Below are 144,179 nucleotides of genomic sequence, written 5' to 3'. Positions count from 1 at the left end.
AGGACCATAAATCGTTAAATATGAATTAGGCTCCATGCGAATAATTCAAATGATCTATTTGAGGAGTATTATTATTAAATTAGAAGGGAATTTAATTAACCATGGGAAAAGGTAACCAATTGTGGTGTTGTGAGAATATCTGTTCTTTATTTTACTGTGACAGAACACAGTTTCCTTAGGTTCAATGTGTCTTTGAATGAGCAACAGTTAAAGCAAGTGATGTATGTGTGGTACACTGTCAAAGTGAGCTTTTGGATAAGTTTTAACTTCAGTAGAAAATATCATCTAGCCACTAAAAGATGATCCGTTAAACATATAAGGCATCCAAAAGGTATGCACTGAGATAACAGCCCCTAGTGCACTTTTGAATATGGGCCATTCACAGAATTGGTTCAAAAGTCTTTTCCAAAAACTTTGTATACAAATTGTATAACATCCAAGGTACACATTTCTAGTAATTGTGTTGATAATTATTATATTGTATTTTCAGAATGTTTTGGAATATTTTTTTTTCTCTCCCAAAATTGGTTACTTCTGAGACACTAATAATAATTTTAAGGATTATATAGACCTATTAATTTTGTTTTTCCATTTAGCTTGTAAGTAAAGTTTTGCTGTTTTAAAAAAAAGGTTTTCACAGGTTAATCAATAACAATTAGTTTTAACAATAGTTCAAGTGTAATCTCTAAGATTAGTTGTAATTTGTACCTAATCTTTCATTGTAAGAGGCATTAAGTTAATCATATTGATTTCAAAGTTAAGGATTCATTAGTTTGAATATACATTGAACCAAACACTATAAAAACATCTTAGTTGATAATTCAGTATACTTTTATTTTAGATAAAACATCCATGTTTCGGTAAAAAAGGCACATTTTGTGTAGTGACAAATGTTTTAGCGACCACATTACATACTAAGATACTAATAATTTGCTTAACTGTAAATAATTTTTGTTAATTTACCCACAAATAAATGATTGTGTTCCCTTTTTTCACTACCAAAACAATGATGGCATGTTTCGGTCATGACTTTTTTGGTAGTGTCAATTTAAGGTACTTTTGGGTCTAGTTCAAAGATGGTTACCTAGCACAGTTCTGAACTGCTGTACAAACATAAAAACTGAATTTGATAGAATAACACTAAAAAACATCATGTCACAACGAAACTTCATTGTTTCATAACATAAAAAGTCAATTTTATGGAATTACACCTAAAAAGGTTTGCTTAATTGCAGAAAAAAAGGTGTTTGGTAGTGATGTCCTTTAAAGTTGTGCACAGATTTTCAAACTTTTGAACATATTTTCCTCAAATGATGGTAACTATCTTAAAAAAAAAAGTGGAAAAAGGAGAGAAGCACAAAAGAATATTTCCTGATCAAAAATATGTGGTTAAAATCAGTCTCAGCCAATGGACCACAACAAACCTTCTTTTTTTTACATAAAGGTTCGTGATTTAAAATATAAAATACATGTTTTTTTGTTTTTATTTTACCTTTTAAAAGAAATCAAAAAAAGACATTTTTAAAACCAAAAAAAATTTACAAAAATATTTAAATACAAGTAAAAATCTAACATTTGAATACTTAAATGCAATTTTTTAATTGTGTTTTTTGGTTGTCGGACAGCAGTTTGCACCAATTCTGTAGAATGGGCCATCTAGTTAAAAGTGGTTTCAAATCAGATTAAAAGTGGTCATTTTTTTTTTTTTTTTTTTTTTTTTTTAACAAGAACGCATGTCAGAATATTTGGCGTCACTAACAACAATTGTCCTCCGTCCGGTAGAGGTCATTGTGAGCTTAAACACACTCGTGCATCTCCTGCTGTCGTCTCTCGCAAAGTTTCAGGCCGCCCTGAGTTCTTCCTCTAGGGGGCGTTTGGCGGCCCAGAAATACAGAGCTGCATTGTCTCATTCAAATATTATTTATTTTTATTTATTATTAATTGTCTTATTTGACAATAATAAAATATATACCAGTAGTGGAGAAACTGCTAACTGATTAACAAGCATAACATAATAGAGCAGCTATTTACGATGTTTTTTTTAAAGATTTGTTACCATACTTGAAATCCCTTTTAAGTAGAAGACTAACAGTTGCTAAAATTTCCAAATGTATTGTCAAAAATGGTATTAATATTTGTAAACATTTGAATAGATTTCAATTAAATCAATTTACTAAACACCCCAAATTTTAAATTATGTCATAATTTACTCTGAATGAGGTTCTTTTCTCAGTTTTACACAAAAGTCAATGGAGCCCACAAGTATTTGGTTACGGCCATTCATCAAAATATCTTCTTTTCTGTTCAACAGAAGAAGTTATTCATACAGGTTTTGTAACAAATTGAGGGTGAGTAACTTAAATGACAGAATTTTAATTTTTGGGTCAACTATCCGTTTAATGATTGAAATCTGTCGTAGACTCTATTTAAAAACATGCTCTGGCCTTTTTTCTTGTTTTCTGAATATAGTATTTTATACGTTTTTTATTTTCTTTTTTAAATAAAATGTATATTGTAAATAAGAATCATGTTAAAAGGGCCCATAAGCCAATAAGAATCAACCTCCTTAAGCCTAAGCCCCGCCCATCTAAGAATTTACGTTTCGGTAATTTGCCCTTCTAGTCGTTTACATTATTTCTACTCTTCAATGGCTGTCCTCCTGCAGACATACTAAGGATTTGTAATCCACGCGTGGAAGAATGAATAATACAAAACTGCATGCACGGCTATTTTAATTACATGTTTGGTTCAGTTACAAGCTAAAGTTACTCTCAAATGTGGGGAATTATTTCCAGCTTTAATCGACCTTGCACAATATAACCTCCAGCGAAAGGAGACCTGCTGTCTGTCTGACAGCTCTCAAGTGCATCTTAATTTTTTTTAATATATGTGAGATTTCTTCTACATAAAAATTTACTTTTTTATTCAGTCTAGTGTCGTCGGAGCAACATTTCGAGCTTACTTAAAATAGTAATTATTTAAAGTGCAATTTAACGCGACCCGCAGACGACTGGTCCTTGCAATCTGAATCCGAATCGTCTTCTTTATTAAAACAAAAGCACCGCATTCTTATCTAGATATAAAATTAAATCTAGATTTTTCTCTCGTTTTGTTAACAATTTCAGGCTCAAATACACATGACGCCTGAATGGGAGTGAAACTCTCCGACACGGAAGTGACTTACACACATTAGACTGTGTGCTTTCTTACTGTTTTTATATTAGTTGCGTTCATATAATTGGTTATTAAAATGATTCCTGATAAGGCACCAGGCGATAACGTGTTACATGCTTCAGAGGACTTGAAGAAAGAAGCGCACATCCCCAGTTTTGAGAAATACAAAGAGCTCTACATCAACTCTGTCGAGTCTCCTGAGGGTGAGTTTCATGCTTTTGGGCAGGTTATTAACGGGTTAAAAACGGATATTTTCGAATAAAAACTTCATATAGCTGTTTATTTTAAAGCTTGGTAGACAGCAGTTTGTATCTATAACCTCATTATGCTCTATTTTTGTGTTACGATAGTGTATTATTTTGATGTTGCAACCTTTGCTTTGAATCTTGGATCTAGCCAAGCTTCGTGTAGCCCGTATTGTATCTATATTTCATGTATAAAATAGAATATATTAGTTTCTTCTTTAATAATAATAATACACATTTAATTTATTTATTGTTGTTCTTGTACTTTTTGAAATCAATTTAAATATCTAGTACATTGAAATAAAAGGTTTTTAATAATAATTATAATACTTCATTATTATGCTAATATATTATTTTTTTTTACTAGTTTTTTATTTATTTATTTTTACTTGTAGCGTTGAAAGGTAGTGAATTTGTCTGTGGTTTCTTTTGTCCAAAAAATGTTCTGCAAAAAATCAGCATTTGTTTGTCCCATTGTGTCCAGAGTTCTGGGGAGATGTCGCCAAAGATTTTTTCTGGAAGACAAAATACACTGGGAAGTTCCTGGACTACAATTTCGACGTGACCAAGGGTGAGATTTACGTGAAGTGCATGGAAGGTGCCACAACCAACATCTGCTATAATGTTTTGGACCGCATCGTCCATGAGAGGAAACTGGGTGACAGAGTGGCTTTTTACTGGTAAGTATTTGTAAAGCATGTGGTTTAAATGTTTCAGTTTACCTGGAAGTTGTGCGCGTGACATTTAGAGTCTTGTTTTTTATTTTGAGAATAGTGATGTCAGTGTTTTGATCTTCATCTACTTTGCCAATATTAATATACAAAACAACAGATTACAGAACACTTAAAGTGCCCCTATTATGCTATTTTAAATGTTCCTAATTTTGTTTTGGAGGTCTCCTTCAATAAGTTTACATGCATCCAAGGTCAAAAACGCTTTCATTTTTTTCATATTATGCATAACCTACAGTAATGAAAGTGGTTTGTTCGAAGATTCAGTCTCTCTAAAACCCTCCTTTACCGCCAGTCTACTCTGCTCTGATTGGTCAGACGGCCCAGTCTTTTGCTATTGGTCTACTCTGTTCTGATTTGTCAGACGGCCCAGTCTGTTGTGATTGGTCTACGAAATGAAACAGCCATTACCATATCTGAATTTCAACCCCAGAGCTTCCACACACTTCATATACGATGATACGAACAGTAACGACTGCGCCGGTTTTTCTGTATCCAGCTCAAGTGAAGCACTGAAAACAGCATCTTCTCGACATTTCGACAACACAAACCAAACCAAAACCAGATTTTAAGGGGCGGGTCAAAGTAGATGTTGTTTGTGGGCAGCCAATGAAGACTATAAGCAGGGATTTTGCTAATTTGTTACATTTATGTAGGTGTGTAACAGGAAGTGAGACTGGAATTGCTGATGACTTGTTCAGAATCGATACTTTCAAAATAAAAATTACTGTGTGAGAAAAAATTCATGTTTTCAGAGTTTTAGTGTCAGTACTACATTAAACTACTATATATAATTGATTATACTGTATAATAATGCAATGGGGGAATATTTGTTGGTCCAAATGTCTTCTGTTACCTGACATGTATTTTAAATATATCTAGTCAGTGAGAGAGTGCAAGCACATTTGTCTAAAATTATTTGAAAATTGTATTTTCAGCTTCAGAATCATGAATATTTTTATTCCTTGGGTTAACTTAGCACCAAGTCCAAACCCATTCATTTACACCCACAATGTAATATCAAATTTAGCATTTTAATCAACAGTATATTTTTTGTTAACCTTTTACCATATGTCTTGGAGTATCGCAATAATATCGTGAGTTCCGAATCGAGTAAATGTATCGAATCGTGACATGGGTAACGTTACACCCCTATTACACACTGCATGAAAAATCAAGCCTATTCGAAAAAGCATAATAGGGGCACTTTAATACCTCTAAATTAACATTGGTTTAGGATCATTGCTCATGGTTCGGCCCTTACCGAATTTCAATCTACAACCTCTCAGTAACCAGCCCTGCACTATAACCTTTACGTTAAGCCACACAAACCTACATGGTTTAGTCCACTTTCAGATTACCTGAGTCGATACAGTATTGCTATGCTCTTATTATATCTGTGTAATAATTTAATACACAGGCTTGTTGACAGACAGGGGCACATTGGAGCTATTTTAGTAAGCTTGACCCAGGTCCCGCCAATAGCGGTCCAACCAGAATGAAGTGTTTCTTTAGTGTTGCATCTTCATAGGCTTCATTTGTTCATGTGCATTGCAGTGGATCAGGTTTTTCTGTGCTGAATGCTGTCCTTGCAGTTCATGAGGTCATTGTTCATTAGCATTCAGATCTACAAAAATAGCCTTCAAGCACTTCAACGAATGTTGCCTGGGGCTGTTGCTAATTCTCTGCTTTTGCAATGCCAGTTTGCCAATTATAAAGTTTACAACATAAGTTTTAAACACTCAAACATGACTCTCTTCTGCAGTTGTGGTCTTTCTTCTCCTTTGTGTCAGAACGCAGCTGTGTTTTAAGAATGTCTGCTGACATCCAAAGTTAAGGAAAAATTTAAAGTTACACGTTAACTTGTAGGGCACATCTCACGCCAAAATAGTGTTATCAGAAGTTCACAGTAATCCCAAACAAACGATGAACGTTAAAATTGAACATGGCTGTGAATCTAGGACAGGGGTCGGGAACCTTTTTACCAAGAAGAGCCAAACAAACAAAACAAAATTGAGAAATTTTTCAAAAGAGCCAGAGCAAAGTTTACACTCGTTGATTACACGCATTGATTGATGACTATCTCGCTTTAGATTCCGGGAGATTTTAACTAATTTTCCGGCATAAGGGAGACACTGTCAATATGCGGGAGACTCCCAAAACTTCCGGGAGACTTGGGATGTCTGATATTTTGTTCACTGACATGCTGGTTTCTAGCACACTGGACGAGAAGCGCAGCGCCTCATAAAATTCAAACACTTTATTCTCTAGGTAGGACTCCTGGAGTGTACACCGGTGACCGGTGGCCCATTCTTTCTGCGGCGCCCAGCAACAGCTCAGGACCTTGTTCAAAATCCTGCCTCGCCACATAGCGCCATTTACATAATTTTACATAAAACTTGCTTTTATTTGTCTCAAACAGTCGTTAATGTACACTGACTTCACCGTGTGCTGCAATTTATATTTACTTTTACATTCATTTTCAGAAATCAGCTGCTTAAATGAAAATTGCTGAGGTAAAGTGTTCTGCAGACTTAGCAACGATTGTATTTAATTGTACAGTACAATTATAACATAGTACATTATCTTAATTCCATAATGTCCTTAAACATAACAATATTGCCGGCCATAAACTGAGAAAGTATGCGTCCGGTTTGCGATACCCATGTCCTAGGCGCGGCGCGCGCTTCTCGTCCTGTGTGCGATACTTCTGTCTTAGACGCGGCGTGCGTTCGGTGTGCGACCCCCTTATGACACCACACAAATTGAGAAACGGGCATCATAAGCAAGTTGTTAACAAGTGTTGCATGGTGCATCTCAAATTATCTCTTAATATTTTACTTTTTGAGAGACTTTTTCAGTCAACATTTGAAAATTGGGAGAGCCATATAAAATCCTGAAAAGAGCCATATATGGCTTGCGAGCCATAGGTTCCCGACCTCTGATCTAGGAGATGCACAAATCTGTTTTTGTCAATTTTCTCAGTGTCTCAAGTTCATACTTTGCCATTGAACATAGCATTAGTACTCATGGATCAATGTACACGATTATGGCTGTGAATAAATTAACTAAGAAAGAAAATATCTATGAGAAATACACTACCGTTCAAAGTTTGGGGTGGGTACGGTTTTAAAAATAGTTCGGTTTTAAGTCTCTAATGCAATTTTATTTGATCAAAAATACAATAGCAATGTTCAAATTGTGACCTGTTATTAAAATTTTAAATAACTGTTTTATGTTTGCATATATCTTAATGTAATTTTATTCCTGTGATGTAAAGCTGAATTTTCAGCATCATTAATCCAGTCGTCAGAGTCACATGATCTTTCAGAAATCATTCTAATATGATGATTTGTTGCTCAATTATTAATAATGGTTCTTACTATTACCAATGTTTAAAACAGTCTTTTTTTGCTTAATATTTATGTGGAAACCATGATTATTTTTTTTCCAGGATTCTTTGAATAGAACATAAAATAAAAACTTTATTTGAAATAGAAATCTTGCCTTCTAAAAAATAACTCTTATAACTTTGTAAAGCCTTTACTGTCATTTTGATCAATTTAATGCATCTTTGATGATATATATATATATATATATATATATATATAAACACACTTTGTAAAGTCTTTACTGTCATTTTGATCAATTTAATGCATCAATTTAATGCATATATATACACAGTGTGTTCATACTTGCATAATAGTTGATATTCTGATCATATTTTATTTCCAAGCACATTTTACCAATTCCAAACCACATCAATCTTAATAACTACTGTTCATTTTGTATTTAATCATTTATAATTGATATATAAAAGGCTAGAAGTGAAAAATGCTTTCTATTCAGGTGTGGATCATTTTTAAGTAGGTTTTCTTTTACAGATAAAATGAGCCAAAAAAAAAGAGATTTAAAGGGTTAGTTCACCCAAAAATGAAAATTAAATCATTAATTACTCACCCCCATGCTGTACCAACCCCGTAAGACCTTCGTTCGTCTTCGGAACACAAATGAAGATATTTTTGATTAAATTTGAGAGCTGTATAACTACCACATTGGCTCCTAAGGGACTGCCTCTTGATGGCCCAGAAAGTCAATGAAGAAAATGTTTAAATATCCCAAGTGACTACCGTGGCTCAACTATATGTTTATCAAGCGACGAGAATACTTTTTGTGCGAAAAAACAAACAAAAATAACGAGTTTATTCGACTATTCCTTTTCTTCCTTGTAGGCCAGAAACGAGACTTCCTTAGATTTCCACGACGCATGCGCGAGAATTGCGATCTTCTTACACTACTTCAGTTCAGTTCTCGCGCATGCGTTGTGGAAATCTAAGGAAGTCTCGTTTCTGGCCTACAAGGAAGAAAAGGAATAGTCAAATAAACTCGTTATTTTTGTTTGTTTTTTCGCACAAAAAGTATTCTCGTCGCTTGATAAACATATAGTTGAGCCACGGTAGTCACTTGGGATATTTAAACATTTTCTTCATTGACTTTCTGGGCCGTCAAGAGGCAGTCCTTTAGGAGCCAATGTGGTAGTTATACAGCTCTCAAATTTAATCAAAAATATCTTCATTTGTGTTCCGAAGACGAACGAAGGTCTTACGGGGTTGGTACAGCATGGGCGTGAGTAATTAATGACTTAATTTTCATTTTTGGGTGAACTAACCCTTTAACTCTCACTGAATAGTAAAAAAAAATGATTAAATGCTATTGAGAGTAACATTTCTGGCTTTGATTTGTACAGGGAGGGTAATGACCCTGGAGATGAGAAGACGGTGACCTACAGAGAATTGCTCCAGCAAGTCTGCAAGTTTGCTAATGTCCTCAAGTCACAAGGTGTGCTCACACAAATGATATTGAACTGGTTAAGAATGGTATAATGGACCAGCAGCAGGTTAAAGATTTCACACCGATGTAGTGTATTAGACAATGTCCTCTTGTCGTCCCATGCTCTCTTACTCTCTCTGACTGTGCAGGAGTGAAGAAAGGTGACCGTGTGTCTATTTACATGCCCATGGTAGTGGAGCTTGTGGTGGCCATGTTGGCCTGTGCTCGGATTGGAGCGGTTCACTCTATTGTGGTCAGTCCTTTGAGACTCATTTCCTTTGTCTTCTCTTGAAATTTAGCTGGAGCACTGTATTGACCAATCATCTTAAAAAAAAACAAAGACAATAATATACATGTTATACATATACCTATACATGTTTCAACTTTCTTTCAACAGTTGGACTGTTTGCCAACTGTTTAAAATGTCAGAAATTTAACATAAAGGAAAAATGTTTTTGCAACATTAAATGTATTCACGTTTTTTTGTGTGTTCCTGGCCCAGTTTGCTGGATTCTCCGCCGAGTCCCTGTGTGAGAGGATCATGGACTCTCAGTGCTGTCTTCTTATAACAGCCGGTAAGAAAAGCATGCCAAAAAATCGTATTTTACTCAAAGTATATAAACTCTGCTAATCCCACAGTTAATCTGCTGAGTTTCCATCTACTGCAAAAGAGTGCAGCATTTCACATTGTTCACTAGTCTGTGGATTGAATGTGGCAGTAATCGTATTACTATCAAAAGCTATTTAGCCTGTGCCTGTGAATTTATTTTTTTAGTTGTAACAGGGAACTCCACTCCAAGAGTTTGACATGTTTCGAAGGGGAATGAGTTTTTGGGATAAATAAAACCTGGAAGAATCCCACAATCCATCATTAAAGGGATAGTTAACTTTGAAATTAATTTTTGGTATGTTTTAGCTTACCTCAAGGGCATCCAAGATGTAGGTGTCTTTGTTTCCAGAGTATTTTAAATTTTGATATTTTTAGGTCAAACCGTTCTTGTCTGTCAGTCATATAATGGAGGACTGTGGTCACCACCTCAAAGAGCATGCACAGAGAAGTCCAAATTAAACATGATTTATTGACTCGTAAATGTACTGTAAGTACACATTGATGGCCTAAGACACGAAACGAGTGGTTTGTGTGAGAAAACGAACAGTATTTATATCGTTTTACCTCTTGTTACTACAGCCACGTCCATTATACTGTGAGGGCGCGGGAGCTTCGGTCTGCGCAAGTGCTGGAAAGCGCCGGAAGTGATCCCTCAAAATACTGTTCGTTTTCTCACACAAACATCAATGTGTACTTGCATTTACGAGTCATTAAATCATGTTTAATTTGGACTTCTCTGTGCATGATCTTTGAGGTGGTGACCATAGACCTCCATTATATGACTGACAGACAAGAACGGTTTGACCTAAAAATATCAAAATTGAAAATACTGTGGAAACAAAGACACCTACATCTTGGATACCCTTGAGGTAAGCTAAAACATATCAAAAATTAGTTTCGAAGTGAACTATCCCTTTAAGCTATTTTTGAAGGCTGGAATGGTGTTTCATAATTTGAAATAATAATCTTATATTATTAATCACGAATAAAAGCCAAATATTCCAGGAAAAGATCATTTAAACACACACACACACACACAGTGGATCCTAAGGTTGCATAAGTGCATTTATTCGTCAACCAGGTCGAGATTTATGTTTGGATTGATTACAGTTTGTCACAGAAAAAGGTTTCCCTCGCAGATTTAGAAGCAGCAAATCGCAAACGTGGCCTCTTGAAGAAAAGCAGACTGGCTGTATGATGCTTATTTAGCAATGAACATTGCTAATCTTCAACTTGCATGTTTGTCGGTGTTATCAGATCATCGGTGCTTCTACTGGGCAGGAATGTTGTGTTCAGTACTTTATGTTCAGTTCTTTGCTGAGTTTTCTGAAAATGGGCTCATTCATATGGTTCATTCATAACTATAATGATGTCTGGATTTTAACAGTGCCTGATAGATCTTTGAGCTTGAGAGTGGACTATAACCATAAAATAAGCATTTCAGCCATGATAAGATCAACATCTGTTATCACCTAATAAACGTTGACTGTCTTTGTCTTTTCAGGATTTTTTGTGAAATGTGTAAAGTTGTTTTATTGTGTTTCTTTCTCTCCCCAGATGGGTTTTACCGCGGTGATAAGCTGATCAATCTGAAGCTTATAGCTGATGAAGCACTACAGAAATGCAGGGACAAGTATGATAAACTCTAGTTAAGACACACACTGTGGCAACTTTATTAGATTCATTTAGTCAAATGTGAAATGGTAGCATTCTTGAAGACTGGAAAATTGTTTGGTTCTGATTCAATTCTTATCAATTTTTGTCTCTAAATGTTCATTTTGAGGGAGAAATGCTGACTTGACAGTAGTTCCTGCATTCTTTCAGCAGCCTTTAGTCACACAGTGAGATTATTTGAGATTCAAACAGAACTATAATAATAAATCAGGAAATATTATAACAATTTAACATGCCTGTTTTCTATTTGAATACATTTTAAAATTAAATGTATTCATCTGATGACAAAGCTGAATTTTCAGTATCATCACTCCAGTCTTCATTCTTTTATAAATGAAGACTGCATAAAGTTCAAAAGAACAGCGTTTATTTGAAATGGAAATCTTTTATAACAATATACATACATTTATGGTCACTTTTGACCAATTGAATGCACCCTTACTGAATATATTAATTGAACAAAAAAATCTTCCTGTCTGATTTAGTCAGTTTTGGAGAATAGAAATGGTTTCATATTGGAAATCCCTAATAAATTGGCAACTGTAGCTGTGTGCATGCTTAACAGTGTATTTTCTGTTCACTTGATATCTTTCACACTGTCAGGTCTTTCACTGTGGAGAAATGTATAATGCTAAAACACCTCACAAAGGAAGACCAGGCCTCACCGCCGGGCTCGCTGTCACCCCCAGCGAAGCGCTCCTGTCCCGACCTGCAGGTAAAGCTTAACCTCTGCACCACAGCCATACACCTAACAGACTTCATCCTTCAATTTTTCTTGTCAATATGTTTCTTACTCGTTTGGACATCTCCATATTACTACAGGTGTTGTTTTTTAATCTCAAACTTATCTTAGTAGAGTCCCAGAGCACTCTTTTTTTTCATTTTACATTATATCTCACTTACAAATGCATTTTGTTAGGTCAATTTAATAGATATTGAAGCAAGCACAATGTTTTTTTTGTTTTGTTTTTTTTTTAATTTCCGATACCAAAAGACACCAGGGTGACCCATTTAAAGATAGACACTACTGTTCAATATTTTGGGGTTTGTATGACTGTTTTAATGCTTTTATGCTCACCAAGACTGTGTTCATATGAACAAAAATACAGTAAAAACTCAAAATTCAAAAAAATCAAATTAAAATAACGATACATTGTTTTTATTCTAATACTATTTTATTAAATATAATAAAAATAATAATTTATTCCTATGATGTCAAAGCTGAATTTTCAGCATCATTACTCCAGTCTTCAGTGTCACATGATCCGTCAGAAATAATTCTAATATGATGATTTTTCTGCTCTAAAAACATTATAAATGTTAAACAGTTAACGGCTTAATATTTATGTGGAAACTGATACATTTTTCTTAGATGAGTAGGAAGTTCAAAAGGGCTGCATTTATTTGAATAGAAATCTTTTGTGGCCTTTTAAATGTCTTACTGTCGCTGTTAATCAATTTAACGCATCCTTGCTGAAATTTATTAATTCAAATAAAAATTAAATCTCACTGACCCCAAACTTTTGAACTGTAGTGCACACAAAATTGCTGAGATTTCTTTTTTAAAATACTTCTTTACTAAATAATTACTCATAATACATGAATATAATTGCAAACAAAGACGAATGATATCAGAACAGATGCAGACCCGGTTAAAAACTGTGTTTCCCTCCTGAGCACATGGCAAAAATGTATGATTATTACACCTGAATCAATGGATATCTGTCCATGTAAGTGGGGAAAAGATTCAGATGAAAAAATGACTGCAGTATCCCTTTCATAAAGTCTTTGTTCTGGTCTCTGTTTGTCCTGTGTGTTAGAGATTTCATACTCGGTAACTAACGTAACCTCGGTTCTCTCTAGAAGAGGTTCTCTCGTACTGTTTAATATCTAGCGTAAGTAGGGCTGGGCGATATGGCCAAAAAAAATTATCACGATAATTTTTTTAATATCAGTCGATATCGATAATTATCACGATATATGTCAAATCTTTATTTCTTTCAAGTTAAAAGGCAGATTTTTGCTCCTAAGTGTAGAGTGTAAAGTTGTATTAACCAGAGTGTAAATTGTGGTTTTAAACTACTCTTTATAGTCAGAACATATCATGACAAACACTTGCCAAACAGATGAACATTTCACAAATATGAGGTAGAACATTCAAACATTTTCCTTAAAATAAATATCTCAATAGAAAAATATTTCTTCAGCAGTTTGCACTTGCAGTGCAGGCTGCAATATTAAAATTACATGTTTTATCTCAAAATGCATATTTGACAGCGAGTTGACAGTAAATCTGCATCCTAACTCAAGCTAATGTTATATTTATGTTCATTAACAAAAACAGCAACATCTGTTTTTTTTTATGTAACGACCACATTTTTATTTGGTAAAATGTAATATTCTGACTGAGTTGTATTAAAATTAACCATTGGTCATCCAGTCTCATGAATTTAGATGATGATAACCACAGATAAAACCAGGCATAGCCTATAACTTAGCACCTCACTATCATGGCAAAATGTAACGTTATGGTTTCTGTGGTATTTGTATGAAAACAGTGGCCTAACAGTTAAATACATTATTAAATGCTGTACTTATATTCCATAAGACATTTAATGAATTGTCTACATTAATAATATTCAATATGTATATCCCACATTTCATGGTGCAGTTAATATTACTAGGCTAACCTTACAGTAAATCCATGGTAGGCTAAATGGATTCAGTATCAATACAGATTCTGACTGGATCATTGCACACAGTGTGTTTCTCCTTTTTGTCAGCGGTGTTTCATCTGCCCTAAACTGGTTTAAACTTGACAGTGTTCTTCGCTGAACTCGAGCGCTTCTCGCTGGATGTCTTGAGCGAGACGATCAAAGCAATCGCGTCTGCTCTAGCGAGCTCGCGCTGTGCTCACTGCCGTTTGGACTTTGAGCCGAGCGGATAAATGCTCTGTGTGGCGCACGCGGTTCAAATGAGTTTCGTTCCGCTTTTGCCGCATAAACATTATCGAACATTTATCGACCTCTTGATATCGTTTTTTATTTATTTATATCGCGATAATTATCGTTATCGTTTTATCGCCCAGCCCTAAGCGTAAGATATTACGCGGTACGAGAGAGTCTCTCGTAAGAGAACTCCTGTTTTTTTAACAAAGGCTTTGTGTTACTGTTGTAAATCCATAAAGGTCTGGCATGATTTCTCTGAGCTATTGTGGCGAAGACCTTTGAAACAGTTGAACGTTTTATGTGTGACACTCACCTATGCAAGCTGACCTCTTTTTAACCAGTAATTCTAATAATGTCAATTTGACTTTTTATGCAAAAGGTCATTTTTTTCTCCATCAATGTGGATCCATGTCTGTGTCCTTTGCCTCTTTCGGTGTGAGTAATCTCTCCATTAACCCCCTTTAGCAGGAGAAACAGAAAAGAGTAAGGAAGGTCCGCCCCCCCCCACAGGTATTTCATGACTCCTTTGTGCATCCGTTGTGTGTGTGTGTTTTTTTTTTCCGTCTCATTAACACCTGTTTGTGTGCTCATGGGCGGCTCTCTTGCTCTTAGGAACGGCTCGAGACCTTTATCACTTGTCCTCACATTCTCACACAACACGATCTTTGTGTGTGTTGCTGTGTGTTTGCTTTTGAGAATGCATTTCACCATGTACACACTCATCAGACTTGGCGTTCAATTGTAAGGCCATAAATTAAAGGCATATTCTGACTTACTGACAACTTAATGTCTTCACTCCAGCTAAATAATGTCTGCATTAATGTTGAATTCAATCGATTACCTATGATAATTGACTTGACTTGGCTTTTTTACTAAACTGTCAAAACAAAGTGATTAATAGAAATGAATTGAAATAAACTGTTGTTGTTGACAGCAGATCATAGATGAGGTGCATTAAGTTGAAAATAATTGAGAATGTTCCTTTTTGTTTTTGAAGAAGTCAAGTTTACAGTATTGCAAGTGTTAAAAATGTGTTGTAAATGAAACTGTTATAACAATTCTCATCAGAACTGTGACATTACATCTCATAATTGTGACTGTATTGCACAATATGACGTTCACAGAGTTCAACAATTACAACTATATACACTGCTGTTCAAAAGTTTGGGGTTGGTAAGATTTTGACTGAAGTCTCGAAGGCTCAGTAAGGCTGTGTTTATTTAATCTAAAATATTAGTCTATAAATAGTGAAATATCATTGGAATTGTACATTTCTATTTTAATGTATTTTAAAATATAATTTATTACTATGACAAAGCTGAATTCAGCAGCCATTACTCGAGTTTATTTGGAACTTAATAAATGTTTCTTATTGTCAATGTTGAAAACAGTTCAGTATTTATATGGAATTGTGTGTTTTCAGGATATTTTAATGAATGTAGAGGTTTTACAGCATTTATTTGATAAATAGTTTAGGAAATTATAGTATCATTATAAATCAGCCTTAAAGGGATGGTTAAAAATGAAAGTTCTGGTTTTTGGTCAATTGAAAATTCAAAAGAGCAGCATTTATTTGAGATGAAAATTGTTTCGTTTTACATTACAAATGGCTTTATTGATACAATGGTAAGCATCCGTGCTGAATAATAAAAAAAAAAAATTAATCTTACTGACCTCAGACTTTTTTATGGAAGTGTTTGTCATGTTTATTTCTTTTTTTTTTTTTTGATTTTTTTTTTTTACTCCAAGACTGAAACTGTCTTTCATTGTCTAGTATTGGTTTGTTCAGTAACACTTAATAAAAATGTTCATTAACAACAAAAACATTTATGAGATAACATATTCAATAATTCCTTAATACCTCATTACATTCATAGATGTAAAAAGTTAGAAATGCCAACTACTGGCCTGTTTTGTTAATGGTTATTATGATTATGATTTGCACTTGATTTGTTCGCCAGTTCTGATCCAGGAGTTAGCACTGAAACCTTTTACTGTTCCACATCTCTGTTAAATGACAAGTGTGTCCATGTCCCCCCCAATGATCTCCTCATATACGCTTTGTGATTTCATCACAAATGTATCTGGGAAGCTCTTATGTCGTGGTAGTACTAGTGCTCTAAATGCTTGGTGTTAGCAGTTTTATGTGCTAAACCTTTTCTGCTTAGACAGTCTAATGGATTTGACAGATCTCTCTGTGTAGTCAAACTCTAACTCTCACCTATGAGCTCCATGCTAATGCGCTTGTCACTTAAATGAACTATAGTGTTCCCCCTGTCTCTGAACTGCATGTAAAACTAGATCTGTAGACTTCTCTGTTGCGTTCATGTCTCTTTTTTTTGTTTGTCCGTCTAGTGTTTTTGTGTTAACTAAACCTGATCTTTTCAGATGCTTTCTCTTTCAGTTTTGAGAACGCTTTGGCTAAAGCAGACGGGCATTTGTGCAGCATTCAGTTTGGTTAGATTGAACTGAATCTGTCTAATAAGTCTGACTGAGATAAATACCAACGTGTGCCTGTAATTAACATATTATTTGCATACAATTTTTTCATTTAATCTTTTGCTGCTTTTCAAGTCATTCTGAAATAGTTGTATTAACGAGATGAACGAATGCTTGACACCATTTCCATTATAAAAACAAATAGAAAACCCATTGTAGTTCAAGAGTGATTACAGTATAAATCTATAAGGCATGTGGGCTTGAGGGTTTATTACGGAGACCCTAAAGGCACATGGTGAAGGAAACAAATATGAGATGGGAGGAAAAAATGATTTGTGAATGCTTTCGCCTTCTCTCGAAAATGTGTTGCGTTCCCCCGAGAGAATTTGCGTTCGCTCGCAAAGAACACAAAAGCATTGAAATGGTTTTTTCTCCCATCTATTTTTTTCCCCTTTTTACAAAAATTGTTTACATTACGTTAAATAAAGATGAAATAAAAAAAATTATATAGATATTAAATAGAAAAACTTAAATGACAGTTAGAAATGCTAGTAATAATAATAGAAAAAAGTTCAAAGTGCTAAAATGAAAAAATAAAACTTATATTAAAAAAAAAATTAAAGTGAAATAGAAATAAAAGAGCAATTAAAAAAGCACAGCAAAATTACTGAAGGTTAAACTAAAATTAAAATTTAAACTGAGCAAAATTAAAACTGAAAATGCAATATTCAAAGCTAATGTCAAATCGATTAATCACATTAACATAAGTTTGTTATATGTATATGTATGTGTGTGTATATATATATATATAATAAAATGGCTAAATTAGTCATATTTTTTGGAAGGTTACTAAAAGTTTGTTTATATAATGTGTGATATATACATGCATATATTGTGTATATATGTGTATGTATATATATATATATATAGTGTGTGTGTGTGTGTGTGTGTGTGTGTGTGTGTGTGTGTGTGTGTAAATATATATATATATATATATATATATATATTTATATCTGTGTATATATATATATATTGTGTACTGTGTATGTATGTATGTGTATATATATATATATATATATATATATATATATATATGTATGTATATGTATATATATGTGTGTGTGTATGTGTAATATATATATATATATATATGAAGAGTTCAGATGCAAAAGCCTCTAAGTGCCATTTGAAATTTTCTTTTAGAATAATAATTTTTATCAAGCTTGTATATTTAAGTTCAGTGATTTCACTTAAATGGCAATGATAATTACCTATTAATTGTTATTTAAGTGAAATTACTGAACTTAAATATACAAGCTTGATAAAAATCATCATTAAAGAAGAAAATTTCAAATGGCATTTAGAGGCTTTTGCATCTGAACTCTTCATATATATCACATTATATAAACAAACTTTTAGTAACCTTCCAAGAAAATATTACTAATTTAGCAGTTTTATAAGATGGTGGACAACCAAACTAACCATCATCCTCTGTGGTAGTGTGACAGTGATAAAGTACTTCAGTTACGCATTATTGGCTCAGTATTTTTGTTGCACTACTTCTACAAAACAACCAAAAACACTTCCCATGACTTGAAAGCAGCATTTGTTCTGTTTATTCCCTTCACAGACCTGATCAGGTTCCCTAAATTTTGTATTGTTCTCTGAAGTGTGACGCCACTATGAGCGAGTTAACTATGAGCGCTCTCTGTGCTGTGATTGGTGCAGGTGCCGTGGAATCCTGAGGTGGATATGTGTTGGCACACTCTGATTGGTGGAGCGTCAGAGGAGTGTGAGCCTGTGTGGTGTGATTCAGAGGACCCGCTCTTCATCCTCTACACCAGTGGCTCTACTGGGAAACCTAAGGTAGATCCTCCAAACAACACAATCCTCCTTGAACCACTTTTCGTTAATTGCTTTTCGTATACAGCTCTGATTTGTCCCTCTTTTTTCTCACGCTCTTCCACTCCACTAGGGTGTGTTGCATACCGTGAGTGGCTACATGCTCTACACTGCGGCCACCTTTAAGTTGGTGTTTGATTATCACTCTGATGATGTGTACTGGTGCACTGCGGACATTGGTTGGATCACCGGTCACTCATACATCACATATGGGCCGTTGGCCAATGGCGCAACCAGTGTGTTGGTGAGGGGAACATCCTGATTTTGCTCTTTGGAGTCACAGTCTTAAAGTGATTGAAAGCATAATTGACTTATCTATAAAGGCCTTTATTGTTGTATGATATAAATTATTATTTTTTATCTTCTGTTTCTAGTTTGAGGGTCTTCCAACATACCCGGATGTGAGCCGAATGTGGGAGATTGTTGATAAATATCAAGTCTCCAAGTTCTACACAGCACCCACCGCCATCCGGCTACTGATGAAGTATGGCAGTGAGCCCGTTCAGAAGTGAGTTCGGTGTCTATTGTGTCTGTCCTGAAATTAAAAAAATTTACCTGTTAATTTTTTTTTTTTTTTAAATGCAATGCTTTAAATACATTTATAACAGGGATGCACTGAAATTGAAATTCCGAAACCAAAAGTTCAGGATGCACTTGGCTGAAAACCGATTAATCAAACTTTAATCAACACTCAAATAACTAAAACTGAGTTTTATAATCATTTAAATTGCACATAAGGCAGTTTTTATATCAATTTTTTAATAACAGAATTGCTCTAGTTTGTTGGTGGAATATAAACATTTAAAGGGATACTCCACATTTTTTTTTCCTACTATGGAAGTCAATGGGACCAGAAACTGTCTGGTTACTGATATTCTTCTTAATATCAGAAAATCATCTGAATGGATTCAAAAACAGTAAAACTCAACTGTTTAACTCTGGAGGAGTTGTAAAATGAGCCTATTTCAAAAAAAATAACTGGAGTATCCCTTTAAATGACAATAAACTGTAATCATTTGTTTTCATGACTGATTTATTCAAACATTCTTTAAATCATGAAGACATCACTAACAGGTTAAGTAAAAATATAATGAATGTGTAATACAGTGCATATATTTAGCCAAATGCTCTTCTTTAGAGTAATTTTTTTCTAGCTACAGTAACTAGTGAATTAATGGACATTGAATCGCTTTCTTGAAGTATGTAACGTTAAGTGACATTTTATAGTTTACAAGCTGTTTTATTGATAGCTTTCCTCAGCTGAAACGGCAAATACATGAGGTTTCATTTTGGTAAGTTGTAGTGTATCTTTCAACACACCTTCTGGGGTTCAGCCATGTTTATTTGATGCTGTTACTAGTAGTAAAGAGGAAGAGATTATTGGTTCATGTGCGCTTGATCCATAGAATTTCCTAATAAAATCGACAGAAATTTGAAGATGAGACTTCGCTTCATATTAAAAGAAACGATTTTTTTTAACGCACAATTTTTTTTTGTATTATTGAATGGCAGGCACTACTGTTTAAGTTTTGTTCACGCATCAACAGAAAACAGCACAGACTAAAATATTTTAGATTTAGAAACCTTATCATTACTGATTAAATTTGAGAAATTAATATTGTCAATCCAGGGCTAGTGTCCACACAGCTAACACATTGTAGCTTATCCACGTTGTGTCACGAAACAGACGCTGAAACAGTCAAAACATGCTGCCGAAGAAGTGCTAATTAAGTAAATATGAATGTTTATAATATCTCAACCGAAATGATTAAAAAATGATGTTCTTTTGAACTTTCTATTCATCAAAAATCCTGGAAAAGATGTAAGCACAACTCTGATCATAATAAAACATGTGTCTTGAGCAAAACATCAGCATATTAGAATGATTTCTGAAGGAACATGCGACACTGAACCCTGCATTATGTTCTTCAGCTATCAAAATATTTATGACCTTAAAATAGTTTTTTTGTTAAATTCTTGTCCAGTAATATTTTTCATTGACACACTGTGTTGTGTGTGTGTGTATATACAATACAGTGTTTACATTATGATGTATGGTGTTTAGGAATAAATATTGACAGCATTATGAATGTTTATTTATAATAGCCATTCCTTGGTAATGTTATATGTCTAGGACACTTTCTCCCATTTCCAGATAACACGACTTGATGATGTAACTTTGATTACTACTATAATGATATGATATAGTTACACTTGATAGTGTCCGTCTTTTTGTGTACAAAGTCTGCTAAAGAGCCACGTTTATACGTTCATTCGCTGTGCATTGTGTGCAGTGTGTTTTTACATACAACTGGTGCCAGAATGTGCCAGTCTGTATTACTATTTACACATTTTACAAACATAGTCAAATTTGCAAAACTGTGCAATGGTTTATGTGGTCAGGTATAAGCGGACCTCCCTGAAGATTCTGGGGACCGTAGGGGAGCCCATAAACCCAGAAGCCTGGCAGTGGTACTACAGCGTGGTGGGAGAGAAGAGATGTCCGGTGGTGGACACGTTCTGGCAGACTGAGACGGTATGAACTGAATTGTAACACTCAGGCCAGAGCAGTCACATCCATGTTGCTTTGAAGCCGTCTACCATAAAGGTCACATGTCTTTTTTTGTATGTTGCTCAGGGTGGGCATGTGATGACCCCTCTGCCGGCCGCTACACCCCTGAAGCCTGGCTCTGCCGTGAGTGAACTTTGTGCTGTGAATAAATAATAAAAATGTAGCAATGAATAAAAACATACAGTAGTGGTCAAAGGTTTTGGGTCAGTAACATATTATATGTTCTTGAAAGAAGTATCTTATGCTCACCAAGGTTGCATGTATTTGATTAAAAAATGGTAATATATTGTGAAATATTATTAGAATTTGAAATAATTTACAATTTTAGATGTAATTTATTCCTGTGATGCAAAGAGTTTTTAGCTTCTGCTCAAGAAACATTTCTTCTTATTATTATTATTATCAATGTTGAAAACTGGTTGTGCTGCTTCGAAGTTTTCTGGAAACTGAAAAGCGTTTAATTGAAATAGAAATATACTTTGTAACATTTATAAATGTCTTCACTATCACTTTTTAATAAGTATGCGTTTTTCACACAAAAAAATCTTACTGACCTCAATTTTTAATAACAGAAGTGTATATTTGTACAAAGTAACCATTAAAGGATACAAGTTGATTTACTGTGGTAATGAATATTATGCAACAATTGCTGTTAATGTTACATAATTTCTACAAAACAGAATTATACATGTTAATTTGAGATTAATGTGGTAGAATTACTTACTAACTTCTGTGTGGTGGTTTATGTTTGTAGACATTTCCCTTTTTTGGGGTTGTACCTGCTATTCTGAATGAGTCGGGGGAGGAACTTGAAGGACCAAGTGAAGGCTATCTGGTACAGTGATCTTTTTGTGTGTGTGTGTGTGTGTGTGTGTGTGTTTTTTTTTTTCTTTCTTTTTTTTCCTCGTACTATTACAATTTGTTTGATTTCCATGTTAAAGGAGTAGTTCACTTTAAAAAAAAACTTTTGCTGATAATTTACTCACCCATATGTCATCCAAGACATCCATGTCATTCTTTCTTTAGTCGAAAAGAAATTAAGGTTTTTGATGAAAACATTCCAGGATTTTTCTCCATATAATGGACTTCAATGGGAACCAAACGGTTCAAGGTCCAAAAGACAATTTCAGTGCAAACTGAAAACTGTTGAAAGGGCTTTAAACGATTCCAGACGATGAATAAGAGTTTTTTCAAACGAAACAATCGCTCATTTAAAAAATAAATAACAAAGTTAAAATTTTATAAACTCAAAAGCTTGCCTTGCTCGGTTCTTTGATGAGAATTCGTGACTCTCCTGTTCGAACTCGTTCATCAAAATGAACGAATCTTTTTCTGAGTAATTTGATTCATTCAACAAACAAAACGAACGAATTGACTCAGAAAAGATTCGTTCATTTTGAGTTTGAACAGGAGAGTCACGAACGCATATCACAGAACAGAGCAAGGTGACCATTTTAGCTTATAAAACTTAAACTTTGTTATTTATTTTTTAAATGAGCGATTGTTTCGCTTGATAAGACCCTTATTCATCGTCTGGAATCGTTTAAAGCCCTGCAGTTTGCACTGAATTTATCTTTTGGACCTTGAACTGTTTGGTTCCCATTCAAGTCCATTATATGGCGAAAAATCCTGGAATGTTTTCATCAAAAACCTTAAGTTCTTTTCGACTGAAGAAAGAAAGACGTGGACCTCTTGGATGACATGGGGGTGAGTAAATAATCAGCAAACGTTTTTTTAAAAAGTGATCTACTCCTTTAATTTCAACATTCTTAACACTAATTAATCATGTAAAAACACAATCTGTTGTGTGTTCACTCCACTCCCCTCTTCCTCAGGTGTTTAAACAGCCTTGGCCAGGTGTGATGAGAACCGTGTATGGAAACCACCAGAGGTTCGAGACCACCTACTTCAAGAAATTTCCTGGATATTACGTGACTGGAGACGGTAATTTGTGCTGTGATTCGTTTTCAGTTTTACAGTAAGTGTGCTTCACATAATTGTGAGAGGTGAGAGTTTGTGCTTTTTGTCCGTCCAGGTTGTCGTAGAGATAAAGACGGGTACTACTGGATCACTGGAAGGATAGATGACATGCTGAATGTGTCTGGTGAGTAGAGGATGACGACATTTTCTTCGTTTATTGATTTGCACAATACCCATCAACAACAACAAAAAGTCTCCTGAAAGTAATTTCCCTCAGTGTGGAGAAAGAGAATGTGTTGCAGATGTTGAAATAATGCAGATTAATGAGTTTCAAAAGACTAGTTGATGAAATTCAGGACACACATTAGATTTGTCTCTTGCATGCTTTCTATCTCTTTACTGATGTGACTCTAGAGATTTACAAAGCATTAAAGTAGCTTACAAACCAGTAACCGTACAATAAATAGCCTTTAATAGAGCAGAAGCTTATATTGCTGGTGGATCTGTTTCTCCCAGGACACTTACTGAGCACTGCAGAGGTAGAGTCGGCTCTGGTGGAGCATGAAGCCGTGGCGGAGGCAGCGGTTGTGGGGAGACCACACCCTGTCAAAGGCGAGAGTCTCTACTGTTTTGTCACCCTCAATGACGGAATCAACTACAACCCAAAGCTGGAGGCGGAGCTTAAAAAGCAAGGTATCTGCGCTATGAATGAATTTGAATTCTGTTATAATTTATTCACTCTCATGCAAGCCAGACCCCATATGATCCTCTTTCTTCTATTAAACACAAAAGTAGATGTTAGCCAGAAGGTTTGAACTGCTCTTTCCTACAGCGAAAGTGATTTTATATCATCTTAAAGTATCTTAAAAATTTAAAGTATCATAAAAAACAACAATCCATACAGCTTATTCGCCATCTTACCAGTCATTTGCAGTCATACAACTGTTTTTTTTTTTTTACTGATGATCTCTACTGATAATAACAAATTTTCCTATTTTAATTTAATATTCCTATTTTATAAACTATTCCTTGTGTTTTTTATGGAAGCTTGTTTCCGCCACAGAATGAAAAATAAAAAAGGTAATTGTGACTGTATCTCACAATTGCGAGTTTACATCTCGCAATTCTGACTTTATTTATCAGAATTGCGTGATATAAAGTCAGAATTGCGAGATATAAAGTCGTAGTTGTGTGTTATAAAGTCAGAATTGTGCGATATAAAGTCGTAATTGCGAGATATGAAGTCAGAATTGCATGATAGAAAGTCAGAATTGCGATATATAAAGTCGCAATTGCGTGTTATAAGCTCAGAAATGCATGATATAAAGTCGAAATTGCGTGTTGTAAAGTCAATTGTGAGATATAAACTATTCTGAGGGGGGAAAAAAGTTAGTCTTTTCCCAATTGGCCTGATAAGTCGCAATTGCGAGTTTATATCTCACAATTCTGAGAAAAGATGTCAGAATTTCGACATATAAACTCGCAATTATGTGTTATAAAGTCAGAATTGCGAGATGTAAACTTTTTTTTGTGTAAACTTCAATTGTGAGAAAAAAAGTCAGAATTGTGAGGTTAAGTCGCACTTAAGTCATTTTTTTTCTCAGAATTCTGACTTTATATCTCGCAATTCTGATGATTTTTGTTGAATCATAAACTCTGAGTAATGGCTTTATTTCCATTTTCTTAATGAAACAGTGAGAGAGAAGATTGGTGCCATAGCTACACCTGACTATATTCAGAATGTGCCCAGCCTTCCAAAAACCAGATCAGGTATTAATATTGAATGGATCATTTTTGTATTATTATTATTAAAATGTTAATATTTATGATGATTCTTGTGTTTTTCTGGATTTTTTTTTTTAAAGGTAAGATTATGCGTCGCGTCTTGAGGAAGATAGCGTGTAATGAACGGGATTTAGGTGACGTGTCCACATTAGCAGACAGCTCCGTCATTGACCAGCTGTTTGAGAACCGCTGCTGTTCTGCTGTGTGACCACCAGGGGCATCCAACACAACGCCACTGTCTGGCCACAAGCTTCACTTCTGGAAGGAAAAGGATGAGTCTGAGCTTAGAATGCTAGTGGGCAGACAGAATAAAAAAATAAAAGACTTAAGTATCTTTAAGAAAACCTAAGGATTGGGAGCGGCACAGTTTTAACCACTTTTTTTTTTTACAAGAACCGCCTGTATATTAGAAATCATTGTTTCCCTCAAATGTTTATTTTTTATTTGTTTATAATTTCCTCTTCCTTTTTTTCCCATGTTCAGTTTATTCATTCATCTTTATATGACTACACTGTCCAGCTTTCAATGTGCCAACATAACCTAAAACTGGTTATCATTTGTTTTGTTTTTATCTCCTAAAACGGTAAATAAGACTGTCATGTCACAATTGTTGTTGTCTACTCTGAAATAGCACTGTTAAATCTCTGCTTTGGTCGAAGGTTTAATTTTTAACATTTAACTTTCCTAACAAGCCAAAGCATGCATTAATATTTACCAGAATAATGTGGTATCATGCTGGTGTTTCATTGTTAAAACAGATCTATGTACTGTATGATTTACCCTGGAACAGTTTGTGGCTTTGAAAGTGATATTATATTTCTCCAGGAAAGTTATGAAAGAGCTTTGGTATCATTTTGGTCAGTTTTGGTCAAATATAGTAAATGACATTTCTGACCATGATGATGTTGTTATAGACAACACTTAGACAGTGTTGAAATCTGCCATTTTATATTGTGACGGTATCTTCTTATAAAATGTTTTCTGGAGAATAGTGATCAAATTCCTGCCGTTTCATCGCTCTCATGCACCACTACTGGATTGTATTTGTTATTATTGTCAGATTAATTTCTTCCTGCTTGGCATTAATTGTTTTTGTTTTGTTGGTTGAGTTTTGAATTTCATAGCTCTTGATGTGGATGAGTATCAACTGTCAATGGTTTTCTCAACCCACTAAACACTCACTAGTCCATATGATGAGCAATTGAACCTTTGAACTTTAGATTGTTTTTTTTTTCCCTTTATTTTTCTTTTTCATTAATTTCCTTGTAATCAATTCATTTGTGCAGAGCAACAAACAGAAGGGTGAATTAAAGTGCTAAAATTTGGAAATAGTTTTGTGCTCTTGTGTGTGGATTCTGTTTGTGCTTTACTTTTGCAATGTTTATTAGATGATGAATTATGTGCCTGTAGCCTACTGCTGGGTAATTTAATTTATTTGATTTTATGGTGTCTCAAGGGTTTGGGGTCTGTGTATACAGAGCTGTTCAAACGTTTACACCCCTTGCAGGATCTGAAAATGTTAACTATTCTAAATAAGAGGGATCTTACAAAATGCAAACAAAGTAGGCTACACAACTTCCTACTTGAAAGTACAGATATACTGGTCAAATACTATGTTAAAAGTTGTAAAGACCTATTTTTAAAGTAAAATTACAGAAATATTTTTAAAAGTACTTAAGTATCAAAAGTGTAAAGTAAATGTCAATGCATTGTCTTATTATTGTTGTATGTAATACTTACACTACCTTATGCATCTGAATCTATGCCTGCCAACCCTCATATCAATATCAACACCCAAATGGCTGCACCCTCAAATAGTGCCCTATTTCAAGTGGTTTGACTTTTAGTAGGAATATGGTATAGACCATTTCACAAGATGTAAACAACACTGGTCCAGAAGCACTTCCTGTTTCAGTTTGTAACTGTTTTCTTTATTTCACATGTAAAGAAACATCTTAAAGATGTTTGTTTAACTTTTTGATTCAGTTTTAAATGGTCTGTTGGTTTTTTATTTTATCCCAGCTTTTATGTGGTGTTAAAAAACTGAAACAGGAAGTGCTTCTGGACCAGTGTTGTTTACATCTTGTGAAATGGTCTATAGTCTTACTGTTGTCGATAAGCTAGTGTACTCCAAAACAATGACAAAATATGCATTTAGAAGACCAAACCCAACGTCAGGATGACGTCAGAATCCAACATCAAATTGACGTTGATCTCCAACGTTGGACAGGCGGGTTGATGTCAGAAACCAACATTACAAGGCAATTGACTTTATGCCCAGCTGCACTACTTCCTGAACTTCAGCCAGCTCCTTGTTTCCTGTCTGCCATTATTGGCCAAATTGATTAATTCAGGTGTGTCTGATTATTGTTGCCATGACTACTGAGGTCAAGCACACCTAAATTAATCAATTTGACCAATAATGGCAGACAGGAAACAAGGAGCTGGCTGAAGTTCAGGAAGTAGTGTAGCTGGGCATAAAGCCCATTCACAAGCCAGTTTTTGCTGCACAGGCTATGTGAATATTCTTAAGTTTAACTCAATAACCAAATTAGGTAAATGAATCATTATTTTGAGTCGGTTTTGATACGGATTATAATTTGGATTGAACGAATCATTCGTAGCCTACACACTTTAACTCACTGATTCAGTATGGTCGCAGCGTTTTCGTTTTTATCTCTGGTTTGAAAGATTATCAATAATATAATTGCCACTATGTTTGTTGAATGAAAAAAAGGTGTACATTTTTGTTTCATACGTTTTTGTAACAACACGAGGGTGAGTAAATAAAGATTTGCATAAAATGCATATAATATTAGTTTATACACGTCGTGTTTACCATTCCATCTTATTTTATTTTTTTTTTTATTTTTTTATGTTTTAGTGTTCACTTCCAACTACACATCAACAGTCCTCCACAAGATGGCAGTGATTCCCAAGTCTTCACTTCAGGAAGACAAACAGACAAGAGGTCCTCTCTCTAAACTAAGGATCCAAAAAGTAGGTTTTTTGTCATTTTACATTACATAACACCCCTTGTCTGCACGAAATACACTCGTGTCCATTTAATTAACCCATAAGTTCATGTTTTGGTGCTCTTTTCCTGGGTGAAAAGCCCACTGGCCATCTGTTATTCAAGCCGTGTGAAAGTGACTGAATAATTCATGCCACACTGCTCAGTTTGCTGTGAGGAGCAGAGGGCAGTCCACTTCTTTTCCTTTGTGTATCTGTGTGTGTATATGAAGGCCAGGGAGTGGGTTAATGACACTATTTTTACTTTCCTCACATATGACATGATGAAGTGATATTCATAGGACAACTTATGATTTGATAATCAAGTATTTGGCGACAGCAAGATTGCTTCATATTGAGTTGGAGTGTATATTTAATACACAACTTTTGTCTGCAGCTGGTGAACTGCTCACTTCATGAATCCCATGTTGATGTTATTGATCTTCATAACACAAGACTGTGTAATTTCAGTCTTCAGTTAAGTCCATTTCAACAGTATATTAACACTCTTTCGTACACAACAACAGATTTTCTCCTTTGAGATTATTACCACTTCATATCTCCTTGATTTATCCTTCCATTCATATCTCTTCATCCTTTCATCTTTTGGCAGTATTGTGCTGTGGTACTTCAGGGAGGCAACAAGCCCTGTGTCAGATAATAGCTTAAAATTCTTCAGGAGGTTTAGCCGTTCAGCTGAAAGCTCTACGGCCTTCTTGTCTTTTGTATCTGTATGGCTGAAGGCTGTCAGGTCTTGTGTTTTTGTGCGTTGGGATTTACTGTGGCAAGGTGAAAATTCACAGTACAACATGCGGTTTGATTCACTTGAGGCTATTTCTTTGTTGTTGGAGGTGTTTTAATAAAAAAGAAAGCCTCTTTATGTTACTTCATTGTCAGACGTAAGCGATTATAAGCAAACGCGTTCCAGTTTGGTGTGCCATGCAAATATAGTTTACATAAAGATTACAAACAGCTTAAAGAAGAATTATAAAGGTGTGGCTCTTTTTAGGCTATTGGTTTGTGAATCTATTGGTTTGTGAATTGGTTTGTGGATAGCTATAATGTTCACAAGTTTGGGGTCAGTAAGATATTTTAATGTTGTTGTTTTTTAGTCTATTGTTCTCAACAAGGCTGCATTTATTTGATCACAAATACTGTAAAAACAGGAATATTTGTATAGGCAGCACAATTGTTTTCAACATTGGTAATAATCAAAAAAAAATTCTTGAGCAGCAAATCATATTAGAATGATTTCTGACGGATCATGTGACACTGAAGAGTAATGATGCTGAAAATACAACTTTGACACCACATGAATAAATTACATTTTAAAATGTCAACATAGAAAAAAGTTCTTTTAAATTCAATAAATGAATGCAGCATTTGTGACAATAAGCGCTATAAACGTAAATACAAATACTTACATTTTGGTTAAAGTGCTCAATTCTTCTGTAAAGTTTTTGTGTAGATGTGTAGATCGTCTTTTAGTGATGGGACTGTGAATTCAAATGAAAAAGTTGTTGTCCTATCTATCACTAATATGAGACATTTGGTAGGAACATACCATTGGAAATGAAAGCAGATGCTAATGACTTAATATCCATCCAGATTCTTGGATATGGATTAATTATCATAAAACTGGCTCTGATATTAAGATTTATACTCTGAAGCTAATGATTTACCTTTAGTTTATTACCCACGCACACAGTGGATTCAGCCTGACAAAAATTTCATGGTGCCATAATGTTGCATGTGTCATGCTCGACCCCCGCACCCCGTTTATATCCTCAGTTCGAGCCTCCTGTTGAAGCTGTCTGCATCGTTTCGTCCGGCAGACTGTGGGACACCCAGGGAGGTCTCTGGTGTGTGTGTGTGTGTGTGTGTGTGTGTGTTGGCCCAGCTGTCATCAACATTTAACCACTGAACATATGCAGCACGGAGCTGCTGCCATTGTTTCTCCTAATAGGCCTTCATTATACACACACTTGTCACACTCCAGGATACAGACAGGCCTGGGACAGGTGGGAAAATGGAAGGGCCAAAAAGATAGAGAGCAAGGAACAAAAGGAGTCATAAGGGATGCGAGAGCCAGAGTCCTACATACTAAGAAAACAGCAATAACAGTGATGGATTAACAGGGATGAGAACAGACCACAATGATGATGATAAAAAAGAATATGAAAAATGAGATTTTCAGGGACAAACAATGAAATAATACAATAATATTTTGAATGTATGTAAAAAATACTTTTAAAATAAAATGAACAGACTTCATGGACTTTGAATAAGATAAATCCTCAGAAAAAAATATATAAATAATGACATATATAAATATACTGCATATATTTTTAAGGAAATAATTAAATTCTAAATATAATATAATACTATTTATAAATATTATGTAAATAATGTTTTGTTTTTTGTTTTTTAAATAAAGTGACCAGATTTTGTGGACTAATTTTGATAAATTGTGAATCGATATTTATAAAGAAAACAGTCTTGTGAAATTGTAGTGGAAAAACCCCTTTATAAACAATATTGATGCAGAGATGTCTCATGAAAAATCCTCCGTTTGCTCTCCTTTTGATATCATTGCTGTCTATAATTACTTTTCCAGTATCCAGGTAATCCCCAGTAAATCTCCATTGGAGTTTCCCATTCATTTCCAGAGAACAGGGTGTCAGCAAGAGTGCTGATATTCCCATAAAACCCCAGTTTAAAAGATGAGGAGGAAAAAGCCCCATTACACAACACATCTTTCACTTTCCCCTCTGCTTGTCTCCCTCTGTTATGTTGGAGTCTAAGGGGATCTGAAACTGAAAATTAGGCTGATATAGAGAAATAGGGTAGAAAGGAAGAAGAGGAGAGGGGTGCATATGAACATGAGAGCAGCTGGTGATCTCAGCTGGATATCTGCAACCCCAATCACAGCACAGACTGTTCACTTCACTGTCTGCTGTCACTGACGGCCTTCCAGCTCTCCGAGCTCTATAGCTGCTCTTAGACTTGATTTACTTCACTCCTGTTGCCCTCATGTTAAATTTATTATCTATAACTCACTGCTTTGTTTATTATATAATTGGAGTACGCAAGCTTTGTTGTGTCAGGCCGCTGGAATTGTCATTCTGTGTCTTAAAAGTAAAGTTGTGGGTTCTGAACTTACAGTATAATAATAATGCATTTTCAATGGAAGTCTAAACATTAAATGGACATTATATGAAGTATAAGTATTTAATCACAAGTGTGATTAAATTTAACTTAGCATTTTTACTCCTATCAAAGGTAAAGGCAATAAACTGGCAACTGGCTTGCTTTGCTCCATAGACTTGCATTGTAAGATTATCGGAAACACGTTTAATAGTCTATTGAGATTAATATTACAGTACATGCAGTCAAGTACTTTTTTCCCTTCCTTTTAAGAACAAAGAAATGAATAGACGGCTGTTTCTCATTAGGAACCTAAATCTGAACTTGTCGACTTACATCAAAGAGTAAAGAGTCTTTAAAACGTAAGATCTTGACAGAAGCTTGATATTGATTTTAGAGGTAGTTTCTTCCCCATTTTCTCTCTCTCTCTGTTGCTCTGTTAGATGTTTCCAGTAGGTGTTTCAGAGAAGCTCACAGCATCTGCGCTAACAAATCTGCAGTAAATCATCCAGGTCATCATGCGTTTACATTTAAGAATAGACCGAATGTCACAAACTGCTTGGAGACAAGAAGGTTGAGAATCCAAATGCAGTATTTATTGAACAGGGTAATCCAAAGACGTAATCCAAAGTCAAAGGTCAAACACGGGCAGGCGGTCCATACGAAAAAACACAAGGCAGGGAACACGGGTAAAAGGGTGATCCACTGAACAGGTAAGAAATCCAAAAGCAAGATACATGAAACCAGGGAGGATGTTTGGAATCGCAGTGTAACACTAAACAAGACTTTGCAGATAATGAAAGAGAAAACCAAGCTTGTATGGGGTGAGCTAAACAAGATAATTAGACACAGTTGAATGTAATAGTGGATGAATGAAGAGTCTGGGCAGTGAGTATTGGGAAATGTAGTTTGTGAGGGAATGACAAGGGTATAGCTCTCAAGGGCACACCAGCAGTGCTGTGACAACTGAGATCAGGCACACCTGGATTAATTAGTTTGTCCAATAATGGAAGACAGGAAACAAAGGAGCTGGCTGAAGTTCAGGAAGTAGTGTAGCTGTGCATAAAGCCTATTGGAGCTGTTGAAATTGTAACTCTTTTAAAATTCTGAGTAAAGGAGATCTGGACTCATAGTATTAGAAAGACAAGCAGAAAATTCTAAAATCTTGCACATACAAAAAAAGTTATTGCACATTTGTATTTTTTTTAATTATTGATATGGGGGTTGTCATCGGGTTCAGGTACAGTTGTGGTCAGAATTATCCCTGGTAAATTTGAACAAAGATGAGGATAATTGAAAGCGGAGGGAAAATCACATTATGAAATAAATGTTTTTCTCCAAAACACGTTGGCCATAATTATTGGCACCCTTTTATTAAAGGGGTCATGAGCTGGCTTTTTATTTTTTTTATATTGTTGTCTGAGGTCAACTTATGACGTTCGCTTGGTTTTTACATTAAAAAACCAACATGACATCATGACTTATGCGTAAACATACATGCCACTTTCAAGTCAAGTGGCGTGTTATCTATACGCATTTTGAGCTATCCATCGTGTATGTCTACACTGTTAAATGTCCGAGCGAAACATAGCAAAATGTAGATCTAAATCTGGGGAGCGATATTTTTTTCATAGGATGGTAGGGGAAGACTCATAAATGCTATTAACCCCACTGACGGGTAGGTTTAGGGACGGGGTTGGGGTAGGTCATATATATATATATAGTAATCTAACGTTAAGTCAACGGCGTTCATAAAAATGCTGAAAAGCGATTATGCGTGTTGATAGCACGCCAAAAAAGGAAATACGAATTGGCGTGTCATACACACATTTCATGAGATCAGTCTGAAAAAACATCAAAATGAATAAGTAGTAGACTATTTTCTACCCTAGTTTTGAGCCCAGCTCAAGTTTTGATGGGCGTCTCGCAGTGAAGACATGTAAGTAAACACCCACTGCTGTGAGTGGATTACAGTTTTGCATATTACAATGAGTTTCAACTCTCGACCTAATTTGTCATCACGAGGTAGGCATCTATTTTATTTAGCTATGCGTGTAATGCGTGAATCGGTGGGCGGGGCTAAACTGTCCGTGTTGAATTAGGCGTTGATCTTCTTCTGCGGGGGTGGTGTGTTATAATCTTTGACGTCATAGTTCCCCACTTTGAAAAACATGGTTTTCTGAGGCTGGAGTCAATAAAAGCTTTTATTGGACTAACAAGGACGTTTTCAGCTCTGAAACAGGATATTCTTATAACATGATGACCTCTTAGATGTCAAAAGCTCAAGGAAAATTTGATTTCTCAGTTCATCACCCCTTTAATTACTTTTTGCAATCTCATTTTGACAAGATAACAGCTTGTTTTCTCCTATATTGCCTGATGAGTTTGGAGAACATCTGACAAGTGATCAGATAGTATTCCCCCATTCAGAATCTCTCCCGATCCTTCAGATTCCCAGATCCATGTTGGCAAGTCTTCTTGTCTTCAGTTCAGCCCACTCATTTTCTACAGGGTTCAGGTAAGGGACTGGGATAGTCGTGGCAGAGGCTTCATTTTGTACTCAGTGACAGATTTGTGTGTTGATTTTGATGTTTGTTTTGGACCGTTGTCCCGATAGAAGATCCAACCACGGCCCATTATAAGTTTTCTAGCAGAGGACGCCAGGTTTTAATTTTTTATTTGTATTTTTTTGGAATCCATGATATAATGTACCTGATGTCCACTAGATATCCAGGACTCTAGCAAAAAAGATAGGCCCACAACATTAAAGATCCAGCAGTATATTTAAACGTGGGCATGGGGTACTTTTTGTCCGTGTGTACACCAAACCCATCTGGTGGTTTTGCTGCCAAAAAGCTTTTTTTTTTTCAGTTTCATCTGGCCACAGAACCCTGTGCCGTTTGAAGATCCGGTCGTGTCTGACAACTGATTATGCTGGAGTTTGTTCTTGGATGAGCGAGGAGCATTTTTCTTGATACCCTTCCAAACAACATGTGGTGATGTAGGGATTGTTTGAATTTTTTTGTCATTCTGACCCCAAGACTCAACTAATCTCTGCAATTTTCCATCCGTGATCCTTGAAGAGTCTTTGGCCACTCAAACTCTCCTCCTCACCGTGCATTAGGACGATATAGACACACACCCCCTGTGTTCTTTGGTTTTACTCATTGTGATGGATGATTAAGGGAATTTGGCCATTGTGTTTCCTCATATTTAAACTCCTGTGAAACAAGAAGTCATACGTAGCTGGACAATTTCATGTTCCTAGTCAACTTCCTAGTCCTGGTGTGTTAAAAATCGGAATATTATATTATTTTAAATGCAATATTATATACTTCAGAGATGTTTTACTCAACAATAAATAAATAATCTTGATCTTCCATGTTATGTGAAAAGAAGTGGCATGTCGGAGCAGTAGGCCTATTTATTTCTTTATGTAAAATGTCTATAATGAGAGAAAGCAAGAATGTGTCCATATTGAAGACTATCACCGATCTGTATCCAATACCATTTAAAAGCACCATTACTGATTATCAGTAGAAACAGAATATTGATCTACTGTATTGAACACAGATACTGTGGATGACTTCCAGTTAGTGACATAGTTACAGACCCAGAATAAGCCCAAACATGGAAACCAGACTCCCTGAGCACTATAAAAACCAATTAGTTAAGTTTACTTAATTTTATTATGCAAACTCGTTGCCTTAATTTTATTAAGTAAGCATAACTTAATTGCATCAAGTTACTCTTACTTAATCCATTTAAGTTTTGTTAACTGAATTTTGTCTGTGATCTGAGGAAGTGTTCTCCCAGAGTGCATTGTGGCATGAATAAATTAATTGCTTTGTTTTTCTATTTTTGGCTTCATTTTACCATTACAATTTAATTTGCTATCATTATTGGGGTTATACTTACAAGAGACTGCAAAAAAGGTATTCAAACCAGTCAAGTAATGTTTACAAGGTTTTTCTGACTAACAGTACAGATTACTAAGAAATTTTAAGCAAGTTCAACAAATTATTGGACATTAAGTAAAGTTAACAAAAATATTCTTAGTAAGAACAATGTTAGATTTTACATTCATCTGGGATTCCTTACAAACCGTTTCAAGAAAGAAAACTTCTGTTTTATTGCACCATCCATCTATTATTTCTATCTATTTCTTTCTTACTCTCTTTGGTTTGTCTCTTCTTATTCGTCTCCTTTCATTCTGACTTCCTGGCTCATTACCTCACGGGAAACATCTCCGGATGTCAGCCATGAAGTTGTCCATGCCGGTGAAAGACATTCCCTGGCTTGGAGACTCTGCTGTTTCAAGGCAATTGATTCTGACAGCTTGAAGGCAGTACACAGAGAACTTGTGCCGTTGTGTTTCCCTCCAAACTGTTAGTGTAGCATTGTAAATAGGGCTGTGAATTGAAAAAAAAATATGTGTGTGTGTGTATTATCCATTATTTTATTTATTATTACTGTTCAAAACTTTGGGGTCGGAAAGATTTGCTGTAAAAACAGTAATGTTTTCAAATATTATAAATTATAATCTATTGATGTGATGCTAAGCTGAATTTTAAGCATCATTACTCCAATCTTCAGTGTCACATGATCCTTCAGAAATCATTCTAATATGCTTATTTGATTCTTAATCATGTTGGAACTGTAACAGTTTGTTTGCGTAAAGAGCTGAGCAGAGGTCAATGGTCATTGAGTTCACCCTTCCCTGTTTCTGTAATCATCTTTGTAACCAATGAACCATTTGAAAGAACATCATGACCTATTTACTGAGAGGAACACATGCCAAAAGGAATCAAATACATTCTGGAGGCATTTGTCCAATTAAAGCTCTTTCAGAACAACATTTGTAATTATTATCCCTTCATTATTTCATCCTTTGTTCAACTGATGTATGTTATTTTCTACATATTACTTAAACACACAGAGGAAACTTCCTTAATTTAAAAATGTTATAGTATAAAACTCCACCTGGTTGTTTCTCTGATTAGATCCGATTTCTTGGGACACAAATACAAAGTTCTGTCATGAAACTCTAGATTGCGCAGGCTGATTGGCTCTTAACTCAACCTGGTTGCAGTCACATCATTCTCTATAGAGCACAGCTGATTGGTTCCTGTTGTATCAGTAGCCAATGAGGTCGCTGCTCAGTCTTCAAATACTGTCAGCAAGCATTTGTTGTAGCGGTTTGCAATACGAAATTCCCGAAACCAACCACATTCCCCAGCTCCACCTGTATAGATCTGCTTCAGGTAATTCATGTACAGCAGCAGCGTGTCTTACTTGCTCACAGCAGTGTGTCATGTATGTATTGGCAGTATAGTAAGTCCGATACTTACTCTGCAGCAGTGTAGCACATCTGTTCTGCCAAGACCAAATATATCAACAACATTGTCATATCCATTACCATGCCAAACACCCCAAGAAGAGCTGTAATGACATGCACCATAATTGCTGCTTTGCATGTTACATCTTTAACTAGCTTGAAATGGTTCATTTAGGATTAAGGAAGCATTTAGAGATCTTAAATTATTCAATACTACTCAATTGTGCTGGCATATTCATGGTGTTTTTTTGTTTTTTTTTTGGACTCTGTGCTTCAGTAATCTTAAATGTTCAGGATCGGGATTGTCCCACCAATTCCACAAGGCCCTCATGCGTGACCATCCATGAAGGTCATTGTACTTGAGGAATGGGAGATCAGGTGATGGTGGCCAGAGGCAGTTTGGGGCTTTGGCTTTGTTCCAGAGAGAGAAGTAATTAAGAATAGATTATTGCTTTGCCTTCATGTCACCCGTACAACTGTCTTTGAGCATGTTATGACTGTAGGCGTCAGCATTTGCATGTGTTTTCCTCTAGAGGATGATTTGATTGGACAATGGACTGGAAAGAGTGTTCAGAACTAAAGATGTCTTTGTAGCTCAGGTGAGCCGAGCTTCTCAACAGTGTTTATGAATTATGGATGGTGTTCTAGCTGAAAGAGAAGAACTTGGAGTGCTGAATTTTATCTGCCGTGAAGTAGACCGTCTGCATGTCAACAACCAAAACACATCAAAAGGTTCATGTTTTTATTATAAACATGCATTATATTATTGTTGTTGTTCTACATTTGCTCATTTTAATTATGTGGAAATACTAGAAATAATGATGCTTTCTGTGCCATCAACATTGATTTCATATTTTTCCTACAGTGTCTATCCCTTTTATGAATCTCTATCAGTGTCTTTTTAAGCAGCAATTTCATCCCCATTAACTAATTTCTCCTGTCGTTAAAAAGCTTCACTTGGAAATCTGCCTGCGGTTTGGGTTTGTCCGGCTGCCAGATTCTGATAATAGTGCTGAGACAAGAAACCTGTCCTGAATTGTATGCGTTCAGTCTACTTTCTTCCGATTTAGTCATGACTCATGTTCTCTTCTTACATGCCACTGAATCTGTTGTTTTAATCTATTTGTAATTCACACTTTTTGGATCATGGATTTGTACTGAATCTCAGTGCTCAGTATGGTTTGATGATATTGATAAATGATTAAAATGTGCCCTTTTACATTTATGGGAAGATCAATTGTTCTCAAGAGGTTGTAAATGGTCAGTCTGCTTCATCTCATTAATTTTAATGTCAAGTGGGTGAAGGCAGCCTTCCCTCTCAAACATTCAGGCCTTGTCTACACTAATATATTCTCATTTGAAAACTCATCTTTTTCTCTCCGTTCATCCCAAGGCGTCATTATATACTGATGCTTTTGACGTTTCGTCTACATTCAACGCACATTAGCATCAATATGAGATGCAGATATATATGGGCCAGAAGGCGCCTCCTAATGGTCTAACCCTAACCTTACCCCAGACCTAAATCTACCCATAACCGGACAAAGCTCTGTGCGTGTTATATTGATGCTAAAGGGTGCGATGTGCGTTGGATTTAGACAAAATCAAATGATGCCCTAGGATGAGAATGTGTTTGAGTGTTGCTCCATTTTGACCCTCCGTCCACACTGAGACGACTTTATAGCAACGAAAACAAAGCTTTTTGAAAACGCTCTCCAAAGTGGATAAACTGGAAAACCTGTTTTCACGTTGTGGTGTGTACTGTCAGGCATTTGATAACGATGACGCATGTTTAGTCATGTGACTCATATTGAACTGATATATATATATATATATGTATGTTTCACTTACACACAGTAGCTAAAATATTATTTTGCACACTGTTTATATCTGTTGACAGACGATGACAGAAAATGTAATATCATTTGCTGTCCTGCGGCCAAACATGCGAGCAGTTTTGGAGCATACGATCCGGTGTTTTATTTAGCTATTTTAAAATTATCCTGCCACAATAATTGCGTGATTACTTTATTATGTCTTTTTCTGTCCGTATCATCTCAGTGAGCACAATTGCGCACAATTGCCTGAGCAAAAGTGGATTCGGACACGCCCTTAGTGCACTTGCGCCTTGCGCTTTAGACCATGCACTTAGATCGTTAAAGTAGGGCCCTTGATCTCTTCTAGTGCAGCTTGACCAGGCCTGGCCAACTTTTTGGGGTATGGAATATTACGTGGGCAGGGATTATTTAAATGAGGAACATTATGACTTCATAAGATCCGGAAAAAGTGTGTTGTAATCCAAACGAGCCATTCGTTGTAGGTCTTATATCCCTTTGGAGTGGACTTAAGGGGGTCGCACACCGGACAAGAAGCGCAGCACCGCGTCGCGCAGCGCCACGTCTTTAAAATTGGAACACATTATTCTCTATGAGTGTACACACACCGGCGGCGCCATTCGGCGTCTGTCCGCGGCGCCCAGCGACGGCTCAGGACCGTGTTCAAAATCCTGCTGCGCCACAGAGCGCCATTTACATAGTTTTATATAAAATGTAAATTATTTTTTGTCTCGAATCGTTGCTGATGGATCCTGACTTCGCCCTATGCTGCAATATACATTTAGTTTTGCATTCATTTACAGAAATCAGCTGCTTGAATTACAATTGCTGATGTTATTGGATTTTTCAGGTGAGATTTTCAATTCATTCAGTTAACGGATGCTCTGAGGTAAAGTTTTCAGACTGCAGACTCAGCAACGATTGTATTTAATTGTACAGTACAATAATAGCATAGAACAAACATTATCTTCATTTCATGTCATTAAACATAACAATATTAATGGCCATACACTGATGAGAAAGTGCGCGTCAGGCGTGCGATACCTGGAGTAGTCCTAGACGTGACGCGGCGCTGCGCTTCTCGTCTGGTGTGCGACCCCCTTTAGAGCCTTGTAATCTTGGAGATCTTTTTTATGCCCAAACAACAACATTACATAGTAAGTAAAACTGAAAAAGTGGAAAAGAAAAATAGGACCACTTTAAACAATTTTCCAGTTATACAAGATTCAACAAATTTTAAAAGTCAGTTTAATGTAATTTAAGTTGAAATGACTTAAACATCCGAGTTGATTGTACTTAATTAAAGCCAGCAACTATTTTTACAATTAAACTTGGACATAAATATCAAGTGCTTTATGCTGTCGTTAAAGCAAAAGGGAAACGTACCAAATATATTTTGAAAATTTACGGAATTTCTTTACATTTGCAATGATTTGATTTTTCTGTTATATTTTTTAAATGTAACACTGTTAATGATATCTGCCACGTCTCATATCCCTTCTCGCTCTGAAACTGTAAATTATCCTGCAGCTGGAGGATTGATCAGCCACAATGATGATTTTTGGGGCAATTAGTGGATTGTGCGAGTATCTGTAGCACAGATGTGATTCCTGAAGTAATGGCTTTTCATTTACGCACATACAAGCTTGTGTGCTGGGTTTGATTCTTCTGTATCTCTCTTCACCAATCTGTAAGACCTTTATGATTGTTTCTAGAGAACAAAAATCGGCACAAAAGCAGAGCTGTCATACGATGTGGCGCAGATAGGGGGTGCTGCAGCTCTGAGGTTAAGTTTCTGTGAATGATTTTTCTTTGTGTTCGGTTCAGGGTAAAAGAGAGAGGGAGGGATATGGAGCTTAAATGGTGCCAACAATGTTTAAAATTATGGACTGACACTGAAGAATTACTTGATAACAGATGCTGCATTTTCCATTCCTCCTCTCTGTCTCTCTTTCTCTCCTCCTGTGTGAAGCGAGAGCATTTTTCACAGTTCAGATCAATCTTTCATCTTTCGGCCCCCTTCAGCGTCTGCACACAACACATTCACAGCAGATATTCACAGCGGCAGTGCCAACGGCGCTCATGTGCACAGATATTGTGTCATGGGTAATCCTTGATAACACATACGAGTCTCTTAGAAACTACAGCATTTATCTCAGTCAAACAAAAGGCAGGGCTGGTGATAGATTGCAGTTAGAGGAGCTCACCCGTGGCAGCATGTCCTTACATGGCTCTTATAAACGCAGCGCTGTTGTTCTTCTCACTCGCAGACAGCTAGAGTGTATGGGGTTTATGCTGTTCTGTTGATGTGTTATTATTCTGGAGGTGATGTGAACTCTGTTTTGGCTAGATCTTTGTCTCACTATCTCTTCCCCTCACTGTCTGCTACACACACACACACACACACACAAATGCATCAAATCTCCTGCCCTGTGTGTCTACAAAATGCCAGGCTGTTGCCGTGGCAACCAGGACACGTTTGTGCATCGAGCTCCTCCATCCCTGCTGAGCCCAGCAGTAAAGAAAAAGAGCAAGACTGTATAACACAACACCGGCGGAAAAACACAGAGAAAGACCCATAGTCATGGGAGACCTTCAGAGAGAGACTTTCCCTTTTAGACTGACTGCATTTATATGGATTAAATATAATAATGTAATAATTAATTCTCTTCTGCCATTGCCAATAAATTGTAAATGATATGAATAGCATGTGTGCATTTGTTAATGTGTGTGTATATGTTTATCAGACTGCTGTAATTATGATAATATATGTTTCTCTCTGTCTATATACACACACATAAAAATAAATGAGATGTATATATAATTTATTATTTTATGTGTATAGACTGAGAGAAACATTAACAAATGCACACGTTTATATGAAGAATATATACTAGAATATAGAATATTAACAGCATGACAGTAAATAGTTGCTTTTATTTACATTGGTTTTTTTTGGTGATATTTAGCATTGCCGGCATTATTGTTTGAGGAACCTTGCTATGCATGTTCCATCAACATGATTATTTTATTTATGGTAATATTTCAAGTTATCGCCATCTTGAAGGAGAACTCCGGCGCAAAATGAACCTTTTGTCTAATAAAACATCGGTACCTAGTCAACCGTTCTCTGAGATTTGTTTTCATGATAATCGAATGTAAAGAGTTTTATCTCTAAAAACTGTTTAGCGTATAACGTATATTGGGCATTGAACAAGTAAAAAGAAATTGCTTGTTAATACCACTAACAAGGCTCAAAATATCCCCACACTAACACAGTAACATAATGAGAGTCCATGCATGCAAAACGAAGCATTGAGAACTGTGTAAGTGTACAGGCCGTTTAATAAGAAGATACTTTATGAAGACAGTTCACTTCGTGTATTCAGACAGAAGCCATCTTAGAAAATAGTCTCGATAAATCGATCCCCGAACGCCGTTCATACAGTTCAGCTCACTCAGCACGACGTTCGTGGTTTGACTTGTCGTGACTGTTTTCCAAGATGGCTCCCGTCTGTATACACGAAGTGGACTGTCTTTATAAAGTATCTTCTTATTAAATGGTCTGTACGCTTACAACGTTCTCAATGCTTCGTTTTGCATGGATGGAGCCTCATTATGCTATTTTGAGCCTTGTTAGTGGTATTAACAAGCAATTTCTTTTTACTTGTTCAATGCCCAATATACGTTATACGCTAAACAGTTTTTAGAGATAAAACTCTTTACATTCGATTATCATGAAAACAAATCTCAGAGAACGGTTGACTAGGTACCGATGTTTTATTAGACCAAATGTTAATTTTGCGCCGGAGTTCTCCTTTAAAGTACTTATATGCTATAGTCAAACTCCAGTAATACGCAAGCCTCCATCTAAAAGATACAAAGAAATCACTCGCCACCCCCATGATCTGCCCATTTACTGTACACTGGAGTGACATTTAGCCCTTATAGCCTGGGGACAATCATAAAGCTTAATAAACGCTGATGCAATTTCATCCTCTGTCAACTCAGTCTTGCCAGAGTGTTTGGTAAAACACGTCAGCTCTGATTGAACAAATGGCCAAAGGCAAAACTCCGAGATGAGAGCCATCTCACAGCATCAATAAAGTACGACACCACCAGTCTAACAGAGATTTATGACATGACAGAACCAAAGCCTGGTAGATCAACAGCTTCAACCATTTTACAACTGCTTACATTGTATTTGTGAAGTTGCATTATGGATTTGATCTGAATATGGGCTTGTAAAGACCTCCCAACCGCTCTGTTTATCACAACAGTCTGGAGCCGTCAGCTGAGCCATATGGCTGTGCAAACAGTCTCATGCAGGCGGATGGGACTCGCTATTTCCTATTCAAGTCACTTGTCACAGTCTGTGTGCTATTCAGATGCTGCATGTTGAGGGGAGGAGGCGGATCCCAGTCTGTCATATTCAGCATGTCACCTAATTATTATTGCCGTATGAATTGCCATTTGTTTTGATTCGAGGTTTCATGAAGTTTCGTGTTGTCTTCTATTGGGTATGTCATTGAAATTATGGCAGTCTCACAATCTAATTTGAGTTGCCATGAGGTGTATAACTGTCTCACTGTCCTGCTGCTGGAACTGAATTATTTAAGGGTTAAATATACAGACACAGTGAGCCTTATAGACCTGTCATGCTGTCCTCTCCTCACTTTCGAGTCTCGCGGCTGTCCTTTTGTGTTCCCTTGGAGTGATACACTGCAAGGTCAGCAAAAATAAAGCTGAATTAAACCTTATTAAACAGCTTTGACTTTCTACTAAAGCTGTCTGTTTTAACATGCACTGTAAGGCATTGGGTTTAGCAGTGTGGCGATAAGTGTGGCGTTTCAAGAACTGTGTTTAGAGTTTTGCAAAAAGTTTGTATTTCAATTTCAAACTGAGTGTAAAGCGTTCAATGTGCTTGTAGTTTTGCAGACTTGATCTGAAAATTTGGTACATGAGTGAATGGTTTCACCGAGTGGGCCTCAAATTCCACTTTTAATGACCTGTATCGGGAGCCTTGCCTTTGTGTACCCACAAACATATATTCATGAATGGCTATTACTGTAATACATAATCATCAACCATAATGATGGACATTTCAGAACAAATGAACTGCTGCTGCATTTATGACATCTTCTGTGAATTCCTTTGGATTCTGTTGGGTGAAACTGGCCAGGCAGTCTGTGGTTTAATTCCTCTCTCAAGCCCTGCCTAGCACTGAGATACTTGTTTTTGTTTCTCTATACACAATAGTAGAGGTCGGAGAAGTTTTCCTCTATATGTTTCCATTTAAGGAATCCACCTTACATCATGTAAACACAGTGTCCTTTGCTGACAACATCATCATCCATCTTTCTAGGAATGTAGGATCCACACAAACTGTCCCTTAGACCTGGTGCAACCATAAATATGAACGCCTCCAAAAACAATTCATGAGGAAAGAAAGTTTTTGGGTGCCTTTAGTATTGTTTGAGGAGAATCACACTTTGAACTCTTCCCCAAGTGAACATGAACACAGAGTAACACGTTTGTTTTGTTTTCGTCTGAACGCAGTTGTGTGTGATTCTGAGGGGCATCAAGGACACACTGCTGAATAGACATTATTTTGACACACGCTCTCTTACATAACTGAATACAGCAGCTCTTTTGTCTATGGCAGGGGTGAGGTCGATGAGGTCAGTGCTCAACACACTCAGGACAGGACATAACTTTATCTGCAAGACAGGAAATAAAGACAGGCATTGCCCATCAGCAGAGCCAGACGGAAGCTGCAGACTTTTCTTGCATTTTCTGCAAATGTGCAAAAATTGTTCCTTAGATGAATAGCAGATTATCACTGGGGCAATACCCATCTTACAGAGTACACATTTTTGTACCTGAGCTGCCCCTAAAGGGTGTCTTTTTTAAGCCACTACATCAACAGCTCTCATAATGGGAGTGGGGGAAGGGATTTCGACAGCTGGATTGTTTGCCGTCGGTTTCTGTTCCCCCCATGTTTCTTAGACTCTAATATTTATCGAACTGATACCAGAGATGTAACGAAGTAGAACTACTTAAGTACTGTGCTTAAGTACTAAAATGCTGTATCTGTACTCTACTAGAGTATTGTTTTTTTCTCATACTTCTAATTTTACTTCAGTGGATATTTTCGATGAATTTAATACTTCTACTTCAATATTTTTTTTTAATGTTCTGCTAGTTACTCGTTACAATTATAAAAATTTCACGAATCATTCGTTGCAAGTTGGCTTTCATGCTGCTTAAATCACACGCCAGTTTTATAGAGTAATGGTACTGATTGACACACACATTGACAACTAATGTAGGGGTTGTCGTGCAATGACATTTTTGGCGGCCGCCAAAGCAAATTTGTATCCCGCCAAAGCGCCTTATTTGATTGCTAGTTCAAACTTTTGACTGCTTTCTTTAATAATTACATGACACAATACTTGTACTTTTACTTTTAGTACTCAAGTAGTGAATTTTAAAATAAACTACTTGCAATACTTGCAATGTTACAAACAATGTTGAATACTTTAGTTCTTCTACTTAAGTGTGGTGCTTAAAGAGCACTTCAACTTCTACTCAAGTCACTTTTTTGATAGAGCACTTGTACTTTTACTCAAGTCCGGGTTTCTAGTACTTTATACATCTCTGACTGATACTGATTAATTGGTCCTGATGGCCTTGTGGGCAGTGTACTGACATTTGGCTTTGGGCAACCAGAGTTCTAGCCTTGGCTCGTTATTTTTTTCTTAATCCCATAATGTCCTATCATAATTCCCACCATGTTTCTTACAGAGTGAGCTTCTAATATTCATCAAACTGATGTTCTTTTATTGGCCCTGATAACCTAGTAGTCAGTGACATTCGGCACTTTTAGGCTTGGGCGACCCAAGTTCAAATCCTGGCTCATTGTTGTTTTTCTCGATATTGTCCTATCATAATAAAAGGCAAAAACTCAAAAACAAAAAAACATTATTTAAACTGATGCCAGGGGAACCACTAAATGTACAATTACTGTTGCTAAATGTGTGGAAAGAAATTGTTCTGTGCATAGTCAGGGCCGGGTTTAAAATTCAGAGGGCCCTGGGCACAATGTCTCTGTCCCTCTAGGGGAGTTCGTGGGCATGCTCCCTCGCAAGAACATTTTGTACATTTTAAGGTTAAATGCTCAATCTGGTGCACTCTAAATGCTAAAAAAATTAAGGGAGTTCACTTTAAAAAAAAAAAAACCTTTGATAATTTACTCACCCCCATGTCATCCAAGATATCCATGTCATTCTTTCTTAAGTCAATTGCAATCAATCTGATTTGTAATAGAAGACCTCTCCACATTTGAATTACAAATGACATGCTGAATTTTTAAATTTAGCGGATTTGAAATAACCTTAAGCCTACGTGTGAGGAATAGTAGTTGTGATATAAATACCTGAACAACGTACAGAGAGTCTATACCTACCAATAAATCCCACAAACATCAGGACCTGAATGTATCTTTTAGTGAGATGGGTGTAGATCAGTCTGTGTCTCTGGCCTTCCCCCCTGAGAATTTAATATTTAATAATGTTCTGGCTGATCAGAGAGCAGTCTGCTCCTATAACTCGCCTGATCGTAATGCTGTGAACGTCTGACCAGCTCTGATTGAAACTGAAGCCTGGCTTTAATCCACGACATTTCACCTGTCAGTCTGCACCGTCTATCCACTCTCTGTGCCTCCCTGGAGCCTTGAGTTACTTCACGCTGCGCTCTGCTAGATGTCATGGCTCGTCATTTTAGACTGTTTGCGCATTAATCACTTTACGTTTGACTTCCGCTGCGCCAGCCTACAATCACAAGATATTATTTACACAATACGCATTTACACATGCTGTTGTGACGGTTGGATATAATAATCTGTGTTGACACACCTGCCGCGCAGATGATGTCATGAAATTAAATCCAATGAAATCCTGTTTCTAAGATTCTAGTTTGGGACAGATCAGTGGGAAAATTTTTAACATCTTTCTCTGGTTTAAATTTATGTGATTTTTATTTATTTATTAATGCCTCCCACTCTACTCCATCAAGGAATAAAAAAATATATAATTTGAAGAGAATACCATCAATAATTTCAGTCTTGATGTTTAATGTAATCTTCTCTCATCTCTTAGATAAGTTTTCCATCGAACCTCTTATTTGAACCTGGAGATACCTGTGGGTCTTCGTGGCACCGTCATACAGTGGTTTCGTTCTAATCTGACTAACAGATGAGATGATTCAGAGTCAGTATTGGTCATCATTCCTACTCTAGTGTGCCATTAATTGTGGAGTCCCAGGGATCAATCGTCGGGCCGGTATTGTTTACCCTGTACGTGCTACCTTTGGCTCCCATTTTTAATAATTATCCTTTCATCCTTTCATTTTCATATCCGTGCTACCTTTGGCTACCATTTATAATAATCATCCTTGTGTGTGTGTAATAATCATCCTTGTCATCCACCATGTGTGTGTTTCAACAGAGGAGCTGCTCTGTGTGTCAGAGGGAAATCTGAAAGAAATGCAACCTATAGAAATCTGCAAACTCTAGAAGCAACCCATGTATCACTCACTCTTTCCTATAAAAATATAAAGGCCTAGTTCACTGCTATAAAAGTAGAAAAGTGTAAGCACCAATCAAGAATAAATGTGTAATTTCTTTATCCAATGACTGTGAAAAGATTTACCGTTTAATAAATCATAAAAATGATTCGTTGGGGTCTCAAAATAGCATCAATTAATCAGTCCCAGTAGTGAAGACACTCTCTCGGCTGAATGGGCACACCACGATTTCCCAGAAACGCCTCTGAAGTTCCAGTCATTAGGTCTGTCTCTGAGTTACAAGCCTGTATCGAACAGCCTGTGTGATATTACACACAAGTGCGCATGGAGGAAGATAGATGTGAGGAGCAGTCCAGCAGGAGCATATCTCTGACTTATAGCTCCTATTGACTGCTGTGCTGAGTGATGACATTGTTAATGTCCGTGAGGGATAAAAAGCCAGGAAAGGGTCAAATTTACTGTCGGATAATAGCCGCCTTTCTCTACAGTGATGAAAAACCTAGTATTGATTCTGCCTGGTTATCCTATACAGATTTACAGACACGCTGTTGTTAAGCACAAGGTGAAATGAGTGTAAGAGATTCTGCGCCTGTAAAAAAATCTCTCAGGATTACAGTTTTATTGAGATCGCTTGATTTACAGCCTGTTTGATCTCTTTCGCTTCATGCCATTTAACCGGTCGCCGTCTTTTATTGGCATTCAGTGGCATTCATTTGTGGCATTCAGTTCTTGTGAGCTTTTATGTGTTTGTCTTATAAATATTGTGCATTATTTTCTCTTTGTTTTAAGACAGAGAAAAATAGGCATTAAAGTTTGGGGTAAAGTAAGATTATTATCATTATTATTGTCAAAAGTAATACGGAGCCATTAAATTGATTAAAAGTGACAGTAAGTACAAATATAATCTTACAAAAGTTTTTTTTTCCCAAATGACTGCTGTTTTTTATATATATTTAACAAAGAATCCTGAAAAAAATGTATGATTTCTACAAAAATATTTAGCAGCACATGTTTTCAACATTGATAATAATCAAATGTTTATTAAGCATATTAGCATGATTTCTGAAGGATCATGGCAGACACCGAAGACTGGAGTAATGACACTGAAAATTCAGCTTTACCATCACAGGAATTAATTTCATTTTAAAATATATTACAATAGAAAACATCTATTTGAAATTGTAATAATATTTCACAATATCACCGTTTTTACTGTATTTTCAAATAAGCATCCCATAAATTCAAAATCATAAGTCGAACTTTGGGGAAAATGATATCAAACTAATCTTAACAAACCACATGATTTGAGGTATCATTCATGTCTGCTACTCAAACGATGTCTGATGAGTTGCAGTACACACTTAGTTTAATACTTAAAGGTTAAGAATAATAAGTAGCAATATTTAAGCTTTCCCTCAAAATTTCCACTAATATAATCTTGACCTTGACTAATTCAATCAGAGATCTATAAAAGAAAGAGAAAGTGAGTGAGAGGAATATTGATGTACCTACCATCTGTCTCTATTCCAAAGAAATTCCCTACTGAGTGTTCGGAGAAACCCAGACAAAATAAAAGAGAACAATTCCAGCTGAGAGCTCTTGTGGGCCTGTTCTGTTTGTTGTGCGTCCTGTTATGGAAAGCTGTACAAGATTTTAAATGCTACACATAAAATGTTACATTTAAAAACTGCAAATGGTTTACATGCAGTTGTAATCAGGCGACGGGGGGGGGGGGGGGGGGATGGGGGGGTTTGGTCGGACTACAGTGTTTAAATGACATTTAATAAAAACTTCTTGTATTTGCATGACTGAAATCATATTCATCAAAGTGCATATGGTGAAGGTCATAGTGACATTGAAACCCATTTGTGTTCACTGTCCATTGATCCTGGTAGAGTAATTAATTATACAGTATGTGTTCTTTTAGTAAAGGACGTATAAAGTAGCATTTGTGATTTTAGAGTGCTATACTGATGGCAAAAAAAGTTAATCTTTTATATATATATATATATATATATATATATATATATATATATATATATATATATATGACATAATGACATTTTATTTTGTCCTGTTGGATTGTGATTTGGTATAAAAGTGACTGTGACTCTTTTTTTTCTTATTCTTCTTTATTTTTTTTTCTTTCTATTGTTTTCACACACACACATCCCAGAGATGAGGAAGTGCTAATGTTAAATAATGAAGAGCGTGTCTCTCATGTCCAGTGTAAAGTCACGCAATCAAAGGTCAGTGACTGTCAGACAGGCCAGCAGACAAAACAGAGAGACCTGTCCTCCAATCAGAGCTCTGATCTGACAGCATCACTAGTGCAGTTAGGTCAGGAGGGGTCGTGATTCTTCAGTGCATGCAGATGACAGGAGGATGATAAAAAAAACTCTGAAAGAGCAGCTGAGTTTATTTTAGCTTTTTATTTTGAGCTTTTCACTGCTGGCTAAGAGAATGTGAGAGAAAGGTGTGTGTGTGTGTGTTTCAGCAGTGCATTAGCCCACATGGTGGTGAGGACGCTGTAGGAGGGATCTGAGGGGCGCTTGACATTTTCACTTCCTCTCCTGACTAAAATATGCACCGCGAAAAAGGTGTGCCATCTTATTGAACTTTAATACAAGTACACAAACAATACACAAGTGATGATGGCTCGCAAGAGAAAAAGGCACACTGGGGAGTGTTTTTTTTGTGTGTGTCTCAAACCTTGATATAATATTCACATATTTGTCTAAAGTTATTTAGACATTTACTGTTCAAACATTTGATTTTGATACAAACGTTTTTAGTGTTTTTGAAAGAAGTCTCTTAGATTTACCATTTACCTAGGTCACATCGATTTGATCAAAAATACAGAAAAAAACTATCATATTGTTAAATATTATTACAATTTAAAATTACTGTTTTCTATTTGATTAAATTTAAAAAAAGTAATTTATTCCTCTGATGAGAAATCTGAATTTTCAGCATCATTACTTCAGTCTTCACTGTCACATGATATTTCAGAAATCATTCTAATAAAATGATTTGTTGCTCAAGAAACATTCGTTATTATTATCATTGTTGAAAACAGTTTCATAGTTTTGTTAAAACCGTGATACATTTTATTTTCTGTGATTAATAGAAAGTTTAAAAGAAAAGCAATATTAGAAATATTTCGCAACTATGTAATGTCGTTACTCGTTACTGTCACTTTTGTTCAATTTAGTGCATTCTTGCTAAATAAAAGTATTAATTTCTTTCAAATTTTTTTACTGACCTCTAAATTTTGAAAAGTGGTGTAAATCTTATCCTAAGCTGTATAAATAAATGAACAAACTCACACCCAGAGTGGATTTTAACACGAATAGATTATTGTCATAATCAAATTTACTTTTGAAATATTTGTAGTTGTTTTTTTTTTGTGGGTTTTTTTTTTTTTTTGGTCCTGTCGAAGTACATTAGTACATTCTGTGTAGTCATGATATTTCTTGATGTTTTTACCTTGTAAATGAAACGCTGACGATTCATATAATACCAGTTTAACATATTCCTAAATCAAATTATAAACCAGATATGATATTTGACATACAACACTCCCCGCTCTCCCCTAGGAGTATAACATGAGCATCTCTTGACAAGAGTGAGAATGGCTATCACACAAAAATAATGTATTTTACATAAGAGCCTCATCAAGCATCTAAAATTCTCTTTTCCTTGCACACCATCAGATTCTCTTTCTTCTTCAGCCTGTCTTATTCACCTGTCACCTTTTCCACTTTCCTTTTCTTTGAGCTAAAAAGGCTTTTAGTGCCGATGTGTGGGCGATCATTTGATATATAAAAGTGCCAGATTACTAAGACTCTTTAAGGAGACTTCTCTCCTCTCTTATTCACTGTAATAATAAGAGAACAGCCCACACACATCCCATATTTCCAACAGTAAAAGAGTGTGTAGGCCTCATCATTGCTGTGTAGTTGAAGTGATGGTTGTATATTAAATCTCCTCCGGGTATTTTGTTCATCTCTCTTGATAGTCTCAGAGCTTAAACTTGACCATCACTCATGAATTTATAATCAGCCATGATAGAGCCAAGAGATTTCGACTGATACCTGTCTCTATTTTTAATGGGAATGTGGATCTGATGGCACTTGTTGTGTGTGTATAAGGTTGTTACCCTGTGATTGACCTGTATGGCAATTGATTCAATTCTCTGTTTTATCGACGCTTGTTTAATGGCTCACAAAATGAACCCCTTACGTATGGTCCACTTTGTGTTGACATAGTGATCACCTTACATGTACACCACTGTTCGTAAGTTTGAGGTTTTTTAAAAAAGGTCTTTGCATTTATTAACATTGCATTTATTTTTAACAAAACTGTATTGTGAAATAATATTGTTATTTACAATAACTGTGTTCTATTTGAATATATTTATGTTTTATATTTTTGTATTATAATTGACTATTTGAATATATTCTTATAATGGTAAGTAATACGTTTAATACATTTTAATAGGTTTTATTTATATAGCGCCTTTCCAGAGCTCAAGGTCATGATTCATGATTCACGTTCATGTTCCCCTGTCTTGTCCCATGTTAGTTAGTACTTGCATGTGGATTCTCTCTCCACTTCGTCCTTGCCTCATCATTACAGAACGACCGACCAACCATGAATCCAGCAGCACAGATTATGTTTCTCCGTCAGGGAGACCGGTCCATAGAGCAATATATCATGGACTTTGTTGAGCCGGCACATTTGGCATATTTCGATGAACTATGCCTAATGAAATTTTTCCGTGGAGGGCTATCCGAGCTGTTCAGATCCCTTATGCCACTTCATCATCCTTGCTGGACTCATTATTTTATTGTTTTTATTATTATGGAAACATTATTTTGACTTGTGGTGCGTTCTATTATGCCCAACCAACCGACTCGGACCTCTGATTTGACGTCACATCCACACTTCAAGCGTTCTATTATGTTTTGCGTGTCTGAGTCGGAGAAAAAAAAGGACGCCACCCGGAAAACTGTTATAATGGTAGCACTGGCCGAGGCAATTACATAAAAAAAAATATTATGACTACACCTTATTAAAACTCAGCCATTTGAACTTGAAAATATTCACTTTATTTAATGTTTTTCATGTTAATCTTCTGTTAGCAACGTTAGTAATTGCACTCACAACAACCGATTCCCATACCTACAGGGGATGCAGTAATACGAGGTATTATAATTGTCATTTAAAATACCAAAGCGGTTCAAAAAACAATGAAAACAATTCATTCTTACAAGTCACAGGGCGCAACCATCTTGAATTTCGAAATGGAATTCTGGCTCGGTGTCCTCACGGTTGTCCGACGTCCGAGAGGAGAAATCCGAGGAAAGGGGGCGTGTTGCTAGGCAACGTCTGTCGTCCGATTCGGATCTCCGAGACGGATGATAAAATAGAACGCACCTTTGGCCCTGCAACTGAGTGGCACAACTTTTTCCTGGGAGTTTCGCGTCTACCGAGCCTGAGCTTCTTTCTGTCAGCCCTGCCGATCCAGAGACTGTTCCCGTCACGTCTGCAGATCCAGAGACTGTTCACGTCACGTCATCCTGTCCAGAGACTGTTCACGTCACGCCTGACGAGCATGTTTCTCCAGACAAGATGGCCGTCGCCGAGCCAGTGTGTCCGGACAAGATGGCTGCCGCCACGCTGTCTGTTCCTGTTCCCGAGCCGGTGACTTTATTCAGCATTGTATTCTCTTCCGATTCTGTTGTCAATCTGCGTTCAGTGACGCTGCTGACTGAGACGCTGCTGACATGTTATCAGTGTGCGCGAGCTACAATTACAGTGATGAGGGAGACGTACGCTGTAAACAAAACAATCTTCGCAAACATGTCTAATCTTCACATGTCTCCAAACATGTCTAATCTTCGCAAACATGACACAGAGGAAGACTTGTATTTTTTTGCCCAGCCATATTTATTTGAACCCGAATACACAGATGCACCAGATACATGTCAGCAGCGTCTTACATCACCAGCGTCACTGGGGACTTGTGAACGCAGATTGACAACAGAACTGGAAGAGAATCCAATGCTGAATAAAGTTGAAGTTTTTGTTATTTTTGGACCAAAATGTATTTTCGATGCTTCAAAACATTCTAACTAACCCACCAATGTCACATGGACTAGTTTGATGATGTCTTTATTTCCTTTCTGGACAAGGACAGTATACCGTATTTTCAATGCAGGGACAGAAAGCTGTCGGACTAAATCTAAAATATCTTAAACTGTGTTCCGAAAATGAACGGATGTCTTACTGGCTTTGAACGACATGAGGGTCAGTCATTAATGACATAATTTTTGGGTGAACTAACCCTTTAAGTAGCTATGACTTCTGCCTCAATAAACTCATAATTACTGCTTATTTAGTAAGGTAGTTGTTAAGTTTAGGTATTGGGTAGGAGGGATGTAGAACATTGTCATGCAGAATAAGACATTAATATGTGATTTATAAGTACTAATAAACAGCCAATATCCTAGTAAAATGTATGATAATAAGCAACTAGTTAATAGTAAGAATTGGCCCCTAATCTAAAGTGTTACCGAATAAATTCGCCTTCATCAGCAATGCATTATTCAGTTGTGTTATTTTCTGTTTCTGTTTGTTATTAATCACTGTGATGTATTCATAATTAAAATCACTGAATGTTTGAGTGGCGACAGATAATGGGATAAATAAACACATTTGAAATTGCGAGTGCTATACAATTATATTTTGCATTAATGGGTATAATTTTGAATACCCAATTTTGGGTATAGCTTTTAGAAGTGTCAAAATGTTTTATGTGTGTGTGTTTTTATTATTCTGTTAAAAGCAATGTAGGTGTTGCAGATTTTGATGTGTAGGTGATTTTAGGGACATCAGGAGCACACTAGTGAGGAATATGACCTGACTTACTCACGGCAATCGCTAAGGTGATGCAGCTATTTATCATTTCATAACCACCACCAATGAACAGCCTCACATGCACAGGCGAATCCCATCATGCGATTCTCCTCCATTAGCACCAGTGCATGCTGGGAAATATCTGCTGTTGTATCCTGCCACGTTGCTCCCTCCACGTTGACAACTGTTTCCATGGAAACAAGGACAGGGGGGGAATAGATGAGGGTTGCACAAAGAGAGAGAGAGTAGGGCTTATGAGAGAAAGCAATCCATGGGCGGCAGTATTGAACTGTGAAGTGCACTTTTGAGTTTTCTTGAACAATAGATATAATAGTGATGAAGTATGTCTGAAGCAGGTCAATGATTAATTATTATAATAATTAATTATCATAGAGTTATGACAGTCGGTTCTGGGAGTAAAAATAATTTTCTCCATAGGGAAATTGATTTTTAATGATACCTTTAAACTTTAAAAGCAAAACAAGACACTCCCATTAAATACTGCGAATGACGTAGTGTTGCGCGTTTGCAATAAACTTCTACAACAATCAACATTTGTAAATAAAAAGTTTTATATTTCTCAGTTTTTAATTTGATTATGCTGTTCACTGTAATGCTTTCACTAAAGCTGTTAAGTACACAGTCTCTATTTTTCCCAGATTTTCAAATATTTCTTTGTTTCAAATCAAATTCGTGGCTGATTGCAATAGTTCATGGGCTTATACTGCTTTAACAAAGACTTTTTAAAAATCCATATGGGAAAACAATTGATGGAAAAATACTTCCGGAACCAACACCGCTGAAAAACGAGGCAAGACCTGTTGAACTCTATTGTTGCTATTATTTTTCTTTATTCTTATTTATGTATTTATATATTATCTGAAGGGCTCACGTTAAGATGCTCAACTTTTTCATCATTATTATCACCCTAAAATATTTCCTTGTCACAAATGTTTGTAACAAAATGCTTTCTATTCTTCTAAGACTTCTTGTTTTTGTATGCATCAGTGTGCGAGAAAAGAACATGGTCTCTTTGCTCTAAAATTAGTTTTCACATGGGGTTTTGTTTCCACATTCTAATTAACACGGCTTGAATGAAACCGCTGCAGATGAAGGCACGTCCTGCTCGGTTTCCATACAACACACACACACACACGCATGGAATGGATTCCTGCTGTAAGTGAGAAGCTTGTGATCCTAAAAGTGTTGACACTGTGAATTCTGCTTTACCACGGATAGCTGAAACATCTGCTGCCTCCCTTGTTGGCGCAAACCCAAACAATACATTTAAAGGGCATGGAAATTAATTACTGTAGAACCATCAGTCAGTGCTGTGAAGCAAATGATCTTCATTTTATCTGTAAATTCAAATGAGGTTAATAAGACATGTTTGCTGAGGGTTAGTAAACAAACCAAGCCTAAACTGCACTTGAACTTGAACTTAACTGAACACTACAAGATTTCAATCATAAATAGAGAGCAGAATATTATGGGAAAGAAGTCGCCAAGCACCAAAACACCCTAGCAACCAACTAGAAATGCAACTTCCTGGTATATTTTAGCAACACCCTGGCAGTTTTTTTTTTTTTAAAGTGTTGTGCTAAAGATGCTCTCTGTGGAATGTTCTCGCCTGTTTATGACACTGAGGTGCAAGACGATGGCGTGAAGAATATAAGAAAATGCCTGACAGAGGCAAATTATCATCCTAAAAATGGCAAGTGTCTGAAACAGGTTTGTAAGATATATTTCTGCAAAGCGTTTCTTCTTACAAATGAAAGTGTGTCTGAAGGGACTTTTTCTGTGAATTTGATTCTATAGCCTACCACAATAACACCTGCAGAACATTATTGTGCTGATGAACATTTGCATATTTTAAAAAGCGGCCAATGCTACTGGAAACACGCACAGGGATTGTATAAAAGCTTTAGTTAGTGAATGCTGGGTATTCCCCAGTAATGAGCTGTGAGGAGTGTGTGTGATGGATGGGAGAGTCGCATGTCTCCTCTGCAGAGGTTGAGATTGTCCTATTTTATCAGAACTGTAGCTATCTCTCCTGCTATCTTTCTTCGTCTGTCTCTTTCTGTTATCAGCAATGGGCTTTAGCGTTGCTTGAGGTCAGGGCAGAATGTTGCGTTTTGTCCTGTTCAGAGACATACTACATTGACGTGACGATGACTAATGAGATTTCTGTAATGAAGAGAGGTTATTAATCATAGTAGATGACTGCAGGCCTGGTAGATGTTGATATCAGGGTTTCATTTGTTTGTTTTGTATTTGCATGTGTTGATGAAATGGAATTGTAAATTGAAATGGAAATGTGAAATTATCTTACAATTTCACACGGTACATCAATTTTGTTTTTCCTCAAAATGTGCTTTGTCTTAACTTTATCATATACTGTAAAAATTGCTTTCCGACATTTGTATTTGGGAATTATCTTTAGCCAGTTGTTTTCATAAATCTCTACTGTGATTTTGATTGGCCCACAAACACCTTGCATATCTGTTGTATTTATGGCAAACTCAGTGAACCTCAATTATTAATAAAAAGCAGATCCAAGATTAAATGCTTTTTACTGTCGCACTTTAAAAAATGCTCAGTTGTTTCAAACCATGTTTGGGTAAAATATGGACAAACCCAGCCATGGGGTTTACAATTTAATACAAAAATTTAAACCAATGAGTTTGTCCATATTTGGACAAAAAGATTTGTTGGAACAACCCAACATTTTCTAGAGTGCAGTGCAAACAGCTTTAAATCTAAATACTGAATGTCAATAACATTTGAACTTTTACTAGATTTATGAAAATATTCAATTTTCAATGAAACTATGTACAAGGCCAAAGCCTAAAGAACAACTTTGTTTTTCATAATTATAACAATGATTATCAAATGTAATACATGTCAAAGAGTGGGCTGTGTATGTAACTTGTTCCTGTGTTTAGAGGGTGTCCCTCAAGGCTCAGTTCTCAGCCCCCACCAATTTTAATTTGCAAGCTTCTTATTGGACAAATAATCACATCATTATTTCAGTTTCCTTGCTATGGCATGACTCAACTCTACATTATAAATAAAAGTTAGGAATATTTTATTATTTAATAAATAAATTAGTGTAAATAATATTATAAATTCTAATTGAATTGTTGTTCATTTATTAGAAATGCTTAGCGATTTATTGTAATTAAAAAAACAACTTAGCTCAAAACAAAAATCATACACTGAAATGGCAAAAAAAGAATCAAAACAAAAATAATTCACACCAACAACACAGCGTGACTGAACAAAAGAATCAGCTCCCTCCTTCCTCTGAGCACGTAACAGTTGTGCTGAAAAAATATACTTACACTGTACTCACCTTGTCGATTTTTTTTGATTTTTACAAAAAATAAATGGGAATTAGCCACTTTAGGGACGTAACAACAGCAATAATTATATATTCTATATAAGAATAAGTGCAAACCACCTTTATTTCGCAAGGTGGCAATGTCTTATACACAATGATGAAGTGAAGTTTCACTCATAGTTACCGCAGGCAGAAAACAAAAGAATAGGAAGCATCATCAGCAAAACACAGTCAAATATACTGTCACTTGATGATGGATCTGGTAAAGAAGCTGTCAGCGATCAAAATGTTGAAAATGATAGTTTTGAGAATATGTTTGAGATTGTGAATATGAACCAGATGCTGAATGTACAGAAAAATGAGCTCTGATGAAAACAGTGATGATGGTATAAAACGTCCGCTCAAACTGACCCCTTCTGAGCTACCAAAAGGTATAAATATGCTCTATTTTATTCTTCTGCAATCCTTACACTAATATCATTAGAGTTTCATAGGATCACGGCAGGTATAGATCTATCTGTTTTTCAATATAGTACAATGATTGGCGAAACATACATGCATTTAAGGATTATTTTTGTGTATTTAATAATAGTAACCCAGGGCATATGTGTAAGGCTGATTAAACTTATGATTTATTTAAGTGTCGATAAATACTGGTCAAACTGGCGTGGTTCAGCAAACCATAACCTTGAAATGACAGAGATGTATGTATCGCACAAGCAGCTTCATATGCCAGGTGGTTTTGTGACATTCTGAATGGATAGAAGGAGAGATGCATGTCTTTGGGGTCAAGGGTGGGTGAGGCGAGCGTGGGGAGATTAAACATCTCCTTTATCTTTTGGGTGGGACGTAACCTCTGCCATCACCTTTACCTCTCTCTTCTCTATCTCACCTTGTAAGATGGGGAAATTCACCATCTGAATCCAAAGCTCAATGCCAGAACTACTGCTCTGTTATGAAAAGCAGGATCGCAGAGTGAATATGGATTTATTGCATTTCAAATCTTTCAAAGGTTAGACATGTCATAATGTAATTTGTCCTTCATTCCTGACTGGTTTGATAGAGACTTTGTGCTCATGAAGCTCTTTTAACCCACCACTTAAAAGCTCTTACTTCAGCATCAAATACACTGGTGTGCTGCTGTTCACTATACTGAAGCATTCAAACCTCAGAAAAGACACTTTAGCAGGAGAATCAGCTTCTCTTTTCACTCTTCTCACTTGTTCTTTTCCTTCCACTCATCTAATATTGCACTCTACTCTAGTTTTTTTGACTGAGTGGCCTTTACAGCAAATGACCCTTACTCGAATGAAAGGACGGTGTGGATTTGTGGGTAATAACAGTTGTGTGTGTTTGTGGCACTCAGTAATACAGTGCAATTGAAAGCAATTCAAATAGCCAAAAAAATATAGCACTTCCTCTATCGCCTTTAGTTAAAGTTGCATGCACAAATGGTAGGGGTTATTATATCTAATTCTGTATTTGCATATTGCAGCTGCGTCTGACTATTTTAGTATGAGAGTGACCAGGACAAGGAATGCCTAATGCATGCACAGCCTTCATCTTTAAATGCCTGCGTTTACTTGAATTATGTAATTATCAATAACATTGTGTCAGTTCATGCTCAAAGAAAGATATAGAGGAGCATCTGAAAACACATTAGAAAACATTAAAATGCTGTGAGGATTTTTCTTATGACCATTCCCTTTTGTGTATCTCTATTGCGTTCAGTCTAAATATGTCCACAGCAAACCTGTGATGAATTAATTATGAGGAACACCTGGCAGATCTCTCTACAGACTGTAGTCGGAGCCAGAAGTGCCAACATACAGAAACTGTGCTAAAAAAAATATGGTGGTCAGTAAGTTTGTGCGTGTGTGTGTGTGTGTGTGTGTGTCTGCATGTGGACATACGCGTGTGTGTTTGAAAGAAATGAACGCTTGTATTCAGCAAGGATATATTCTACCCTATCTCACGACCAATTCGTACGAATTCGACGAATTATTAAAAAGTGTCTAATTCGTACTAATTTGTTCGACCTTACTCGTACGAATTTGTACGATTTGTCTAAACCCACATGATGGGTAGGTTTAGGGGCGGGGTAAGGGGTAGGTCATTCATACGAAGTGGCCAATTCGTAAAATATGTACGATTTAGCAAAATCGCACTAATTCGTACGAGTGAGGTCGTATGAATTCGTACGAATTAGCCCCTTTTTAAACATTCGTTGAATTCGTGCGACTTGGTCATGAGATCGGGTTGATATATTTCAAATAAATGCTGTTCTTTTGAACTTTCTAACTGACATCCTTCCTTAATAAGTATCCTGAGAAAAAAAAAAAAATATATATATATATATATATATATATATATATATATATATATATATGTATATGTGTATTACAGTTTCCACAAAATTATTATGCAGCACAACTGTTTTCAACATTGGTAATAATAAGACATCTTTCTTGAGCAGCAAATGATCATATTAGAATAATTTCCAAAGAAAATGTTATTTCTAAAGGATTTACTGAGATGATGCAAGAAAAATAACATAATTAACCCTTTGATGCACAACATGGGTCTAAATAGAGTGCCGAAGTGATGACGTCACTTTGTAGGACAACTCGGAAGCTAGCGGCGCATGGGTTTCCTCGATCGAAAAGCTATGCATATTCCCCATAGACTTTTGAAAATCGCAAAAAATAAGATCTGTGTTTAACAAAGAGTTGTGACCCTTACACGTTTTTTGTATCAAGATAATCTTTACAAGTTAATCCAAAATTTATACATTTTGAAGCCTGTATAAAGTTTTTTTAAAAACACAAGCAGACACAATAAAGTTTTAAAAACCACAAGCAGTTTATAACTGTGTGTTTTATGTCATATATCAAAACATGAAAATATTTCGAGGCTTTGTTCACCACAGACCTTATTTCAGGCGATTTAGCAAAAACCCATTCAAAAATCTCATAGACTTTAGAGCGAGGGAACCATAGTGCTAAAATGCTAACTCACTTCCGCGTTTTGGCCTACAGAGTGACGTCGTAACTTCGGCACTCTATAGACCCTGAGTTTTCATTTTCTATATCTTTGCAAGAAATTAATTTCATCATTCAGTATTCCAGGTTTTCCTCAATTAACTTGTTTTAGATCATTACAAATCCTTATTTACATTTTTCCTTTCCTACATTTCGAATAAAAATCGTTTTTGTGTCACTACCCTTCTAATGCGCAACATGGGTCTAAAATGACCTGTATTCATGTTTCTTTGCTGAATATTTGAAATAAATATATCATTAATAAATTGCATTATTAATCCAGGTATTCATTAAATATCTTGTTTTTTATTTCCATAAATCATTATGTTTATTTTTCCTTTCTTACTTTATGAACAAAAACTTTTTTGTATTTCTACATGAGGGACCAAACATAAAACGACCATATAGGAAGGTACCTTTTAATATTTATAACCTGCCACACATAATTCAACACGGCTGCTTTTGTATATTTCATGCATGTAAGTTTTTTTTTTTTTGTCACAGAAAATATTTGATATTCTGTGAAAGACATCTAGCCTAATATTTAAACATTTAGTCTAAGGTTACCTTATCCATAGCTTGCGGAAGGTGAGGGATTCCTGAATAAACATATTGCATTTCAAACGTTTGTATAATGTCTAGAGATTCCTCATCAAATGTTAATGTCCTTTCAGTGACTGTATGAAGAACAGGTGGTGTCAGATAAATGCATTATTTATGAGGGTCTAATGTACAGACCACCAGCGCTTCAAGATCCAGAATGAAGACCTGTACCAAGGATACTAAAATAGCATACAAACTTTGCACGCATACTATTTCTGCAAGTGGTTATATAGTAAAAATATTGTGAATGTATCCATAGAATACCTTTTTGCCACTTGACCTTTTAATTTCCAGTGTGATAAATAAGTCAAATGTAAACTAATTGTTTTTTTATTTTTATTTCCAAGACTACTGGGTGCCTCTTTAATGCTCACTTGTAACATAGTATACTGTTTAAAACATGTAGAATTCCTACTGTTTATATGTGGTATTCTGGAGGATCAAATTTAATTGTTTGAATCCATGACTGAATATTAATGTCTAACATTATTTTAGCATGTGTAATATACACTTTATGCATATTTCACAACAAGATTACTCATGCAGTGTTGAATAATTTAATGCATTACACCGAACAAATGCAGCCATTCTTTGCGATCAATATGGGGGTAAGATAGAAATAATGTGTGGCTCCATGTGATAATTGCATGAAAAAGTAGATTTCCTAAGATTCCCCTAGAGAGAGCAAAAGATCTGTCTCTCTCTCTGGTTCTTTCTGCCACTTCTGCCATTGACCCAGATTTCCTGGCACAGCATGATGGCATTTTTGGCAAGAAACCGAGAGAGCGAGAATGAGAGGCAGAGACTTGAACACCGACAGAGGTTGAGTGGAGTTCAAACTAGTTTAATCCCTAAAAGTGATGTGGTCAACATGTTTAATGTTGTACCCTAACCTCTTGAGTGTAGTTGTGTAGTCTGTGTAGGGACCGGTCATGTATCTGCTGCACTGTAATCACATAATAAGAGCTTTAAACATGGGTTGATGTTAATCACCATGATTCTGTTTGGTCTTGTGAGGAGCAATGAGTCCTTTTCCTGTCTGGGACTCTCCAGATTTCTTAAAGTCTTTCCTCCTGTCTTATCTTTTAAGTCATCTGACCTGATTTACAGTTTCTGTTTTATCAGCCTCTTTAACAAATAAAATCTTATAGTGACAACACCCACAGGAAAGACAAGTAGCAAATGTCATCTTTTTATCACAGTCATTTCTTCTAGACAACAATTACAGTAAATGGAGAGCAAATAGAAGACACTCAGATTAGACTCATGTCGTAAAATTCCCTCATCTCTCAAGCGTCTCTCAACAATTTCTCAAAAAAGGGCTCAGATTTGCCAAAGTATGTGGCCAAAATGACGAATACTGTTATTTACATACTATTTTACTATTGGAATTAGCTTTGATTTTTATATTTTAATTTTTTTAAAGTTTTTTTAATATTACTTCTTATTTCCGTTCTGTTTTCATTTTAATTTAAATTCTAGGTAGTAATTTAGTGCCGAAGCAAATTTTTAAATTTATATTTAGTTCATTTTTTTATTTCATATTTTTTTTAATTAAGTACAAATAAAAAAATAAAAGGTTTTAAGTCAAATATCTGAGACCCAGATTACTAAAATAGTGATTACTAAAATAATAAACCCAATCTCATGAGAAAACGTAAAAATGTAACGAGGTGGCAATTTCGTATGAATTTGCACTATGTGATTCATACAAAAAAAAAAAACGGATGAATTTTAGATAAAAAGTATGCGTGAAGCTCCACCCCTAAAGCTACATCGTGTAAGCAGATCGTACTAAAACGTACAAATGAGATCATACGAATTAGTCACCAGTTCGGCAAAACGTGAAATAGTAATGAATTGGCATGAGATTGTGTTGAAATAAACCAACTCAGAACTCCATTAAATCTTCTAAGCTATCAAAAAAAAAAAAACCTCTGCGCCATAAAATGTTCCTCTGGTGATTTTTTTTTTTATTTTTATTTTTTTACAATTCTGCCTAACAAAACACTTTCCTAGTGGTCATGTGGCGATCAAACGAACTGCAGAACCTGCTTGTTTTCCCCACTTTCACCCTTAGGAAACGCACACCCTTCCTTCACATAGAGCGCTGGGGTCAAAACAGACCTCAGTACAATCTCAGCGCACTTTCCCTCAGAGTGACGGGGAACGGAGAACGATATTTCCAGCTCAGGTTCACTCATAATCTGAGGCGACTGTTTGCCTGCATCCTGTGTTTGTATTTTATCCGCCTTCCATCAGTGTGACGGCTGACTGATGTGATCTGGCAGAGTAATTACAGCCGACTGGAACTGTTTCAAACGCACAAAACACACTGGCCTCATTTGATGCCTGCCATTATTTGTTTGCTTAATTCGTTGTGTGTGCAATCGTTTGCTTTCAAACTTATGTAGACCTCAGATCAGATGTAAAGCGGACTGCAGCAGAAACCATTTTCCAATCACAGAAATACACAGGCTGCATGGCTGTATGTGCTTCATGCTGCCTCTTTCATAGTAAGTTTGCTGCAGTCAACAGGGACGCTCTCATTTCCCAGCTTTCCTCCTCCAGAATGACCTCTGCATTAGTGTAGAGTATGATTGATTTGGGTGGTGGGTTTCAGTCTCGTGGGATCTCTGCCTAGCAGGTCAAAGCACTGATAGCACTATAGCGGCTAAGCTTGAGAATTGGGTTTGGTCTTAAGGGGAGGTTTACATCCTCGGCACTCTGGGATTTCAAGTTCTGCTGCCTTAAATACATGATCATTAAGAGGAATCGACAGATATTTCACACAATTTATCTCACAGTTCTGACTTTATTACAATTCTGAGAAGAAATATCTGAACTGAGATATAAACTTACAATTCTCAGACTTGCAAGTTTATCATGCAGTTATTTTCATAATTGTGAGACAAATTACAATTTTGAGAAAACATATATAGCCTAAATGTTACAGGTATGCAGCACCAAGTGCAAGTGTTTTTTGCTACTTTCAGCCCGACGCAGTTATCTTTTTCACGTCCTGCGCCATGTTGTTTAAAAAGCAAATGCATTTGCGCAATAGACAGTATAAGAAGTTGACAGAGCCATCTTACTGAAACTCATAGTTTTTGGCGATTTTTTTTTTAGCACTCCCGTTCCTAACGCGCAGACTCAAGCTTGACGACGTAGATGTGACGAGAGCAACCCGTCTGTCTTCTAGTGCTGTGGCATGAGAAATCTGAATCATTCCCTTACGAAACTTGCAGAGGCGGAGAGTGTGAGTAGGAGCTGTCCATGAGCTAAGAGCAGGAGAAACTACTTTTGCTAGGTATTCCGATTAATTGCTTTGTCATTTTGCCTCCACATTTCCCCGATTTTCTTGTGAGCTTCTCCTCCTGTCCATACGGTAATCTCTCTACTGTACGACAGAGAGTCGCGTGGTTATGACGCGATCGTTAGCCTACTTTTACAAAAAACTGCTTCTATGGGGCCATAACATAATAAGCTACAAGGTAATAGAGCATTTTTTACATTGTCGTGTTTCATTAGAAATAAAAAAAGGACAAATGGAGTCCTTAAACACCTCAGATGTAAAGTTAATCGCTGTCAAAGTGAATGAATGGGAGTCAATGGAAATGCTAACGCAAGTGAAGTTCTGCTACAAGATGGCAGCTCCCGCGAGGCTTCAACTTCCGGTCGATGGATTACCCCCTTGATTTGCGTGCTGGTCTGAAAACGAGGTGTGTTCAGGCGCAATGTTGGTGCGCTGCTATTTTGAGGCAATTGACATAGACTGGAAACTGATCTGCTCGTGTGCGAGGTTAAAGTGTGCGAATAGACCATACGGGACAAGGTGTACGCACATTGAGGATCCGCCTAAGCTCATTAAAGGGGTCATGAACTGGCTTTTAAAATTTTATTATATTGTTGTCTGAGGTCAACTTATGATGTTCGCCTGGTTTTTAAATTCAAAAACGTCAAAATGAAGAAGTAATATAGGCTATTTTCTACCCTAGTTTTGAGCCTAGATCAAAAACGCTCGGTTTTTATGGGCGTCTCGCACTGAATATTCGCACTCCTTGGCGAATATTTCAATATTAACATGAGAGAAGTGGAATAAAGAAAGCGTTTATCAGGATTTATATTCAAAACGGTAAGCACGCGCTGCTTTGTTTACGGTATGTGTATCTGCAGCCGGCAGCGTCAGTTGTCCTTTTTGAATGACGAATACAGACTATCTGCAGAAATAGACAGTTGGCTCATTAAACGCAGGCGCAGAACTCACATTCTAGCTGGCAGTCACCTGTAGTTCTCTCGGTGTGTTCAAGTGCAGCTTTTTACCCCGACGAAAGCGGACAAGAGGCGACAGCACAGTCGGCTTTCATCAGCGCTAGTTCGTCGGCGTCGGCTTGGTGTGTTCCGGGCTTAATGCGCATATCTGTGGGCGGGGCTAAACTGGCCGTGTTAAAGTAGGCGTTGATGCGGGGGTGGTGTTTTATCCTCTTTGACGTCATAGTTCCCCACTTTGAAAAATTAGTCTTTTGCTGAGCCTGGTGTCAATAAAAGCTTTTATTGGACTAACAAGGACGTTTTCAGTTCTGAAACTTACAGGATATTCTCATAATATGATGAGCTCTTAGATGTCAAAAGCTCAAGAAAAATTTGATTTCATCACCCCTTTAATAATACGCTATTTAAATAACAAAAAAAGTTTCAGTTGATCAATGGTGCAATATATGTTTTAACCAGCAGGCATCACCAGCATGTGGCAATTCAAGCACTTTTAAACAGTGAATCATTTTGTAAAGCAATTAGTTCAAATGATTCGAAAAACGTAGTTTCTAGGCCTATCACATACTGTAACTAGGCCTCTTCTCACCATCCCAACTGTTTCACCCTCCATTTTCCTCATGTTCAAGGACACAAAAAAAGCTATTTTCTTAGTGAACAAATAAACAATTAATAGCCAACAGCTTTTAGTTTAATTCGCAGACTGACAAAACCACACCTGACTGCTTGTACGGAGGTCACTCTTTGCAACCAATTGATGGTTAGGAAAGAAAAGGATGAATTTCAGTAAAACGCAGCTCAACTGATGACACAGAAACTACAAATGAGTGCATTTGATTGGACAGAAAGATGTGTACAACCATGTATCAGTGTGTATATGTTGTACATCTAAAGTTAATTGGGTAAACTTGTAGAACAAATAGATGACCTCAGAACAAACAAATGGACTACATGCCAGAATTTTGATAACATTTTGATGACATTAACTGCAGCCACAGCTGCTTTATTAAGTATCAACCATCTTGGAAAAATCACACGCACATATTCTCCCAGTTAAAGGTGGGACTGTGTTATACTGCATCTACCTGATCAATCTGTGCTCTGTGAGAGAAAAAATTCCAGTGCAGGGGTTTACAAGATAAGCAGTATCACTCTCTTCTTGACCTACATATAGCCACCTCAGCCAAGCTACTGATTCCCATCTAATCAGGATGAGCTTATGGGACATCTGACTCAGCATCAGAGCCAGGGAAGAGCTTCACTTTGCTATTGACGGGTATGTGCGGGAATTACAATCATCTTGAGTTTATATCCACCCTGTTACATTCAAAATAGCGGAAGGCCAGGGTTTCAGATTAATGCAAAATCTCTAAAGCTATCAGATATCATTGCCCCACCCCCCACACAATGTTGTGCAGAGGACAATATTACAATTATTACAATGATTTTTTTCTCATGACAGAGAGGAACTATTGAGCTTGTTGAGGCCAATGTCACTTCCTAACTGGTCAGAAAAAACAGTTTAATAGTAATAAAAGGATATTTGAGTCCCCAACTTCATGTTAAAAAAGGACAAATAAAAGTCTAAATACTTTGTTTATTAAACTATTATTTTAAAGGAGTAAATGCCACAACACATGGTCCACTTTAGACATGTTACTAACTATAAGTAACATAGCAACTACATGATAACTACCAGTCAGTAGAGTATAAGTAGACTGTCTGCTCAATATCTGCTACCACTTTATTTTCATGCTCCTACAAAAGACATTCTACTGACTATATAAATCATTTTGCAACTATGTCAACTTATCCCACGAACCTGAACCCAAACACCTTAGTTAGTTGACATGTAGTTACTTACAGTATAGTTAGTAGAATGTCTAAACTGGACCGTCGAAGTAAAGAGTAACCATAATAATTTAAGCAGAATTCCATGTTTTGAATCAATCTGACCCATTCAAGTAATGGTCTTATGAATGGTGAATGGAAAATTGCTGAAATTCAATAAATAGCACCTAAAAATAACAACATAAAATTCATAAAAATTAATTCAACATAAAAGCAAATGCCAGATATTAATTTTAAAATGTACAAATGAACAAACATAACTCACTACATTGTTGTACTGTGAAGTTTGTCTTATGAATTTGTATGGGCAAGACAGCAGTGGTCGGCCGCAAAGTACACCATGACACAAAAGTGTGTGTGTGGAGAATGAAACGGAATGTATTATTGCTGTTCATCACAACTTAAAAGAAAAAAAAACCCATATGACATTCAGAGCCACAGCTTTTTCCGTTTTCTTTTTCCTTCTCTGCCTCCTGCACTGATTCACACTATGCATGTTAATGCCAGTGTCATCCCACTGCGACAGGAAATCGGACTCTTTTTGAATGATGCAACTGTTTGGTCACATCCTGTATCTCTCTATCTCTCTCCGCACTCACATTCAAATGTAAATTGATTATTTTCAAAAAAGGAAAATCTTGGCGGACAGGAAAATGACCCTGAAGAATATCACAGATGTTCTTCTCAAGTAAACCCGACTCGAAACATACATGCAAAAAAAACAATCTCTCATCTCGAGTTTGACTTCCATGGTCCCGTTGTCAGTTGGTGTGAGTGTGTGTGTGGGAAGAAGGAATCCAGCTGGACTGAGACTCAAAGCCCGCAGCTGGACATGAATATAACATAGACTAGAGCTTCATTTAACACACCACTCGGTCACTCTCTTTCTGCTCCAAAGGGGAGAGACAACAGTAATTTCCTCCACCAATGATGCATCACTTTAGACTAGGGCTGTCAAACGATTAATCGCGATCAATCGCATCCAAAATAAAAGTTTGTGTGTTCATAATATATGTGGGTGCACTGTGTATAATTATTTTGTATAAATACACACACTTACTTATATATATTTAAGAAATGTTTTCATTTGTATACTGTATATAGATTTATATATAATTTATATTATATAAATATTAATATTTTATATATAAATAATATTTTTTTCTTAAATATACATGTGTATTTATATATATACAGAATAATTATACACATGCAGTGCACCCACATATATTATGTAAACACAAACTTTTATTTTGGATGTGATTAATTGTGATTAATCGTTTGACAGCCCTACTTTAAACACATGTATGCATGTCAAAAGAATGTGCTGAGGTTAAAGAGTCGAAAACGAAATAGCCTGATGAGTGCAGGTTGAATATGTAAAAAGATGAATCACAAAAAAATACTCTTAAAGTAGACAATTTATATTTCATTTACATGACATCTGGTGCATTTAATCTGTTGTAGAAAACAATCTTTCTTCGTATAATTTCACATTTTAAAATAACATATAAAGTTATAGTTTTCTCATTATTTATAAGCTAATGTTAACTTAACAAGTATAAAATACTATTTGTGGCAGATGTAAAAAAGGACAAAAGAAAGTCTAACAAGAAATTTTCAGCACTTTTATTTTCAAAATGTTTCTATTTACACAAAATGTTCTCATGTTTTTAATTCAGTTGAGGAAAGGTACAGAATTCAAGCTCAAAGTTGGCAGAGACATTCAAAATTTCCTACACAAGGATAGAAAGAGTACAAATTGCGTATTTATTTACAGTATATTCAATTTCAAGTTAAAACGTTTAGAAATGTTCCTCGTTGTCCATCCGACATCACCTTTTTCATTCAAGAGATTTCAAATGGAAACAAAAACAAAAAAATATACACACATTCTCTTCATAATAATTTAGCAATTGATATTGACAACGATAAGCGACGAGGTGTTTTATATATTGCTAGGCATTAAAACAGTGTGAATGGAAAGGCCAATTAGAGAGCTGCTCCCATGCAACTCCTTTAAATCTAAAACCACTAACCACATGACCTTTTAAACTTCTGTCAATGGTTTAAGAACAGCTATAAAAGTGTCTAATTGGCTTCATTTACATTCTTCTGCTAAATTTGGGGAAACCATCAGTGGGGTTTTGATGTAAGACTTAAACGAGAGCACTCAAACGAAAAACTCCTAAACTAAGGTCATTCCCCCTGTTTTTTCAGAGATCATGTGACCAATCTCAGACAGACTAGACAGTTAAGGGACACTTGAAGGGACAGTACACCATTTGTCTGACATGTATAAGTGAGCAAAGCCACAACATCAGACTCAATACAGGAAACATTCAAATAGTGTTTTATAATGGCTTATAAAGAAAGGACGGACGGACTGATTACGTTTGCAGATTTCACTCGTAAATATCCTCAAACTGCATTTTGGCTTCTGTAATCAATAGAAACAATAGATTGAATTTGCACTTCATTTAACTTTATGAATACAGACTTAGTCATGTCTTTCCTTTTTAAGAAACAGGGGTTCTGTAGCTAACTGCAGTCCTCTGAAAATTTCACGCCATCAGTAGATGGTTCCTCAAAAACATACTTCTAACAGATATCTTGTTGCTTTACTTTTAAAAAGGCACTCTAGTGACCTTCAAAATAAAACATGAATGGGTTAAATGTAATATAAGATACAGTTTTGAGTTAAGAGGTAGCTGTGGGACATATGACAAGGCTGTGACAGACAAAGAGGTGACACTTTCTGGGATATAATAGGCTGGGTTTTTGTTTTGGTTTGTTTGTTTTTCCAGACACTGAACAATTGAGAAATGTCCGATTTATAAAGAGAGCAGAATCGACAATTCTTATGGCTCGAGAAATGCATTCAAAAAATGTTTCCTCTAATGTTCTGTCATCATAGCTAAGAAAAGCACCAGCAAAAATTACTAAACTTCAGTTTCTGCAGCACCACTCCAGCTGGAGATTTGAAAAAACGAAAAGAAAAAACCTTGACTTGGATGCAGGAGCTGCTACAGGGAGGCACACACTCGTATTTCAGTAACTGCATAGCTTCATGGACAAATGATCAGATTATGGATTATATTTTGGGATTATCTGATAAAATCTCAAAATCTCTCTAAGGCCAATTAATTAGCATTCAATGTTTCAGTCTTAAACATGTCTGTTTATAAATGTGAAATCTGCATAATTCGTATTTTGTGAGGCTTTCAAATGTGTTCTGTTAAATAGGATTATGGGTTTTGGTCAGGGTAGACGACATTCGATTTGGCATGATTGAGGCTGTAGGGATTGATGTACACTCTGGCTCTATCCCAAGTGAAACAATGGGCAATTTGGGCAAAAGTGCTGCTGTCCTGTAGCTCTAACCCTAATCAAACACACCTGAACAAGCCAATTAATCTTCAGGATTACTTGGGCTAAAGGCAGGTGAGTTTTTTGGAGGAGCAGGTGAGGGCTGGAGCTAAACTCTGCATGACAGGAGTACTCCAGGACCGGCGTTGCCCATCCCTGGTGTATAGAATATCCCATTTGTCATTTTAGGTTTCGGCAGGGTGCTCACAAGCTCCCCCTTTAAGCCATTATGCACCTTTTTGCTGAGCCAGCATTGATGCAGACTACTACCCAGCAGTCTAGTCAGCATTAGTTAAAAAAACATTTGAATCAGAAGACCGCAAGGACTTAGAATGATTCTTAAAACCAAGTACTTAAGATTAACATCTCAATAGTAAAATCTATTTAACTGACTATACTTATATCCCTCATAGTCTTGTTTTCATTCACATCAAATTAAAACTGACGTCTACCCTAACTAAGGTCCATTAGGTTTATTTCAGCATGATGATGGAGGATGGCGAGGTAGACAGTGAAAATAAAGAAGAGGATAGCAGAAGATACACCCAGCAACAGTCTTCCGTTGTAGCAGGGGGCGATAATAAAAATGACCATTACACTTTAAAATTCATGAGGACATCCTAGCCAAGGAATGGAGATTTACATGTTAGTACTCTAATGCTCAAACACTTATACAGTACAAAGTACCAAAGAAAACAAAACAACTGTTATCCTCCTACTCTACCTCTACCAACGTGCTCTTTGTAGACATTTTCAGACAGCACAATAAGAATATCAAGTTTTAAATGGAACAGATTTATAATGCAATTTGATGAATCATATCATCCAGTCCTTTTTTAGATAAATCCAGGGGTATATTCGTATAGTTTCATATTTTGGCTGGTTTGAAAATGGAACATGGTCCCAAGTAGTTGGAGAGTTTATAAAGTGGTTGAAACAAGCTTTGCTGTTTGATGATTGTCTGTGGAGAACATGAACATAAAACCAAATTGAGTCCATGTTGGTTTAAGGTGGCAACACTTTCTTCTTAACCATCAAAGACAAAAGTGGTCCATTGTACACTTTTAAAAAAAAGGTAAGTTGAACATGAACTCGTAGAATCCATCAATTGCTGGTTATGGGACAAATTTACAGCTACTCCAAGCAATACTATTTGTGGGCAAGCGTAAGGGCCACTGGGCAGTTGTGATGATAAGTTTTACTCTTACTGAAGGCCATGTTGAGGTTCTTAGTTTGTGTAGTTCAGCTGCATGCTTTATGTTTCCTTGATATCTACATGAAATTCATTAAAACCTGGTGTCAACTTGGGTTCGGATTACTCAAGTTCTCCCATGGGTATCGAAATGGCTGGCTAAGTTGTCCTTTTGGCTGGATAAGGAAACAGAGGAATGGCTGAGTTTAAGGAGAGGTCAGACTAAATGATTGTGGAATTCAAAGTCAGGACTGGCTGGTTTACACTGGAATGACGGACTAACAATGTGAAATCTTGACAGTGGAATGGTGGACCTAAAAGGGAGGTCAACTTTCTCCCCATCCTTGGCATTAAAGTGTGCTGGTTACACTGAGGTCTGGTTTGGAAACTCTCCAGATGCAGGAATTTTCCAAGGTCCCTTTGTTGTAACCCTGAAGTTTTTTTTGTTTGTTTAAGATAGGAAGTATGTGTGTTTGTTTTCTAGGTGTGTCTGTGTGTATTGGCGTATGTGGCAGTGGGTTTTTGTGGCAGTTTGTGTGGTGTGAGTGTTGATGGTTGTTTATTTTGTATAGTTTTTGGGAAGCGTCAGAAGAGGCCACCCTCATCCTCACTCATTACTGGTATCGAATCGTTCTTCAGTTCCCATGGATGACTCTTGCACTCGGTGCTTGCACTGACCATGGGTATGTCGTGCCGTGGAGCGGGAGTTGCGGGCAAAACAGGAAGTGACGGTTTGTGAGTTGCAGTCACAAACTGAATCCTGCAATAACAAAAGGACTCAAAAGTTAAGATATTTACTTGATTCAGGGTTTATGCTTTGAAGGAAGAGGGAGTTTGTCTAACACAATTAGTTGTTCGTGATTAAACTCACCTCCAAGGTACTAGAGCTTGTGCTCATTGCATCCTTTCCGGTGGCTACCAAATCGTCTTTTTGTGTTTTCATAAACCTCTTGTTGACGATCTTTGTGATATTGTCTGTGCCAGTCAAGGCTCCAGGTAGGTATTCAGGCTTCGGTTCGTCCACTGTGCCCGCTGGCGCAGTCCTGCCGCAAACGTTGGAAAGAAACTCCTGGACCATACCATACTTCTGAGATCCCGCTTCTCCCAGACCGATACCTATGCTAGGACAGGAGGGTTTCCCAGCGGCTTGTCTCCCTGGGCACTGATCTGCTTTCCACAATGATTCAACACTTCCGGAGTGTTCCACCACGCTGAACAGACTGGTCAAGCCATCATTTAGGCCGCTAAGCACTGGGCTGTCACGTGTGGTGGTGGAACGTGCCCAGGCAGAACCGATCTGAGATCCACTACGGTTATGCAGATTCCAGACACTGCGATCCCTTGAGGATGTTGAGGAGGTCTCGAGTTTGGAGGAGGAGGTGGAAACTCTGCGGGTGAGCTTAGGCGAGCCATATTTTGGTGAGCAACAGGGTCTATCTATGCGACTGTGCACTTTATCCAGAGATGAAGAGATCTGTCGGGAGCGTGCAGACGCAAGTGAGGTGGATGGACGAGGAGACCATGTTTTCCCTTGAAGGCCTCTAGTAGTTGAAATGGCATCAGTTTGTAGGCCAATGCTGACAAACTGTGCTGTCTGCGTTCCTGTACTAGAAACGCCAACTGTCTGGCTCCCAGAATCTTTGCTGCACTTCCTCTCCAGGGAACTGGAACGAATGGCCTGTCGTACACAGTTGGTCATCTCCTTCATGTCATCGCTGAGGTTGCCTGAAATCTCCAGTCCATGGAAAGGTGCAGTACCTCCTGTCCGTCCTTCAAGCAAGTCTCTATGCTGCTGTGAAAGTGAGCTCAACCACTGCTCATAAGCGGATGAGGAAGTGGTGGATAAGGGTACGGACACAGCAGTCTGACCTGATTGATCTATCATGGCTGCATCTCTTGATGATAATCCTTGCTGGGGATCATGGTGGGCCTTTTCTTTGACTGGTCTTCTCTCCATTCTCCGCACTGTTGGAGGGCTGTAATAGATGCGAATGCCCGTCTTATCCGGAGCAGTGTAGCTTCTCTGGATGTACTCTTTGCTCAGCTCCAGTCCTGGGAAGCTGCTGTTCGAATTGGTGCTTGGGCAGTCCCATGTCTTAAACTGGTCATGCTTTTCCAATATTGCTGAATCGCTGGTCAGGTACTTCCAATTCTTTTTGTTGAGATCACTTAAGTCAGTGCAAGCCAGAATGGAGGTCGGAGCAGTAGATTGGTGCTGTGCAACTTTGCACACTTTTACTCCACTGACCATGTGACCATGTGTGTCCAGCAGACTCTTAAATTCAGAGAGGGCAGACACCGATGTGGTCCTGTGACGAGAGAATGGAGATTATCATAAAACAATCACGTCTGATTAAAACGGGGATGCAATTTAGACCTTATGGAAGTCATTTTACCTTTGCAGTGCTGAACTGCTCGTGGCTACATCTGTAAAGGTTTCATTCTCAGACATTTTATCATGAAGAGACTGAAAAAGAAATTATCTTTTTTAGTTAAGCTTTACAGCATGCCATGGTCATCCCCCGGCCACAGTACTCCCATTCATTCATGTGGTATTACTGAGTCAGACGATATTCTCTTTAGGAAATGAGGTCATTCAAAACAGCTTGTTTCCTCTGTGGGGGTAATGATAGTGGTGTGTTCATCAAGTCTATTTAAATGACCCAATTTTTCCCAATGAGGCATGTTATTAGACTTTTCTTAGATCTCAAGATCTCATATGAAACAAAGAAATTAGACCACAAAGAGGCAGAGAGTGAAAGAGTCGCATCTCTTTTTCCAGTCTTACTTACAGTCTGGTTAGTACAGACACACTGACCACACTGTTTCAGGCTTATTTCCAATTGGACAGCACAAGCTGTGCACAGCCATTCTCTCTGTACTCTTGTTTGCTCTATGTAATGGAAACTGCTTCTGTCACCAAATCAAATTGCTTGTGTGTGCAAGTACATATATGACAATATGCTCTTTCTGGCTCCAATTCTGATATGCAAAACCAGCAATTCCAGCTGCAAGTGATGCAACACACTGGGAGTGTGCATGCCGGCGCTCTGTGGAAATGTTTAGAGATATTGTCATATCCTCCCATTATGTGAGGGGAGCCCTGAGTCAGTGAAGGAAGTGTGGGGATGAACAATGTGCAAAATATGTCATAATGACATTCTCACAGACCTATATAAAACAGATTAAAAGGACTCAAATATATGAAAGAAAAACATGAAAGCAGGGGAACAAGCTTTGGTAATACAAAACAAAGCTTCCCAGGCCTGTAATTCACTTGAAGCTTGACCATAAAAGTTATTGTTCACCCAAAAATAAAAATGCTGTCATCGTTTCCTCACCCAAGTTTCTTCTGTGGAGCACAAAAGAAGAAATTCTGAAAAATCTGATGCTTGCAGAATTTCTCCTTTTGTGTTTAATTTTCAAAAATGCACAGAAGACTCTTAGGTCCTGTCCGGAGAACGGAGACCTTTTGCTACGTTTGCACCTCCCGTCCAGACTAAAACGGAAAAAACGAAGACCTAAAACGGAGATATTTAGAAACGTTACAGCTCCGTTTTGCATTTTGAATATCCGGAGGGCGTTTTAGTGTAGACGAGACAAAACGGAGGACTTTCTGAAACGCTGACCCAGAGTCTGACGCTCGTCTCTATGATTGGGTGTTATCAGTCATGACGTATCCTTCCCTGATTCGTCAACCACTGTTTACACCGGCACGCGCATGCCCAGTGTTGGTGAATGGTCACGTGACCCGTGTTTTCAGTCGTTTTAATGTGGACGGAGATCGTATTCGTTATAATTCTCCGTTTTTAAACATAAATGTGTGGACGGGGCCTTAGTCAACTCTTGTTGGTGTTTTCGTGTCTCCTAAAACTTGAAAGTGACCAGTACAATCATAATTTCTTTTCCTTTTGCATTCCACGGAAAAAGCAAGTCAAAAGCACTTTGGAATGAAGTGAAGTAGAAAAAAAAAAACATAATAGAATTGTAATTTTTTATTTAACAAATCCTTTCAAATGACAACTGACCTGTGCGCCTTTGCTCTGGGAATCTCGTATATGTTGTTCCCATTGGCTTCTTTCCTGGTTGAAGTGCTCCAAAAGCTCTAGCCTCTCTCGGCTCCAGTTCTTCTCACTAATCTGCAGTTGTTTGGTTAGGTCCATCACGGCAGCGTAAGAGTCCGCCAATAAGTGTTGATGCTCCTCTCGCTCCTTCTTTAGTGCCCCCTTGAGGTCTGGAGAATCCTTTTCACTGCCAGCCACAGATGCCTTCCCCATCTTACACTCCAGCTAATGACAAAGATAAAGTACAAAATGAGAGATTGAGATAAAAAAAAAGAATACTTGATGTTTCAGAACCAGAAGAGTAACCATAGAAACTGCCCAATAATACATACCCAAGCATTTGCTGATGTTGACAGCAGAACCATTTGCCCAATACCATTAAATATTCCGATCAAAGTGCAATTATATATGCTTAATTGTAAATAGCAATAATTAGATTTACTATTAAGAATAATTAAAATAGACAATTATTTTTACAGGTAATATATTTTATTAACTGCGGTTTACAGTTAACAACATGAGTTGTATCAACCCTATCTATTGCATTGGCAGTTTAACAACAGCTTCAAATGTGACTCGTCCCATTAGATTGTTATGATATTTGGTTATATTCTGCATTACGTTTCCAACAACAGTAATTATGAAGCCGGCACCCATTTATCGTATTTTGAATTCCTTCTGCTCTCTCAGTTGGAGCCGCAAATCTTTATAAGTCATAAACTGCATGAGCGTTTGCCAGTCAGATTATTAAAACACAGCCTGCTGGGAACTCATCAGACAATCAGTGACTAGCTCCTCATGGTAATAATGCCTAATGAGTTTTGATTTTGATGGCAATAAGAGGTTAATGGGTTGATGTGGTTTATTAAAGAGGACGAAAGATAGTTGTTCCAGATACTTTCTCATAAACCCAAATGATTATGAAAATTCTATTGTTTCCATCAGACTATTAATGTGGCTTTGCTGATCATTTGTTTAATTCACCTTTGAATCGCATGATAAATGAGCAATTGTGCCGCATCTTAACAATAGACGATGTATAAATGAATAAGTGATGATGTGCAGCCTCAACAGAAGACTTCATAGCATTATACTTACAGTATTAATGGTATCAATAACCTTTCTTGTTAATACAATGATAAATCATTTTCTGTGACAGGTTGTTATTAGTGCCACAGAGGTCACAGCTAATACTAGAGTGTCAAGTCCCACCTCTTCCCTTCCTCCCTTTATTGCTTGGCTTATTCTCTAAACCCACAGTCTTAGAAAAACCAAGGAAGTGCAGTCAGATAAAAAGGAAACTCTGTAATCTCAGCCTATCAGAGCAGTAATGGTGAAAGGGGCGGTCTAGTATCATTAGGTTCTTTGGAGAGCATAGGGCTATTGCTTTAGGTGCAATGTAATGGTGTGTGTGTGTGTATACTTTTTTTTCTGCTATAACCTTTACAACAATGAAGGGAGGAGTGCGTATTTTAGCTAATCTTAACACAACTGATTGCATGCCCCGGATCTTGAAAGAGTACACACACTTGACTTAAAGCTGCAATACCGTTTCTGCTGCATTAGCAGCACCAAACATAATGATTATCCAAACACTCCACATGTCTTCCATTGCATTTGCTAATGTCTATTTTTTTTTTAGTATAGCCTAGTCTAAAATGCACATGCCACTGCGTTCTTTAAATATTTGCATTGTTATTGGTATTTTGGGCCCTCCAAAACAGTTTCGGCCAAAACCGAAAATTTATTTTTGGTGCATCACTACTTTATTTCTTATTTGTTTCTCATCTTTAGCCTCTGTGTTTATCAGACTGATCCACTAACTGTGTCTTAAAACCTGTTCCTCCCTGAGCCCATTAATTAAGCCATTAAGAAGACTGCAGTCATGAATGTGTCTCAGTGCAGAGATATTAAACTCGTCTTTCACCATCACGCCCTGCAACAAGCCTGTAAGCACACACTCCCTCTCCCCACACACTGACATACTGCAAACAGCTCTCTTCCCAGACTACTGGTGCATGTCTTAAACCAACAGAGCAAATAAAAAAAAAAATACAGGTCACATCCAGCATCCTTCAGCCTGTTTGACAGCAAACTGATCGCGAGAAATTTATCTGGCTTCAGTGTTCAGAATGAATCTCCCAAGAGGAATTACTGTTATCTGTGTATGTTAAATCAATGACTATGGAGTGCAGGAGTAAAATGACCCACTGAGATCAATGGTAACGTAATTACTTTACACATGCAGTGCAAACTACCTATAAAATGATTCACCTCTATGGACTCTTTTAGATTTTATTGTGACAATGTATTTAACAGCATTTCCCACTCAAGTTTTAAATCTCCAGCTCCAACTGTCCGCTATCCTAAAGACAGATTGATCTACACGTCATTTACTTTTGGCTACAGGAATATATTGAATTAAAAGTCACTATAAGCTTTTATTACAAATAGATCTTTAAATTCCAAGCCATACGGCAACGAACAAACTGTATGTTCAGGCATTTCCAATGTTAAATGAGGACTGTGTAAAATCTTGGCCATTTAATTATGGAAAATATGTATATAAATTCAGTCGAGTAAGGCCGAGGTCCAACATTTTGCCTTGTTTTTGTTTCTGTTGTCTGACTGACGGATCTGCCAGGACCGTCTTGAGCGGACACAGCTGCTCACCTGAGTGATAATGCTCTTGAGTTCCATTCGTTCCACTTCCCATGATGCTTTGGCACGGGCAAACTGCTGTGTTAACTCCTGTGAACCCTGACGCTCCTCGCGCAGCTCAGCGCTCAGATCCTGTAGCGCCACCTTCAGGTCCGACAGAGTACTGCCGAATCCGCTAGGCTGCTGTGGGCAACAGGAGATGGAAATGAATTACATTTACATAGCCGTGAAGACTGGATTATAAGGACATCAAATCTAAAGTTGCAGAAGTAAGGTGTTCAGCCGATCTCTGTTTTCACCCACCTGTGGGCAGCTTTTCTCTGCCAGGCTGTGCTCTTTGGGTGTAGGGTTGAGGGGTTGCTCCTCAGCGGCAGACATCTTGTTGTCTCCATAGTGGGAGGACAGCCCATCTTCCTCAAGCAGGATACGGAGATCTTTGACACTGTTAACCTGGGAAAACATATCAGCATTTACTTCAAGAATAGGTTGAAAACAGTTGTGCTGCGAAATATTGTTATAGATAACTTTTTTTTGGATTAATAGAAAGCATCTATTTCTTTACTAGTTCAATTAAACGTGCAGTATGCGATTTTTGGCCACCAGGGGTCACTCGTTTAAAATAATAACAAAAGACGTACTTTGATGACGTCGGGAAAGAGCGTGGGCTCACGGGAGTTGTTGTCGCTGTCAATGACAACCAGCTCAGCTCATGACATGACATCATCGTTTCACAAAATATACGGATATACGGCATCTCTCTGTAGATTTAGCTTGTCAAGAAGCTTTAAATGCAACCCCAATGTTTACCTGTGTCATGCTTCTCCTGTCCCAAACCCTTCTCGGGTCATATTTTTCAGGTACGTTTGAGCTTTAGCTAATGAGCTGGCTGTAGCAGCAGAACGTGCAGGCAAAGCGTAATCGTGGTCCATAACTATTATACAGACCAATATAAATATTAATATTACGCTACTTCAATGAATGACCTATTTTAGAACATTTTTCATATATAGAGCGCACCGGATTATAAAGCACATAAGATACTGCAGTCAAACGTTTGACTGGGTTTGCGTTATTCATCCACTATGTGCTAAAGGCTAAAGGGAATGTAGCGAGTGCGCGGCGCCGGAGGTGAGGCGTTTATTTAGTAAGCATGAGAGAGCTGAAGCGGGCACGTACATTCGCAGCCTGACTCATATGAGTATTCAATGTGCGCGGCTCGCTAACAGCAACAGTTGGCTGATTTGAATGAGACGACCCGGTTACTGTGAACGGGGAGCGCTTTATGCGCGAGCAGCACCGGGGACAGTGTGTCTGTTAAGAGTGAGCGCTCGTGAGCGGGCACGTGATTTACACACATAAAAATACGTACTACTTTTTTTTCTTCGTCATTTTCTTTGCTTTATTGGCGGTAGTCCAGTGTTCCCCTTTGTGTTTGGCGGTTTCGCCGGGTTCCGCAAGGAAATTAGAGAAAATAGAGGAGTCAAAGGTTATATGACGCCATAGACGGGCGACGAAACTGAATTTTTTTTTTTTTTTTTTTGCGACGAAACGGAAATAAAGAAACGTCCCGTGTCTTCGAATTAAACTATAAATTTCTCCGTATTTGAAATTTGGTGGAAACTGTCGGGATAATGTAAGTACATATCTAACAGAAATATATAACATAGATACAGTTATTTTTGCTATTTTTAATGCAGAAAAAATACATATTGTGGCTTTAAACGCATCCTTGCCGAATACAAGTACTTATTTATTTCCACAAAAAAAACAGTTGTGTACCATCAATTCACTTTGGTTATAAACTAACCAACCACAATCCAGTTTAACCCTGTTCCAAATTTGTATGAATTGTGTCGTGTGGCCTTGAGACTTAGTAAGCATGTTCACATCGTTTCCTGATTTTCCTGAAATTCCTTCAGTGAATCAACTGCTAAAACTATGCAAACACAATTCATTATTGGTGAATTCTCACCTCGAGGATATCCTTGCTCTCAGTGTCTAGTTTCTTGCCGAGTCTCCACTGTTTGAGGAGCCAGCGCAGCTTGAGGCTGATGAGGAGCAGGCTCTCTTTGAGCTGCTGTGACTCCTGCACCAGCAGGTTTCTCTCCTGACTCCACAGCTTCTGCTGCAGACGCGTCTGGAGGCTCAGGCTCTGTAGCTGGAAGTCTCTGAGGAGGAGGGCCTTCTGATGCTCTTCCTGAAGCTAGAGAGAGACATTAAAATTAGTCTACAACCAATCTGATTTTAGGGATCTTTACTTGGATGTTCAGTGTTTGAGAAAGAATTGCACCTGAGAGAGTTTATGCGTGTCGTTGTGGCGTGCATGTCTCTCCTGTGACAACGCTTCCTGCACTCCCTGAGCCTTCTCTCTCGCCTCAGACAACAGAGTGTGCAACTCACCAACCTGGAGAACAACATGAAAACAGAGAAAAGGAGAGAGGGATTGAAATTAATTGGTAAATTCTGTAGCTGGATGGTATTTGTGATACAAATAGACTGGAATCGGCAAAACTTACTGCCTTTTAAATGTCAACATTTTTCAGTGGTATAATGCCAATGTAATAACAGACTTTAGAATCTGTCTGACTTCAAGAGTGCAGAGAACACGGTCTGTATTATTTGTCTTTTTCCAAGAAAATGGATTAGAAGTTCCTAGACTAGTCACCTAGAATTTTTTTTCCCCTTTCTAATTGTTTTGATATTTCGCATCCCATTTGGGAACAGACATGCATGCAGATCGGTGTCTTTGGTTGTTTTTTGTTGTTTTTTTAACCCCTTGTATCTCAGTTGTGTTCAAAATTTTATTAAAAATAGTTAAAAATAGACCAACTTTTAAAAACAGGACTCAAGGACAAGTGTTGGGTTCGATTCCACCTTAGTCGAGTCAGAGTCATACTAAACAATACTGTATTTCATTAAGTCAATATCTTTTTTTTTTTTCAAAACTTTACTTATAATTTTAAATCCATCACGCCATCTCATAATTGGTAACCTGCTCAGTGTCACGAAGTGATTGTGTGTGTTTTCGTTATTAGTTTCTGATTAAAGCTACACTGCGTTTGGACCCAGCCTCAGCTCTGTTTCTCCGCACAGCGTCACACTCAGCAAACTTAAAGGAATACTTCACTTTTTTTGGAAATAGGCTCATTTTACAACTCAACAAGTTAAACAGTTGAGTTTTACCATTTTCGAATCCATTCAGACGATTTCTTTTTATATTTAGAAGAATATCAGTAACCAGACAGTATCCCTTTAAACTCATGTAATGGAAGTTATGGCCGACTTGATTGAGACATTTCTGATTGAAACAGCTTTTGAATGAAAAAAGCGATAGGGAGGGCTTGACTTATCCAACGATATTAATGTATGAATTCAAGGCAGAGGTGGTAATAGGGGTCACTTGGTGAATGGGAACAGCCTATTGGGACCTGAAGAGCCGAAAATGCAGTGGTGAGGTGATGGGGAGGGGGTCAGACCTACAGTCTTTACAAGGACATCTCAAAATTTGGGTTTCATTTTTGAATGCATCTATGATTAACAAATTACATTAATGGTAGATATATATAAATATTAATAATTTCATTACAACAGCAAAAACTAATAGTAGCCTACCGGTAACTCTATCAAGGACCTTGCATTCAACTCAAAAACATGTCTTGTGTAAAGCCCTCTAGGAAACACGTCCAATCTGGGTGAGGTAAGGAAACCAGTTTAAATATACAGGATTTTTTTTTTACAGAATTAATAGTTTTTGCATCCCTAGACCATTTCTACTCTAGCAACATCAGTCCAACATTGACAAGCCCTCCCTAAAATTTGAAACATGAGACCAGAGCTTGATCCCAGTTGTTTCTTTTTCTTTGTGAAAACCACATTTGCCAGTTATGGAAATGCTGGGTGATGAATTGTTTGGGTGGAAACTGTTGATGGCTGCAAGGGCGTTTGGCACAGCGTGCGCAGGACACCAAATCACATAATGCATGCATTCATGATTTAAAGCTTGGCATAATCGTGTCAATACTTAATACTGTCTTCAGTTTAAAGACTGCATATTTCTCCAGGGTTTGTACTGTATAAAGTCTTGTACAAATTAAACAAATCACAGGCCATCTAAACTGCACCAAATTGAAGAGAAAAAATGTGAAGTAGGCCGTTACTGGGGAAAATATAGTGTAATGTAAGAGCGTAGTGGGATTAAGGCAAAACTAAACCACGTTGGCAGCGAGAACTATATTTGCTCATATCTCTGCATGGGTGAACAAGTCTTGTTTTATTTATGGACACAAGGGTACTTTTATATTTTAACCACATAAACATTCTTTAGAGTCTATGAATATCCCATTTAATAGACTTTGCTGTCATCACTTAAACCCTAATTTCCTAATTCCCCATGAACCTCATATTTAATTTGAGTGACCAGTGTGTAGTCGCTGAGGGATGATAAAAACATTGACAGCCAATCAAATAACTCGAGCATTTAAAGCGACAGACAACACAACTGTAGCGCTTAGTTTAAACAGAACAATATCGTCCGCTGGTGTGGATGCTAATATAGTTACCGTTCTTGGTTTGAACGGGTCTTTATTCATGAGAGATGTACAACATGCTGCCTCTGTTTTTGTCCAAAAGTGTTAGCTTATGTTTTGAAACAGAGCTATTGTGTGTACAATTGTGAGATGGGAGCAGAATTTAAAAATGTGTGTATGTTTTAGTGGCTCACCAGATCAGAGTTTGTTTCCTTTAAGTCAGATTCCTCATCTTTGTTGCTGTCTTTGTGGCTGTTGCTCTCCTCCTCTGCCTTGCATGGGTGAACTTTGACCTCACAGTCTGGCTGATCTCTAGAGTCAGGCTGTTGCATGCATGCATGGGCAAGTTAATGAAGGAAAACAAAAAAACAACAACAATAAAAGACGAGCATGATAGAAGACAGACAAGATCAAGAAGAATAATATGATGAAGGAATAAAAAAGTGATGTGTAGTGTGGGTATAAAGGACAGTGATGCAAGGACAGAACAGACATGTGAGAAATGAAGAGGGGGGAAAAAGGGAAAATGGCACAATGATACCTATAAAACATCACCAGCAAATAAAAACTCACAAGACAATGAAAAGTATGTATAGGAAAAACAGTTTGGTCATTGTGGTATAAGACAAAATGGCAAAAAGAAACAAAACAACAAGGAGCGAAAGCATCATCTTTGGTTTGAGGAGGAGGAGGAAACAGTAAAGGGGGTAGAGGGAAACAAAAGAATCATAACAAGAGGGAGAAGAAAAACAAAGAAAGAAATGTAGCAGCGACCACAGGTCATGGTGCCCATGCAGTGAGGAAAAAGAGAGAGAGAAGGAGGGAGGGAAGAGTCTGGATTGGATCTCAAGAGTTGGGCCTCTAATGGAGCCTAAATAAATGCCTGTTAGATTAAACCTCAAATGATTCAAAAAAAAGGAAAAGAAAAGGAATCTCTCTCTTTTTTTGCCCAATACAACAGTGTTATATTGGACCCCTTTGACTTTCATTGTATGGACAAAAGCAGTCTTCAAAATATCTTCTTTTATGTTCCACAGAAGAAAGAAAGTCATACAGGTTTGGAACTAAATAAAGAGGCTAAGCTATTATCTGTCATGGGAAACAGCGGTGACACTTTGTTTTGATGATACCTTTTGAACATTATGTTGACTATATGTAACTTTGCAACTACATGCCAACCTATTCTAACCCTACTAGTCTACTAATACTCTACTAACACTCTACTAAAAGTTAGTAGACATGTAAGTGCAAGTTACTTATAATCAACAGAATGGGTTTAAGGGACCATCAAAATATAGTGAAACCAAAAATCATTATTTTACACTTTTTGCAACTTTTAATGATTGCTTAAATCACATGTGTCAGACTCCACTCATGGAGGGCCACTGTCCCTCAGAATTTAGCACCAACCCGCTCAAAAACACCGGCCTGGAAGCTTCAAGTATTCCTGAAGACCTTGATTAACTGGTTAAGGTGTGTTTAGTTAGGGTTAAACTCTTCAGGACAGTGGCCCTCCAGTTTGACATCCCTGGAAATAGTCTAGTCAAAGATGTATTGGGAACAGCCACATCCAAATTCTATAATACATTATTTTACTAGAAAACAACAAACAAACTTATACTATTGCGTAAAAAAGACATAAAATACTTTTTTTAATCAAACTTTCACAACAAAACAGTTCTTATGACAATAATAATGATCTAACTCCATTAGAGGCCTAAATGCTATCCACTATGAAGCCTTATAATGCACTACAAGCATGCATTGTTATAGTGGTCGGTAGAGCTGCACGATTCTGGATAAACTGAGAATCACGATTTGTTTTCAACAAATCAAACAGAGATCATGATTCTCCCACGATTCTGAACAGACAACTAAACAAAATATCATGTCATTTACTAGAAGTTCTGACAAAATATTGATTTCTGCAGTCTATTTAAATGTTTAATTAATCTGAATGAATTATTTAAAAAAACGGTTTGAATGAATGATTCAATGACTCGCTCATAAATACTTCACTTGTTCATTACTGGATGAATCAGTGTTTTTGAACAAATCTCTTGAATGAATGATTCAATGACACATGCATTTTTTAACAGTCACTTGTCACCACAAGTTACTTTCAAAAAGTGATGCTCCTGCTCACTTCTATAGACATCAGTCTATAAACTTTTATCCCAGTACTTTTGATAACATGAATATATGTAACACAGAAATAACGATACTGTGTGGTAGAAAAGGCGCTGTTTCATACCTACACGTGACAACTGCTCTCTCTTCAGTCAGCGTTCGATTGTTCCGCTGTGTTTGTCAAAGGTTTAATAGGCACGTGCTAATGAATCATTGTCATTTAGGAATGACATTGTGTGGATGTTCGAATCGAGATCACAATCTTTTAACGATTAATCGTGCAGCTCTAGTGGTCGACAAACCTTTCTAAGGGAAAGGGCAATGTAAAAATACAACTCAATCAAGCAAAGCAAAAAAGAAAAAAAAACTCCAAGCAAAAAGGAAAGAATAAAGATGCAAAGGAGATTGGGCGTGTACCTTCTGTTGGGCCATGTTCTGGTTGAACTGAGCATCTGCAGGGCATGAGCAATTTGCTGCAGGGTCTTCCGCCTCAGACAGCAGGGGCATCGGGGACATCCCTTCCACACACTCCCTCTCTGAGAGCTGCCCCAGGGCATCCACCCTCTCACTAAGGGCCTGTAGCTGAGCCTGGAGGGACTGCAGTCTGCCACGCAGGGCCTCCACCAGGGGCAGCGTGGAGCTCTGGGTCTGGCTCTTCTCCAGCAGATCCGCTTCCGCAGACTCATTTGTTGTAATCTTACGATAGACAGCATCTGGTGTGACACTGGAGGGGTCGGGTGATGTTAGAAGCTGAATGGCTGAGGCAATGATTTGCGCTTGGTCGCGGATAGCGAAAAGGTCTTTTAAGCTGAGGCCCTGAGCAGTAGAAGTGCGACTTGTTCCTGAAAATTTTGGATTATTTTCGTCCAGAATGTCGTGCTGCTCGTCGCCCACAGGGCCTTCGCGGTGCACCTGGCTGGGGACGCACTCAGCTGAGTCCCCTGCTTCGGCATCGGTTTCCAGCGCCGGACGTGCGGAACCCTGGTTGGAGGCCAAGTCACATCGTTGAAGGTTGGAAAGGAGCACACGGTTCTCATACTGGAGCTTCTTTACTTTGCCGTTCAACTCTGTGATCTGCAGCCTGGCAGCAAGTAGTTCTTTATGGGTGGCTTCGTTTGGACCGGATCCCTCATCTTCGGAAGCACCAGGAATGATTTTGGGTGAATTGATGGTTGTGGACGGCGACAGCTCTATCTCATTGACAGCGGGAAGCTCGGATTTGTAGTGGTTGAGCTCGTTCATCAAGAGCTTGTTCTGCTCTTCCATTTCTATCAGAGACCGCCGCAGCAGATCCGCCTCTTCTTCCACAAACTGTAGATGGCGCTGTAGCTCCATCACATTCTCAGACGTGGAAAGCAGCAGTTGACCCCCGACTCCACCCATGACCCCGACTCCACCAGGGGAATCCTGGATCTTCATGTCGTCCATTTCAGCGCGAAGGCCACGGTTCTCCACCTCCAGCTCTACGATCCGTCGGCTTAGAAGGTTCGCCTCCTCTTCCACAAGTTTCAGGTGTACTTTGACCTCGGCCTCTCGGGTGTGAGGAGAGTCAGCGACCTCTTCGACAGTAAGCGAGGCATCAACCTCTCCGTACAAAGAGCGAAACTTTGACAATTCCTCCCTCATGGCCTCATTGTCTTTGACCATCTTGGTGAGTTTCTTGCACATGAGAGCTGACTCCTCTTTTGCGAAGTGAAGCTGGCACTTCAGGTCTGAGCTGTCCTCTGGAGGCTGGAAAGGAACATTTGCAGAGACCAAAAAAAACTGTTAACGGCTACAATATTGAACAATACGGTGTCCATTTATGCCCTGTTTCCATCAAGTCATGGTTCAAGTGACCCAAAACCGATTTTTTTCCGGTGAACGTGTAAGCAGGAAAAAAAAAACGCATGGATTCCTATTTTTTCAGATCGGATTCAGGCCTCATTCATATATGGTAATAATTTGGATATGAATCGGATATGTGCATTTGCGTGTGCCATAAGCAGACAAATCGGAGATTCCCCATTAAATGCGAGTCGTACGTCATTAAAATAGTGCGCGATTATAGGCGCGGTGGAAGAAAGGACACACACAGTGGAGCAATGCAGAGTTTTCATGTCTTTTGAGTGTTTGGGGAGAAGACTGCAGCCAAAAATTCAGGGTTGTTAGAAACAAATCCGTATTTGAAGACATTTCACGGGATATGGGGGGGCACGGTTTTAAGCGCTCGTGGCTACAGTGCCTCTCCTCTTTTTTCTCCGCCAATGTTTTGATGACTTTTCAAAATATTGTGGAAAGAAAAACACTGAATAATTTTTATTCGTATTTGCATCCATTGCATTTCGTACTGTTTTATTTGATTTTCCAGGTCAGAGCGTCTACATTTGGTAGGTTCAACAGTGTATAGTGTAAATGCAAAAATCGGGTATGGGTCACTTTTAAAAGATGATGTAGGAAGGTCGTCAAAAAAATCGGATATAGTCAGAAAATCGGATTTGGGTATCAAGACCTGCAGTGTAAATGCAGCCTTAGACCAAGTCAATGGCTAAGGTGGGGTAATCGCCACACGTGTCATTTTGCACAGTTACTCCAGACACCTTATTTTATTTATCCACCTGGATTTAGATCAAAATAGTTGTCTACAAAGACTGTGGTGCCTCATGTTTTTAGGAGGCAGGTTATGTTACAGGTGGGAAAGATTATGAGAGAAGTTTGCAGAAAGCCCAGTATGATCCCTGCACCACTGCAGTGAAAAAAAGGTATAACAAGGGAATACAGTTCTACATTTATAGCAAGAACAGCTCCGGATCTTTGGTGTGATAAATGCATCATCACTATAGCACTGTAAAAAGACCACTTTGTGAGCTTGAACAAGAATGTAGACTACGACCTTGACAGTCTTAAGAAATAATACAACAAAAAAAGCTTTAAATCGATAGCACCTGTTCAAAAAATATAGTTCGCTATCAATGCTGTATTTTACCAGTTCTCTTTCAGATCCTTATATTACAATAGAAGCAAAATAATTAAATATATTGTAGTATTAGTGTGTATTACCTGAGGCGATGCTTTTTTATCAGGTTTGTTGTTTGGTCTGGCACCTCTCTTCTTCTGAGAGTTCTAAAGGAGAAAAAAGGATAAATGAATGAATGTGTTACAACATAAATCACTCTTGTTATCCCCTTCCCTAGCCACTGTACATCCACTCTGATATCACACCATCACTTACATTGATATTTTCACTGATAAATCATCATTTGGCAGGAAACCAGCGTGAAAGTAAACTGATACACATCAAAATGTGAGGTATTGCAATTGCATTGTTTCCATCAAATAGAAAACTACACTGCAGGAAATGGAGATAGGAGGAGGAGAAAGAACCATAGATACATTTTAAAATGAATACATTGTGGGTACTGATTGATTATTACAGGTTTTCAACAATGAAAAAATACACATTCACAATATAAAACAGCCCCTCATACATTATTGTGTAAAATGATTAAAACGAAAATAAAAGGATCACTTCTAGGGTCATTTTCTCTAAAACCATGTAACTGCGCCCAAAACAGGAATGGATGAATACAGACAACAATCCAGTTTTCACTTCCTGTCGTATGTGGGCTGACAGAATGGCACAGGTTAATGGAATCGCTTTTAATGGTACTAAACCTCATTAAAATCAATAGATCTGTGCTGAAAGAAAATGAAAGCATTGACTTAGTGTATAGACCATTTTTGTGCCACTGTTTTTTAATTGACTGCAGTTTGCTGAGTCTGTGGGAAAGAAGTCTGAGCATAATGAGATTATATAGTAACGTCATTTATCCCACCGCTAACTCACACTGGCGCCGTACACAAAAGCTTCGCACGTAAAGGCTGTTCAGTGTGTGTATATAGATGCTATGTGAAGGGTTTTTCTTCTGTCATTGACTCTTCCAGCACAAACACACTCACTCACAGTCTGCTCTGGTGCTCCAGTCACGATAAAATTCCATCTACTCTGTAATACTGATGCAATTTTGGATGGATGTCGTCTATTTCGCTGTCAGTAATACTTGCACAATTTCATATGTGCAAAAGTGGACAAACTATGGAAGCTTGTTTCCGCCATAGAATGAAAAATATAAAAGGTATTTGCAACTTTTTATCTCACAATTCTGACTTTTTTTCTCACAATTGCGAGATGGAAAGTCAGAATTGCGTGATATAAAGTCAGAATTGCATGATATAAAGTCGCAATTGGGAGATATAAAGTCGCAATTGCGAGATATAAAGTCAGAATTGCGAGATATAAAGTCAGAATTGCAAGTTATAAAGTCAGAATTGCTAGATATAAAGTCGCAATTGCGTGTTCTAAAGTCAGAAATGCTAGATATAAAGTCGCAATTGTGAGATTTAAACTATTCTGAGGGGAAAAAAAGTTTTTTTCCTTTAGAATTAGCCTGATAAGTCGCAATGGCGAGTTTATATCTCACAATTCTGAGAAAAGATGTCAGAATTTCGACATATAAACTTGCAATTTATGTGTTATGAAGTCAAAATTGCGAGATGTAAACTCACAATTGTGAGAAAAAAAGTCGCACTTCTGTCTTTTTTTCTCAGAATTGCGACTTTATATCACCCAATTCTGACTTTATATCTCGCAATTCTGACTTTATATCACACAATTCTGACTTAATATGATGCAATTCTGACTTTATATCACCCAATTTTGACTTTATAACACGCAACTGTGAGATAAAATGTCACAATTATTTTTTAATTTTTTTTTTATTCAGTGGCAAAAACAAGCTTCCATAACAAACAGTACATAGTGGTAAGGAGAGTAAAAATTGGCAATTGCGAGAACATTCATATGTGTCAGCTGTCCAATAACTTTATCAAAAACTCATAATACAGTTTAAATTGGACCTTTATGAACAATAGTCTTGACACTCACTGATGTAAGTGACATGTGCAATTCAACTAAAAGACAATACAAACTGTCTACTAAAGAAAACATCTACCATGACTCAGTGGAAACAGTGGATGATTTACCAACAGAAGCTTTTCTAGGGTGTGCAAATACCTCCAGAGCTCATGTGGCAACATGAAGGTGGACTATTCCTTATACTAAGCAACCAAAATGAAAATATGGAGAACAAAATCACAATATGTACAGTTACTAAAGAAACTGCCTCAGTTTGCAGTGTCAAAATTGGTGTTACCGTTGGTGTTTGTCCAAAGAACCTAAAATGTTTTTCAACAAAAATAATCTAAAAGTAATGAAATGTAAAACACTTTCACGCTTGTTAAGAAATATAAATTTTCTAAAAACGTTTTTAGCTCAGCACCAATGGGAATTGAATGAGAATCGTACATTTTTGACCCTGGTCACAGGTTGTTTTTTTTTAAATTGCAAATACTCTATGCAATGAAACATGCAGAGTAAAAGTACACAGAAAAAAGATGTATAACACGCATTTAGAATATAGAGTTAATTTTCATTTCATGCCGACTTACTAAGAAACATGAGGAAAGATGTCTACTCATGTACATTGCATAATTTTGCACTGCCAGCACACGTTGAAACTCAAAATCCAAGTAGTTTGTCATCTGATCACTGAATTGCTTATCAGCTACCTGAATTTCAACACCATGAAACCTAATGCAGGTACAGAAATCTGAGAACGAGTATACACACACACACACACACAGGTCTACAGTCATGCCGTGATCTTGTGCCTGCTTGACTTCTTATGAAACACACTCTTCCTCTAACAAAGGATGCAAGGAATAAGATGATTTCGTCACAGTTGGGATGAGAAATGAGTGTCACTGTATTAAAATCCATCTATCCTAAAGGAACAATGGAGTCTCTTATTTCACCTCCTCATTTGACTGAATTGTGAAGAATTGAATTGACGGAGTGTGTGAAACTGAGAGGGTCTTTAAGTCACGCTCCACTTCACAAACTTTGTCCCTTAAAATAATTGTCAGTGGTGAGGATGGCCTGTTGCGCAAGAGAGACTCTGAGGTCCCGTTTACACGAATTTTCCCTGCGGATTGGCCTCTCGTTTACACGCAAACTCCTTTTTTATCACAGAAAACGATTATTTCTAAAAACTCCGGCCAAAGTGGAGATTTCTGAAAACGCCAGGTATGTGTTGTCGTGTGAACTGGGAGAAACGGCGTTTTAGGTTCGCTCTTGTCGATTCTGAGGATTCTGATTGGCTTGCATGGCTTTATCCTTTTCCCTACACTGCCGCCAATGGGTTTGGCATAGATATGATGGCGCTCGACAGCGTATTTATGCGGGTGTGTGCACGATGTTATTATTGAAAACGGAGTGGGGGAAAATATTTGTTTCTCTAAATACCTGACTTTGTGTAAACGTGGCCTGAGACACAAGGCAGGACAGAGCTGAATTGCTTTCTATTTTTTGTTGAGTTTTCTTTGTCTGTTTAGACAGGGAACATCGTTAGGATTTTATCATCCAGACTAAAGATAACAACTGTTTTGCAATTAAATTCAAATGGATGGATTACCTATTCTGTCATTTAAAGATAACATGACAAACAGAAAAGGCAAAAGGAATAAAAATGGCTCACGAGAGCAGCAAAAAGATGTGTTTTCGGTATCTTTGTCTGTCTGTTCACAGTTAATGCAGTTCCACACAAACTATCTGTGAATGTGCTCTTAATCTGAGCCACTTATAATGTGCATTTGGAACGCAACATGCTCCAACCATCTTCCCAAATTATTAATGAGAAAGATCCCTTTACACCAAAATAAAAGCTTAGTGCAGTGGTCCCAAAACTTGGTCCTGGAATGCCACTGTCCAGAGTTTAACTTCCCTCAACATACCTGCCAGAAAATGTCTAGTATTTTAAATTACTAGTATCTACTTAATCTTCAATTTCCACCATTGTGACAAAATGAAAGTAATATCAGCAACATTTTTTTTCTGTCTTTAATAGCTTTAATGGACTATAAAATTCAAACATTTACACAAAATTGGATTAAAAATGCAAAACGAGTAAAAAACAAACGATCATGTGACAATGCTTTGCAGCATGCTATGTAAAGTATTAGACTACTGTGTGAAATGTTTCTGATTGCAAATGCGTTCTATTTCACATACTAATTAATGTGTATACTGAGCAGTGCTCCATTAGCTAGACATAACCAGAGAGAGTAAATCCATAGCTTTTCCTCAATTCCCAGACCGCAGAGACACGAGTCCCCGACCGCTCCAGACTATAATGGGTTCCCATGACAACGGCTTTTGTGAGCAGTTCCCCTGTAGAGTTCAATGGAACAAATTGATGAATAAATGGGGGGGTGCGGAAGTTAAGAGAGGGGAAACAGGAAATCACAACCTTTCAAATCCATTTGACATGAGCAGGCCCCTCTCCTCCAGCACTACCAGGAAAAACAACTGCAGAAAACCACCGCCTTCCCCTCTTTCTCCCTTAATTGCACTAAAACACAAGGAAGCCGAATCATTAGCATAGCATTTTTCATAAAGCATCTGAGAGCCTGCAGGTGCTGTGTATTTCCCACACACATTTTGTCATGCTGTACAGGGTTAGGAAATGAGATATTCTGTCTCTTTGATCCATGGCAACAATGTTTATTAGTTAACAACAGCAGGATGGCGGTGATAAACACTATGCCTTACACAAAGAGCTGTGAGTAAACCTCTATCAACCCAAAACATTTTCATTCTCCTTTAAATCTAAAAGCCGTATAGGACTTTGAGGCAGCTCTAGACCATGATCTACTACCACATACTTCTGTCTGTCCCACATGCTGACATTTGAGATGATGGCAAGTACTAATAGGGACACACTTTGGTAGATAGAATGTTTTTTTTTTTTTTTACCCTGGCTGTTTATAATGTTAGCCACGGTAACTTGCAACAAAAACATGAAGATTTTATCATGATTTATGTTTTATGGGCCATTGTTGCTATCTCTCTTTCATTCTTCAAATGGTGCATACACTTAAATCCGTCATGCACACACACACACACACACACACAGGTGCATGCAGCTTCTCTGCCTGCCAGGTACAGCTTCTTGCATCTGTCAGCAAAATCACTGTTGTCATTTTACCAGTGTGGGCAAAATGTTTCACATATTGGGCTCACCCTGTGCTTACTTGTTCAGTGTAAAGTTTTGGCATATAGCAGCATTTGCCTCTAGCTTTCTCACACTCAAGAAGAGTGACATATGCTTCTGTCCACCCATGAGTGGGACAGTTATTTTACATGCTTATCAGGCCTGAGTGTTAATTAGAGCTGGGAATCGCTTTTATAATTACACATGAAGCCCATGAGGGAAAAGCAGATATGAGTGTGATCTAGAACAGAGACGTAATGGGTGGAAATATTTTAGTAAGAATGGAGGGATAGTCAAAAAGGAAGTGAGAATGTGAATTAAAAAGTCATCTTAATTAGATGACTTTAGATTGACATACGGACTAAGGGTGTCACGAAATCGATTGAAATTAATTTAAAATTCGTCAATGCTGCCACGCCCCCACGTCAAGTCCGTTCATCGGCGTGATCTGCTCGCTTTTTTTCTTATCAGTGCAAAACAAACTCAAAATACTTTGTTGATTTTGATCTTACATATACTGGAAGTGTTACACATCATTCAATACTGTTAAATGTCTTCTTTTTTTGGGTACACTCTTATTAACATCAAAACCTTGTGTTTTTGTAAAATAAATAAAATAAACAGGGTGCGCTTTCAGCTCACTCTTTCTCCGCAAAAATCTTTCTGAAACACGTCTGAAAAATGAACTGTAACTCAGTAAATACTTGTCACAGAGACACGAAAGATTTCTCTTTATGAAGCTGAAATTCTCTTCTATAAAATGAAGTCATTTATTAAAATCGCAACTATTCTTGATGTAATTTGTATGAAAAGAGAGAGATGTCGGTCTTTTTCCTTTCTCCTAATTATAGCGTATGATGTGTTAATGTGACCACGCCCACTGAGACCGCACACTATTCAAACGTTAATGTTGAGGCAAGCCATGAAAACGCCCACATCAGATCGCCCTAACCTTTATCTCGTCTTGCTGCGCAGTGAGGAATAATAGTAATCCTGGAAAAGGTACCTAAGTTACCCGTTTCATTTTGAGAAGCACGAATTCAGCTGATGTAGTAAGTAATTTATTCTTAAGTGCTTTGTTCTAATTGCATTATTGAATAGTGTCTGTAAACTGCACAAAGACTGTTTAAATATCAAATGCGTGTGTGTGTGTGACTAAATGGACGAATTCACAGACGCATGCGCGCTGTGCGTTCATTCACTCTCACTCCATTAGTATATAGACTACTGAGATTTGTTCTATACAGATCTGTAAAACCAAAAAGACTGTTTACATATGAATCGGGTGTCTGGGTGTGTGAACAAATAAATGCACAGATGCATACTGTTAAAGAAAAAATTGATTATAAACTTTTTACTATAAAACATCAAATAAGCTTTAGTTAGTTTCTGCTCATATGTTAAATATATAGTATGTTTTGTCAAAAATAAACTAATCAACTGTCATCCAACGCAAGCTAATGCAATGCACATATCAAAATAATGAATTCTTAACTTTTAAATATGTATGATAAAATTGGCCTACTTTAAAAATAATACTTTATATGGAAATCTTTTTTCCAAGTCAATTCGTTCGTTTCCTTCGTTGAATGAACCAAATGACTCGGAAAAAGATTCATTCATTTTGATGCGTCATGCGTCACAGAACAGAGCAAGGCGAGCATTTGAGCTTATAAAACTTAAACTTTGTTGTTGTTTTTTTAAATGAGTGAAAGTTTCGCTTGATAAGACCCTTATTCACCGTCTGGAATCGTTTAAAGCCATTTGAACCATTTGCAGTTTGTACTGAAAGTGTCTTTTGGACCTTATGGAGAAAAATGCTGGAATGTTTTCATCAAAAACCTTAATTTCTTTTCGGCTGAAGAAAGAAAGACATGGATATCTTGGATGACATGGGGGTGAGTAAATTATCAGCAAAAGTTTTTTTAAAAGTGAACTTTAATATGTTTATAAGCAACTGAAAAAAGCACAAATGTGACAGCATGTCACAACATCTCAAGGACCCCAAAAACACCTTAGACCCCAGAGGGTTAAACAGGGCCTGAGATGCATTGTAGAACAATAAAGGTCGTTTGAGATGAGGAACACTGACCTTCCATCTCTTTCCGTTACACCTTCTACATGAACACATTATTAATGGGTTGGGTATGAAAGGTCCATTCTGCCTCTTTCTTTTCTCTGTGGCTTGTGATAGTTTAATCTCTAAGCTTCTGTTGTCTGCAAACTCTGTTGTCTCCACCACAGCAGAGGGTACCTCCCTTCTTCTCTCATGTATCCCTTATTCCTTGAGTGCACTCCAGTACCACTATGTCTGAATATCAAAATATCGTGTTTACAACATTCAAATTGAAAAATCGAATAATTAATTAAAACACTGTTGGCCTGATCAGTCATCCCATGAATATAACAGGGTGTTGACATGTGAATTCATGTTGACAGCCAGCCATCACTTACAGTAAAACGGTGCATTGAGCCATTTGGTGAAGTTCAAAAGATTAATGACTGAGAAACAGAGAAGAAAAAAGCTGGTGAATCACACCTGTACCGAGTATGAGTTAATTGCTCCCAGGTGTGGGCCAATCAAATCTAACTATAGCCGCTTGTTTCTCATTAACACCACTGACACAGCAATCAAAAGCACTCCCGGCATCTCTTACATTGGGGATATATCCAGAAAACAGAAAATCTCTCTAGCCTAAGAGGGGAAAATTGACATATCACTTTATTTAACGTTATTTAAAAACATTTACATTTACAAAAATGATCATTTCTTGCAATACAAACATGACAATCTTGACCATTTTAATGAGAACTGACTATAAACCGGTTTAGAAGCAGCCTAAAGGAATCGTCCCCTTCATCTTTGACCTGTCCTAGATACCAAAAAGCTTTGGATAGAGTATCTGTCCTTGTTTTCTGCATGAGAGAGAGTACAGGAGACATCCAGCACCACACAGACACATAAAACTGCTCTTTGTCTTTGTATCTGGTCCTCCCCTTTCAGAAGGATTCAATCAGGGAGCCCATGCGCTCGTTAGAGAGAATAGCTAGCACTTGACGCTCATTTGCGTGTCAGATTGCCAACCGCATGCGTTCTGGTACATGAAAACACTCCAAACATTCCTCTCATTGCACACTTTGTTCTCTCATTTGTATTAAGGACGAGATTTGGCATTCAGAGAGGGATGTTGAATCTGAAGCTAGTTTTTGGAATCTGTGGAAAAGACCGAAATAGGTCAAATTCCTCAGTTTACATCCATAACTAAGGATGAAAATATATGGGTAACATTTGTAGGTTTGTAGACATCTGAATGGTCTATTCTTCATTTTCCATTTCCAGACAGTCTGTACTCAATTCAATTTTCTTTTCAATTTGCAACAAAATATATCAGGCGAACCTCTCAAATCCTTAGAGGCTTTATTCCAAATGTGTGAGAGAGAAAAAGACTGAGCAGGAGAAAATATAATGGACAAGTAACACACAACAGTACTGGAAGTGAGGTCTATAATACTTGGAGAAAGCTAGTCATAAGCATTTCAATTCATCTCAATGGCAGTTGTTTGGCTGGACCAAGATTCCTCTGTAGGCAGGAGACTTGAAATCGGCCATCTTTGTTCATGAGCGCTAACTTTTGAGCTATTATTGTGTCATAACTAGGCTGGTACACCTTATACTACATTGTAATGAAATATTATGCTTAAATGTCAAAATACACATACTTTTGAAGGGGCATCAATGGAGAAAGATGCTACATAGCCAGTAGTTAGAGGGCCAACAGTGCCATTGTAACAAACCCCTTGGGGAAACGTCTTATTTATTTGGTTTTTCTGTGGTCCACTAACTTATTCAGTACAAAATTGATCTTCAGGTACAAGAATTGATCTTCAGGTACACATAGAGATTGCTGCAGAGATGGTGATGGGTGTAGAATATAATGCTCAGAAGGAAACGTTTCGTTAGCTATTGAAAATCATTATTAGATTAATGGTCAAGCATTTAGATGGTCATTATGGAGCAACAGTCACTACACAGCCTAACAGTCTAGAGCGCATCTGTTTCAATAGACGACAGACATATAAACCAGATTATTTGTCCAAGAGCTGTGTAATTAGATTGTTAGACATTTAATGGCTTGTTAATCAATAGTCTTTAGTACATAAATATAAATTCATTTCACCTCAATTGGTATTGAATGGATTTGTTGACAAATACCATTGAACTGCTTTGGCTGGGCAAATGTAGAACAAATTCAGTATGATAGAATGATGATTCAGTAGTATGCATGCTTTTTACGGAGTTCTATTGTAAATGAAGGCAAGCAGTGTGTGTAGGTATGCACAAGCAGAAACACTCTGAATCCCACAATGCAATGCACTAGCCTGGAGCAGATTTTCTACAGGCATTTTTCATATAAATACTAAAAACTAAAACCTAAAAACTACTAAAAAAACATCCATTTTGCATTTTTACACATTCAAAATTGCGACAATTGTGTCATTTTCAGTGTTTTTTCCCAAGACCCTATTGATTTCTGAATACAGTGCAGAATACAGTGCAGTATAGTGCAGTAAGCACTATGATAGCACTCTATTCTATAGAGCTGTAGTTTTGCCAGCCAAATCACCTCAGGTTATTGGTCTAGACAGATTACATCGATAAGGTGGGCAGGTCACTGGGCTGCAGTAATAAAACCATTTTGCAGAAGAGATTCGCTGAAAGTGTAATTCGGATGTGATTAAGTGATCAATCTCAATCCCAGCTCACTTCTTAAGTCATTATATCTAAAACAGAAGATCCTAACTACAATCACACTTCACAAGCTTCTCCAAAAGCAATGTAAGAGCTGTAATGAACGAACCTATCATATTTTAAGATGTCTTATAAATCTAACCACAGTATTCCCATTTTAAATGTGCTGAGTCTGCAGCTTCCAACAAGCCATAGTGAATAACCCTTTAACAGATCAGTGAGGTGTATAGACAGACACAGATGAATATTGATAGCTAGTCTTGTGCAAATGCAATGAAGCAAGGAATGTTATCCATGCTCTATATAAATCAATGCACCAGAGTGCATGCACACTCAGTGTCATGAAAGTGGAAGATTGCTGGTTGACCCACATGAAGTTCACTGGACATGACGTTCCCAAGAGCCTGGATGTGAGGAGACAGGTCTTATATAAGATCTGTCTCATACACAAAATCAAAGCAATAGCTTACTGATCTGATTAGGAAGAAAGCGGAAGATCAGAGATCTAACCAATTAGCTTCACCTAAGAGACCTTTGAATTCGATCAGACAGCAGGAAGAGCTATTTCTGTTGATGTAATGATGTAAAGGCCTTGTATGTGTGTGTAAATCTGTTAACCGGGAGCAGGAATTCATCTCACACAATATAAACATTAAAAATATTTGATTGTGCTCAAGATTGCATTGTTGTATACATACACATGCAACTAATTAAATTAACTGAATAATTGAATAATATGGATTTTTTTTTAGCCTAATCCATGGCAATGCAAATACATTTCATTTAACCTCTGGGAAAGACCAGTGGACGGGAGCTATACATTACACAATTGAAATAGCACTGTGGATCAAAATTTTATATAATAGATTTTATATAATATCCATGTATCATTTTATTCGCATCTGCATCCATAATTTCATGCTGTTTTGCTTAATTTCCCGGGTCAGAACGTCTGCATTTGGTAGTTTCAGCAGTGTATAGTGTAAATGCAAAAATAGGACATGGGTCACTTTTAAAAGATGATGTAAGCAGGTCGTCAAAAAAATCGGATATAGTCAGAAAATCGGATTTGGGCATCAAGACCTGCAGTGTAAATGCAGCCTTAGTTTCAATTGATTCTATATCATATAAAGCTGTTATTTATGGTCATGAAATACTGTCAGATACATCAGAAACATAACTAAATACAAAAAAAGTCTTATTTATGGCCCTATGATTCCTGCAATGCAGAAAACACAGATGGGATCCAGTCTTAAAATTTAAATGTACTGTATAACTCGGCATATCACGTAATTTGGCGAAATTTGGACGAATACATAAAAATTAGGGCTGTACACTTAATCACATCGTAATATGAACTAGTGCAGGGGTTGGCGTCGGATGTATAAATCTCAACTGTAATGCATTTTCGTTTATTCTGCCAATGCTGGCATGCAATAGGATAATCGCTGGCACGTGAAAATAGCTAAAAGTGTTTGTTAAATTTAAATAAAATCTTTCCAACTTGCATGCGGACATACATTTTGAGCTAAGCATTCCTCATATTCAAAAAGCCTGTTGTATTAAGTTAGGTACTATGAATACTATTGAATACCTGACAGATCTAATCTTGTCCAAACTTCTTTCAAACAGCTGATCTCAGCTGGTTTCTACAGTTACAATCTTAATACGTACATGACATGGTGCTCACCTAATGCAGTTTGTGTGGATTTGTATCCAGGAGACAACACCACTAAAAGCAGAAATAGAACAGCCAGTTGCTTTACACAAGGTGTGTGCTTGTGTGTTTTGTGTGTGTGCATGGGTTTTATAAATGGCCTCCATGCACTGCAGCATTGTCACTATCAAATCTAATAACCTCCAGCCTCAGTGCTCGGAGTGTGCGTGAGACATAAGGGTCCAGACATCAATCAAACGTACATTTCCCTTTCTGCGCTTTCTTTGCCTGTCAGTTCTGCATAGTGCTGAGCTCAATAAAAAAAGAGTTTGCCACAAAATCACTCCCTACCAACATCATCTTATTGTTTGTTTTGTCTGTACCATTTATTCAATCGTGTAATTCTCAAGTGGAAACAGTTGGAGCTTACAAGCTCTCCGTCCAAACATCCACGCACATACAGACCTGATAGGTGTTCGTGTGACATCAGAGCCTTGGGTTTAAGACGGATAATGGCCTCTCATTTAGAAGTGCACACCCAGCCGAATCCCACTACAGTGACACAGATGTCAAATCAAGTAAGCACTGACATCCCAGACCTTTTTAGAAATCCCCTTTCATCCCTGACCAACACGTTCCGCTGGTCTGATGTGACATCCGAAAATAGCTCTTATCCATTTAACGGCTCAAAAAGAAAAAGAGGAAGATATGATGAATGAAAAACAACAACAGTCATAGATAGGTGTGTGTTAGACCAGTCAATCCATTGAGTCTAAGAAAAAAATATCCAGGCCACATGTGTGCAATCCGTGCATTGTGTGTGTGCTTCTTACTTGCTTTTATTCTCTATTGTTCCCATCATGTTCCAAATCTAGTCAAAACCTCTAATGCCAAGTGCTTTGATGCTGCTGAATACACAGGTCAGACCGTACAATAGAGCGACACACAACAAACACAGCTGCCAGACAGACTCAAGATTTATTGAGTCTGTCAATAAATTGGCAGCTATTGTGCCTCCTTTGTGTTATTGTGAATATTTTTATCTTCAATGATCTACAAAAGGTTTGAGAACATTCACTTTATTGTGACTGAGTGTATTGTGTGTTCATGAATCTGATTCACTGCATTGAATTAAATAGAGCGAAAGTGCCAGTTATAGAAATACAACACTATAACTAACATCAATAAACGAGCCCTATAATGGTACTTACCAGGGTTATTGGACCATTTATGCACCATAGTAATCTTCAAAGTGCCTTGGAGTACCATTGTACACGAATATAGTGATCATTCACCTCAGGGTCCTACAGGCACATTCCTGTTCTGAAAAGTAAATAGATTTGTCTTGAAATGACAAGTCTATCTGGAAACGGATTCTTATAAAAGCTCACAGTGCTGTGCTTACTGACCTATGACTGTTCTCGTAATCGTCAAATACCCTGCGAGTCAGCGGGTCAGCATTTCATTACTCTAGTTCTGAAAGAACAGAATCACATCATCCCTCAAACTTTCAGGAAGTTCTTGGAAAACTCGAAATATTCTAGAATGCTCAGAATCCCTCAAAATATTCCCATGCTTTTCCCAACAAAGCAAGCAAGCGTTTTAAAGTTTAAATAGCCCTGACGCATGACAAAGTTCATCTCTGAGATAGTGTTTGTTTCCATCAGAGTTCATGAATGCAGCTCCAGACCCTGCACTTCCTTCCTTTCTCAGGGTTTCCCCCTCAGAGCAAAACAAAGATCCCAGTTTCCTGAAAAATATAAATAAAGATTCAGTCATCCTCATAGGACTGTTTCCTCATGCGCAGTCTAGAAAGGGTGAAGAACTGTATATTAACAAACAAGTGCTCATTAATATATGCTGTTCGTGAGACACACTTGGCACTGAATGATAAACTAACACATGAGCAGTGGGTTTGAAAATACATACTTGGAGAAAGAAAAAACTGTATTAAAACTTCACTCTCATACCATTCCCAACCTCGTTTTTCCTGTACTGAAGCCAGTTAAACATCTATAAAACAGCCCCTCCACGTAGAGGCCACCATCAGAAGGCCATAAACACACAAACACACCCTCTTACACTCCCAGCAGCAGGAGAACACGTGAACCTAATCACCCGTGAGACTTCACAGTAGCTGCAGTGCCGATCGATACTCGTTCTGTGGTAAATGAAGTATTGAGAAAGAGGGATGGAGAGCATACATTTTTTCGGGGGGTGCGGTTTTATCTAGGTTAAAAAAAAAACTCTCAATCAGCAAGCAAGCCTTCATTTTGAGAGCCTTCATCTTTGATTGTGATCTGATGACATCAGCGTGGCCCACATGCAAACTTGCCTTTCTCACACAACAGGCCCAAAAGTCACTTCAAAGACAAAATGATTCGGGATTATGGCTGAGAAATACAAATTACACTTTTTCTATAAGTTTCTTTTCTGTCCATTCTTCCTTGAATGTCTTAAATGTACTGATAATTCAGACTGATCTCATGAAATGGCGTATGTATGGTACGCCAATTCGTATTTCCATTTTTGGCGTGCTATCAACACGCATAATCGCTTTTCAGCGTGTTTATGAACGCCGTTGACTAAACGTTACATTACTGTATATATAAATATATGACCTAACCCAACCCCGTCCCTAAACCTAACCGTCAGTGGGGTTGATAGCATTTATGAGTCTTCCCCTACCATCCAAGGAAAAAAATATCGCTTCCCAGATGTAGATCTACATTTTGCTTCGTTTCGCTCAGACATTTAACGGCGTAGACATACACGCATACACACGGATAGCTCAAAATGCGTATAGATAACACGCCACTTAACTTGAAAATGGCGTGTATGTTTACGCAAAAGTCATGATGTCATGTTGGATAAGTAGCCTGTCCATAAACTTGGTGTTACAACCGAACAAATAAGAAAATAGTAAAAACTATTTGCATAAAATATAATCAAATGTGATGTGTCATGCAGAGACTACTAGGAATGTCCTTTTACTGTTTATCATCGTAAATTATCATACAGTCAGTAACTTACAGTCAGTAAGACCAGTGAACAGGTTTATTACAATATACTTTCATGAATATACTCATTTGGAGAAGACACGAGGACATCTGTGTGCTTAAATGGTGTTGATCCATGTTTGATCCATGATTAATCGTCAACAGGACATTGATGAAGAGCATCAACTTTTAATTGTTTATACAGAAAAATAAAGGAGACCTAAAACGAGCACATCTCGGTCCATTATACAGCTTAGCCGTCATTACACAAAAATATTTTTTAACCGACCAACCAGAATCAAGTATTCCAGAGAGCTGTCCAACCAACCTTAATACATATACTGTCAACTAAGGATATGTCAGTGTGAGATATCGTGTTCAGCCAGATCATCAGATCCTTTTCTTTTACAAAACTGTCGTTTTTCCCTATTCTTTGAGTGGTCTTTTGTCTGAAAAGCTTTACTAGCTCTTCAGTTAAGTGTGAACTCTCGCTGTGTACCATAAGTGCCCGCTAGCTAAGAATTCAGGCCTCAACAACAGAGAGTGGCACGCATTCTGCCCTGGGCTTTCAGCCAATAAGAACGCAGAACAGACCCGTGGGCCGACCCATAATGGTGCAGCCGAGCAAATCAGAGCACTGGCACGGACTATCACAGCGGTATACAACACCCCGTAAAATGATTCTTAGAGAAAAGAGTGAACCGACCAATAATGACCGTTGCTTCAAACAATAATGCTTTCATCACTTTCTATCAGACATAGCTAATAGAGCACAGACCAACCATTGAGCCAACGCAGGCCACCCAGCCAACCATCTATTACTCAGAAGACAAAGCAACATTTATTACCAAAAGAATGCAGGCCGAAATGGAGAATTAACCAAACACAAGGAGCATGCTTTATGTTCCTCCACGTTAAACTGTCAGTAGAGAAAATCTAATGCTAAATTCATGTGCTCCCCTTCCACCCTCAATCCCACCCACCCGAGCTGACATTTACACAGAGAAAGTCAACAGATCAGTACGAGCGAAGGGCTCTCAACTCCTGTCGTAACACACATAGAGCTTTAAAAAACAGCAGAGCACTGTGCCTCAAGTTAAGCGAAAGTGTCAACATCAAGTTCTGCCCCAAGCCAAATCAAGTACAACCTAAACACTTTTCCTTTCTAAAAGCTTCCCAGGAGCTCCTAATGAAGCCTTTTTCTGAAAATCTGAAACTAATTAATGATCCCATTTATCCCCAGTTACTAGCAACTTCCTACAGATCTCACACTAATTTCCCTTACTGAAGCTAAAATGGCCAAACACTGACAGTTCAACTATTGTATACTGTATTGGCTGATAGCGATAACCGATAATTCTTCATATTTGAAAGCCGATAACCGATAATTCCTCAATTATATTGGCCGATAAATCTAGATCCAAGTTTTTATATCATTTTTGAGAGCCTGACTACAAAAACAAAAGTCTCACTATTAAATCCATATCCCAAGTACCCAATTATAATGTTCTCATTATTATTTTATGTAGCATATATGACAGACTTGCGCTGTACAAGTGATTCCCATCATATTTTAAGCAATTCTAAACCATCAATGCGAACATTACACATCTGAAGTGTCTCAGCTGAAGGAAATAATCCGTTATTTATCGGCTTTCATATATCGGCCAAATTTTCTTATCAGGCCGATTACGATAACATTAAAAATAAACATATATCAGCCAATTACTGATAAGGTGGCCAATATATTGTGCATTCCTATTGTATATTCTGCCTGTTCTCATCCTTTAGCGTCATCTGTGACAAAATGGCGAAATACTACGCACATGGCACCCTTTATCGTTAATATAACACGCGAACCCAAGGCGTCATAAATCCTTTAGCGTAATATGAGACTACCCTACTACCCTACCCCACACCTAAACCTACCCATCACAGCGCGAGCAGTATTTGCCCGTTTTGTCATATAGCGTAACGTATGATGCTAAAGGATGAGAATGCGTTGGTATATTATTTGATGGTAAAAAAATGGTTTATTGTAGTTATTATTATTAATTATTCTAATGCATGCATCATTGTTTTTATGATGAATGATACCTCAAATCCAAGGGTTTGTTGATGGAAAAAGTGTGCTTTTACACTTCTAATGTCAGCAAACTTACAGATTTTGCATGCTGACCATGAAAAAAGCATGGTCGGATCTTTTCATTTGAGCCAGTAAGTAGCCACCTAGCAATGCCCAATACCACACAGAGACACGAAGATGAAGATGAACTTTAGCAACCACAAAGCAATGCCCTGGTAACCACCAAGACCATCCTAGAAGTAGCTTTCATTGGATTCATATAGCATAACAACAGTTTTCCTCACCTCTCTGGCCTTCTCCATCTCAGCTTGCAGGACCTGCTTGGCCACCTCCAGATCCTGTAGTTTCACCCTCAGCTCCTCGTTCTCCTGCTCCAGCCGAGATCTCTTCTTCTCCACAGTGTCCAGCTCATTGTGCACACGGATGGACACATCCTTCGCCACCTAAAACAACCATAACAGTTTTTAAATACGGTGTATTGAAATTAAGATTATTCTTTGAAAAAAAGGAACTCTGCAAACTGCCTATGGAGACAATTTCACTAGGACAACATTGAAGATGGCCGATTCATACGTTTTTGATTTATTTCTTCCTGAAGGTGGTTAGAAAGCTCATTAAAAGCGGTTGATTGTAAAGCTGCACTAACTTTTTAAGGAGGCAATTATCGGTGTTGTGAAAACAAAGACATCTATACCACATGCTGTTTGGACCATTTTAGCAACACAAGCCCATTTTTCATTCCTGACAATGTTTGTATGTTTCTAATAGAAGACATATAAAGGAAGGATGTAGGTTTTTGTGCGAGGAATGAAGAAAAGAGAGGGCTGCAGTCACTGAAAGGGGTAAATGGGGACTGTGACGGGGTATGAGGAGGAACACAGTCCCTGTTTGTGAGTTGTGCTTCTTGAGAGAGGGTTCTCCTCTCTCTCTGTGTCTGAACCATAGCCAGGGTGCAGCTGGGTACCCACAATGCTCCTCTGTACCAACACCAAGCTCAAATTCATATCAGATCCCTCCATCTCTCATTCTTTCCATTTACAAAGTATTTATCTCACCAACAGCCTCTCTGCCTTGTTCCATCAATCTTTCCTTCAGTTTCCGTCCAGTGGAGCAACACTACTAACTTGCTAGCTCGTTTGTTTTAATTCAATGCTTTTTTTCTCCCCCAAAATGTTGTGCTGTAGTGTTTTGGCGTTCCTGTAGCTAAAACTAGGGCTGTGTAACGATTAATCACGATTAATCACATGCAAAATAAAAGTTTGTATTTACATAATATTTATATGTGTATTGTGTATAATTCATTTGTATATATAAATACACACACATGCATGTATATATTTAAGAAATATTTGCATGAATATACTTTATATATATTTATACAAAATATTTGCATGAATATACTTTATATATATTTATACAAAATGTATATTATACATAAATATAAATATTTGATATATTAATAACACATTTTTCTTAAATATATACATGCATATGTGTGTATTTATATATACAACATAACTATACACACATATATTATGTAAACACAAACTTTTATTTTGGATGCGATTAATTGTGATTAATCGTTTCACAGCCCTAGTTCAAACAGTAAAGCGTTTCCGCTTGCAACGGTCATGGGTTCGATTCCCAAGGAAAGCAAGAACTGATAAGAATGTAAATGTGTATCTGGAAATGCAATGTATGTAAAATACATAAATGTAAATGTAAAATGTAGTGTGAGGAAACTGTACAATGCTGTTCTGATGTTGCATTATACTGAAAAGGCAATATGAATCAATTTTGGTTTTACTATAAACATTCCACAGTTCTCTGAATATGCACGGTATATTATTTTACGATATATGGTGAGTATATTTAGAACGTGTATAATATATACCTAGCTAGCAGAATAATAAATGTGCTATCATGGTGGTTATATCTAAATTTTTAAAATTCAATACGATTTTTGATTGCAAATTATATCAAAGATTCATACAGTTATTGATTGTTAAATATAAAGTTTATATTTAAATCTAAATATATTTATATTTAAATATAACATTTATTTATTTAAATTTATTTAACTTTTTTAAGTTTTAGTTCTTTTAAGAACTTTTAGATCTTAAAGGAGTAGTTTACTGCTGATAATTTACTCACCCCCATGTCATCCAAGATATCGATGTCATTCTTTCTTCTATCGATGTCTTATTCTTTCTTTATTCCAGATGATGAATAAGGGTCTTATCTAGCAAAACGAGTGGTCATTTAAAAAATAAATAAAAAGTTTAAGTTTTATAAGCACAAATGCTCAACTTTCTCTGTACTGTGATGAGCGTTCGTGACTCTTCTGTTCAAACTCGTTCATCAAAATGAACAAATCTTTTTTTGAGTCATGACTCGAAGGGTCCTAGATAAGACCCTTATTCCTCGTCTGGTGTCGTTTGAAGCTGCACTGAAACTCTCATTTGGACCTTGAACCGTTTAGTTCCCAATGAAGTTCATTATATGGAGAAAAATCCTGGAATGTTTTCATCAAAAACCTTAATTTCTTTTCGACTGAAAAAAGAAATACGTGGACATCTTGGATGACATGGGGGTGAGTAAATTATCAGCAAAAGTTTTTTTTTTTGTTTTTTTTAAGTGAACTACTACTTTAAATATAGAGAGATTTATACAGTATCAATATTTCAAGCATGAAAAAAATCGGTCACAATTCATAATAGAGTAGAGTTAGCTTGTAAACCACAGGTCCAAGGTTTTATGTTAATTGAGGCGTCTGTATTGTCATACAAATGCTTTAATTGTCAGAGCACCAGAAGTGTCTGTTGGCTTCAGATTATTTGCATTCACTCCTCCCTCCATTCTGTCTAGACGCCACCCACCTGCCTTTGACTGGCAATGTTGTTGCTTTTACATGCAAAAAAAAGATGGACACCTATAGATCAACAGGGAAAGGGGTAGTGAAGCACAGCAATGCCGTATGTGTGTATGTGTGTGTGTGCATTGCTGTCCGCCCCTCTCACCACAACCTGATGTAGAACAACAAACTGCAAAATCTGCTAAACCATTTGACCAAACACTGAAATAAAAGGAGTGTAATGACCCATCAAAGAATATTTGCATGCGCCCATGACTGTTCATCTGTAGTACTTGAACAAATATGTAAATGGCTCTGTGGAATTTGTTTGTCTTTGATTATTTGTGTGTGTGTGTGTGTGTCGGTCCTCATCTTTTCAGGATTGCTCCGCCTCTCTGCCGTGCAAACGGTCGTTTTAAATGACTTCCCTCCAGATCTGTATCTGGTTGCATCTGCGGGACAGATGCCTGGGCACATTCACGCTGTAACCTCAACCTTACCCTATTTAGAAAAAAAACAAACAAGCTGCCCTTCGGTTAACCTCGATAAACACACATGCAGCTCAGATGAGCCTTATGAAGATAGTCCAAGGGCACCAAATTCGGTCGTTGAAAGAAACCCATTAACACAGTTGCTGCTACATTTTTAAATGGATGGACACACTTTAAATGCATCTGCCAGTCCATTTCTGCTTCCACCCATATGTCACTCTCGGGTTATTTTTACTAATCCTGCCTTTGCAACCTAAAAGTGAGTAGTAGAGTCAGCATAAAATTGCATTTGCAAACCATTTTACTTACATAATGTGATGCATTTCTGAGTGAAACTGGAAATTACTGAGATAAAATATAGGTCTCCTGCTTTTCAATTTTTTAAATTGAAGTTATCTCAAATGTGCCTCCTCTAGAGCTTTCTCTGAGCTTCAGATCTGGGCTTTAAGTGAGGCTTTGTCTTTGCTCCATGGCTGTTTGAGTTGACTTTGACATGTGAATGCAGCACATGGATGATAATGAAGGGAGAAAGCAGCCAGTGAGGGTTCAGAGTCAGTTTTCCTGGAATCCCTTGAGTGGCTTGACCGAGAGTGGACAAAACCTGCTTCACAATAAGATGTTCATTACTATGTGCCTCTTTCTCCCCTCTTAGCTCCAGGATGCTGCTGCTAAGCTGATATCTAAACAGGCGATAGCAAAACTGACCAAACACTATTTATTTGCTTATCAGCATCTGTCACCCTCACTTCCTCTCTATTATTCTCATTGTGCCCAGAGGGTATTTTATTGCTCAGAGGTTTATATTTTAAAGCTCAGGACACTTAATGCATGTCTCATTAAGCTCAAAATATGCTTTCATCATCATCATTAAAACATAAACGTCGTCTACAATGTAAATAACACATTTTGATTACACAAGTTTTTAATAAGTAACCATATTAAGAACATTTGGGGTGTGAGTGTGTGTAGTTTACGTTGTAGAACAAAATGTCCAAGTATCTTTGAGTTATGTATACATACCGTATTTTAATTATAAATTGGAAAAAAAAAAAACTATCATAAAAACCCATAGGAAAATCCCACTGGTGAATAAGTCTTTCCAGCTCTTGATTCACTACTGCACTCACACACCAATGCATTATGTCATAGAATTTAACATCTAACCTAGACAAAATCCCAAAATCCATTGACTTCAGGATGATGGAACCGGAAGAGCTTAAATGTGATCTTGTTTCTGGGTTTCGGCCAACTGAAAAACATCATCCCTGCACCGCTATTGGTTGGTTCAAAGGGTGGCATCACAAGCTTGTTGTTTCACAGTCGAAAGAAAGAAAACTGCAACAACAGACGGCCAGGTTAAGTCTGAGCGTGAGCAGAAATGTTTAATGACATACATGGTACGATTTTAACTCTTTTTTTGTTTCCCCCCATTGATGGAAATTTCCATAATTTATGAGACACCGCTTCTCTGCCATTGACTGGGTCTGCAAGAGAGGGGCGTAACAGGAAGTGGGCGTAACATAAAGTTGTCCAAATCTCACAGAACCACACGACATGTCAACGTCAAAATTAGATGTTGTCGACAAGATGCCAGCTCGTATAGAGACAACGGTAATAATATTTTTTAAATAGTGTTGATGGACTCGATCTACTCCATCTATGCTTTGATCATCGTTCTGAATGCATATCTAGATGTAGTCTTTTTAAAAAAGCGATTTTCTCTGTTTTTTTTGCTTAAAATATTGCTTTTTTAATTAATTTAAATTTAAATAATTTACTTTTTTAATACCCACATTCAATTGTGGATGAAAAAAATAATGCATTAAGCTAGAATAAATCTGGGTTGTTGTTTTTTTATAAAGCAGAGGCTCTGTTCTTTCTTTTAATATATTGCATGTTCAAATATTCAACCTGAAAACTGTTTAACACAGGAAATAAACACGGGCATTGATTATAATAGAAGTAATACAATTTTAATGCACTAAATTATTGAGATTTAAGGATCTCATTTAGACAGTTTTTTGTCTCTCTCTGTTTCTCAGCTGTTGTTTTGCATGAGCACATGACTGGAGAAGAAGCTCAGATGTAGCCTGGGAAAACTCAACTCAAATTTAGATTTGCTCTGAAAGTTAGTCAAGGCAAAGAGCTCATTCAAACCCATTTCCAGTCCGCAGAAATCTCGGCACCAATCAGAAACGTTGGGGCGGGCTTTACACGATGACGACAGCGCTGGGATTTTGAAGCAGATTTTGTAGCATACATTACAAAGATGGACGCTGCCGTCGAACATCACTCGCTCAAATCAGCTATCGCGTCTGTTTTTAAGCATTTTGAACGTTTCCTTTTTGTTAAAAACCGAGCAAAGAACAACACACGGAGATGTTTCTCTGTTTCTCCGCCGGCCGTCGCTCTGCAAACGTCATCTCCTTCATCGCTCTGATTGGTTTTAGGTCTACTTGAGACATCCGCTGGTGACGCCCCTCTGGAAATGATTTGTCTATGATGCTTTGCCAGACCATAACTGAGAATGGTCTGGTTTTAACCAGGCTAGCTCAGATGGGTAACAGAGGGAAAGAGGAAGCTACAGACTACAGTACTTCTCCAAGCCCTATTTAATAAGCCAGAGCAGCTGATAAGAAGGTGTGGAGCTGTTTTCCATCCTTCCCCTGACAGATCTGGGAGACGCTGCTCTCACTGGATGGGAAATGAGGCCAGTGCTTCAGAGAGCAGGAAATGGTGCAGGGATCTTACAAACATTCAAATCCTCCATCAACCCTTTTCACCCCTACCGCCTCCTGTCCTGACCATGACATCATCCCCTCCCCCTCGGTCCCGAGAGACCAAAGCAAGATGGGAAAAATTTGAACATGGGAAACTCTTTTATGACAGAGTAAAAACATTTGTCTTGCACAGCCTCTTGGTCAGAATATCACTGACCTCTGAATGAGTTTTTTTCTTTCGGAAACAACCGATTAGTGGGTCATGTGCGTTAACATCTGGGCCTTAGAAAGTTAATGTATCACGAAAATCAAGGGTTTTACTTAACATATAGAACATAAGCCAGTAATAATTTAGCATTTTGAGATAAATCAACCAGTAGGTCTTGTCAATGGATCTTAAAAAATGCAATGAATACATGTTGTGTATTCTGAGTATTCCATTTTAGACTTTTCTAAATGTCATCATTAAATTGTATTTTATATGCATGCAAATATATAGCTGTATGGTAATTACACGGTTCCCCACAATGGCATCATTTTGGGGCAGTGGATTTCACATAATAGAATTTTTTTTAAGTCAAATTAGTATTTGAAGTCCAATAATTTATATTGGTAAGTAAGCCAAAAAAACAGGCAGGATAATGTGTAGTGAGTTGGTCTATCGCGAAATAATCCATGACTGGATGATATGCTCAACATCATGGTCCCTTTCTACGGAGCCCCCCTAGTCCACTTTGGCAAAAAAAATTATTTATAACTATCTCGTGGCCTGAAGATAGTAACTTGTGGCCTCAAGATACTAACTCGTGGCCTCAAGATAGTAACTCGTGGCCTCAAGATAGTATCTCGTGGCCTCAAGATAGTAACTCGTGGCCTCAAGATACTAACTCTATCTTGAGGCCACGAGTTACTACCACAAGCTACTATCTTGAGGCCACAAGTTACTATCTTGAGGCCACAAGTTACTATCTTGAGGCCACGAGTTACTATCTTGAGGCCACGAGTTACTATCTTGAGGCCACAAGTTACTATCTTGAGGCCACGAGTTACTATCTTGAGGCCACAAGATAGTTATAATTATTTTTTATTTATTTTTTTGCCAAAGTGGGACTAGGGGGGCTCCGTACCTTTCAGTTAGTTTTACCGCTACCTTTTTTCTGCTAGTTTAAGGTCATAATGTACAAAACAATCAATAGAAACAAGATGAACATTGCAAGAATCCTCAAAGTCATTTTGACTACAATCAATAATTAATACAAAAATGTCAGCAGCTGTGTTTGTATCAAACGAGAGAGGGCATTGGTGTTCAACAAGAGACTTGAAAGGCGGCTGACCAAACGGTCTGCCAAACAGCATTGCCATGGACGATAACGATGAAATATAGCAAATATAGCCATCAGCCACGGTACGAATTAACTAAATACTGTAGCATGTGTGACAACTATTCAAAGTATTCAAAGTACTGGATGTAGCGCTAGTTATCTTCATAAGCCTGTAAGGGTACAAGAAAATCTTAGCACTTAACTAGTTAGCAATTACATCTACACAGTTCTTCGTTGCTGTGCTAAGCTGAACTTAAAGAAACAATGTTCATCCTCCTCAACGCATAGTGTGTCTGTCAGAGCGGTGGCAATGGAGTATTTCAACCAGTTGAATGCACAAGGGCTGCGAAGATCAGTGTAATTTGACCTGGCTGTGCCGGTAGCGTGGGGAGACAATTGACCCTGTGTTAGGAGACTCCTGTCAGCAGTTAAAGAATTCAGCAGAGGCCGCGATGTTTTCCTGCAGACACCATCCCCCTCGCCTTGCCTCATTGACTGTGTGTTAAAACTTCTGATCCTTACCAGCTGCGTCCTGAGTAGTAAAACTTAAGTATGTGACAATGTTACTTGTTTAAGACCACCATAGTCAGTCTCAATAGCAGAAAGTGCCGAGGAAATCACTCTCCCTCCTTTTAATTCCCTCCGTTACTGTATACACATCAGCCATTTAAAAGACGAATACAGACAGTGGCGACGGGAATGACATCATGGTTATTTCTCTTTCCTCTGACAGACCAGATAAAGGAAGTATTGTGTCCACAGCCATGTGAGACAGCTGTCTGCGTGGTGCATGACATGCAGGCTAAAGCATGATCTTACAGTCTATTGGAGACCTTTACATCACTGGATATTTATATTATTCACTTATGGGATGCAGAAGTCCCTTGTGAAAAACAACTTATGGAACTAATATACTTTAAAAGAATATTCTTACGTGCAAACTGACTGTAATGATTTCAGACACTTAAAGGGATACTCCACCATTTTTTCATATTAACCTATGTTATTCCCTTATCTAAGACGAGTTGATCATCACTCCGGAGAGTGAGGGGGGAGAGGATTTTTCACGAGTGATGATATTACTGCGCTGAGTCGAAGTGCTCCCAAGCACTTGCTGTGGTATTCCGCCATACAATATAGTTATCCATTTTACACTATAGAGAAAAGCGTGTAACTGTGTTTAAATAGGGAAAACGTGGAGGTGTTTGGTCGCTTCTCTTATTGGCTCATATTGAATGAACTGGGCTAAGCTAAGTGCTATCTGTGGTGTCTAGTGCACCTAAGACGAGAGAGGTATGTATCAACTCCTCTTAGTTAAGGGAATAACATAGTTTAATATGAAAAATCGGTGGAGTATCCCTTTAATTCCATGATACACATGATAATTCCATGATTCCATGATACACGATACACTTAAATGGACGTGTATTAAAGTTCAACATTTCTTATTTATATATTTTTTAAAGTATTTAAATATATATGTAATTACATATTTGTAATGATGAGGTTGCAATTTAGCACATTTCAAATAACTTTACATCAGTTATATTAACTTCATCTATGTTTAAATTTACACTAAAGAAATTACAATCAAGTAAAATGTGCTTTAAATGTGCTTTAGTTTGTTAGCCAATCCATCGAATTAATTACTAATAATTAAATACTATTAAGCATGACAAAAAATTATTAAAACAACAATTAAAGGCTTTTATTTGATGTTATTACAGTGTAGTTACAGTTACTTAGCTTATATTACCTGCAAGTACAGTTTCTAAAAAACAAACTGTTAAGATTTGCAGTGCAATGCACAGAGAACAATTGAGCACACTTCTAGGGGTAGTTCAAATAGCCAAACAGACTATGATTACACTGTGCCACACTAACCTTAACGTCTTGCTCCAGGGTGCGGATAAGCTCCCCGTCCACATGTCCGGTCTGGGCAACGCGGATACTGCGTCTCTCTGCCTTCTTCAGGCGGTACTGCAGGATGCGGCAGGTCTTGTTGGCCTGATCCAGCTGCTGCCTGAGCTCCTGGAGCTGATAAACATCCTCCTCCATGTACATGTCCCTCATCTCCAGCATCTCAGAGCGAAGCTCCTCCATTTCATCCTGATACACAAACAAACAAAATCACTATGCATTTTGCAAACATATTAGGTTTAAATTATAAAATATCTACCCAGGTAATTGGCACCCTTTCAAAAAATGCATATGCCCCTGACCTATTATCAAGTGTGATGTGAAAACCAATATATGCATCAAATTCATTATGCTGCATTATGATTTTCCTCGAGACCCTAGAGTTGCATAATAGTGCGATGTTTACAATCACTCTTTACACAAATAAACTGTTTATACCTCAAAGGGATAAATGCATCCCACTTTCAGAGGCTGATAGATGCTGTGGGCCACCGCGTGCTGTCACACATTTCCAGTGAATATAGGTCAACTACTGCAGCGCGCGTCACGTGCTCAGCGCGCGGATAAACAATGGAGTGAAAAGTGGGCGCGGGCGCAGTGGAGTGGACTGCTGCAGCATCTGTACAAACAGCTGCATTACTCAGGCAACACGAGTGCAAGAGCTACTAAACACTAGCCTTTTTCAATGCTGATATTTTAGGCATGTCAAATGAAAAAGATTTGGCTTCGTCATGGTCTTCTGGTAGTTTATGAAAACCGAGATTACAAAGGAATCACTGTTCAGCTCATAGTAATTCTGTGGAAAAGACAAACCCATCTAATAGGATCTTAAATATATGCCTGGCAGCATAAATATAAAATGTATTTTCAGTTTTATGGGGAACACACTGGCATGTCTGCCTTAGGAACAATGATAATGATATAGGGCAGTAATACAGTGACCCCCAAAGTTTCCATCAAATACAATAACAACAGTTATTGCGATACATTTCATCATTATAACAAAAAAAAAAATCTTAGTTTCCAGCCATTTATCATCTCACAGCAATTACTGTAATTTCTTCTCAGTTTTATGAATTTATGAATTAGATTTTCTTGATTCAGTATAGGCTATCAGTTCTAACTGGCCTTAATTAATTTACCACTTTTATATGTTGTTTTTTAGTAGGTAATTCAGCATTTTCAGTCTAGTTGACTTAAAACTTGTTTAAGCCGCTTGGCTTATATACTGCAATACAGTTGTGTTACTGTAGGCTATACTTTGGGGATTTTTTTTTTACGAACCACTTTAACCTTTGGCATACCTTTTTGGTTAGTTGGTTATTTTGAGGTTTTGGTGTTGAATTATACAGTGTTCTTGAGATCAGTGTTTTGGTTGTTGGCATCACCCAAAGAACTAAAATAACATCCAAGTTGTAACCCTAAACTGAGCAATATGACATTTTGAGGGAAAAAGTGGTTAAACATGTGCTATATGACACCATTATTGGTTTAACTTAAAAAAAAGTTAGATACCTGTTTTCTTTCAAATTTTGAGTTAATTGAAGTGAACAATTTGAGTTAATACAAAAGAAGGCGATTGGTTTAATAAGAAACTCAAAATATTATGTTATCTGAACCACACAATAAAAGGCAAAAAGTTATGACAACAAATCATGAAAATATATTTTTTTCCTATATGCTTTGATGTTTGATTTTACAATGATAAAATATAATAATCATTATCTTACCTTTAAATAATCATTTTCCGACCTGAGTTCCTCTATTTCCCTGATTAATTCCTCATGCATCCCGTCCATCTCAGTCAGGTCCGAAAACGCCAGGGATGTGCTGGCGAGCATCCTGCTGTCGAACGAGGTGAGCGAGCGCTCGTCGCCGGGAGAGACGCTCCCCTCTGCGGTCTCCATTCCCAGCGAGAGTCGCTCTTTCTCCACGCTGGTCTTGGATTGACCAATCGTGTCCAGTAGTCCATGTTCTGCCGCCGATTTATCGCCGTCGATCCCCCCGCGACTGCTGGTCTCAGTGTCGCTGCTGAGCGCGTCTGTGGAGACCTTGTTCTCCTCGGAGGCGCAGTCCGATAGCTCGGAGCTGCTGTCGGTGGCTGAGAGTTTCCCCGGAGCGCAGCCGGAGTCCTTGCTTAAATCATCCGATCCGATGCTGGCGTCCGAAACTTTTCTTCGAGCGCTTTTGTTCTTCTGAGCACCGGCCGCGGACAGCGGGGGCTTCCCGGTCGGTTTACTCTTCTCTGTTTTCGTTTCTTTCCCGGTGTTAACCGGGCTGCGTCTGGACACGCGACCGCCTAAATATATGGCTCCCGGTTTAACGCTCAGCGTCGGCGTCCCGATCCCTCCACGGATTTTAGTGAGGGACCACCCGGGCACATCTTTGGGTCTCGCAGGAGACGGTGCCCGGTGTGTCTTCTTTTTCTCGTTAACTTGCAGCGGCTGCGCAGGCGGCTGTTCTGGTTCGCCGGTGCTGCTCTCCATTTTCTGCTTTTGCCTCTTCTCCTTCGACGAGACAAAATGCGTCGGGGAACCGGTGTCAACCTTTGTCTTGGTCATTCATTCCGTTTACAAGACACGAATGAAGCTGAAATGTTACCTCCACTCCCTCCCCAAAAAACAGAAGTTGAACTGGTAAATGCTTTACAGCAACAGATCATCCGACATCAAAACCGTAGAAATTCCACAAGAAAATGTGAGTGCTTGGATTGAGATGCTTCGATTTTCTTTTATTCACCACGTCTGCAAAATATTCTCCCGTGCGCGCCCTCAGTTGTGAACCGCGGCTTCTCCTCTGCTGAGTGTTAGTGAGCTTTAGTGAGGTTTCTTTCTCTTTCTCCCCGCCCAGATAGCGGCTCGACCGTGACGAATGGAGAGCCTCGCGCGCAGAGCAGAGCACTACTGCCACCAACACACGACGCGTGAACTCATCATCTCATTCGAATGGGGGGTTTCCCTGCAAAAAATTACATGATCAAAAAGTTATGTTGTGAGTGTGACATTGACATTTTGCTTCAGATTTAATGACTTTTCCTAATTTAATGGGGAAAAGACAACTCTGTTAACATAAAATTAACCTGCTAATAATTTTTCAAAGTCCTAGCCTACACATTTTGCATCGGTGTTCCTTGGGGTCAATTTGAACCCAGGCTCTTTTAGTTGTATAATAAAGCAGAAGAAATGTAAAAATTTCACACACATTTGTTTTGGTTGTTTTATTGAGGTCACTATAACATGTTATAATTTATTCATTGTAATTTTACATATTCAAAATCATATTCAAAAATCTTGCCTCTGTTTTAGGGCTCTAACCAAATAGAACCACATCTGTAGTATTGTGAGAACCACTGATAGTTCACATGACATGTGACATAATTCTCAAGAGAACTCAGTAAGTCCATAGTCGTGCAATGGGTATTCTGGATAGGCTATAAGGGGTTAGGTGTGGTGGGGAGGGGGGTGGTGGGTGGATGTCAACTTAAAAGGTTACTTAAGAAGTCAACAAAGACATAAATTACCTGAGACAAAAAATAAATAAATAAATCATATTGTGGAGGTTTAAATTACTGGGGTCAAAACTGGGGTCAAATTGACCCCAGTGGGTAAAAAGTGTTATCAACAGGAGGGTTAAGTGAATCATTAGCACAATGTTTTGTCCAACTCGAATGTTTTTTTTTATGGGTCGACTTTCTTTAGTGAATCTTGAACTGACAGTGCGAACAACGTAGGCATATATTCCCAAACAATTTACTATTATTAGCCAGGTGTTTTGAATGATGTAGGCTAATGAATCATTTTAGTGATTTCCCGAAATACAGTAGGCTATTGAGTCAAGTTTAAAACAACTTTTGTAGTAAGGTTTTTTTTTTTTTTTTTAAAGAGATAGTTCACCCAAAAATGAAAATTCTATCATTATTTACTCACCCTCAAAGTTTCTTTCTTCTGACAAACTCAAGAGAAGCTATTTTTAAGAACATGCCAATCAAACAGCTGAAGGCAGCATATTGACTTCCATATAGGAAAAAAAAATACTATGTAGTCAGTAGTCAATGGCTACCGACATTCTTCAAAATATCTAATTTGTGTTCAACAGAAGAAAGAAACTCATACAGTTTTGAAACAGCTTGAGGGTTGGTAAACAATGACAACATTTTCATTTTCGGTGAACTATCCCTTTAATTGTTTCATGTCTCCCCAACACAACTGTATCTGTATGGCTAAAACAATCTATCTAAGTTTCTAGCCTATTTATCTACTGTCTTGGCTTATTCAGGAGATACCGGTACTAGCTGTCATATTTTTGACATTTAGTGAATATTTCTCCTAGGTTGATTTTGGCTACAAAAAAAAGCTATTGATAATTTCCATCATTAAGGGAAAAAAAAGTATCATTAACAGCCTATTTAACATAATTGACCTTTTGACCCCCGTAAATTTGGCAAGTTGTTACAATGGGAGCCTTCTGTTTCTGATGAATACCACTTTTTTTGATATATGAAATACAATTGAAAAAAAAAAAAACTTCCATGACTTACTCTATATTTTATTTGTATTAGCATGAAAGTTGAAAATTGTTGGCTTTTAATTGTATTAATGTGTGTGGTTTTATTGCATTTATACTTCATTAAGTGTTACTGTAGCTATAGTTAAAATAAGCATTTATACCATTGGCTCAAAATATAACATTTATTGAAATACAGCCCTTGTGATCTACCTTTTCTTCTGTGCTGAAAACTGCTTGTCTCCAGCAGTGGGAAGGGAGGCTGGCAGGAATGTGAGCACGGATCACATGCACCAGAATTAGTGTGTGATGATTGCTTTATTCAGAGACTGCACTCCTGGACGAACACTAGAGCCTTCTGGGACCCCTCACACAGGTGGCACTCCCCACACTTCACATAAGCTCACAGTTAATGGGTTTATCCACAAGAACACCCGGCTGGAGACAGGACAGAGGAGGTGGTTGGGATCTGTGCTAACGGATTGCCACATGAAAGAAGGGGATTTGCCCCAATCTTTTATTTTATTACTTTTTTTTAAATTATCTTTTAATCCCGATCTTTTATCGATTGATTCATCCACGTTTGGTTAATTCCAGTGTGTAGGCTACATGTAATGTTTTCTTTCATTAACACTGCTGTTTTAGAAATAGAGCAAATTACATCTTACATTGTAAAATTTATTGGGATAGATCCTGCAAGAAGAGCAAAATTGGCAATGTTGGCATTAATTGCTAACAGAACATATTTATAGTAGTATGTCTGAATGGAAAAAGGGCTGCGTTTATTTCTTTTAAGACAGCAATTGCTGTCTTGAGACGTTTAGGGATTTTGTTACTGTTATGGCTGTCAGCAGCCTTGCCACACTAGACTGAGGAATGCAAAACCCACAGGGAGACATGGCATTATCTGCTGCTGGATAACACATATTCTACTTCGTGGTGGGCTTAATTAATGTACAACGGTATTTTAGTCCCCTGTCCTATATACTTGGCCTAAATATCTGTGATAATGATACTAACAGGTTTGCCTGCTGTTGTTGCATCATGTCTCTGAGGAGGGAGGACTGGGACCCTGCAGTCCTCTCGTCTCCGTGTAATGGTTGTGGTGGCGACAATGACGAAAGAGGATTCATAAATCCTTATTGGTCTTGTCGGATGAGAAATGCATCATCTGACAAGGCAAGGCAATTTTTTACTTCATTTTATTTTAATTTAATCATTATTTTAACTAAATACATTGGGTTTTTTTTTTTAAACAAGTAAACATACTGTATCAATCTAAGATTTGGTGCCAAAAAAACAAATAAAACTGAAAACCCACCACATTTTCATGTTTTCTTATAATTATCATTGCCATTTAAGTGAAATGACTGAACTTAAATATACAAGCTTGATAAAAATTATCATTCTAGAAGAAAATTTCAAATGGCATTTAGAGGCTTTTGCATCTGAACTCTTCATATATATAAATATATAATTTATTAAATTTTATATTATATATATTATTTATATTATATATTAATTCATTAAATAATTAATATAATGATTAATATATATATATATAGGTTCTAGGCTAGGTTATTGGCAAGTTTCTTGTCCATTTCTGTTATAGAGTAGACATTAATGTTCAGTGTGCATACAGCAATTATATCTTGACATGGATATTTTACCATAGGGATATTACAACATCTGTGTCAGAATAAAGTAGAAAGAGCAAACCATTCAACAGATCTTCTGTGTGTTAATTGAACCACTACTGTCACCTTATGGCCACATGAAGCAAGCACAACAACACTATTATCACTTCAAAGGTTGAAACAGTGGTAGAGGATAATAAAAGCAAAGACACCTTAACAAAGAGATTCCCTAATCTTATGCCATAAAATGTATTGTACATACTGTGTTATGCCAATCATGTTTTGCATCTGCTTATAGGCTTCACGTTAGGCTACTTTTGTCTGACATTGATAGATTCGCTTCCCTCAAACTGAGTTAGACTCATGCATCAGTGATGAGCAGAAACAAAGCCATGTTGTAGAGGGCCAGTGGGTGTAATTGGCGTGTTTAATACTGGATGAAAGAGTCCATTTTACTGTAGTCCAGGCTGTAGTCCTCTGAGATCTGTTGGAACAACATCGCAATAACTGCAACCCTGCTGGCAGACAAATCAGCAGGATGTTTTTTAAAGAAAAGTTTATAATTTGCCTCTTCCATCATGTTTTATTGCTGACAGATGACTGGCTGGTCTGAATGTGTGGCTTTATGCTCTAGACAGCACAAATGAATCACAAAACTGGACAATACATTGCAATACAATGTATTTTGGCCAATATGTCAAAGCGACACACACACACACACACACACACACACACACACACACACACACACACACACACACACACACACAATAAGGGCAGTTTTGCAGTGAGGTCAATGCAGGTCCGCTGTGCTGCTGGGAACAGGGGTGTATATCGACGTCTGCCTCATTATATAACGAGAGACGTAAAACAAAATGAACAAATTTATATTTTTAGTGTCCAAGCTTTTCATGCTTGATTGCAATGTTTGAGGATCATAGCATGCAAGCAGGTCTATAACTGGCTTCTCTGTACTGTTTTACAGTTCCGTCAATGGCCTCTGGTAATGACTGATGAATGTTACATGAATTTCTTGGAATGAATAATATGCTAAAATGAAACAGGAATAGCCTGAAAGCTGGTTCATAGAACAGACTGCAACATATGCTTATACAATATGATTTGTACAGTGTACGTTCAACATCTGTATGTGCTGTTCGGTTCAATATTTTAATGTCAAGATAACGTGTAATAAATGACTGGAATGACCTCTTTGAATTTTTAAGTAAAATCAACTTGGATGTATTGGTCATTTCAACTTAAATTTACATTAAACTGACTTTAAAACTTATTTTGATAAGTTAAAGCAATGTAAACACATGTACTGCCATAACTTATTGTTTATATCATTTTAAGCAATAAGGAATTCAATTAAACTACATTAACCCAAACTCTTAGGCTTAGCTAGCATGTGAAGCATACTTGTTTATTTTGTTACATATTCAGTCACTGAAAGTATTGTTAAGTTTAACAGAGCAAAAGCTGCATGTTAAACACATTATTGTGCAACTTCAATGCAAAAGGTCTTGCCTTGACGTAACCAGTCAGGCGACGAAATGCACGCATTATAATTGGCCAAGAGACACGTCAATCAAAACGCCCATATCGGTCTTTTCCGGCTGAGTGTCAGCAGCAGCAACAACAGCAGCAGCATCATCATCATCATCATCATCATCATCCCTGTCCAAGAGAAGCGAAATCCAGTCATCATCACAGGTACCCGATTGTCTTCTTTAAATGTAGCCCTTCGGACTCTTTCACAGCACTAACTGCGGTTTTAAAGCAATGCTTTCCAGCGGACGCAAAGCTCTCGAGCCGTCATTTAGTAAGTTTTGCAGTTAGCTCGAGCTTTAGCCTGTTAGCATCTATTTACAGACTCCGGCTGCTCCTCTCGTAACATAGCGAGCTGCTGTCTTCCTACACAACATTGTTGAGTGAATAGCGATCACTGACAAAACCCACTGATTAACCTATCTGAACCAGAATAACCCCCCAAAATGCTGTCTAGATAGGCAGCTCACTAGAATTTAGGACACAGCCCTGATTTGTGATTTGAGCCCTGTCAATTGCTGAATCTTGGTGTTGGTGTGTAGTATTGTCTTTTGATTTACGTTTGAGTTTTAGAGATTGAAAACTTTCGTGTTGAGTTTTCGGGCTGTTCAGCTTCCCCAGCGTAATTTCTCATTAAAAGTAAACAGTGACGTTTTGTGAAGGTTTTTGCTTCCAGATAATTTGCATCTGTTTAAGTGTGTTAACATATTCTGCACCGACATGAACGAGTTCGTGACTCGTGTTGTTCCCTGTGGCTTTATACACCAGCTTCTGTAATAACTTGCTGATCTTGTTTACTAAATTATAGCATTATTTAGTATTTTATATCTTTCTTTTATTATCTTTACATATTCTTTTCTAATAAGTGACTGGTTTTGGCCTGTGGATTTATCAAATGGAGTTATCTGCATAGTCATATTGACTCAGTAGGTTTCATGGCTTTTAACTGCAGCAACATTTTTTTTTTTTCACCATTTTTCGCCAACATTTTTCAGTTTTAATCTGCATCTCATTTAAAGAAATGTCATAGACGTTGGCAGTCACCTGTGTTAAAGTGGGTGAAATGGCTCAGTAATGGACAGTGAGCTTTGCCACATGGACTTCTGAGCAGTTATTGCTTTTTCAGTTCCTGAGGTGTTTTGTTGTGTGTAGCTTGGGGCAAGACAGATGTAGCCACATTCCTGAGAGTAAATCAAGATACCACTGCCTTATTTTATGTGCGTGCACATGGAGATTCCCAACACCGCCTTAACTTAACTAATCTGTCATTGTCAGGTATGTGAATACACCTTACCCAAGCAGACTGCATTCCTAAGGTGTCAATGAATCTGAGTATTGCAAGAGTCTGTGATTCATTCCACTTCTGAAAACTTGTGGGTGTTTGTGTGTTTACCTACAGTCATGACCTTTCGGATATTGCCTCAACCTCATGTACCTGACCTTCACAAATGCACGCAGATTTGGAATGCTTATAATTCAATATTATACACATCATCCCCTTACGGCTTTATTAAGAATTTTGGCAACATCCTTTTTATATAAAAAAAATGAAATCAAAAGTCACCATGAAATCAATATTGACAATTCTTATTTTATCAAGGAATTGCTGTATTTATTTTAAAGTCCTCTTGTGGTGAAAATCAAATGTTTAATGTTGTTTATATGTCTATATGGTGATATTAATGTGCCTTAAGACAAACCATGTGCAACCACACCATTTTGTACACCATTGCAGAGTATTTTCTTTTTTAAACTGCAGAGAACCAAAGACAGTCTCAAAAATACGGTTTTGAAATCGCTGGTGTTTCTGATGTCACTACCCTCTAACCAATCAGATCGTTGTGCCGAGTCCGACGGGCTTCAGCATATCATTAATTGCGAAAGAGCAGGGGAGTCTCGGGAGAAGCCAGGTTTTCCCAGTATATTTTTTTTGTTGACATGAAAAATTGTGTAGATTTAGCAATATAGCGGGCGTATAGGCCTAATGTATATTATTATGTTATGATGAACTAACTATATGTCTTTCTCCACTGACGTGCTGAGTTTTTCCAAAGCGTTTCTGATGATTATTAGAAGGCAGCGGGTCAGACTCTGAGATGATGAACAGGATACAGGAACATGGTTTGTGTAATATTAGCAACACATTGTTGTTAGCTAAATGAAGCAAGTCTGTAGAGTTACATTCAAGCTATTTTAAAGCATGAATTTTTTTTCACAGGAAAATAAAACATTTAAATATGTCATTTTTCACCCTCTTGCCTGGGGCAAAGGTGAAACGGCCCGTCAGTCGCATGACATCACAGCAGTAGCGAACCACAACCAGAAGTCCGAGAAGTCACAATAGCGAAGAAAAGGCTAGATCGTAAATTCTGTTTCATCATGCTGACTTTAAATGCATTAAGCACAATAAATGCCCAATAAATTCTGCAGATTTGGATTCCCATCACATCTGTTCCCCTTTTCACAAATTCGTTCTCAGAAATGAGCCAGCACCCCTTTTAAAAAGTGTCAAGGGAAAAGGCTTACATAATCATCATGTATTTTGGGTTTGTGTGTGTTCTTGGTTTAGTCGATCAGGATTCTGTTCAAATGCAACCGTTTGTGTGCTGGGCATTGTAAGACTGTCTGTACCCGAGTCTTTTCATACGGACATATTGTGCCTGGTTATCAGTTGCCACGGCACCGGTGTTCAGTCGTCTCTGATTCTATTCGGCTCGCTCCCGGGAACCCTGTTCGCATATCAGAGATCATTACTGTAGCACAACACAGTGTCTCGGGGGCAGCTGAGACGTCTGTGTTATTTTAACATTTCATCTGATTGCAGAACACTTGTTTTCCCATGTAGGTGAAAGTGCATCAGAGATAATGTATCAGATTCTGATGAAAAACTTGAGCAATAGTCTCTCTCTCGCTTTGTCTCTCTTGTTTGATTTCAGGGGACTGATGGTGTCTCCCTGTTGACCCTTTGCTTATTTTGATATTGGCTCTAATGTGTGTTTAACGGTGAAAAATCGAATTTCTGTAATTATCAGCTAATAAGGGTAAATTAACATACTCTGGTAAATTGGAGGGAGCATACGCATTTTCTACACGGTCTGAGTTGGGTTTGTACGTCCACCAGATCTTTGATGGAATCACATCCTCATGTTCTGATATCAAAAATTTACAATGTTCAACAACTTGTATGAAGTAATTCTCTGTCTGCTGATCGAACTGGAACAAAGTGAGTTTGCAATAATTGAAGCTTTATTATATATTTTACATGATTTTATAATGTTATCCATTGGTTTGTTATAAATACACACAGTGTTACTGGGTTATTACTCTATTACATTTAATTCAGTATCTTTTTAGTCCAGTTAAAACCAAAAACGCATACAGTCTTCTCAAGTGTCTACTCAAATCTCTTAGAAAAATATGTGTAAAAAAAAAGGTCTTGTTTTTCATGCCCTAAGAGCAATAAAAACACATAGGGGGGGAAAAAAATCCTTCCTGAGGTTGTCATAATTCATGCATGAAAGGGTTAAGGACATTCCACACATTCACATCCCTTCTCTGCTTTAAAACGAACCGTCTGCGTTAAAAAAAGGTTAATGTTAAGAGTTGGTGTGACCGTGACAGAGACAGCTGAATGTTGTCTTCCATGCTTAAAGGGATACTTCACCTTATTTAAAGTGGATCATTTATGTTGAAGAAATGTGAAATTATTTTTGAATTTGGAGCTTTCTAGACTGAGAAAAGCCAGAAGATGTATTTTTGGGATGAAAGACAACAACTCCCAGAATGCACTTGCTTCGCTGCCCTAGGAGGCCACGCCTACCAGTAACAGAGCGCAGGAGTTAAACAACTAGTCTAGGCTACTAGCGAGTCTCCGTGATGAGTCTGCCCGGGATTTCGAGGTCGCCCAAAATGTTATGCTAAATATGCTATGCTAAATATATGCTAATGCTAATGCTAATATACAAATGCTAAATCCTGAAGTTTTCCCTTTAAGTTAGACTCATTTCCTGAATCTTTGATTTACTCATGAGTCATCTGTGTGGCCTGACCCCTGACTTTTGCCCTTTAAAAACTCATAAATAGCCTTGAGTTTCACCTGATGGAAAGGAAGCGTCACATGGTTTGGGTCATTAGAAACCAATTAGCCCTTGCAAATTGGTTGAGATGCTTTTGAATCACTGTTTGAAACTTGTGAACAATGAGTTGTTGATTAATTGGTTCAAGGAAATAGGGATGCCAAATTTACAATTTGAATTTCGAATAGTTGTTGAATTTAAATTAAAAAAACATATGCGAATGCAAAAGCGGTGCATTAGAATTTTAGGTGTGGTGTGCACCAGCCACCAAATGATGAATGAGTCATTGTGTCCAGTTATAATGCTCATTATGCCATGTCCTTACCAAACGCGATGCGATAAGATCCCTGCGGCAAGCTATTTCTCTGTCCACACAAATGACACAACTACGCGATGCGACAAAATCGATCAAAAATCACAGCCAATCAGAAGAGTGTGTGGGAGGAGTCTATCTGCAAGTACACTGCACTCTCAACCAAATGGATAAATACATAATCAAATTCATAAACATTAGACCATTTTAACGATTATTAAAAATACGGAGTGACTGATTCAATCAATCTTTGTCATAGATAGAATGCACTTGTTTGTTCACACTGAGTCCACAGTTTGTTTCTTATTTTTTTATTTAATTTATTTTCAAGATCTGATTTTATCCATTGTCGCTTTCAGAATGGCTAAGGTCATGGCGTCATGCTAAATGATATTCAGACTCACATTAGATGTGTTTAACATGAAATAAAGCACATAATTTCGGCATAATTTGTTGTTGTTGTTCCTGCCATGACATAGCAAAATTAGAAACATTTCTAAAATAGAATCGCTGCGTATTACCATTATGGCCGATTTGGACAAAAACTCTGATTAACATGGTCGTGTCTGGTTGGGACGCAGTGTTATATTCACAAATGAAACGTCAGCAAATTGAACTTTTACACAGATTCGCTAAAATGAAAGTCGGCAAGAAATGAAAATTCACCTTTCTTGTTTTGTTATTGTGAACAGTTTATCCACGTTTAGGTTTAAAAAGTGTATTTGACCTCATAATGTTTAAACAAAATGTCATAACTGGATGATCCAGTGGTAACGACAGACTTCTCTGTGTTGATACAGGACTTCTCCAATCATTAATTCCGCTTTATACCATGGTCTGGGTGAATACTCGATTCTGATTGGCTGCAGGGTGTCCGTTAAAAAGTGATAGAGGACACCTAGTAAAGTAGTTCTGGTGAAACTGCCTGTTTACCATTCGAAATTAATAAATAAATGCGCTGCCTACAACGGCTGTGAGTAACCATAGCAACAGGCAGTCACATGCTCTATCATCTAACGTTAGATATTATAGCCTAATACAACAATGAGCGACTTCGTGCTATTTCTTTTAACATTTATGGAGAATATGGCAACTTTGACGACTGGTATGCTGCTGAAGAAAGAAAAAATGTAAATAAAACGGAGGAAATTACACCGCTGCTGCGCTGCTCCATTGAACTCTATTGGTAACGACGTAACTTGCGACCATAGTTGGATAACGATGCTTTCGGGAAACGCACCCCTGAATGAGACCCTGCGGGAGTTTTACGCAGCTGTCCAGACAACCAAGGCAGGAGAAGGCTGAACGTTACAGCGTTTCAAGCCTAAGGAGCCTGAGGCAAATGACCCTCTGATCTGATTAATTTATTGCCCTCTATAACGTTAAGCGCAAATCGCTGGAGCTCAGAGCTAATTGTTTTTTATTGTTGTTTGATTAATTGTTTTATGTGTAATAAAAAAAACTATGCCTACCTTTGTGTTTCATGAAAAAAAAAAATGCATTTGTGAACCTGAAGGGATACGAGCTAAGCGGACTATAAATATCTCCGGTTGCTAGATAAACAGTCAGTCAAGTTATTATTTGTAAAAACTAGATTTAGCCTAATTAAAATATAAACTAATGTTTTATTTGGCAAGTGACCATGGTATAAGCGGGTTAATGCCCTCCGAGGTGTCCATTGTCAGGTTTTAATGGACTTCGGCGGAGGCAACCGTCCTCCGCTGCGCGTCGGCCGGTTTACGCCTCGCCGTCGTCCATTAAAACCTGACAATGGACACCTCGTCGGGCATTAACCCTTACTTAACTCATTAGTGCCTTTCTTACAATTGACTACAATCTCGCATTGATTTGAGTACAACGCCCACATGTCAAAACTGATGGATACACAATGAAAAAATCTTCTTCCTACTTTAGTTTTTCTTTTTAAACCTTTTTTGCTATTAACTTGGGTGTGTGTCATTTGGAAGAAAATTTCTGTTGCTACTTCACACTATTTATTCAGAGTTCACTAAAATGTTTGTCATGCACTGACCAGGTTGACGGTACGTAGATTATGGAACATAAGTGAAATACAAGTAAGGGTTAATGCCCGACGAGGTGTCCATTGTCAGGTTTTAATGGACGACGGCGAGGCGTAAACCGGCCGACGCGCAGCGGAGGACGGTTGCCTCCGCCGAAGTCCATTAAAACCTGACAATGGACACCTCGGAGGGCATTAACCCGCTTATACCATGGTCACTTGCCAAATAAAACATTAGTTTATATTTTAATTAGGCTAAATCTAGTTTTTACAAATAATAACTTGACTGACTGTTTATCTAGCAACCGGAGATATTTATAGTCCGCTTAGCTCGTATCCCTTCAGGTTCACAAATGCATTTTTTTTTTTCATGAAACACAAAGGTAGGCATAGTTTTTTTTATTACACATAAAACAATTAATCAAACAACAATAAAAAACAATTAGCTCTGAGCTCCAGCGATTTGCGCTTAACGTTATAGAGGGCAATAAATTAATCAGATCAGAGGGTCATTTGCCTCAGGCTCCTTAGGCTTGAAACGCTGTAACGTTCAGCCTTCTCCTGCCTTGGTTGTCTGGACAGCTGCGTAAAACTCCCGCAGGGTCTCATTCAGGGGTGCGTTTCCCGAAAGCATCGTTATCCAACTATGGTCGCAAGTTACGTCGTTACCAATAGAGTTCAATGGAGCAGCGCAGCAGCGGTGTAATTTCCTCCGTTTTATTTACATTTTTTCTTTCTTCAGCAGCATACCAGTCGTCAAAGTTGCCATATTCTCCATAAATGTTAAAAGAAATAGCACGAAGTCGCTCATTGTTGTATTAGGCTATAATATCTAACGTTAGATGATAGAGCATGTGACTGCCTGTTGCTATGGTTACTCACAGCCGTTGTAGGCAGCGCATTTATTTATTAATTTCGAATGGTAAACAGGCAGTTTCACCAGAACTACTTTACTAGGTGTCCTCTATCACTTTTTAACGGACACCCTGCAGCCAATCAGAATCGAGTATTCACCCAGACCATGGTATAACTTGTGTTAATCTATTAAGATTTGTAACGTTTTTCTAAGGTATATTGGGTGCCTGCTTATTTGAAGATGCTTTGGGTCATTGTATACTTCAGTCATTGTTGGTCTAATAGGTTTCTTTTTGTCCTTCAAAATGTTAGCAAATTTCTGTCATTATGGACCCCTAACCCTAACTATGAGCTGGAGTAATAGTGGCACTTTGCTTGGCAAACACCACTAATGAATTGTCAAGGTAAATTGTGGAGTGATTTGGCGTTAAAGGTATTTCCTGAAGTTGCAGAATGGTTGGTGGCACTTATCTAAATAAAATGTCTGAGAAGGTTTATTATTAAAAAGCAATAAACGTTATGCAACATACTTATGCATATTTGTCCTAATAGCGAGTCGGCTCATTGACTTGGCTATCGCAGAAAATGTTTTTGCAAACAAGAGCCACAGGAGACAGCGTAGTATTCATGATAGTTGAAGGAAAAACTTGAACTGGGTAATTAGAAATGGGCACTACTTGATTTGTCTTCGCTTTTCATGTTACTTAAAGACTTCAAAGTTGTCTTAGGGGTGTAATAGCAGCTGTCAGTTGCTCTCCCGTAATTTGTGCTCCGGGAATTCATTAAGCCTAAATGGCAGTCTGCTAAGACAGACCAAGAGAGACATTCAGCAAGTCAATAGCTTCATACATTTGCATAGCTGGCTAATAGACTTTAACCGTGAAAGAAGCGTTCCCTCAGGTATTGTCTAGACTGAGATAAGGCCGTCCTGTGTGCGTCACAGTACAGGTCTATCGCTCCGCTTGCACTCTTTGGATGGAGATTGTCCAAAGTTCAGTTCTATATCAAATAAGTTGCTGCATACAAGCCCATGGGAGGAGACCTGCAGTGGCTCCACCTCTCATTTCAAGAGCAGCCGGCTAGTTTCAGTCAAACAGGATAGGTGAATGGATGCATGCATAAATGAACTAAGGCTCTAAGATCTTTGGAGTGAAGGTGAATGATGGGATTTTTGTTTTTCCTATATGGGAAGCATCAAATGGACTCCATTTTAAAACTATTGTAAGCTGTTTTCTTGTTCATGAGTCTGGTTTTGATATTGACCATTGTCTCTTTGCAGGTGTCCCTGTTTCCAGAGACAAGAAAGAGAGACCATGTTTTAGAGACCTTGTGTTGTCAGCCCATTCTCTACAATGAACAATGAAGACGAGTTCTATGATGCCGTCACAGGTGAGAGAGACGTTTCGGGATGGTAGGGCTCCACAGTTAATCAGAAAAAATTATCAATAATATGATTCGAAAGTGTCCATTTATGTCTACTCCTGTTGCGTTTGTTTTTAAACCAATCACATACATCTATCACCAATGGATGGATATTTGAAACCAAAAGGTAGCTCTAAAAAAAGAGAAAGAAATAAGTTCAACAACTTTGCCCACCTCTGTGACACAAGCCAGTCCAGTCGTGTGTCATGAAAACATTGACATACTCTCAGCGCTGTCTGAGTTCACACACAGCAGTATTAAACAGATGTGTTTTCTTTTGACGCTCTCATTTGTCTCTTATTGTGAGTGTTCTGGCCAATGTTGACTTAGGCCCTCAGCCGTGTGTGTTTGTTATGACAGAGCGTTTAAAATGCGGCGAGCCAGTCTGGTGTCGGTTTACCGCAATCTATTGATAACTTCAATTATGTAGTGCAGCTTTCAGATGATCCGATGGCTTCTGTCATTGCGGAGATGAAAATAATGTAATGAATAAATAAACAAGGCAATATGGACTTTGGCAGGTCATTGTGCTGGAAACCTGAAGCCTGATATCATATCAACCAAGTCTCTCATATCGGGTGATACAAAACGTGAGGAACCGCATTTTATTCCATGTTTATTAAATCGTTAAACAAAGCATGTTGATATCAGACATACAGAAGAAATTTATAAGTCTTCTGCATTTAACACGTATGGTCAGTTTTAGTGGAGAGATTTTATTTATGGCAATAACGTATATGTTTGATTACAACTGATATTATTTTATGTATTTTATAAATAACTTCACTGTTCTTTTTTTATTATTATTAACATTATTGAAAATCAAATATCTTGAACACATATTTAAACACAATTCAAAAATATATGATAATAATAATAATGTGCTTGTGTGTCTCAGGCTTGGATTCAGACGAGTCGTGTGAAGGCACATCAGAAGCCAGTTTTAAAGACGCTGTAGTGTATGACGGCACTCAGAAGAACAATGGAGCTGTTCCTCAGGAGAACGGAATTAAGAAGCGCAGGTCTGGCCAGATTCCAGTGCCGTGACCCATACACTTCTTATTATGCTCTCTCTCTCTCTCTCTCTCTCTCTCTTGTTTTCATCTAATGTTTACAGTTCATTCTCGTTCATGTATAATCTTAACATCTGTGCATAGTTCTACTGTCAAACATATCAGTACACTTATAAGAGTGTGTCCATGTTTATGAATTAGAATTCTTCTGCTCTTTTAGGTCGTCTCTTCCTGCCCCTATGTTCTCCAGAAATGATTTTAGTGTTTGGAGCATTCTCAAGAAATGTATTGGACTGGTAAGGATAAAAAATTAATCATTCTTGTAGTAGCAAGTTCAGCATATATTAATTATGAGTGCTTTAAGAATGGATGGTCTGATTAATGTCTATTAGTGAGGTTATGTACTTGGTCACCATGAAATAAAAAAATGGACAATTCCTATTTTTTTATGGAATATTGCAAGGGGCATTATAATTGATTGACCATGAATCTCAATATTGTTTTTATATATTTATTACAATCTAACTATATTTATTTTATATATTACATGTCACCACCGCTTGGAAAGGGCAAATAGTGATCCCTCGCCTCCAGCTCACATGAGTTTGCAGCAGTTGGCAACAATGATCCAATCAAGGACAAAATCAAGTCCTGTTTATTTTTTACTCTTATATAGATCACGCAATAGGGAAGAAAAGTCCATTGAATTTTTCATGTCATGCCAACTTTTTTTTTTTTTTAACTTCTCGAAGAGTGTTAAATGGTATAGCGCGAAAATAGGTATCGCGATATATAGTTAGCGTGAGTTCTTTTGACCACGCTAATCGTGTAGTAAAAAGTTTGATATTGTGACAGCCCTAAAAAAAAATCCATCACTTTCAGCAATAAATTAAGAAAATTACAGTCAAAACAAAAATATTTCAATGCTTGGTTTATGTATATGCAGTCACATCTCACTGTTATTATGATGACGTGAAGTTGACTGTTTAACGTTTAAAAAAAACTCAAATCATTCTTTTCTATTGATTTTCACTCCATCCAGCTCTTTTTGAATGCAAGAATGTCCTTAAAGGATTAGTTCACTTTAAAAAAAAACTTACTGATAATTTACTCACCCCCATGTCATCCAAGATATCCATGTCTTTCATTCTTCAGTCGAAAAGAAATTAAGGTGTTTGATGAAAACTTTCCAGGATTTTTCTCCATGTAATGGACTTCAGTGGGAACCAAACGGTTCAAGGTTCAAAAGAGTTTCATAGCAAACTGCAAACTGTTCAAAGGGATTTAAACGATTCCAGACGATGAATAAGGGTCTTATCAAGCAAAACGATCGCTCATTTAAAAAAAAAAAATAACAAAGTTTAAGTTTTATAAGCTCAAATGCTCGCCTTGCTCTGTTCTGTGACGCACGTTTGACTCTCCTGTTCGAACTCGTTCATCAAAATGAACAAATCTTTTCCCGAGTCAATTCGTACATTTCGTTCGTTAAATGTCATTTTGATGAACGAGTTCAAACAGGAGAGTCACGAACGTGCATCTCAGAACAGAGCAAGGTGACCATTTGAGCTTATAAAACAAACTTTTTTTTTTTTTTTTTTTTTAGCGTTTCGCTTGATAAGACCCTTATTCACTGTCTGGAATCGTCTAAAGCCCTTTGAACAGTTTGCACTAAAACTGTCTTTTGGACCTTGAACTGTTTGGTTCCCAATGAAGTCCATTATATGGAGAAAAATCCTGGAATGTTTTCATCAAAAACCTTAATTTCTTTTCGAATGAACTGAAGAAAGAAAGACATGGAGGTCTTGGATTACATGGGGGTGAGTAAATTATCAGCAAAAGTTTTTTTAAAAGTGAACTACACCTTTAAGAAACACGCCCGATCGCTGTCTAATGGACATACTGTAACCCTAAAGCAGCGTTCCTCAAGGGCGACTAGTCAACCAGTTTGAAAATGTGTTGTTTGGCACAACCTGTAAAGGGTTTGATCCTGCTCAGCCTGTTTGATTGTGCTGTATTGCAGGAGCTGTCAAAGATCACCATGCCCATTGTGTTCAATGAGCCCCTGAGCTTTCTGCAGAGAATCTCTGAGTATATGGAGCACACATACCTCATCCACAAAGCCTGCTCACAGAACGACTCTATAGAGAGGATGCAGGTGAGACAAAATAACCGTACAAAATTCATACACTACATGGTTGAGTAGATATTAATGTAAAGTGCAACTCAAGTGTAGGCTATGCAGGACAGTTTTGTAATATCGCAATCCGCCCTTTAATTGGACATGTTTTTTTCTGTCTTGCTCCTAAGACGGTAGCTGCCTTCGCTGTGTCTGCAGTCGCTTCTCAGTGGGATAGAACTGGAAAACCTTTCAACCCGCTTTTAGGAGAAACCTACGAACTCGTACGGTAAAGAGACCTGCAGAGCGTTTCATTACAAACTATGCTGATAAGATTTGAGGATGTCGATAAACACTGGTTAGATCAAGATTGCTCTAAAGGGAAACTGTTCTTTGTCATTTATGTAACTCTGCTTCTTCTTCCCCTTTAATTCTTCCTTCCTCTACCCTTGTTGACTTCTCTTTCACTCAGAGAGGATCAGGGTTTCAGACTGATCTCAGAGCAGGTGAGTCACCATCCGCCCATCAGTGCGTTTCACACCGAGAGTCTGACGGGCGACTTTGTGTTCCACGGCTCCATCTACCCCAAACTCAAGTTCTGGGGCAAAAGTGTGGAGGCAGAACCTAAAGGGACCATCACGCTAGAGCTTCACAAGTGAGTGTGCCATGTTTATGTGCACACACATGTATACACCCTGATATACAGTATATATAAATAAATGTGTGCACATCAACTGCTATTTTTGTGTTCATGAAAAGCTCTATTGATTGTATGAGTGAGATTTTCCTAGGATGAGTCAGTGGTATCCTGGTTTGATTTGAGAGCAAAGAGTTCTTGGGTTGCTGAGTAACGGCCTGCTCACTATGTGTGTGTGTATCCTCACAGGCATAAAGAGGCATACACATGGACGAACCCTTTTTGCTGTGTACATAATGTAATTATCGGTAAACTGTGGATTGAACAGTACGGCAATGTGGAAATCGTCAACCACAGGTAAAGTTTTTATGACTTGTCTATTCTGTTGTGAATTGACATGGATTTTTTGAATGATTAGTGTGATGTGTGATTGCTTAGTACTGGAGAGAAGTGCGTGCTGAACTTTAAACCCTGTGGGATGTTTGGAAAGGAGCTGCACAGAGTTGAAGGTTACATCCAGGATAAGAGGTGAGATACTGACTCACACTTTTCACATTTTACTGGACTTCATCTCTAACCATGAACCGTTTAAATTATGTAGATCATGTTTAACGAAAGACCCTGCCCAACTTTTGTAGCTATAGTTATTTTAAATGTGCTTATACTAACACCTAGCAGCAGGGATAAAGCCTCACACAAAAGAGCAAACATTTTCAGTTTTCAGTTCCATTGAAATCCACTATTTGCAATCAGTTACTATTGATTTATTCTGTGAGTGAGAAGCGGGTTACTTAAGGGGCTTTCTCACCAGGTAGTTATAGGAACTAGCCGAGTTCCCCCGAGAACTACATTTCCCCCCTGGGCCATTTTCCTGGCTGCATTCGCACCGCACAGTAATGTAAGGGCAGGTGCAAAAAACTGGAGGATTTATATGTATAATTATGGGATCGAAAAAAACAAACAAAAAGGAGGGCTAAGAGTAGGTTTGCCAATTGTTGCGTATTAGCCGGAACTTCCCGTGTATTGGGCCTAATTGATTTGTCCCATACGTGATCTCCTTTTTTTCCCATTTATATGCTGATTTCACACAGCCGCCATTTTGAAATGGCTCCGGGGGGAAGAAACAATACATGATGTATTTGAAATGACTCCGTGTTGTTGTGTTTGATGTAGAAATTAGGTATTCTAAAAATGTACATACATTTCGTTCATACTTTAGACTATATACAGTGAAATTCATTTACAAATATATATATATATATTCAGAACGTAAAAAAAGAAGCAGGAACGAACTTTTGACATATCCTATATTGGATATTAACATCCAATAGTGTAAATCGCGGCAGTAGCTTCAGGTTGGTTGTCCAAAGCATTGTTGTTTATCTGTACTTCCGGGGTTCTTCCCACCGGAGCCTCACTTTCGATTTCAAAATGGCGGCTGCGTGAAATCAGCTTATTGACTGTTAATTGAACGCACCCTTGCTGAATAAAAGTACGCTATTACTCTCTTTTAATTTCTTTCCTTTCTTACTGACCCCCAACTTTTGAACTGTAGTCTATAATGTTACAAAAGCTTTTTATTTCAGATAAATGCTGTTATTTTGAATGATGGTTTTGTGTAATGTCATTTGTTTTGTATGACATTTAATTTAATTGTACATAAATAGGTCCTAGAACATACTTAACTGCATGACCTACACTGTGGTACAGTACAAATATTTTGAGTGCCCCTTATATTCCTATAAAGAACCTCGATTGTCCCGTATTTTCCTTTTCTGAAGTTAACAACCCTAAGAGACTAAAAATCTCCTACGATAACTTGCAATTCTGCATATCATCAAGGCTGAGAAAAGAACAAACGCCACAGACAAAGGCGAGAGGTAAATGCTATTTATCGCTGTTTTCCATATTCGTGGAATTAGCTGCTGGAGTTATGGTGTGTTCTATTATAGCCAACGAACCGACTCGGACCTCGGATATGACGTCACGTCCACGTATTATGTTTTGCGCGAAAATGGACGCCACCCGGAAAGCTGTTGTAATGGTGGCACTGGCCGAGTTAACATTACACCTACACCTTATCAAAACGCAGCCATTTGAACTTGAAAATGTTCACTTTATTTAATGTTTTTCATGTTAATCTTCTGTTAGCAACGTTAGTAATTGCACTCACAACAACCGATTCCCATACCTACAGGGGACGCAGTAATACGAGTGATTATAACCGTCATTTAAAGTTCCAAAGCGGTTCAAAAACAATGAAAAAAATTCATACTTACAAGCCACACAGGGCGCAGCCATCTTGAATTCCGAAACAGAATACTTGCTCGGTGTCCTCCTCATAGTTGTCCGACGTCCGAGAGGAGAAATCCGAGGGCGTGGTGCTAGGCAACATCTGTCTTCCGAATCGGATCTCCGAGACGGATAAAAAATAGAACGCACCATTAGTGTATTTAAACTGTGTTTACACAGCTTTTTAAAAATGACAGGTGCCGGTGTTTCACAAGCGTCCGGCCAATCAGTGTACACTTACGTCACTGGTAGTTCCTATTGTGCTGAGTTAGACTCTACTCTGAAAGTAGGAGCTAATTTAGTTTCCCTAAATGCCTTATGCCTAGTTCACACTACATGATTTTAAAATGTCGGGCTGAATTGTGCAGTTCACGCTACATGACTTGCTCTCAGTGAAATCATGAGTGTTCAAGTTGTTTAGCTGTTCACACCACACAACACAATGTGATTGATCCACAACAGGAGGTAACTCACTACACGAGTTAACAACGCACTACATAGAGATACAACCACGATCGGATGATAAGAGCATATCATTTGTGACTCAATGAGAGCTGTTTCAGTACTATAGTACGGTCTAAATCCTGAAAATAATCAAACAAATAACGAGTTGACAACAACACGATTCTATCTGGTCTAGAAACCATGTTTTGTAACGAAAAACCACGCAATAAAACGAACCAGAAATGACGCGAAACTGCAGAGAAGAACACAACACGCGAATATGAACGTCAGGCAGAAACTAGTGCTGCACACTGTTTGCTCGACGATCTGCTCTGAGAAAAAAAAATGCAAAAAAGAAAAAGTAAGATTTACCTGGTGTCCTCAACCCATGCGTTGCTATGATTGGCTGTACTCATGACATCACTGAGATTGAGTCGCGCGACTGCTCGAGATATCTAGCATGCTAGATATTTTTCTGAGCTCGGTGACCTGTCTGCGAGGTGTCTGCGAGCTGTCTTTGATGCGTTGTTGGCTCTTTCACACTAACGGATTGGCGAGCGTTAATCGTCCGCTAATCGCACGCGATAACACCCTGACTTGTCGGCGACTCAACGATTTGCAAATCGGGCTTAAATCGGGCTTAAAATCACGTAGTGTGAACTAGGCTTTAGTTTCCCTAAAAAAGGCCTTTCTACAACTAAAATCATTGACAGTTCTTGCGGCGCAAACACACCAAAAATGCGCACTTCTGCCTGTAGTTATAGGAACCAAGGAAATGTTACTCCAGTGCGAAAGCTCCTTTTGAAGTGGCATTTATCTGATCAAATGAGGTGATTCGTTTCAGGTTCAATTTTTTAGTAGGTTACTGACATGATTGGAGTCATATAAGTATTAATTTCTTTGTGTAAAATAGTTTTCAATGAGATAAGCAATGATGCCATTTAAAGATTAAAAGCAGTTAGACCTCTTTGACACCCATGACATTTGGAATGAAGTTAATAATTATGGAGCGATTTAAATCTCTGGAGGTGCCAGGTCACTGTACTGTTGGTTGTAGTTGCAGCAAGAGCTCGATCACTGTCCCGTTGGCAGTCATCGCTTTGCATCACTGCTCATTTGCATAATGTTGAACTTTGATTTCTGGTTAAAAATGAAAGGTTTCCTTTTTTTCCCCTGTTGATGCAAATTGCTTTCTGCGTGAATGGCCATCTATATGGCTGATGTAGACATAATTGACAGCAGCAAGGCTGTGAGGGATAGACATGCATCTCTTCAGTGGGTTGTACTGTTATTTAATGTGTTTTTGTTTTGCTTTTTTCTGCTGACAAAACACTGCAAAAATATCTTTCCAAGAAATTTCCGTAGACAAACAACTTCAGACAACATGAGCTGTGGAAAATGAGTGATCTAGGAGCTTTATACAGCGGCTGCCATTGAAAACACCGCAAGTCTATCTCTCGCAGCCTCGCTTTCATAGCAGTCATGATGATCTATGACTTTCTGGAAAAAACATTCTGAGACAATTGCTAGATGTAATACACATGAAAGGAATATTGGTTCTTTTTCATGATGTATTGTAAACCCAAATCTGCTTCAGCAATCGTAAAGATTAAGCTGACTCAGTTTACTTAGTTTAATCTTTACAATTGCTGAAGCAGATTTGGGTTTACAATATATCATGAAAAAAAAAACAATATTCCTAGTATAGTATTGAAAAATATTTTTCAAGATCAGCTTTCTTTTATTTTACAGTGCTACGTACCTCAAATCGTTTTTCTCCTCTACATGTACTTTGCTTGCAGTAAGAAGAAGCGCTGTGTGATTTATGGGAAATGGACGGAGTGTATGTGGAGCGTCGACCCACATGTGTACGAGGCCCATCGGAAGCTCGAGAAGAAAGGAGCGACGGACACTAAAAAACAGAAACAGGTGTGAAAGATATTAGCAAGGCTAACCTCTCATTCTGCTTTAACCCCTGATTGCTCACTTATCTTTTATTTACTTTTATACATGGAAGCAGCTCTCCTCTCTGTGTTCATGTCAAGGTAACAGATGTAGACTAGTGTCAGTAGTGTCAGAGATCGACTAGTGATTCGGGCACATGTAAAGAATAATGGAGTTGTTTTAGGGTTACAGAACTGTTTGCATTGGTAGGTGTGTAGTTTAAATAGGTGCTAATTTATGTACAGAAGAGCGGTGTGTAGGTGTAGAGAGAGCCGGTGTGTTAAAATACTCATCATGCCTCAGACCTTTGACTCTGTTCAGCTTTTTGTCAGTTCCTTTTGGTCCCATTGTGCAACAACACACCCAGTTTATGGCTGTGTTTGACAGACGTCTGAGTGTGGGAGATTAAAGGGATAGTTCACCCTAAATTAAAAATTGTCACAATCAACCTCATGTCGTTCCAAACTTGTACGACTTTCTCTTCTCTGTGGAACACAAAAGGAAATATTTTGAGAAATGTATACGTTGTTCTTTTTCTTTTTTGTCCAATGGAAGTCACTGGTGGTCACTGACACCAACACTGTTTGGTTAACAACATTCTTCAAGCTATCTTCTCTTGTGTTCTGCAAAAGAAAGTAAGTCATACAGGTTTGAAAAAAGACAAGTAAATGATGAAACTTGTGTCCGAAATTTTTGCACGTTACCCCTGGGCTTCTTCGTCCGAAAATGACCAAAAACGTTTACGTTTTGAATTGTTTTATTATTTTGCTTCATCGGATGGGGGTGAAACTTGGTGACTTTTGTTGTATTACCTATATGAACACACAAAGAGATGACTCTGATTTGTTAAAGAGTCGTAAAAAAAAGTCACACACACGCTTCCTCCCGGTCAAAATTGACCGACATAGGAAATAAATGGGAAATACGAGTTTGATTGTAATACTAATCATAATGCAAAACCTGATACTTATCTAAACATTTTTGTTAAAAATTAAGTAGTTGTCTTTTCGAATATCTAAATGTATATCTAAATAAAAAAAAGAATAAGATAGAGAAATCATGTCTAAAACAACAAAAGGAATCAAAAAAGCCTTTTTATGTATTTATATAGGTGCTATAGGCAGCCTACAGGCTGGTACAGGACATTGCACACATGTAACTATTTTTAAAGCCACTAGATGGCGCACTTCTACTTGAACATTTGTTTTTATTAAGCTTGCACTCTATTTTGATGTGAAAATATAAATATAAATTATAAATTTGAAAAAAATAAAATAAAATAAAAAAAATATATTAATTCTAATGGAAAAAATAGCTCATAAAAATTATAGAATTAATGCAAAGCATCATTAAAAAACTCTAAAAATTCTAAATAATAATCAGAAAATATTATAGAACAAAAATATATTTGAATGGTTATCCTAGGAAAAAGTAAAGTTAAATTTTAAGGCTTCATCCATTTACAAAGAAGCCCAGAGGGTTAAAAACTAAATTCAACCTCACGTTATGTCGCACTGCCCCCCACAACTTTCGTCTGTCATAAAAAAAATCAAATCGGGTTCGATTTTCTGCATTTTTCGCATTCGTAGCAAGCAGTTTGAATGGAGTTTTGATGATTCAGAGCCACCAAATCATGAATACGAAAAAAAGAATACAAAACTTTCAGACTCACTGTGCAATGGCCTCTAAGCTTTTGAAGACATTTATTTTAAAGAAAGAAAGCCCAAGCTCCCTTTTCAAGCCAAACATTTCACAAAAAATAACCATTTCGATTTAAATGGTAAAACAATACATATACTGGAGATGCCACTTGTGCTTTGATATCTTATCTCTAATGCAGTGAAATTCATACATTAAATGTGACTAAATGGTTTTTGGGGTTCCACTGTATGCGTTTCTGCTTTTCCTGTCTGTGTTGAATCAGCGTGAAAAAGGTTATTGTCTTGTCTGAGAGATTTAAATAAGCGTGTGCACCAACAGGAGGAGCCAGAAGCTGTCAACGAGGATGAAGATGAAATGCCTGATGTACAAGAAACTGTGGCTGTGGTTCCTGGTAGCACGTTATTATGGAGAATATCATCTAGACCTTCTCATTCGGCAGAGGTACATGCTGTTATTTTCAAGAAGGCACACGCACGTCAATGCCTGAAAAAAAAAAGTTACACCAACTAATGATTTCTTAAAAGATTAACTTCTTTAAAACAAATATTATTACAAATGAAAATAACTATTTTCTCTTTTATTATATTTTAAAATGTAATTTATTCCAGTGATCAAACCTGAATTTTCAGCATGATTACTCTTCAGTCTTTACTGTCACATGATCCTTCAGAAATCATTCTAATATGATGATTTGCTGCTCAAACATTTATTATTATCAATGTTGTGAAAAAAAGCCGTTGTGATCTAAATCTTTAAAATGGTTTACTGTCACTTTTGATCAATTGAATACATCCTTGCTGAATTCCTTTATAAAACAAAACAAACTGCCAATTTAATGATTGGTTTACTTGATTTGAAACCCCTCTGTTCACTTCTAGATGTATAACTTCACTAACTTTGCCATGACACTGAATGAGCTGGAGCCTGGCATGGAAGGAGTGCTGGGACCAACAGACTGCCGCCTACGGCCTGACATCAGAGCCATGGAGAACGGCAACATGGGTAATAAAAAATGTTTTGGTTTTCTTTTCAGCAGCCCTACAGCGCCTCCTGCTGTTCATACATGCAAAAGACTAACAAATGAATAATTAATTGGGGTGGTGAAGATGGGGCAGTGGATAAGACACATAAGGCCTTTGGTGTGAGAGACCCACTGTGAGACACCAATGTCGTGCGACCTCTGACATATATAGACACTTTGGATAAAAGCGTCAGCTAAATGAATAAATATGAATGTAACATAAAGCTTTCGTGTGTTTGTGCAGATGAAGCCAGCAGAGAAAAGGAGAGACTGGAGGAGAAACAGAGAGCAGCTCGTAAGGAGCGGGCCAAAGATGGTGAAGAGTGGTCCACAAGGTTAGTACTACTAACACTTTCCTGCTTTTTCTATGTGTGTGCCATATCTTAACCTCTCTGACCGTTTTAGGTGGTTTCAGTCGGGCACAAACCCATACACAGGATCACAGGACTGGCTCTACACTGGCGGCTACTTTGATAGGAAATACACAGACTGTCCTGACATCTACTGATGAGGAGGTGCAAGTTTCATCACCTCCTTCCTCACCATGCACCATATTGTACCCAACCGAAAACAATAGCACTTATGCTCACATTAATATCGTGCGGCCACCATCTTCAGCACTTGCGTTTATGATCAAGCTTTTTGAATTCATCAGCCCTGTAGGTTTTATCAATGGAGGAGAGTTTCGAAACAGCAGTGAACTTTCAAGCCTCATCAGAGCTCCAGCTGGGTCACCGTCAGTGAGTCCGGAGCTCGATGTAGACGTAGTTACATCACATGAAGTCACCGCTAAAATGGTTCTTTGGCCACTTTCCATGTACAGTAGGCGTTTAACAAACTAATTCCAGATGTTTTGAGTTGGGCTAGCACTGAGCCACCTAAGACCTCGGATCCAGAGCGTGAATGTGATCAAGCATTAATTCAAAAGTACAACACTTAGAGTGTTTAGTGAATGATGATGAATGTTATTATTAATGAACTCTGTGTGTGTGTGTGTGTGTGTGTGTGTGTGTGTGTGTGCGTGTGGCAATTATGTAAAAAGTAATCGTTTTTTTGTTTTTGTTTTAATTGGTACAATATTTTGCCCTTCGGATTTGGTTTCAGATTAAACTTTACGCAAAATGTCCTCACCATGCGTTCAATATGGTGATGTGTTTTAAAAAAAAGCATCAAAAGCTCTTTTTTGTTCACTTTGTGGTTCCCGCAGAGACTCATGGGATGTAAAATAGGCTGATTGTACTGAGTTTAATGTTTAATAAGTTACAACTAGCTCTGTTGACATTTATAAAAGCACAATTTTCATATTCCACATTTTTTATGAGGTATCGGTGTCACACTAAATTGTTCGAGCACTATCCGTTGAATTTAGGAAAAGTAGGGTTTCGTGGGTTGGTTTATCCATCAGCATTTGCATTTGTTATCGCTGCTCTCAAACACAGACATGTACATTGTGTATTTAAGAAAACGGACTAAATCTATGCAACCCATCAAACTGCTCAAACACCCCATGTCTTGATGAACGTATGGAACGGCAGCTTATATAACATGCATCTCAATTTAAGAGTATATTTCCTGCCTATAAATGCCATAAAGTATTTTACGATCTATTCATATTCTCATTCAGACTGCTTCCTTTCGTTTAGAGATGATCTGAAGTCAAGTAAGCGGGTTTGAAGCACAGTGATGCGACAGTTGCTGCTCTTTTCATGTACACACACACACACACACACGTTTAGTTTCCCACAGTGCCTGACTTTGAATGGATCTGTTAGTCACTAATGCTTAACCTCAAGCGGTTTGTTCCTGCGCACCTTTCCCCTCGTCTAAGCACTAAACGTCAACAGGAATGTCAAAATTTGTTAGATACACACTCGACTTTCAGTACACTACTTGTTTTGCATCCTTTATTGTTGTCTGTTGCTTCATTAAATGTACATTTGATCATTTGAAAACTAGCGTGCGTTATGAGACTAATATTACACAATTAAACTGTAGATTTCATTTTTTTATGTGACGTTGTGTGAGTTCATTGTGTAAGTGGAATGATTAAGCGTCCCTCTTGTCGTATTTTCAATGTACGGATGTCTGTATGTTCCAAGATGTTGCACATAGATTTCTAGCAATCATAAGCACATGGCTCTTATTTTGTGCAATGATTTATTTTTATAGTATTTAATTGTTTTTGTTAAAAGGTGTCAAAGGGTATTTTACTGTGAGATGAGGCTTGTACTTCATTTGTGAACAGTTTGCTTTGGAGTTAAATGGGGATGTCATTCTGGTGAGAACAAATTCTACTAACTGAAATTTTAGTTTGAAAATGTTGATTCTTTTGGAATAAAAACATGACATTGATAAAGCTCTCTCTGTTTCTTTCCTTTGAATGCTGGAAATCTGCATTACTGCCTTTTTTTTGTGCCCATGTGGTAGGGAGAAATATTCATTTCTGTATGATCGTTTTATAGATTATGTGGCAATAAGGAGAATAAACACTTTTTTTGCCCACAGTTGTAAAGGAAATTTTAAATTACAAAATATATAAGTACATTAACATTCAGTAACATAATAAACTCAAAAAATGAAGCTGAATTGTTCCTTGTGTTGTCTTCATTTAAACACTTTGATACAAAATCCGTGAGCTTCTTCGAAACACAACTGAAAAATCATGCAGGAGTTGTGTGGAGTTTGACAGTTTGTGTGTTCATTCAGTAACAACCAACTTTCTAATTAATGAGGAGTTCTAGCACACACACACACACACACACGTGTGTAAATAATATGGGAGTTTGTTTTCAAATGGGTTCAGGGACACACTGAGGTTTATGGTTTCAATCTGCTTAGACTGTCTAAAGCTGGAAAACAATAGATATTGCAATTATTCTACTTGCACAGTAAAAAAAACGTTGGGTTATTTTTTTTAACCAAAGGAAGAACTTTCTTTTTAAATAATGTCAAAAATGAAAATACTTTTATCCAAATGCATTGTTTTAAAATAACCCACATTTCGGAAGGTGGTATAGGAGCAAGGAGTAAAGGAGTAAGGTAACACAAAACAAATGTGTT

The 144,179-nt window shown here is 37.6% G+C and overlaps 3 protein-coding genes across 5 annotated transcripts; 2 read left to right on the top strand and 1 right to left on the bottom strand.

Annotated features, from left to right (window-relative positions):
• The first annotated feature begins 2,648 nt into the window (after positions 1-2,648).
• Positions 2,649-25,169, top strand: acss2 (acyl-CoA synthetase short chain family member 2). 2 transcript variants are annotated; one of them, XM_039652214.2, is made up of 19 exons: positions 2,649-3,377; positions 3,904-4,099; positions 8,898-8,989; positions 9,130-9,233; positions 9,483-9,555; positions 11,148-11,223; positions 11,868-11,979; positions 14,678-14,722; positions 18,380-18,517; positions 18,627-18,797; positions 18,928-19,061; positions 20,957-21,089; positions 21,192-21,248; positions 21,880-21,960; positions 22,961-23,069; positions 23,161-23,229; positions 23,562-23,738; positions 24,741-24,815; positions 24,911-25,169. In XM_039652214.2, the coding sequence occupies exons 1-19, from the start codon at positions 3,251-3,253 to the stop codon at positions 25,036-25,038; spliced, it is 2,097 nt and encodes a 698-aa protein (XP_039508148.2). In that variant the 5' UTR covers positions 2,649-3,250; the 3' UTR covers positions 25,039-25,169. The 2 variants fall into 2 exon arrangements, with proteins under 2 accessions (XP_039508148.2, XP_039508149.2); XM_039652215.2 differs by lacking the exon at positions 14,678-14,722.
• Positions 25,170-68,396: 43,227 nt separating this feature from the next.
• On the bottom strand, positions 68,397-116,455 carry mtcl2 (microtubule crosslinking factor 2). 2 transcript variants are annotated; one of them, XM_039651611.2, is made up of 14 exons: positions 115,344-116,455; positions 113,578-113,802; positions 104,591-104,749; positions 87,764-87,826; positions 85,142-86,455; positions 82,789-82,917; positions 80,359-80,472; positions 80,041-80,271; positions 78,372-78,518; positions 78,081-78,251; positions 75,372-75,632; positions 73,740-73,810; positions 72,215-73,652; positions 68,397-72,103 (listed from the first exon to the last, which is right to left on the bottom strand). In XM_039651611.2, the coding sequence occupies exons 1-14, from the start codon at positions 116,172-116,174 to the stop codon at positions 71,951-71,953; spliced, it is 5,307 nt and encodes a 1,768-aa protein (XP_039507545.2). In that variant the 5' UTR covers positions 116,175-116,455; the 3' UTR covers positions 68,397-71,950. The 2 variants fall into 2 exon arrangements, with proteins under 2 accessions (XP_039507545.2, XP_088980240.1); XM_089124114.1 differs by having other exon boundaries at positions 78,081-78,248.
• A 4,883-nt stretch (positions 116,456-121,338) lies between these two features.
• On the top strand, positions 121,339-143,475 carry osbpl2b (oxysterol binding protein-like 2b). The gene is made up of 14 exons (XM_039652168.2): positions 121,339-121,469; positions 129,848-129,957; positions 130,889-131,012; positions 131,224-131,299; positions 133,024-133,158; positions 133,311-133,408; positions 133,592-133,774; positions 134,006-134,113; positions 134,195-134,284; positions 138,295-138,421; positions 140,417-140,539; positions 140,977-141,100; positions 141,364-141,454; positions 141,525-143,475. Exons 2-14 carry the CDS (start codon positions 129,921-129,923, stop codon positions 141,625-141,627), a joined length of 1,419 nt encoding a protein of 472 aa, XP_039508102.2. The 5' UTR covers positions 121,339-121,469; positions 129,848-129,920; the 3' UTR covers positions 141,628-143,475.
• The last annotated feature ends 704 nt before the right edge of the window (positions 143,476-144,179 follow it).

This window comes from Pimephales promelas, chromosome 20 (genome assembly GCF_988280905.1).
Source record: "Pimephales promelas chromosome 20, fPimPro1.hap1.1, whole genome shotgun sequence".
NCBI lineage: Eukaryota > Metazoa > Chordata > Actinopteri > Cypriniformes > Leuciscidae > Pimephales > Pimephales promelas.
The sequence above is the reverse complement of the archived record's forward strand: the minus strand, read 5'-3'. Positions and strand labels throughout refer to the sequence as shown.

What these genes read in the sequence shown, in the direction of transcription:
- acss2 (XM_039652214.2), top strand. Translation starts at nt 3,251, where the DNA reads ATGATTCCTGATAAGGCACCAGGCGATAACGTGTTACATGCTTCAGAG. An exon ending in ATGGCGCAACCAGTGTGTTG is followed by an intron (nt 18,798 to 18,927) that starts GTGAGGGGAACA and finishes TTCTGTTTCTAG; the next exon opens with TTTGAGGGTCTTCCAACATA. An exon ending in GACCAAGTGAAGGCTATCTG is followed by an intron (nt 21,961 to 22,960) that starts GTACAGTGATCT and finishes CCTCTTCCTCAG; the next exon opens with GTGTTTAAACAGCCTTGGCC.
- mtcl2 (XM_039651611.2), bottom strand. Translation starts at nt 116,174, where the DNA reads ATGACCAAGACAAAGGTTGACACCGGTTCCCCGACGCATTTTGTCTCG. An exon ending in ACACGCATAAACTCTCTCAG is followed by an intron (nt 80,272 to 80,358) that starts GTGCAATTCTTT and finishes GTCTCTCTCTAG; the next exon opens with CTTCAGGAAGAGCATCAGAA. An exon ending in CAAGCTCTAGTACCTTGGAG is followed by an intron (nt 72,104 to 72,214) that starts GTGAGTTTAATC and finishes TTGTTATTGCAG; the next exon opens with GATTCAGTTTGTGACTGCAA.
- osbpl2b (XM_039652168.2), top strand. Translation starts at nt 129,921, where the DNA reads ATGAACAATGAAGACGAGTTCTATGATGCCGTCACAG. An exon ending in ACTCTATAGAGAGGATGCAG is followed by an intron (nt 133,159 to 133,310) that starts GTGAGACAAAAT and finishes CTTGCTCCTAAG; the next exon opens with ACGGTAGCTGCCTTCGCTGT. An exon ending in CATGGAGAACGGCAACATGG is followed by an intron (nt 141,101 to 141,363) that starts GTAATAAAAAAT and finishes GTGTTTGTGCAG; the next exon opens with ATGAAGCCAGCAGAGAAAAG.